This window comes from Schistocerca americana, chromosome X (genome assembly GCF_021461395.2).
Source record: "Schistocerca americana isolate TAMUIC-IGC-003095 chromosome X, iqSchAmer2.1, whole genome shotgun sequence".
Classification (NCBI taxonomy): Eukaryota; Metazoa; Arthropoda; class Insecta; order Orthoptera; family Acrididae; genus Schistocerca; species Schistocerca americana.
In genome coordinates, this window is record NC_060130.1 from 189,122,712 (window position 1) to 189,244,607 (window position 121,896).

A 121,896-nucleotide genomic window follows, 5' to 3' on the forward strand; every position below is an offset into this window, starting at 1 on the left:
GATTCTTTCTTGTGGAGATTCGTAAAAGACATTGTTTATAAAGACATTCCAACTACACCTGAAGATATGTGAGAGCGAATTGCCAGAGTATGTGCTTCGATAAGTGCCGATGCAATAAGAAATCCCACTCAATCCATGATAACAAGATTGTAGCACTGCATTGATACCAGTGGTCATCACTTCGAACACCTTCTGTAAATGGACATTCATGCCACCTTTGTGACCTTCACTGGCCTTACTGCTACACATCATTGGATTCATCTCGATACCCAGTATCAGAAAATAAGTACCAAACTATAGCATCCTATTTAAAAAAAAACATAGTTGATTTCATATTTCTGAAGCGACCCCACCTAGCAACAAAAAAACCAACGTCATATTATGGCTCCAATTGCCCCATAAAACGTTTGTCCCACAAACTTTTCAGTGCCTATCATAGTTTCAAAGTTATTTTTGGTGACTCACCCCATATGTAAGTGAATAACAGTACAATTGGTTGCGCTTTGCTGCCTAGTGGAAAGACTATCCAAAATCAGAAAAAATTAAACTGAATAATGAACAATTACGTAGTATTAAATCACTTTTAACTGATGCACAAAAAAGATCGCTGGAGAAAAAACTGTTGGAAATTTACTTATTATATTAGGTATTCGAGTTGTGAAAAAGATTATCGAATACCTAACAAAAACGAAGCATGAAGACGGATTTATTCCTTAGTGACAGCTCAGTCAAACATACAAAATTATTTGTAGGTAACATTTAAACTCATTTTTTGCAAACCTAATGCTTTTTATCCTTATAAATGACTGAGATTTTGAGAGAGTTTAGAATCACTCAACTTCGTGATTATTGCAGAAAGGATAATTTAAGAGTATATAGCAGAATTAGAAAATATGATTTAATTAATTTAATCATTTCAAATAATTTAACTCCTCCTACAAGACTGCATGATAGTTTGAAAGTATGAGAACTCAAAGCTAGAGCTAAATGTCTTGGTATTGGAGGATAGATCAAATTGAAGAAATCAGAGTTAATTAATGCTAATGGGTTACAGGAGTTTCAATTTCACCCAGAATTATTCCAAAAGACCAGATCAAGACCAATACATGTACCTAATATAAATTAGTTTTACAGATTTTATGATAATGTTATTGAAAAAATTTGACTGCCAAGACAAGCGAAAATAGTGAAACTAGATCACATGTATCTATTCAGCACCAAATATTTAAGCAAGCAAATGAGACTGAATCATCTAGCAAGCATTTATTTGAGATTAAAGAAATAAGATCGAAATTTAATGAAAAATTTCAAGCTTGATCTGTTGATTATAAAATAGTTTTAATGATGCTGATATTGCTAAACTCAATACCGTTAGTGATAAAACAGATTATATAACAAAAGTACTCAATTCTACAGTTGAAGTTGCAAAAAAAGAAAGAACTAATTTCATAAAAGGAGATAAGTTGAATATAACATCCCAAAATTCAAGAATGTTTCATTCAATTTCTACAGGATGAAAAGCGTAAAATAATACTCGATACTCTGTTCATGTTTTTTGCAATAAAATTAGAGATATATTCACATCTGGGAGACTATTGATATAGTAGATAGCTCATTTAATATTCAAATGTTAGCGATTCCTAGAGGTAATAAAGGTAAGAAAATGATAAATTTAGCTGAAGACAAAAAGATTAAAACATCCTAGAGGTAATAAAGGTAAGAAAATGATAAATTTAGCTGAAGACAAAAAGATTAAAACATGTATTACCAGAATTAATAATAATGATAATCTTTGTTGTCCTAGAACAGTAACAGTTGCATTACCATACCAGACAAATAATATCTTAAGTAGAGAACTACCTACAAACAAGATTAAGAAAATTAGAGAATGGGATGAATGCAAATTACAAAAAGAGTTAACTCACATATTAAGTAATCAGTTGGGTGAATATAACGACAAAGGGTTTGCTCTAGATGATATTACAAATGTTGAAGCATTGTTGGGTCTTCAAATAAATGTTGCATGGGCTGAGAATTTCGATTCAGTCATCTATAGTGGGCCTGACAAAGAAATAAAGATATATATGTATAAAGATCACAACCATTAATGTAATTAACAGTATGAAGGCTTTCTTGGCATTGACATATTCCTGTAAAAAAGTAGTAAGCCACATAAGAACAAGTACCAACATAATTGCAAAATAGAGAGAAAAATCTGTATATTATGTAATGGTCCAGAACACGAAAGTGTGGAAAACAAGATATACTGTAATAACTGCAATAGATGTCCGCCCCCGGTAGCTGAGTGGTCAGCGTGACAGGATGTCAATGCTAAGGGCCCGATTCCCGGCTGGGTCAGAGATTTTCTCTGCTCGGGGACTGGGTGTTGTGTTGTCCTAATCATCATCATTTCATACCCATTGACGAGCAGGTCGCCGAAGTGGCGTCAACTCGAAAGACCTGCGCCAGGCGAATGATCTACCTGACGGGAGGCCCTAGCCACACGACATTTCATGTCACTGCAATAGATCCTGTTATAATGAAGAATGCTTAAAAAGTCTAGAAGAAGTTTGTAATACAACTTACAAATGTAAAGGATGTAAAAAGATTTGTTTCAGATCTAAAGAACATAAATGTGGCTTTGATCTTTGCAGAAACTGTAATCAATTAGTAAATGTTACATGCAATACAGACTACAAAAAGGTGAAATTTTTGAGAGAAAATATGTTGAGGATTTTATAGTCCAAGGTTGTCCAAATTGTAATAAAGAGGGTTCTTATATCAATGGAGAATACAAAATTTTTATGTTTAGCAATTCTGGGAAAGTGGACCTATATATTTACCTGAAAATACAATCACTGTATTGGATAAAGAACAAAACAATTATGGTACAGAATCTATAAGTTGGTTAAACAGTTTAAACAATAATAATATCTCACATGCTCTTAATGGTAGAGGAGTAAAAGTAGTTGGTGCAAAAGTAGATGGATTTGATAAAGAAACGTGTAATATTGATCAATACCATGGTTGGAATGGTTGTAAAAAATGTTTTAAAAATGAGACTATTAACAATAAAAATAAGGAAAGAATGGATGACCTTTAGAAAAAGACTTTAACAAAAAGTCCAGAAATACGAAATGCTGGATATAATATAGTGGAAATGTGGGAATGTAATTGGCTTAACTCAGCAGAGTATAAAAAGCTTAAGAAATTAAAACATTTACCTGAAATTGTAGAACCATTGAATCCAAGAGATGATTTTTATGGTGGTTGAACAAATTCAATGAAATTAAGAGCTAAAGCAGATGATGTTAGTACAAAAATTAAGTATATTGATTATGTAGTCTTTATCCTACTGAGCAGTTTTACATTTTTATCCTGTATAACATTAGAGAAAAATATATAGACCAGGATATTACTCTAAACATCGGTATGGTTTAATAAAATGTAAAGTAGTGTCGCCTTATGGATTGTATCATCTTGTTTAAAAGTAAGAATAAATGAAAAACTGTTGTTTCTCTTGTGTGTCAATTGTGCTCAAGAACAAATAGATAAATGCAATCACAATGATGATGAAACAAGTTTTATTGGATAGATAAACTAGATGTTAGATAAACTGGGAGAATCTGTTATATATTATGACACAGATAGTAAAGTATATATCGATAATGGTGAAAATACTAAGGAAACATGCTGTATGTTAGGCGAATGGACTGATGAATTAGGAAATAACTGGATATCAGATTAAGCTTTGAATAGTCTGAAAAGCTGTTATTATCAGAAAAATGATAAAAAAAACAGAGATGTGCGTAAAGGGATTGTCTTTAAACTATAAAAATATTCAAAATCTGAATGGTGAATCTATGATAAGATCAATTGAGAGTGAAGGGCAGGAAAAGATACAAGTAGAATACAGTCAGGTTGCTGGAGATGTTAATACTAAAAATTTAGTTAATATATTGCCTAAGAAAGAATTCTCATTTCAGTATGATAAAAGAGTAGTTCTAGAAAATTATGAGAAAGTACCTTATGGATATTAAAACTTATTTATTATTTAATAAGATGAAAATAAGTCTTCTATATCTTCTAAAGTAAGAATAAAATTCATACCACATTTGTTATACCAATGATATAAATTTATTACATGATTCCTACTGTATTCTCTACCTTCCAAATCTCTAATTAATGAGCGAGAAACTATTAAAAATAATGAATAGGCTTTAATATAATTTTGTATTATTTTTTGTAAATCATTTATTGCTAAATTACAATTCGCTGCCTTTTTTATAGTCATAAAAACGAGAGAATCTGAGTTTTCTATTTCCTCCCAGATTTCTATATCGGTTTCATCATAACTATTAAACCTCATTTCGTATTCTTTTCCATAAATTTGTTTCAATGCATTAATAGTGACAGTATGATACTGTCTTTTCAAATGTTCTGTAATTAAAGATGGTTTACAATATTCTTTGCAAATATTACGTTCAAATTGTTTCTCTCTTGACTCATTATTTCTATCAACAAATATGTCAAATTTAAATTCATCTCACAGATTAGTTCTACCTATACAGATTAACAGTTTAACAGGGTTTCCAATTTTTATTTTTATTTTTTATCGATTTAATTTTTTATATTTTATTTTTGAGGATGGGTGGGTCTGATTATTAAATAATCCTTAGTGCACTGAGCATAACCACTTACTACTAGCAGGCATCTCTGCGTGGAGCAATTAAATATAATAAACTCCCTCTTACAGACTTTATACTCATGCTCAAAAAGCGGTTGTTCTCGGTCTGGCAATAGGAAAGGTCGCAGACTTCTACTACCAAAAGCAGTCACTACGCTCTAATTCAGCCTACAACTCCAAGAGTTCCATGGTATAACAAGGCACAAACATCAAAAAGCTTCACGATCCTTATAGCAGGGCTGAAATTTAATCACAGGAACTCCGACAAACACCTCTGTCGGCTCAACCTAAGCGCCACCCCTCTATGTCTTTGCACAGAGGAAGAAGATAGAAACCATATATATTTCTAAAATGTCCTTGGAAAATGTATCACATAAATGTACTTGCAAGTAATCTTTGGGCTCTTGGTCATCAGTTCCCAAGTAGCCTCAAAATCTCCTTAGCATCTAACGATTTCGCAACACATAAATTACAGTACGAGTTCACCATCAGTGCCAACATCAAGATATACACTATCTGATCAAAAGTATGCGGACACCTGGCTGAAAATGACTTACAAGTTCGTGGAGTCATTCATCGGTAATTTTGGATTTCAGTATGGTGTTGGCCCACCCTTAGCCTTGATGACAGCTTCCACTCTCGCAGGCATACGTTCAATCAGGTGCTGGAAGGTTCCTTGAGGAATGGCAGCACATACATGACGGAGTGCTGTACCGAGGAGAGGTATCGATGTCGGTCGGTGAAGCCTGGTGTGAAGTCGGCGTTCCAAAGCATCCCAAAGGTGTTCTACAGAATTCAGGTTAGGACTCTGTGCAGGCCAGTCCATTACAAGGATGTTACTGTCGTGTAACCACTCCTCCACATGCCGTGCATTATGAACAGATGCTAGATTGTGTTGAAACATGCAGTCGCCATTTTCGAATTTCTCTTCAACAGTTGCAAGCAAGAAGATTCTTAAAACATCAGTGTTGGCCTGTGCTGTGATAGTGCCACGCAAAACAACAAGGGGTGCAAGGTCCCTCCATAAAAAACATGACCACACCATAACACCACCGCCTCCGAATTTTGCTGTTGGCACTACACTCGCTGGCAGATGATGATCACCTGGCATTCGCCGTAGCCACACCCTGTCACCGGATCGCCAAATTGTGTACCGTGATTCGTCACTCCACACAACGTTTTTCCACAGTTCAATCGTCCAATGTTTACGCTCGTTACACCAAGCGAGGCGTCGTTTGTCATTTACCGGTGTGATGTGTGGCTTATGAGCAGCCGATCGACCATAAAATCCAAGTTTTCTCACCTCCCGCCTAACTGTCGTACTACTTGCAGTGGCTCCTGATGCAGTTTGGAATTCCTGTGTGATGGTCTGGATATTACACATTACGATTCTCTTCAACTGTCGGCGGTCTCTGTCAGTCAACAGACGAGGTCGGCCTGCAGGCTTTTGAGCTGTATGTGTCCCTTCACGTTTCCACTTCATTATCACATCGGAAACAGTGGACCTAGTGATGTTTAGAAGTACGGAAATGTAGCATACAGACGTATGACACGAGTGATGCCCTACCACCTGACCACATTCGAAGTCTGTGAATCCTGCGGAGCGCCCCATTCTGCTCTCTCACGATGTCTAATGACTACTGAGGTCGCTGATATGGAGTACCTGGCAGTAGGTGGCAGCACAATGCATCTAATACGAAAAACATATGTTTTTGGTGGTGTCTGAATACTGTTGATCACATAGTGTAGCTCCATGGGATGCTAATCTACTGCTCTTGGTAATTAGAATACCAGAAGAAGACCAAAGCACAATTAAGTAACTATACTACCACTTGCTACTCAGCAGAACATGGAACGCTCAGCCTCTAAATATATTTCGCTATGTATCTCCCACATATATGTGTCTGAATACTGGTACAACTAGACATATTGCTGTAATACCGAAAACTGGTTCTTGTAAAGTGTTCTCCTGTTCTGTCTACATGATTCTCATAGTCCTACATAAACATTCACTCCTCTATTCGCATCATTTGAAATAATTCTTGCAGGACATACAAAAGATCAGTTTATTGTTGATCTAGATAAGTAGTCATTAATATAGACTGAATTCGGAATATTTTGAATGTTTACCAACGGTGATTTATCATTTCTTATTGTGTTACCAGTAGGATTTTTGTAGCAAACGACCTCTGTATATCCTGTGCTCCATTTTCGTCTTGTTTACTCGTTTCAGTATACTGTGGTTGTAAGACTTATTTTGTGTTAGAATCAGTCCTTTGTTAAACCTATGTAAATTCGTGACAGGGTACTAATGTCTGCTTCGAATTGTCAAAACATACTGTGATTCGTAACATAAAATTTCCAGTGTTGAGATGCCTATTGGGCATGTTCCGATAGCCAATAAGTTAGAAATAAAAAAAGTGTTTACTCTAACGCAACTATGCATAAGTGAATATACGTGGTTAACTGCCTACATAACTAAGAAATGAGTCAATTGAAACAAAGTTGAAATAAGTTTAAAATATTGTGAACAGTCCTTAGTGCCAGAAGATACGTTTATGTTCCAAACACTAAAGCTGGCAATTCAGATCCCACGTTCTTCCTCTCTAAATAATCTGTGAATCATTTCCTATTCCCTGTCTAATTTTTGAACTCTTTTACGTAATTACTCTTAATATCTGAATCTTTCGTGAAGAACTATACGATCTTCTTTCTTTGCAGTGTTTAACAATACCACCACTTGCAAAGTAGGTTAGAAATCAAGAGTAATAATGTTGCTCACACAGCATATGTTCGCTTAATCGGGCAACAACAAAGTTATTGACTGTGAATGGTATCGTCAGAATGGAAATAATGAAGTCACTGTAAAAAGAGTCATTAATTATGGCACTTATCTTGAATGGATTCTCACGTAGATTTCGTCGAAGTTTTTATGACTCATCTTGTTGATTCTAGGGTGATTCCACTTTGACTGCTAGAAGGTCCAGAGCTTTATTTTAGCAATATTTGAAGACCTAACAAATGCGTTTTTCAGGAAATTCTTAATGATCAAACAATCCCAGATCAGAACAATTATGGCATGGTAGGAATAATTTTTGACTTGGTGTTCACGATCCACATTTTTATTAAACTTCTTGTAAATTCACATATACTTCTTCTTAATTGTCATATCATCAAGAAAACAGTTTTATATCAATCTTCATATATTTAATTTCCACTTTAACCAAACACAAGACTTGACTGTTCTTTTACAAAGCGAAAAAACAACTTAACTTCAGCAAAGTGAAGCAAAGACTGCTCTGTGCGCATTCGCGCCAAAACGGTTACAAGTAAGTCAAAGATTATGACAGTCTCACAGAAATGAATACACACAAGAACCATATCACTGTAATATATCGATACATCGGAGTACCTATACATTAATAAAACCAAATGTGAATATTGTCACAAAAATATGTCTGTTACTTCGCAGAAAAGTAGTACAATGTTACTGGTATCGAGAACTGGGGTTGGAGTGCCGTAATGGTCACGTAAATAAAGAACCATTACAAGTGTCACTGCTATAAATGCTGGAAACGTTTGGCTCAGTGTCGTATCTTTTGGGGCGACGACCGGTGCAAAGTTTCTATATATACATATAACTTTCCCTAGTGAGACGATGATCCTTGTATTCCACAGAAAGACTGCTAGTATTTTCTTAATACATAGCAGATATCAAAGTGACACGATTTATGTGCACCCAGTGAGCGTCGATAAATAAGATAGCGTTTATTATATAAGCAGCTGTGGCAGCTAGACTGGGCTAAATTACGGGAGGCGCCACACTTCGTGCTCAGTGGAACACCACTGAGCTACGACCGACAGCTGCGAAATGAGCAGCTAATTTTTTTCTTTGTCGCAAGCCGTCGGTCTCAGTCTAGTGACACGGATACGGCGCGTTGCGGATGTCTCTCGGTTAGCATAAACCCAGAAAAACTACACGCCTCAGAGAAAATATTGTGACATGACATGTAGTGCCCAATTAAATAAACGTATTACTGGTGACGGGGATGCAAACTTTGGTCATCGCTGAAGATGAATTACGTCGGTAAGGCTTTAAGCATGAATGCTTAGACACTGATACACCCGACTGGAAATACTAATGACCAGTTACTTATTTTTCGTTATCGATTGCCTTTACGGAGCAGTTCCTTTGGTATTATAGCCTAGGAGATAATTTAAATCTTTACATAAAACCGAGAAACAATGTCTTCGGCAGTGTGCTTTATAACCAAAATTACTTGGACACACTAGAGAAATATTTAACTGGTCGTAATTCCAGTAGCAGAAATTATGAATGTGAACATTTGCAGCCATTAAATTGTGTGCTAATACCCAACATTACATTACCAACTTTTCTGCAGTTCTCTCTGGAGCGATACTGACGATCACTGACAATCACATAGCGCATTTAATAACGCCTGTAATTTTTCAGGCAGGAAGAACACACCGAAAGAGATGCACTGTCAAAATTTTAACTGCTAACGAGCACTACAAGTAATTTTTTTTTATGTTAAAGTTACTCAGTTCTACCGCAAGAAGAACAGCTTACACAAGTAACTACCAGAGAAAAGAAAGTAAGGGCACCGTATGATGTTTCATTACAGGCGACTTCCATCAGTCCGGACGTTCATTAGCGGACATGAAATATTTTAAAACAATTCCTGTAGCACAGGTCTTATAATAATTTTTGAACAATGTATATTTTACTAAAATGAAACAGTTACTCGTTTATTCCCTGTAGTCATTAAAAAATTGCGAAGTGTCTACTGGATAACGAAAAAAAAATATTTTCCATACACCAGCCACACCCGATAAAAGAAAAATTAATGCATTCAGGCACTTCACACTCATTATTAGTTTTATTTACTCACAGCTGGAATGGAACAAGAAATTTCCGGTGGTGTTGTTCTGCCTATGGTGCTGCGTACCAGGCATGCCTGATGAAATTCGTAAAATGTGGTGATGCAAATTGACGATGTAGAAATGACTGAAGTTTAACAGTATCGTTACGTCGATAAACCTGAAATGACGAAGAGCTATCGGAAATTATACTGTCCGACAATTTTCTGAAAATTGCTTTACGTTGTTGAAATATTTTTTATCGACAGGCTGAATCACACTATTAGCTCTGGGTGGAATCCTCATTAATATATAATCTTTTCCTCGTCCTCCTACAGACAGAGATGTTATGTCCAGACCAAGAATCCAACAAAAGCAATGAATAAATTTCTGCAAATGGTAAGAAGACTTTTCGTATGTAACATTGAAAATTGTTCCCTCCAATTTTTCAAGATTACAATATATTTACAAGTAAACAGTCCTTTTTATAAATTTGGTCCTAATTTGCCTTGATGTTATTAAAGACAGATATGGACCTGTGAAAACATTAATCCATTCGAAATGATAAAGTGTGGTTTGCACGCAGGTCTTGCATGAAACCTGACTGATTGGCTTTATACAAAACATTTTACAGGATGACAAGAAGCTACTAATTTCTTTCTAATATTAACTATTAATGACATCTCTTCTACATGTCTACTTGAACTAAACTAGGTAATTTTGCGCCTTTCTTTTCCATATAATATCCTGAGTCTATTTAACCAGCTCGGAGAAGCCTGGTAATCAGTTATATTCATCTCACTTGCAGTTCAGAGGGCCCAGTCTCACAGATTTCTCATGAGCAGTTCTAAGTCTTTCGAATAGTTTTTCTTTCACGCTTTTGTGAGATTCATGTTCGTGCATCTTTCGTACTTCGTGTAAATCTTTGTCTCATTTATAAAATTCATGTTCTTGTTTTACGAAACGAAACCTGCTTTGCACATTGTTTAAGTTTAAGCATTTTCTCCCTCCTTCGTTGAACCAGAAAATTTACGGCCTTCCCTGTGTCACTAAACGATATTATTGTGGAGCCAACATGTTTTCTTTCGGCTCGTATGGTGCTGTATTTTTGTTCTGGATTTTGATTAGCACAACAATCATCGTTTGAACCACAATTCACGGAATGGTCCGAGTTATTTTCTGTCTCTGCTAACGTTTCCACAATTTCTAACGAAATGGCAACATCATTTGAATGAATGTCCACGAAACTAACTAATAAATGCCAAACATGTAGGTCTCCAGGTGAAAGAGGGGTTTCGATTGCATACCATGTTTGTCATATTTCATCTTTGCAAGGTTGAAAACATTAACTGGATTCCACATAAATGAGTTGCACATTCGAGCCAATATAAACTGTAAACAATTGTCAGAGAAACGATCAACGGAAACTTAAATTCGGTTTATAAAATACGTTCACGTTGTGCATGTTCTCTGTTTACGAATATGCCGTCAACTACGGATATGTGCCCTGTCTGCTACAGCTACAGCAGGAGGGTATATTCCTGTGGCCACATGGTGAGCTACGAATTTAGCAATTTTCAACATTTTTTAATGCATTCAGTGTGTCTTAGCAGCTAAAATTATTCCACTATGTTTGTTTCAGTGGTTTCTTCAAATATAAAAAAATTGAGGACCGCTTCGACATGTCGAATTGGACCATTTCGTTGATAGAGTAGGCCGTTATTCAGAACAGCCCAGCGGTACACTTCAGAGCACACCTTCTAACCATTCACAACATTTTACCATACTTATGGCATACCATACATCGATCGGTGGTAAGCAGCAGCAGAACGTTTCAGTAATAACGTTACACTATTACCACGCACACTACTTTTATGTAGGCACACACAGCCAACAACTGTCAAACAGTACTCTTCAGCTGTCACGTCAGTTAAACATTCCTGGTTCTAAGGTGCTTCAAAACGTCCAAAATCCAAACAAAAGAAGCCTTGTAAGATCCATCTATATCCAGCTGGTATAGCAGAAGGCACAAAAAAATGTTGATTTCGCTCTTCATTTTGTCATAACGGTTGAAGTTGATGATATCTGGCCTTGCATTTTGCTACAGGTTGACGAAGCAAATTTTTCTCTTACACTTACTGTGGGGAACATTTAAACTCCTGCTATGAGATTTTAATTTCCACACATTGTGTCTCAAGTTTCGTTTCATAGTGAATGTGTCACTGTTTAGTACGATTACACCAGACACAGGCAAGAATTCAGCTCGTATGCAGTGCTTGGTGCTCGTGCAGGGCGTGCCAGTCTCTCTCATTTCCACCTCCACCACGCCAATCTGTCTGAGCTTGAAGGGGAGAATAGAACGGGATCTGTACAAGTGACACATTTAGCGTTGTTTCATATTTCATATTCCTCATAAACAAAACACATTTTAGTATTATTTACTTATTTTTGGCGTGTTGAAGAAATAATAAAATTTATGTTGGGCACAAATTATCGGCATATGGACGGACTCAGACATTTTCCCAGATTTTTGCCACACAGGTTGCCGTGTTATCGTGACTTATTTGGTTTCATAATCGAAAATATCCTTCCACGCACAAATGTTGATCGAAACATTGATATCACGCTTGCAACCTCATTGTGGAGACACGGTAACTCTTCTAAGGAAAACAATGTAAAAATCCTGGATAGTTTTAACGTAAAAGAATTTAACATTTAAAGGGGGAATTACTCTGCAGATCGATGTCTTACTGAGGGCTCTCTGCATTCAACTCCATTTATACACGATTGATTGACAATTCATACAGTAAATTTCTTTAACACAGATGTTAAAATTATTAAATATAAAATTGACTGAACTGTCGAAATGTCCGTTGCCGCTGTATTTATTGAAATCAGATATAGACCCACATAACCGGCTTCGCGACTTTGAAGTTGCATCTTCTGCTGTATATCTGCACAGAATATTATTTTTTTTTAAATTAAGGCTTTGATAACGAGGAACTGAAGTTATCTGAGATATTTGAAAGTACTGTATGACTAGACTTAAACATGGAAGAAAATATTACTCTTCCAGTTAGGAAATTAGGTGTGGATCACACAAGAACGGGCTCATACATTTTTAATAAATACGATTCGTAATCATACCAATTGAACGTTACTTATAAATGCTATGTCATATGGTGTAAGAAGAAAAGCCGGACCTCTGCTTTGGATTGGCTGTGCAATGTAGATATTGAGCTTTAAATATATGAATGAATTTCTAGTCAGGCTTGCCAAGCTTTTAACGTGTAGTTATTTTGTCTTGAGTGTTTGTACTTTATCCTTTTGTGCTATTGCTTGTTTTTTACACATGTACTATTTACACATTCTTTTATTTTATACATTTCGTTTACATATTGTTGTACTTATATAAAATATTATCGCTGTATTGCCATACGCAAAATAAAATAAATAAAACAGAATGCCGCAGAGTAACTGTTGGCGTGGCTAGCCAGAGCTCTCAGCCCTCCTCAACTGATAAAAAACCATCACCAACTGATAAAAAACCATCATCTATAATGAATACCATGTCTAGAAAAGAAAGAATAGAACTGATCGTTGATTAAAAACTCTAATGAAAACTAGATGGAGACCGTCCCCAAGTGACGTGGAACATCTACCAAAAACGGGACGAACCGTGTTAAATCATGATCTGTCATCACTTTACTGAATAAAATATGTTCACAGAATGAGATTTTCACTCTGCAGCGGAGTGTGCGCTGATATGAAACTTCCTGGCAGATTAAAACTTTGTGCCGAACCGAGACTCGAACTCGGGACCTTAGCCTTCCGCGGGCAAGTGCTCTACCAACTGAGCAAACCAACTGAGGAAGTTTCAAAATATGTTCATTTCGGCCTATGTCAAGCAACAGACAATGCCCCTCATAAACGCTCTCCAGGGAAGTACTGGGGGTTACAGTAACTGAAGAATAAAATGAAAATGATGAGAATCAGTAAAATTAATTCATTGAAACCTACTGAAAATTAATTTAACTTTTTTGAGTGGCCACCAGTGACCGAAAGGAAGAAGCGTAAGCTGCCGGTCAAACTTACCAAAATCCGACTCGTTCATGTGTGAAACTTCCTGGCAGATTAAAACTGTGTGCCCGACAGAGACTCGAACTCGGGACCTTTGCCTTTCGCGGGCAAGTGCTCTACCATCTGAGCTACCGAAGCACGACTCACGGCCGGTCCTCACAGCTTTACTTCTGCCAGTATCTCGTCTCCTACCTTCGCAGGAGAGCTTCTGTAAAGTTTGGAAGGTAGAAGACGAGATACTGGCAGAAGTAAAGCTGTGAGGACCGGGCGTGAGTCGTGCTTCGGTAGCTCAGATGGTAGAGCACTTGCCCGCGAAAGGCAAAGGTCCTGAGTTCGAGTCTCGGTCGGGCACACAGTTGTAATCTGCCAGGAAGTTTCATATCAGCGCACACTCCGCTGCAGAGTGAAAATCTCATTCTCGTTCGTGTGTGTTTGTCACCAACATAGTAGCTGACAACATAAGCTACGAGCATCCCGTATATTGTCAAAGCGTGTGCTGTGACTGGCCTTCGGGTTCATGAAACGGCCATTAAAGTTAATGAGGTAATACGGGGACAAATTTAGTATCAAGGGGTTGGTCCACGTGAGTATTCGGAGTCGACCTTTTCGCACCATTAATAAAAATCTGTATGATCATAAAGTGATCATAATAAGCCCAGTTAAGGATAAAAAGAGTATTGTTATGAAGGCGCACGAATATGTAGCCAAAGTACGGGATTTCTTTGAAGTAAACAGCATTCGTCGTTGTAGATTTGATCCGATTGCAAATTTTTTTGGCCCAACTGAAGAAACACATAAAATGCACTTCATCTTTTCCCTTCTCTTTTCAAAAGAAGTCTCTCTTACCTATGAATCCACAAGCACCCAAGTTAAGAGCAGTAACATACAACAGGTTTTCCGGCGCGTCCAATCGTCAACGCTAGAAATGGTGGCGACTATCAGGCAGAACAGTTATTAGCCAACCATATTAACAAGCGTTATGTACACCCATCTAAGTTTTCGTTACATAACGTGCACAGCTAAGTTCCAGCTAAACGACTTCCACATTCCCACTGATGCCAACATAGTATCTTTAGATATTAAAAATACGTATACCAAGTCCAGAATACTATTGCTGAAAATCTGCGTATCCATAACAATAGTCCACCTGAGGAGGTTAATGAAATGCTGAGGTTGTTAGCAACTGTTGTTAATCATAATTACTTCAAGTTTGGTGACTCTTTTTTTCATTCAAAAACAGGGACTAGCAAGGGGTTCTCCTTTGTCGTACTGCCTGGAAAACGTCGTTCTGTTTAAGTTTGAACACGATTGTGCGCAAAAGCACTGATCTTCAGTTGTAGAAATCATTGGCTGGTTTCGTTACGTTGATGATGTTCTCTTACTAAATAAAGGCCTCAATGAGTTCTGAGTTTCCCTAGTGGACCACCTGAATTCGCAGCAGTGTTAATGGCACACTCCCTTAACTTGACCTCTTAATCATATTAAGAAATAGTGCTTTTGTTTTTGATATTTACTGTCAAACACAGACACCAGGCTCCATCGTTTTTCTAATCATCCCATGAAACATAAAATGGTTGCCTTTCATTCGCTTCTCATCCGCCTCCATCAAGTCCGCCTAACCCTCCAGATTATCGACCGGCACTGCCAGGTTATTCAAAGTATTGCGCTAGCTAATGGTTACGATGCAAATTTTATTCACAATACTAATAACAAAGTATTGAACAGGAAATGTTCTTCCAGCAATCACTCCAAATTTTCTGCCACTTAATCACCTGTTGGGCAGAACAACAAGAATTACCACAGCATTCCCTACCACGGGACCTTTTCAGAAAGAACAGGTAAACATGAACCTTCTCTTCTATTTCAGATCTGCGCAACAACTTGGAAATACTCCATAAAGAGAGAGACGGCGGTGTTTTAAACGCCCTTGAGGAGATATATACAGGATGGTCCACTGATAGTGATTGGGCCAAATATTCCGCGAAATAAGCATTAAACGAAAAAACTACCACGAACGAAACTCGTCTAGCTTGAAGGGGGAAACCAGATGGCGCTATGGTTGGCCCGCTTGATGGCGCTGCCATAGGTCAAACGGATATCAAACGCGTTTTTTAAAAATAGGAACCCCCATTTTTATTACATATTCGTGTAGTACGTAAAGAAATATGAATGTTTTAGTTGAACCACTTTTTTCGCTTTGTGATGGATGGCGCTGTAATAGTCACAAACGTATAACTACCTGGTATCACGTAACATTCCGCCAGTGCGAACGGTATTTGCTTCGTGATACATTACCTGTGTTAAAATGGACCGTTTACCAATTGCGGAAAAGATCGATATCGTGTTAATGTATGGCTATTGTGATCAAAATGCCCAATGGGCGTGTGCTACGTATGCTGCTCGGTATCCTGGACGACATCATCCAAGTGTCCGGACCGTTCGCCGGATAGTTACGTTATTTAAGGAAACAGGAAGTATTCAGCCACATGTGAAACGTAAACCACGACCTGCAACAAATGATGATGCCCAAGTAGGTGTTTTAACTGCTGTCGCGGCTAATCCGCACATCAGTAGCAGACAAATTGCACGAGAATCGGGACTCTCAAAAACTCCGGTGTTGAGAATGCTACATCAACATCGATTGCACCCGTACCATAGTTCTATGCACCAGGAATTGCATGGCGACGACTTTGAACGTCGTGTACAGTTCTGCCACTGCACACAAGAGAAATTATGGGACGATGACAGATATTTTGCACACGTTCTATTTAGCGACGAAGCGTGATTTACCAACAGAGGTAACGTAAACCGGCATAGTATGCACTATTGGGCAACGGAAAATCCACGATGGCTGCGACAAGTGGAACATCATCGACCTTGGCGGGTTATTGCATGATGCGGCATTATGGGAGGAAAGATAATTGGCCCCCATTTTATCGATGGCAATCTAAATGGTGCACTGTATGCTGATTTCCTACGTAATGTTCTACCTATGTTACTACAAGATGTTTCACTGCATGACACAGAGCAAGGTGGCGCAGTGGTTAGCACACTGGACTCGCATTCGGGACGACGACGGTTCAATCCTGCGTCCGGACATCCCGATTTAGGTTTTCCGTGATTTCCCTACATCGCTCCAGGCAAATGCCGGGATGGTTCCTCTGAAAGGGCACGGCCAGCTTCCTTCCGCGTCCTTCCCTAATCCGATGAGACCGATGACCTCGCTGTCTGGTCTCCTCACCCAACCAATCCAATCCACTGCATAACAATATGGCGATGTACTTCCAACATGATGGATGTCCGGCACATAGCTCGCGTGCGGTTATGCGGTATTGAATAGCATATTTCATGACAGGTGGATTGGTGGTCAAAGCACCATACCATGGCCCACACGTTCACCGGATCTGACGTCCCCGGATTTCTTTCTGTGGGGAAAACTGAAGGATATATGCTATCGTGATCCACCGACAACGCCTGAAAACATGCGTCAGCGCATTGTCAGTGCATGTGCGAACATTACGGAAGGCGAACTACTCGCTGTTGAGAGGAATGTCGTTACACGTATTGCCAAATGCATTGAGGTTGACGGACATCATTTTGAGCATTTATTGCATTAGTGAGATATTTACAGGTAATCACGCTTTTACAAAAATGGTTCAAATGGCTCTGAGCACTAAGGGACTTAACATCTGAGGTCATCAGTCCTCTAGAACTTAGAACTACTTAAACCTAAATAACCTAAGGACATCACACACATCCATGCCCGAGGCAGGATTCGAACCTGCGACCGTTGCGGTCGTGCGGTTCCAGACTGTAGCGCCTAGAACCGCTCGGCCACTCTGGCCGGCACGCTGTTACAGCATGCGTTCTCAGAAATGAAAAGTTCACAAAGATACATGTATCACATTGGAACCACCGAAATAAAATGTTCAAACGTACCTACGTTCTGTATTTTAATTTAAAAAACCTACCGGTTACCAGCTGTTCGTCTAAAATTGTGAGCCATGTGTTTGTGACTACTACAGCGCCATCTATCACAAAGCGAAAAAAGTGGTCCAACTAACAAATTCATATTTCTTTACGTACTACACGAATATGTAATAAAAAATATGGGTTCCTATTTTAAAAAAACGCAGCTGATACCGGTTTGACCTGTAGCACCGCCATCTAGTGGGCCAACCATAGTACCATCTGGTTTCCCCCTTCAAGCCAGACAAGTTTCGTTCTTTGTAGTTTTTTCGTTTGACGCTTATTTCGTGAGATATTTGGCCCAGTCACGATCAATGGACCACCCTGTATGTTACGGAGTGTAAGTCACTGTCGTTGATGACTCTGCGTATCGACAACTGAGTAGTAGAACTGAGATACGTTCACTGCTGATCTGCATGTTATTTGCTGTTATTTTACTAACAATGCTATTTTATGCAAAAGTCTTTTGTGTTTGCGTAACGAGGCTAACTGTGTTCACGACCATCCCTCATGTAAAAAAGGAGTCTAACTCAGCGGTCGGACTCAATAAGCCTAGGAGAGCACGCGGTACTGGCTGGCCGCCCACTGCTTCGTTCTTTACGTAAGACGTAGGCCGTCATTAGACGGTAGTATCGGAGCCGCTCTCTCGGCTGGTAACGTTAGCTTTGAGCTACAACCTGTTCTCCAAGTCACTTCTCAGTGAATAATGTGAATAAGATTCCTGATAATGCTATTTTTATTTGGGGAGACTTCAGTTTGCCATCTATAGAATTAGAGAGCCATACGATCCAAAATGATACCAGAGACAGGGGTTTATGTGACATTATTCTGAATGTCTTCTCCGAAAACGTCCTTCAGCAGCTAGAGAACCTGCTAGCAATAAGCAGAACGGTATGCCATAGACAAGTATCATCCGAATAAGGTTTTAAGGGATGGGAAGTACCCACCGTGGTTTAATAGCGGTGTTAGAAAGTTGCTACGGAAGCAAAGAGGCCTTCATTTATGACAAGTCAAAGCCTAACTGACAAACAAAAGGTGAACAAAAAGAAAACGAGTGTAAGGAGAGCAATAAGAACAGCTACAAATGAAAACCATAGTTTCGCAAACCGATCTGGCTAAGAACCCCAAAAAATTTTGATCTTATATAAAGTCTGTAAGAGGCTAGAAATCGTCTGTTCAGACGCTCATTGACCATACTGACACCGAAACGGAACATGACAGAGAGGAAGCCGAAATATTGAATTCGGTTTCCCGAAACTATCTCAGAATAGAAACGCAACTAAAATCGTTTAATAGTGGAAAGGCATCTGTAACAGATGAGGTACCTGTAAGATTCTACAAAGTTTGCGAAAAAATTTACTCCCCTTCTAGTAATAACTTACTGTAGGTCTTTGGAGCTACAAAAGCGTACCTAGCGACTACAAAAAAAAAAGTGAACGACATTCTCATTTTCATGAACGTCGGTAGGAGAGATGTATGTAATTATAGGTTTGTATTACTGTCGTCGTTCTGTTGCGAAATATGGTAGATGTTTGATTTTCACTTATTATGACTCCTCTTTAAAAATCAACATGGATTCCGCAGACAAAGATCTTTCGAAACTTCAGCTCGCTCTGTTTGTCGATGAGATGCAGAGGGCTGTAGACAAAGGCGCCCGGATTTATACCGTGTCCCTTGCCTTCAGTACGGCATTTGATACAGTTTCACACCGTAATTTGGTGAAAAAAATGCGATATTACCGAATATCGGACCAGATTTGCGAATGGATCCAGCACCTCCTTACTTATAGAACTCAGTACATCGCTCTTAACGGAACAAAATCGACAAACGTGAATGTAATTGCGGAAGTACCCCAAGCGGAAATACCAAAGCTAAGAAACGATCACAATCAATCGTGATCGTTTCTTAGCTTTGATTACTGATAATAACTTGACACCAGTGCCTGTGAGTTTAATTTGTACACCACAGCACTGAAGATGATCAATATATGATTGAAAATCAATTTTGCCATCAAAACCATCAATATTACGGCCAACGCTGACCTTCCTTGTAATATACTATGTTCTCCAAAATACTTTTTGTGGAATGATCGTGACAGCAAAATTAGAAAAAAATCGACCACTTACGAAGGAGTGTCACTTCCCGCGCACCATCTGCCATCCGAAACAGGGCTGTAGGACGGCAGTGTAGATAGAATTTCTCTAATCGTCATCATTTCGTGAGTTATTTGTGGGATAAAGAATTACTTTGGCTGCCTATTCTGGGAATTTTGATAGGAAGCTTCTCCGCAAGTACACATAGTTGTGTCGTCTGCCACAGCAGTTTAACGGCTCGCTCACCCTGACTAAATGAAACTTCCAGCTCATTTTAAGTCTTTTCTGCACTTTCTATTAATAGTCCGTGACAAGGTTTCAAGAGCGATTGGCGATACCCAAGAATCGATAGAAAGAAGATCTTGTAAGTTACCTCTATTGTGGATGAATTTTCTTCCAATAAATCTTAAGGTGAGACCTGCGTTCCCTCCAAATTGTTTTCGTGGTCATCTCAGTTGTGACTGTTCCCAGTAACAAATCGTCAATTGTATGAACAAACAACAATGATTCTTTTTAATTATTTACAAACAATACATTACATTATCTTACATCGAGGGTCAACTGCCAGTTCCTGCATGATGCGTAGCTCCTCAGCAGGTGTTCGTGCACTTCACTATAGTTTTTAGGCATTACCACTTCCTTCTATACAACAGCAGCATCATTGAGATTTGACATTGTCCATCATGTGATTTACATATCCCTCGAACTGTACATAAAGACGTGCTAACTTCTGTGCTCTAGAAAGGCCTCAGCACAGCCTCAAACGTGATAAGCATGATGGGTAACGTATTCCTCACAAGCAGACAGAAAACCCGTGATTTTATGACTACACGATTGCCGAATAATCACTGGAAAACAGTCACACCCATTTAATATTTGGGAGTATGCGTACAGAGCGAAAGACAGTGGACCGACCACATATAATCAATCGCAGATGCCACTTTAAGATACTTCCAAATTATTCGCAGAACGCGAATTTCGTGACGTCATCTGCGGTAGGTATCGATGTATTACCCAATTGTGACATATGAAAATTTGTGAGGGAACGAGACTTCAACCCGGATTTCCCTGTAATCGCGAGCGGTCGCCTTAACAATTTCGGTTACCCGTGCACGCTCCCCGGTCCGATCCATACCTCAATATGTGACTGTCCACATCCTAATATCGTAGTCTTCCGTACGTTTTCCTTTAATAACGCAACGTTACTTGATTCCCAGTCGAGGAGAATGACACTGCCAGCTACTGTCGCTTTCAGCAAATGGTTCAAATGGCTCTGAGCACTATGGGACTCAACTGCTGAGGTCATTAGTCCCCTAGAACTTAGAACTAGTTAAACCTAACTAACCTAAGGACATCACAAACATCCATGCCCGAGGCAGGATTCGAACCTGCGACCGTAGCGGTCTTGCGGTTCAAGACTGCAGCGCCTTTAACCGCACGGCCACTTCGGCCGGCTTTCAGCAAATAATTTGGAATGATAGTTCATATAGCTGCTGGGCATCAAATCATTCGTAGTTATCATAAGCCGTCTTGATTCCTTGTAGTGACATTCTCCCTGACTGCGAATCGGGTAAGGCGAGCTTAATGGTGGACGTACGTATGTCTACGATATAAGGATGCGGACAGTGACGTATCGAGATTTGGTTCGGGCAGGGGAGCGTGCACGGATAGCCGAAACGATTAACGCGACCTCTAGCGATAAGTGGGAGATTCTCGTTCCAGTCCTCGTCCAGCACAAATTTTCGTATATCACAATAGAGCAATACATCTATATTCATTACAACTTGGAATAACACACGGACGGAAAAAAATCGCTCCACAAAAAGTAATTAACGTGGAGTAATGAAATTTCGGAAATACATTTTTCTGTATAACATATGCAAGTGATTAACATTGCAACACGACAAGTTAATGTACACTACTGGCCATTAAAATTGCTACACCAAGATGATAAACGGTTATCCTTTGGACAAATATGTTATACTAAAACTGACATGTGATTACATTTTCACGCAGTTTGGGCGCATAGATCCTGAGAAATCAGTAGCCAGAACAACCACCTCTGGCCGTAATAATGGCTTTGATACGCCTGGGCATTGAGTCAAACAGAGCTTGGATGGCGTGTACAGGTACAGCTGCCCATGCAGCTTCAACACGATACCGCACTTCATCAAGATTAGTGACTGGCGTATTGTGACGAGCCAGTTGCTTGGCCACCATTGACCAGACGTTTTCAATTGGGAGAGCTCTGGAGAATGTGCTGGCCAGGGCAGCAGTCGAACATTTTCTGTATCCAGAAAGGCCCGTACAAAAAAATGGCTCTGAGCACTATGCGACTTAACTTCTGAGGTCATCAGTCGCCTAGAACTTAGAACTAATTAAACCTAACTAACCTAAGGACATCACACACATCCATGTCCGAGGCGGGATTCGAACCTGCGACCGGAGCGGTCGCTTGGCTCCGGACTGTAGCGCCTAGAACCGCACGGCCAATCAGGCCGGCCGGCCCGTACAGGACCTACAACTGCTGAAATGTAGGGTTTCGCAGGGATCGAATGAAGGGTAGAGCCACGGGTCGTAACACATCTGACATGTAACGTCCGCTGTTGAAAGTGTCGTCAATAAGAACAAGAGGTGACCGAGACGTGTAACCAATGGCACACCACACCATCACGCCGGGTGATACGCCAGTATGGCAATAACGAATACACGCTTCCAATGTGCGTTCACTGCGATGTCGCCAAACACGGATGTGACTATCATGATGCTGTAAACAGAACCTGGATTCATCCGAAAAAACGACGTTTTGCCATTCGTGCACCCAGGTTCGTCGTTGAATACACCATCGCAGGCGCTCCTGTCTGTGTTGCAGCGTCAAGGGTAACCGCAGCCATGGAATCCGAGCTGATAGTCCATGCTGTTACAAATGTCGCCGAACTGTTCGTGCAGATGGTTGTTGTCTTGCAAACGTCCCCATCTGTTGACTCAGGAATCGAGACGTGGCTGCACGATCCGTTACAGCTATGCGGGTAAGATGCCTGTCATCTCGACTTCTAGTGATACGAGGCCGTTGGGATCCAGCACGGCGTTCCGTATTACACTCGTGAACCCACCGATTCCATCTCCTGCTAACAGCCAGTGGATCTCGACCAACGCGAGCAGCAATGTCGCGATACGATAAACCGCAATCGCGATAGGCTACAATCCGACCTTTATCAAAGTCGGGAACGTGATGGTACGCATTTCTCCTCCTCACACGAGGCATCACAACAACGTTTCACCAGGCAACGCCGGTCAACTGTTGTTTGTGTATGCGAAATCGTTTGGAAACTTCCCGTATGTCACCACGCTGTAGGTGTCGCCACCGGCGTCAACCTTGTGTGAATGCTCTGAAAAGCTAATCATTTGCATATCACTGCATCTTCTTCCTGTCGGCTAACGTGTAGCAATTTTAATGGCCAGTAGTGTAAGTGCGAGATCAGCCATTGCATATGTGAAATGCTGATATATTAATAACGCGTGTAACCGCCACTGTCTTGAATGCAAGCGTGCAAACACGCATGCATTGTGTTGTCACTTTGTTGGATGGATTTTCATGCCTGTTGCACTTGGTCGGTCAATGCGGGGAAGATTAATGTTTTTGTGGGTGACGCTGGATTGTCGTCCAGTGTCCCATAATTGCTCGACTGGAGACAGGGTGGTGGTCGAGCAGGCCAAGGCAAAATGTCGTCACTTTGTAGAGCATGTTGGGTTATAACAGCGGTATGTGGGCTATCGTTATCCTCTTGGGAAACACATCTGGAATCCTGTTCATAAATGGCAGCGCAACAGGTCGAATCATCAACTTGTGGTACAAATTTGCAGGCAGGGTGCGTGGGATAGCCACAAGAGTGCTCCAGCTGTCGTATGAAATCGCACCCCAAACCATAACTTCAGGTGTAGGCCCAGTGTGTCTAGAACACATGTAGGTCAGTTACAGGCCTTCAACTGGCCTCCGCCGACCGATGTGGCCTAGCGCTTCTAGGCGCTACGATCTGGAACCGCTCAACCGCTGAAGCTCTCGTTTAGCCAGTTGTAGCATTACGTGGCTGGTGGCTCAGTAGTCCTAGGGAGTCGTACGATTCACTTCTGTGGAGAGGACAGCCGAGGGGTAGACTGTCGGACCGGTCCTTTTATACACGGGACACTAAAAGTACGTGTATACCCTTCACAAAGCGCACCGATCTTCAACAAACTTTTTCTATCTGTTCGTCTTCCCAGATAAGCACAACGTTGAGTGGAAACAACATCAGCGTCAGTGTTCGCGATCCAGAGACAGAAGCAGCAAGAGAGTCGTTGTGCAATAAGATGTGGTTCACTGTTAAAAGTCTGAGAGCGTGCATCCCTCGAAGAGTCAACAAATACACTACTGGCCATTACAATTGCTACACCAAGAAGATATGCAAATTATAAACGGGTATTCATTGGACAAATGTATTATACCAGAACTGACATGTGATTACATTTTCACGCAATTTGGGTGCATAGATCCTGAGAAATCAGTACCCACAACAACCACCTCTGGCCGTAATAACGGCCTTGATACGTCTGGGCATTGAGTCAAACAGAGCTTAGATGGCGTGTACAGGTACAGCTGCCCACGCAGATCCAGCACGATACCACAGTTCATCAAGAGTAGTGACTGGCGTATTGTGACAAGCCAGTTGCTCGGCCACCATTGTCCAGACGTTTTCAGTTGGTGAGAGATCTGGAGAATGTGATGGCCAGTGCAGCAGTCGAACATTTTCTGTATCCAGAAAGGCCCGTACAGGACCTGTAGCATGTGGTCGTGTATTATCCTGCTGAAATGTAGGGTATCGCAGGGATCGAATGAAGGGTGGAGCCTCGGGTCGTAACACATCTGAAATGTAACGTCCACTGTTGAAAGTGCCAGCAATGCGAACAAGAGGTGACCGAGACGTGTAACCAATACCATCACGCCGGGTGATAAGCCAGTATGGCGATGACGAATACACGTTTCCAATGTGCGTTAACCGTGATGTCGCCAAACAGGGATGCGACCATCATGATGCTGTCAACAGAACCTGGATTCATCCGAAAAAATGACGTTTTGCCATTCGTGCACCCAGGTTCGTCGCTGAATACACCATGGCAGGCGCTCCTGTCTGTGATGCAGCGTCAAGGGTAAACGCAGCCATGGTCTCCGAGCTGATAGTCCATGCTGCTGCAAACGTCGTCGAACTGTTCGTGCAGATGGTTGTTGTCTTGCAAACGTCCCCATCTGTTGACTCAGGAATCGAGACGTGGCTGCACGATCCGTTACAGTCATGCAGATAAGATGCCTGTCACCTCGACTGCTAGTATACGAGGCCGTTGGGATCTAGCACGGCGTACCATATTACCCTCCTGAACCCACCGATTCCAAATTCTGCTAACAGCCATTGGATCTCGACCAACGCGAGCAGCAATGTCGCGATACGATAAACCGCAATCGCGATTGGCTACAACCCGACCTTTTTCAAAGTCGGAAACGTGATGGTACGCATTTCTCCTACTTACACGAGGCATCTCAACAACGTTTCATCTGGCAACGCCGGTCAACTGCTGTTTGTGTATGAGAAATCGGTTGGAAACTTTCCTCATGTCAGCACGTTGTAGGTGTCGCCACCGGCGTCAACCTTGTGTGAATGCTCCGAAAAGCTAATCATTTGCATATCACAGCATCTTCTTCCTGTCGGTTAAATTTTGCTTCTGTAGCACGTCATCTTTGTGGTGTAGCAATTTTAATGGCCAGTAGTGAATATTGTTTTCTCCCACGTATGTCTCGCGTAAAGGCCACGGTAGCCAAATCAGAGAGATTCGAACTCGCGCAGAGACTTTAGACAATCGCTCTCCTCAAACACTTTTCGCGACTGAAGCGTTGCTACTCAAAGTACCTTTCGTTGCACTCCATAAGGTGGCTCGAGGGGTATAGACGTTAATGTAGATACTCGATATTCTATAAGCTCGTTTTTTGCAACCTGGGGGATAGAAAGGACCTGTACCGAATGTTCCTGAAAAGTGAATAACTCCTTGGAGCGCAGCTGAGAGTAGTAGATGTAGATGAGCACTGCAACCCAACTGGCCGGAAATTATGGCATAAAATCACGTAATATGATCCACCTAGATCTCTCGTCCTGTAGCCCTAGACAGTCGCACGACTCGCGATTGTGGAGACAGCAACCGGAGGTGTCAGAGCTGCCTGTAGGCTCTCCACAGAGCGCAGCGTTCGCGATCCGACTCTCCCGACGTGTTAGTGGTCCCGCGGAAGAACAGCTGAGGCGCTACTTTGGGCTTGGCGCCGAGCAGACCCGGGCTGGCAGCCCGCCGGGCCACACGGCCCTCACCTCGCTCAGGCCGACGCCTCCATTTGCCGACGGTATAACCCTTGGCACACATTCCCGTTTTCGGATTGTGGTATCGACCTACGTGACGTAGCAGACTCGAATGCGGGAGGAGTGGAATTTGAATCTCAGACCGACCATTCTATTTTAGGCTTTTTTGTGCTTCGCTTAAAAATTTCAGGCAAACGTCAGGATGGTTGCTTAAAACAATCATCGGCCTCTACATTCATGCATCATTCTCCAACTGAATTAATAGTCCGTCTCTAATGTCATCGAAAAGACTTTGAAATCAAACCACGAATCTTCTGAACGCTACATAGATCTCAAGTCCCTTGTGTCCGTACATTCATTTGAATAATATGCCGTTCAAACTACGAAAATTTTCGATGTGTTATTAATAATGAGCGTGTGGCATTGGTGGCCGGGAGATACCTCGCGGGGCGGTTCGACCGCCGCTCCACAAGTTCTTTAACGGCACTACGGCGACCAGCGAGTGAATGAGGATGAAATGATGATGAAAGACACACAACACCCAGTCATCTCGCCGCAGAGAAAATCCCCGACCCCGCCGGGAATCGAACACGGGACCCAGTGCGCGGGAAGCGAGAACGCTACAGTAAGACCACGAGCCGCGGACGATGTGTCGTTGCTATTCGTCTCTACCAAAGCCCGAAAGTACTCTTCCAAAACGTGTACATCACTGGATAGTCACAGATAACTTCAGCACCGCGAATATTGAAGCTGAGGGCTTCAAATCTCTCAGCAAACCTCGAATCGTCAGAAATTCTTATTTGCTCTGCTACTAACAAAGACAAAATGTATACGAGATACACGTTCTTTGCCAGAGGCACTGCAGCACTGTGATAGACCCATCGAAAGAGAGTGAAACAATAGCCACGAATTCCTTATAGTGCTATAAGCAAATGTCTTTTGTACCTCCGTAAGCGAGGATTAGAAGTAACACTTCTCCGCTGGTTCTCTATCTGCAGATAGCAGGTTCGATTGCAGGTGGTGGAACCAAGTTTCATCAGCAACATTTAGACAGCAAGAGGAGAAGACACAAGAGTCTTAACTATCGGACCTTCAGACAATGGTATTGGCTCTGAGCACTATGGGACTTAACTTCTGAGGTCATCAGTCCCCTAGAACTTAGAACTACTTAAACCTAACTAACCTAAGTACATCACATGCATCCATGCCCGAGGCAGGATTCGAACCTGCGACCGTAGCGGTCGCGCGGTTCCAGACTGTAGCTCCTAAATAATTGTAATTATTCAGTTCTAAACATCTCTGCATTTTCAACGATCTTTAAGAAAGTAATTTACTCCAGAGTGGTTAGCCATCTCAACAGTAATGGGATACTTAGTAAATCACAGTTCGGATTTCAGAAATGCTGCTCCACTGAGACAGCAATATACAGTTTCACTGTCCACATAACAGAGTCTTTAAATAGTAAAATGTCACCAGTAGGAATATTCTGTGACTTATCCAAAGCATTTGACTGTGTGAACCATGACATTATGTTAGGGAAATTACAATTTGTGGTATAAATGGAACAGAATATGGGTGGTTTAAGTCATATCTACAGTACAGGAAGCAGGAAGTCTATTTATATGCTTCAAGTGATTCAAAGGAGTTTGCCACTTCATCTAACTGGGGTGAAATTACATTAGGTGTTCCAAAAGGTTCGATCTCAATGAGAATCTTAATTGGAAAAGTCATATTTTGGATCTCCTAAAGCGACTAGGTTCAGCAACTTTTGCAATCAGAATAATTGCCAATTTTGAGGATGTAGAAATTAGTAAGCTGACATACTTTGCATACTTGCACTCTCTGATGTCATGCGGAATGATATTCTGGGGCAACTCAACACTTAGGCAAAAGGTATTCACTACTCAAAAGAAAGTAGTTAGAATAATGTGTGGGGTTCATAGTCGCACATCTTGTAGGCATCTGTTTAAAATGTTAGGCATTCTTACAACTACTTCACAGCACATTTACTCAGTAATGATTTTTTTCTCAACAGCATGGACCAGTTTAAAATAAACAGCGACATTCATGATTACAATACCAGAAAAAAGAAAGACCTACACTATTCTTTACTTAACCTATCCTTGGCACAGAAAGGGGTAAAATATGCTGCTATAAAACTTTTTGATTAATTACCAGATGAAATAATATGTCTGACTGACAGCAGTAATAGTTTCAAAAAGAAATTGAAATCATACCTCCTTGACAACTCCTACTATACCATAGATGAATTCTTGACTATGAGTAAATAAATCTGGAGATACAATATATGCATTTTGTGCCATTTAATGGAGTGGGATGGATAATAGAAATATTTATGTATAACACTATAATGTTAAAAAAGAAGAAACTTGTTTCCTGTGCGAATTTCTTGTGCATTTGACACGTTCCACATCATAACGGTTTTTCCGTGCTATTGATCAATGGAACACGTAACTAATTAACTAACTAACTAACTCTGGTGTATCTGATGGAACACAGCATGTGGCCATTTATAGCTATTGACGGGGACCCGTCCGTCGGTTTGGGACATTATTCTCAGGGCCCCCTTGGAGTTATTCGGGAGGAGTAGACTATGTGCTCTCACTGCGTGCCCCTCGCTTCGCCCTTTTCATCCCTTCGTCCGTAACAATACGTTCGCAACATTGCGCTGTACAAGAAATCATCACACGATACAGACACACATGTGACAGGTAAGACACGCGTGCCACCGTAGTGACATCCAATAGAATGACTTGTATTAGACAGAGACACACAAGCAAAATAAGAAAGTGAGATACTAAATTTTCACACCAATTAGTCACTGTCGAGCCTGGTGGCCTAGCAGTAAAGCGCGTACTTGGAATCCGGAAGGTCGAGGGGTCAAAACCTGGTCGGACCACGGAATAATTCGGGCTCCCTTTAATGTAGCATTCACCTCTCAACGATAGGTATGTTCGCCACAAACGACCCGTCGTTCGGATTCCTCATCGAACAGTAAGTCTCCTTTTCCCTGTTGGATAACTAGGAAAGGTTAGGGAAAACCAAATTCCCTAAATTGCGTCCAGTTGAAAGACTTGCATCAGGCCGTTGAGCCATACGCAGTTATTATTATTGTTACTCAATGACGGAGGAAAATAATGGGCCAATTGATGGGTGACCGTAAGCAGTATATGTTTATTCAGCAAAGTTTGTAATATTTTTATTCTATGTTTAAAATATGCAAACAGCGTATAATTTTTTGCTGTTGAAGTCACCTCTATATTAGCTTTTATGAAACCGAGACTTTTTATATGACTGTTTCTGCTTGCCGCCCGGGAACACCTTTGAAGTGGTTCCGTAACCATGAAAAAGGTCGTTAAATGAAGATGTACAACATAATCTATAGCATAATTACGTCATTAGACAGCATTAAACCCGAACACGGAGAGTTAATTTCTGTATCAAACTTTTTACTTCCTAGAGCTTTGGAGATTATTTAACTGCAGTTCATTGTGCATTCAGGCAGTCACTTGTTTAATATAACAGTACATAAAAGAAACAATAACAGATAAGAATCCTTGCAGTGAGATATGGAGTGTGAGATACGGAACATTTTCACTTTTAGGTGAAAATATACAGTATTTAACGATTGCGCTTCTCGTCTCTGTTTGGAGCACGCATTGTAAAATCCTAATTGAATTTCGTCCTTTTAAATCTAATAACTCTTAAACCGAGTTCCTGTAGTTGCTATTTATTAATGCATCCTTGCTCGTTTTCTAGTTACGGTTATTGCTAGTGGTGGTGTGCATCGTAATAGTCAGCAGTGACGTTACCTAGGCCTTGGCCTACTATGTAAAGTGAAGGGTGAACAGCCTCATGTCACTATACATTTCCTAGTTCGAAAAAATGAAGAACTAAAATGTACTGAACCTGCCAGTCAAATGGTTCCCCACCCTCATAACTTACTACAAGAGAAAAAATGCAGCTAACACAGATTAAGCTCGGACATTTTTTCATTTGTTGGAAACTTGAATGAATTTTTATTTGGTTCTCATACTTCACTGTGATATCAATAACTAAAATTAAACGCTGAAGAGTTTTAGGAATACCACAGGCATTTAACAACGATCAAAGAACGTACTGAAAGACTATACTGCCGTAATTTCATCATTTAGAAGAATGATATGCCTGCTCTTCCGCGTCAGAGAGAACGAAATGGTTGCAAAGCGAGTGGAAAACCGCAAATAAGAGGACAGGTAATGAAGAACAAGATTTTGTGGGTCCTATTGCATAGATTTCACTGTGATTAAGAACCCGTAAGCAAATTATTACGCTGCTCACTTACTAAACCGAGCTCAAAATGACGAAGTCTGTACTTTATAGCATATGAAAGAAACTATTCTAAATATTACAGTAACGTATCTTTTCCCTCAGAATCATATGTCAAAATGTCTAAAAGCTCCAGTTCTTTTCGTGAAGAATACAACCTACATTAAATGTTTGACAACTGTTCTGGAAATCACATGTCGTGCGCTCACTAAAATCATGTAGTCGTAACAGAATGAAACTCTATACGAGACAATTCGGAGCATACTGGTCCTGTTTACGTCTCTCCTACATAGCTTTAGTTTAATATCGGGCTGATTTCTAGATTTTTATAAGTGTTACGCTCGCAGAACGACATTGTCTGTATTGCATTACGTGTATAAAAAAATCTGTGCAGGTTTGTGCTCGTCCAACGGAGAAACAGTGAGAAGATTTTGTTACGGAGCCAGGTGCTCTGTTGTTTTCCATTCGTCGAATAAAGACCCAGTGTTTAGTTACGTCTAACTATACATAACATGTATAAAAAAAACTTTCACTTTCAGATTTCTTTTGAAGACAATATAGATTCATATGAGAAAATGCAGATGACATCAACATGACACAATCGGAAATTAAATGTGACCAAAACTAAGACACTAGAACAGATAGCTTTGAACAATATCCTTCTCAGCAACACAAAATAATTCAGCGGCTTCGGATGTGAGATAACAACTGATGACTGAGATAAAAATGAAAATTAATAATACAGCACACCAACTTAAACAGACAATCAACAAGAAGAAAAAAAATGGTGAAGAAACAAAAAAGAAAAAAATTTATAGATGTAGTGATAGCGAATAACGCTAGTGATACATGGTGTAAACATGATAATCAACGAAGATGTACTCACTTGATAGGAAGTGGAAGCTGATCTGTTGGACATTTGAGCTAGAAGGAGACGTGCGTGAATGGGGAATCTATTTAGACATGACGGCACGATGAGGCATAAAAAAATGGTTCAAATGGCTCTGAGCACTATGGGACTTAACATCTGCGGTCATCAGTCCCCTAGAAGTTAGAACTACTTAAACCTAACTAACCTAAGGACATCACACACATCCATGCCCGAGGCAGGATTCGAACCTGCGACCGTAGCGGTCACGCCGTTCCAGACTGAAGAGCCTAGAACCGCACGGCCACACCGGCCGGCGATGAGGCATATTTAGCAGGGAAAGAATAGTACACCGAACAGCATATAAAAGACAAAGGCTGCTTTGGCTATGAGGAGGGGAAAGGCAGTATGTGAGAAATGGCTAACTGGTCGACGGCTCGGGATTCATCACAAGCAAAGGAAAAGACTGAGGAAAGTGCTATGTACGAAGTTAATTGCTTAGGCTAACATCCAGATTCTGGTCCCAAACAGATTTAATCTGTCAGCTATCTCGAAAAAAAACGCGCTAACTACTAAAGAGAGTAACAAAATTCATTCGTGAATTACGCTGCAAGCTCCCGCGTAGCTTTTCTATGATAATGTATGTGCAATACATATTATTACCACGATACCACGATAGAACAGAAACATTTCAGTTTTTCATTCTTATCCTGGTTTGTTCCTTCTGATAGAACTTCATACTTTTTTATTGCTGCAGGTATCCATTGTTCTTTTATAATTTTTTGTGAGACTCCCAAACAGCACTTAGAATGAGCTTCTGCCATGAGGTTTTTCACTGAATTAAGGAAGACCCGACACCATTATCATTTTTTATCAGAACTGACAAGAATGTTGTCCTATATTACATTTCGTTGTATACGAGTTTGCTAGCGTCGGTTGCTGCGGTGCATTTCTCTCGCGCGGTAGAAATAGATTCCTGACACCCAAAACTGAAATCGGCGGCGACTCCCAGATTCTACGCTCGCACTATAAGCAATAACTAGCCGCAGCATTCTAGCGTTACACAAGGCACATCTTCAAATGCGAAAATCCTTCCCGCGACTTCTGGCTACTCTTTTTATGTCTTTTTGCGAAATGTCAGATCAGTTTAAAAAAATAAATGTGATATTTACGCTTTGTAGGAATCTAAGTTGTTCTAGGAGGTAAATAGTAGGAGTGTAAATTGGTTAAATGAGGTAAGAATTTGGACGTGGCTTTGTTAAGGTAATTATTCGGATCTTCAATGGAAATCTTTTAGGGAAACCACGAGGAACATTAATATGAGTGTGTGAACGAATATTTGGAGACATATTTTTACCGTGTACGGTAGTTTATGAGCCCGTCGACAACGTGGTCATTAGACAGGGATCACATGCTCGTATAGGATAAGGGTGGCGAAGGAAACCTGTTGTCTTCTTTTCAAGGGAACTGCTCCTGCATTCACTCTAACAGAGCTTTAGAAACTGCGGAAAAAATGTATCTCGATTGTCAGGCGTGACTTTGAACCCAATTTACCCAAATACGAATCATGTGTCTTTGACAATGGGCCACCTCGTTCAGTAGCTTAATACTAGGCTAGCGTTTCAACCACCTAATCAACACACTCTGTTCTGTTAGTTATAGAAGACTGAGGCTGAATTACGAATTACAGGTTATTTAACAAGGATCGCCCGTATAGAATAAAGCAGTAAGAAATGGTTTTATTTCTTAAGAATGATACAAGAAACTGTGATCTTAGTATTTAAGATCTTCTGGCCGTCAAAGCGATTAGAGACGGAGCTATAGGTCCGTAGGAAGAGGATTCAGGATGAAAATAGTCTTTCGGTTGTTGAACGACGCACCGCGAAATTCGTCTGGCATTATTTATGGACAATTGCGGAAAGAAACTACATCGAGACGGATGGAGAATTTGAGCCTCGTTCCTTCAAATAACGCTCCTATTGTCTTAACCTCTTCACCTCTACCGTCAGTTGATTGGACGTGTGGGCAGTAAGAAACGTTAGAGTTCAAAAGCGATTTTCTTACAGACGAAGCGGCCGCTGTGTTGGAGAATTATTGGCCGTCGAATATACCGTGGCTCTTTCGAATTAACTAACCTAACAGCAGTCTTATGTGTTTTGGGAAACCGCGGGAACCATATGCCAGGATACCCAGACAAGAAACTGAACTCAGCATGTCCAACACCTTAAGTCCTGCACCAGTTTACTCCATACATATCTTTCACATCACTGGAAATTTCGGATACTTTTCGATTTCTGGAGGTAAATCAACTACTACTCGATTTCCCTATCTATCTCACAATAACTTTTGCTCATGGGTAATGTGTACATAAGATACGTAAACTAATTATTATTATTATTATTCTTTCACGTGACATAGGTTGCCACATTACGGTGCGATTGTTGAAGTCGATTCATAGGTATTTGTGTCTGGATAGCCGAGTTGGTATAAATTTTGTTCATTGAGATTTTGCAGGGTGGCAGAGTAGCTATGTTTCCAGTTCCTGTTTACCAACTCGGCTACCAGATTAGTCTAATGTGCTACTTCGGTTCTCCACAGCAGACTGGCTCATTGCAGTATGCAAATTGTTTACCAACAGATTTGTATCATATGCCACTCTGTTCGATCAGCGACGACAGGCGAAGAAATCTACATTGTATTCTCTCTCAAACTGTTATTACATCTGCTGGATAACGCATAAGTCGAATGACTGAGCATTCGAGAAGCATCCCCAAGTTCAGCCATGGCGGAACACAATATATCCACGCAATCATGCGTAGTAACTTATGTTTGGAGAGTAACAATAGAACAAACTGAACACCACAAAACTGCTGTCCACACCATCGGACAGCCACTACCAAATTTAACGGTAGGTAAGTGTACATCAACCGAAGTTCGGTCACATATATACTCTTATTTGATTATTCTGTAATCCTATCAAGCCAACATTTATTTACAGTATTTCATATAATAAATTCACAAAATAGAAAGCGCATAATGTTAGAAAAAAGTGTATTTCCAAACAGGTGTTTTCACAGTCTCAAATTTCCTGAGTCAGTTATGGTAGCAACCAGTTAATTCCCTCTCTTTTTTGCGGCAGGTCGCCAGATGCTGCTGATCTATTTTGATTTCTCTTCCTGTTCGGGTTTCCCAGCACGTTTAATTAAGTCCACGTGTGATCGAGTATTTGAACACTGGTGTATGAACTCTATTTTAGAACAATCGAGTAGCTATCGTTAGCCCCATCAGCCAAACAGACACGTCCCCTTACTGCCACATGCGAATTCTTGAGACGTCAGTATGCGACTGCTGGGAGTGATGGATTAAGGAATGTGAGGCATTAGTTTTACGCTTTGAGACATTTTCGTTATTTTTTGGTCTGCACCTCGCTACGCGATGAACGAACAAATAAACGACAACGTGGACCTTAGCAACCCAGCTGTACCTATTCCTTTTTGATCTAGGGATAGTAAACTGCCAATTTTTGTCTAGCGAAAGTAAATTCTAGAAATTCAAAAAGTGAAGACAGGTTTGTTAAGTTGTAACAGTAGTTAAAACATCAAATGGGATATGGCAGAAGCCTCGACACGGTGGTGAAAAAATCAAGACAAAATGCAATTCAGAACATCTGTTCTATTACAGGAGAACTCATAAATGTGAAAATTTAGGTGTAGGTTTTATTCTAAACTATAACATTAAAGAATGAAATTTTCACTTTCCAGCGGAGTGTGCGCTCATATGAGACTTTCCTGGCAGATTAAGACTGTGTGCCGGACCGAGACTCGAACTCGGGAAGTTTGCCTTTCGCGGGCAAGTGTACTACAAACTGAGCTACCCAAGCACGACTCGCGACCCCTCCACACAGCTTTAATTCCGCCATTACCTCGCCTCCTACTTTCCAAACTTCACAGAAGCTCTCCTGCGAAACTTGCAGAACTAGAGCACTTGCCCGAGAAAGGCAGTGGTCCCGAGTTCGAGTCTCAGTCCGGCACACAGTTTTAATCTGTCAGGAAAGTTTCAATAACGTTAAAAGTAATATTACTATTACTGTAAGAGTCTCAGAAAAAACAGCGAGACTTGTATTAAAAATAAACTGTTAGTATTCCATGAAAGCCATTCAAGATTCTGCACCAGCGTACGCACATGTAGGTAGAAGATTTCTACGACGAGATACGCAAACTAACAAATAGTGGCAAATCCCACAACAGGATGATAATGGTGGATCTTAGTGCAAAAATAAAACAAAAACTAAAATATAATTCATCAGCGAGGAACTTTAGATACTGCAGCAGAAATAACAGAGCGATAATGTGGGATAATAGGGAAAAGTAGGACGTAAATAGAAAACTGATTCTTCAGTGGGGAGCTTTAGATATGATAGCAGAAATGACACAGGTTGTAAATTATTAGAGTTTGCAGAAAAAAAGAACGTGCTGGTATTTAACACATTCTTCCAGAACAAAACAAGTAGCAAGTATACATGGTAAGGACGAAATAGAACTAAAAGTGAAATTGTCAATATTTCATTGAAAAAATGCAAATAAATTGTAGAAGACGGGGAAGTCCTGATGTGCTTTAGACTTGCAGATCTTAATAGACTGATAAAATGCAGACTAAAAATAAGCGCTAAGATAGAATGAAACGAACTCATCAGACAGGAAATCAGAAGTGTGAGTATGCCAGTACGTATTAAGAGAGAGAGGTCTATCTGATGAAATTATTCAGCATCCTTAGTATGATAGAAATTAAGATGATTCAACCGTACACGAAAAGAGCAGTTATCTAACATAGGTAATTATGCAAACACCGAAATATGTTGCAGATATGACAATGGAAAACGAAAAGGAAGTCTCAAACAGAACAACGCAACTGCTAATGTGAAAGTAAGGCTTCATAGTAAATAATAACAGGAACATGGTACAACATTTTGAACTACACAGGACTCTCCGAAATTTTTTCGAGAGACTGTGAAAAGGTACAATTATAACTTGACAAAAGGTGCAACTGGAAACAATTAGGATGTGGAGGAAACGAAACAGAAGTTTATGTTGTGTAGACGTCAGATTTCATCAGTTTAGAGGGAAGATTGCACAGTTGCTAATAACAGAGAGAAAGATGTACAAGCATTGTTAGTTATCTCTCCACAAGGTTGGGGACTGTGGTACATGTCTGATGCGGCGCTGGAGTATTTTCCTGCTGACGTAACAGGATATCAAACGTGCCACTACGGTGCATGTTTCCAAGATAGATAGGCCGAACAGGGCTTGTACGTTGGCCTCCAAGATCACCTGACCTTTAATCATCTGAATTTTTCTGTCTGGGATCACCTCGGAAGAGAAGTGTGGAACAGTTCGTTTGATACGGTTGAAAAACTGGAGCAGCGAATTGTGCAGTCTTGTCACGATTTACGAGGTGAGCCGGGAGTGTTTGAAAGAATTCGTAACTCAATTAAGAGATGGACGACTCGTATTGCGTGGACGACTCGTGGAACACCAAGTGCGAGTGTACAGTAAATGGCCACAAGTATCTTTCTTCTTGTTCTAGCAGCCCGTGAGTGAAATTCGAGCCCAGTTAGACGGAAAGAAAAGTTCTGACCAGGACAGTATTTCTGGTTATCGTCTCGCTAACAGCTCATTGCCGGACCCGTCTTTACTGGATCGATTTCATTTTTAGATTGCTCTGCTGGTTATAGTACGCACTAGACAGACCTGTCAGCTTCCTTTCGGTAGTGTAGATGACATTCATTAAAACTATAGCCAATCACACAAAAAAATATATAATGAAACAAAGGAAGAAGATACCTTTCGAAGTGGATATAGCGCAACGTAGTGAACGGAATGATAGAACGGGACATCATGTATGAATTGTGACGTCGCGTGCGATTCATTGATTTTAATGAAGCTTATTATTCAGTTGCAAGCGAATCTGCACAAACAGTCAAACTATGTCAGAACATATGAATGCAACACCTTCCATTAGTTTCTGTTAGGATAGCAAGTAACCTAGAATCGGAAGAAAAGTCAGTTAAACAGATTCCATATTACCAAAACTATTCGGAGTTGTCGCAGAGAAAGTTTTCAGATCCTGAAACTGGAAGGACGAGGAAGGAATACGTGTCAATCGGTTGTATCCGAAGCAGCTAACAGTATTATATGCATCATTTGTTACAAAGCAAAGTGCGCACACTTTCTGAAACAGAAGGATTGGGTAATCCACAACGTTGAACATTTTAAATTCCTAGAAGTGAAAGCAGATAAAAAGCCTCGATGGACTGTGCAGAAACTGAGTTCTGCTCTCTCGAATGATCTTCGCTTTCACTGAGACTGAAACGGAAAAGCTTATTTACTTTGCCTATTTTGAATCTACTGCATAGTATGGTGTCACATTTCCCAGAAAATGTGAGCAGTCATAAATGATATTCTTTTCGCTAAACCGGACGATCGAGACGATTCGCGCCAACTTCGCGCAGGCCATTGTTCAACTCCTTCAACCCTCTACATATACACCCTCACCAGATTTGTAGCTTACAACACAGACCCATTCTCAAAGCAGTGCAACGTTCTCTCAGTGAACAACAAAACAATTTGTACTTGAGTACACTTCCTTAACCAAGGTGTGCGTTATCTTGTAGGTACCATTTTTGTCGAGTTGCAGCACAATAGAAAGATATGTGTGGTAAACCCTAGATTAGTAAGGCTTCATTACGGCATACACCTTTCAGTTTGTACAGAAACGTATCATAGATGTTTAGAGACTTATAATGTAATGGCCTACTTATTTGATTATGCTATCACACATCCCTTGCTTTCTGTGTTTTTTTATTATTTTTGCCTGAGTTCTGTGAGAGATCTGCATAGTGACTCGTTAGATGACCGTAATATAAGCCAATGAAAAGCGAGACCGACTAAATGAAACAACAGTATTAGAAACAGTCACAGTTCATACCCAAGCCTGTGTGGGTAGACAGACGCCACTTGGTACTTAATTAAGGCAAATTTCTCTTTGGAGGCGAAAAGCGAGCGACGAAAGAGAAACGTAAATACTTAATTTTAATTCGCCTGGAGATGCAATCGTTTTTTGTAACCTTCCAGATGTCGCAAACTATAACTGCGTCAGGCCCGTCGTTCTCGGCTTTCTGGCCCGTCAGTCGCCAAATATAACTTAGGTAAATAAGTCTACTGCCGAAATGCAGTAAGGCTGTCTACCTCTGTTCGCACGTCTCAAATCTCAACGCTCTCCATCACTCGCAGATCACCAGCTAACTGTTCTCTGGAACTGTTCAGATAACTAGTCCTAATATACACACGCTGTATCAGCCACGCAACGCGTTCGACCTTTTTCTTCTTCTTCTGTTTTTTCTTTTTTTGCCAGAGCTTCCATGAAGTGGAATCTCTTGCTTCCCTTGTATAATGAAAGCGAAAGAACAAAAACCAAAAATACCGAACGAGAATTCTTTAAGACGTCAACCGCTGATTAATCGTCCATCGATCTTCTTCCTAATCACACCGTCTTTCACGAGCAGTATAACACTATTACTAACATCAGTAAATGTACCGCTAACATTTCTTTCATTTATTTACAAGGTGTTAAAATCATTAAATTGAATCGAAATGTTTTTTAAAAGACTAGACTACTAATGCTACTCGAATCCATTATCACGTATAGTGATTATTGCGACTTATTTCATACCTTTGAAATATTGCTGTATTGTAATTCAGTGGTTCCAGAATCTTGAAAAAATGTAAGATTGGAGTATCCGAATGTACGTATTCTACGCATTCTGCGCGCTTACATAACCTCCAACTCGTATGCGACACACCAACAAGGCTCTTACACAATTCGTGTATTTCTGGGCCGCGATAGAAACTTTTACCATCTGATAAAGCATTTACTTCTTAATGGTAAGATTCATTTCCTTAACCATTACTATTACCTAATGCAGACTCAGCTTTGCATTCGAATATTATCATATATTTATTACTACAGACTGGTACAAGATATCAGTGACCTGTGGAATCACAGTCAATCCAATTTAGAATACACCGCAGTTTAGCTAGTGTACTTCACGAAGATTTATTCCCTTTATATTTCTTAACACGTTGAAGTTAACGTCCTCAACTGGAGCAACTGCCATCAAACAATGAAATATTTTCCTTCACATCTTTATACTACGAAATTGCTCGTAACTATTGTGAAGATTATTTCCATGTAATCTATAAAAGGTTCTGCGCAACATTTAGGTATTAATTTTACTCTTAGAGTCTCCAAATTATGAAAAATTACTTCATAGCGCATCGCCGAGCCTCCCTTCAATATTGCAGAAGCAAATTCTTCAAATTCCTTTTTAGAGGAAAGCTGTTTTTCTGAGGCCTCAATTACTTCTACAACGGAAGTCTAAATAATTTTTTGAGAAGACGTTATTATTTAGTTGAAGAAAAATGTCTTTACTTAGATACTAGAAATTGTTTTAGCTCAAATGGTAAGGTAACAGACAACTGTTAGCATGACTGCAGCTATATTTCCTCCTTATTTGACATTCAATCTTATTATTTCCTTGTCTGTTGTATCATGCTCTCTCGCACTTTATCAGATGACTGGTGAATTCACATGGCTCACAGTATGACTCTCGGGCAGCACGCCACTGTATCACTAAGACAGGAAAGAAGGAAGATTAGGGATTAACGTCCCGTCTACATGGAGGTCATTAGAGACAGAGCACAAGTTCAGAATGATTCCAGAATGGCGAAAGAAATCGGCCGTGACATTTCAAAGGAACTATCCCGGAATTGCCTGGAGCGGTTTAGGGAAACCACGGAAAATCTAAATCAGGTTCATCGGATGTAGATTTGAACCATCGAGCCGTCGTCCTCCTGAATGCGAGTCCAGCACTGCACCAATTCGTTTACGTTGTCAGCTGCTGGGCTACGTAAGTTATATGCAACACAGACAGCTAAATGCATTTTTTAATGAAGCAAACAGTCTAGGTTACGTTTTATTAACAGTTTAACTTGTAGCCCAACGTGACAAACTTCGTATTCTTGGTTACTCGTCCCATCGTTCTAATGTTTTGTGTATGATTTAACAGTTAATAAAACTTGGTCTGGACTGTTCTGTTTATTAAATAAGAAAACAGATCAGTGACTTCTCCGGAGATAAACTGCCACGTTTCTGGATGAGTTTTGTTCATAAAGTGAAACTAAGCCTCCTGGAACGAATGGTGAACACTGGAAATGTCTTAGAGCTTCATAATAATAATTACTATAATACTGATAATGCGCAACAAATTGGATAAATTTTCACACACAACCTGAATAAAACGTCTAGAAAAAAATCATATAATTTGTGTTGATCTGTAATTTCTCTAGATTTTTGTAAGCATACGATAGTTTCCTCAAGCAGAAACTTTTTTATAAAGATATATCGAATAAATTTGATTTATATCCATATTTACGTCTTATGTTTTCTGTGTGTACTCTCCAGTTGCTGTAGATAAATTAGCTAACGAAATGAAGGCACGATCTAAACAAAATTTCTACTGAAAAATTTTCCATTATTTGCAATGTTTTTAACCGTTTCTTCACGCCCGCTCTTTCCGAAAGAAGTAATACTGAAGCAGGTGCATGACGAACACACTGAAATCCTCGATTTTCTCTTTACGAGCCGGATCCCAAGCTTGTAGTCCAACGTGAGATACCCTATATTCTCGGCTACTCATCCCATTGTTTTCTTCGTAAGTTCTGTGATACCGATGCTTACACTTAAACGAGATAAGACACTGTGGGATACTCTATCAGAAAATATAAGGATTACGCTGTAAGACTGGAAGACTTGTTTCTGCATGATTAGTGAGGTCTTCGGTTTCCTCTAAATTCAATCTTTGGAAGCGCTGAGGGAGCCATGTCCCAGGATCTGATCTTTCATTTCATTCACCGTCGAGTTGCGGGAAGAGATTGATTTACAAGAGTGGTGAGGAAGTTGTGACAAGATGAACCCTTCACTTGGTAGGTGAGGCACGCTTCTCTGTCTCGACTACAAGACTACTGTCCACAGATGGCAGGGGGGAAACAGCGTACAATGTCCACGTAGAGAAGAAAATAGTAAGAAGCCTTATCAAAGGAACACTTCTGAGATTCGCTTTAAGCGATTTACGCAAGGAAGGATGATTAGAGTTTAACGTCCCGTCGACAGCTAGGTCATTAGCGACAGCTTACGAAAGGATGTGGGAGGAAATCAGCCGATCGACCGTGCCCTTTTCAAACGAACGATCCCGGCATTTTCCTGGACTGATTTCGAGAAATCACCGAAAGCCTTAATCTGGATAGCTGGCCGGGTATTTTAACCGTCGTCCTCCCAAATGGTAGCCCCGTGCCACGCAGCTCGGTATCTTGTCCGGGACACATTTATGGTTTATCAGTATGATTGGATTTTTTACGCTTGGCATCTCGATTTTGATGCAGTGCCTCATATCTGGAGCTACTAAAAATTTGTGTTAAAATTCGGATGCTGACTAAACAAAATCGATGTCATTTGTGTTGATAGTCTTTGAAGCATCTCATTTCCATCAATTACAAAAAAGAAATTACAGTTCCAGCCGCCGAAATACTCAATAATTACATGCACGGGAACTTGGGTGACGACGCCTATCGTAAAAATTCCATCGTTCTCGCAAATGCTCCCAGGTAATCTGCCATATGATTGCCTTGCCACTTGCGTCCTGTGTTCATGGCACCTTCAGTTATTTCGAATTTATACTCAAAGGTAGATGATGGATGCTTACAAGTATAACGATTTGCGCTAGTTTTGTCGTTGTTGCTGAAAAATAATTAGATGTGAGCGCTCTATGTTACAGTTACTACGTACTTCCAGATTCGCAATGTCATACGCTTTCTGAGCACTCGTAAGAAATGTTGTTACTGGATAACGAGCAGGCAGGGGAAGGGAGGAGTTCTCACAGGGATTCAGGTCGCTCGCAAGATTACTCCTAGTTTAAATTAACCTAGCCCCAGCGGATACTAATAGTGATTTATGTAAGAACCACTTGCAGCCCCAAATCACACCCACAACTCGTACAAAAACTTCTTTTGCAGTGACTCTTACACAAGGGCCGCATACATTATTTGTTTGATCCCCCACATCATCTCAGAAGTAAATTGGCTGACTCATCTTCTTCACTCACAATTTGTCAAAATGGTTCAAATGGCTCGGAGCACTGTGGGACTTAACATCGGATGTCATCAGTCCCCTAGAACTTAGAACTACTTAAACCTAACTAATCTAAGGACATCACACACATCCATGCCCGAGGCAGGATTTGAACCTGCGACCGTAGCGGTCACGCGGTTCCAGACTGAAGCGCCTAGAACCGCTCGGCCACTTCGGCCGACACAATTGGTCGCTCTTACTTGATTTCTTGTACTAAAAAAAAGAGTCCATTGAATGTAACATAACTCCTGCGCTCACCGATTTCACTAATACTGGACGCTAACAGCTGCCAAAGGGCCACACTAGCTAATCTATTCGTAGATACGAGCCTCCAGGTCAATGTCCGTCTCTACCGATGTGCGAAAATTAATTATTGTTATATGACGTGAGCACGAGGGTTATCCGAAAACTAATATTCCAAACCACAGAAAATTTTTCCCAAGTACTATATTTTCATATCACTTTTATGCCTGTTTATATATAAGCTCGTTCCAAGTTTGAAAAAATGAGTGGATGATATATATATATCCAAGTTTGAATCGCGAAATCGCTGAGAGAACCGTGGGAACTCCTGCACGACGTTGGTATGAAGAAGCTCACTCCAAGTTTGAAAAAATACCAACGTCGTACAGGGGTTCCCACGGTTCTCTCAGTGATTTCGCGATTATCGTATATCCTCAGATATGTAGTGAGCTGCCAACTTCTATCGTCAGTCAATGTAGAGTCTCGAAAATCGTTAACTCTTCTGGATGATGTGCGAGAATGACTGTGCCACTCCGTTCATCTAGTTTTTGATCATATGTCAGTATTTTTAGCATGCAGAGTGCACACAGTTTGTCAGAACCCAATGTGTCTGTCACCGTTTCAAAATCGACATGTCATGACATGGTTCAAAAAACTCACAGACAGATAAAAGGCCACACAGAAGTTAGTTTTCTAGGGTAAACATTATCGCAACTGAGACCTTGTCAAATGAGCTATGTCATGCAACCAATAGCGGAAACGACACGATGGCGACTGTAAAAAAAAAAAAAAAAAAAAAAAACTTTTCCGACATTCATAATATGCTACATCCACCAGCTTCTCTATCCTAGGTCACTAACGCATGGTTGTGTGGTGGCTTTCGGTCGCGGTGACCGAGCGGTTCTAGGTGCTTCAGTCCGGAACCACGCGGCTGCTACGGTCGCAGGTTCGAATCCTGCCTCGGGCATGGATGTGTGTGATGTCCTTAGGTTAGTTAGGTTTACGTAGTTTTAAATCTAGGGGACTGAAGACCTCCGATGCTTAGAGCCATTTGAACTATTTGTGTGGTGACATTCGACTTCCAGTTAGGCGGTTCAAATCCCAAGGACGAAAATATTATCATTGCGTTTGTTCGGACAGCAAGAGGAAGAGAAGTTGCGACGTGAAGCTCCTGGTCGCTAGACGCTGTGCTAAAACCCTAGCTGGAATTCCAAATCTCTCCGCAGTGGTTCATGAAGCGAGATCATGTGACGCCATTCATGGCGATCCGTACTCGGCTGGGGACGTTAAGCTGCCTTGGTGCTTTCTAGATGAACGCACTATGTGCCAGCACAGTGCTCCACCCTTTCCTATCTCTTTTCACCATAAACGACACTGACGCAACATTACCCCACACACACTTATTACAGTCACTTACACAAGATAGTCACACTTGGGATGTCTGACATATAAGCCACCCAATCTGAAATGGCTCGTACCGGCAATGACTAGACAAGTTCGCTCACTCACTCACTGGTTCTACTCTACTTTAGCGAAGTGTGTCATCCATTCTGTTCTCGCAAAGATCGTTCTACTTCATTTAGCATCTTTCTTCGTCCACATCACTTTTTTCGCCAGGTGACACTTACAAGTTAATCCCATCGGTGATCTATACTCCCATATTCTTCTATTATTAATGGGCGATATTTGCCAACATGCCGCTCCAAATAATTTGTCAGTGGCTCACACGCCTCCGAAGCAAAGTCCGTAAGTCTGAGCACACATCATAGTTGCGATAATGGAAACTGACGTCTTTGTTCTGTCCATGTCTTCTTGATCGAACTATATTCCTTCTTCCTCATGCATCTCTGCTAGGTTTTAGGCGAAAATTAGGTACCGCGAGAGCCTGATTTCGAACTGAATGACTGTAATGGATGCAAAGCAACAACATGCGAACTCTGTTTATTCCAAGCGCTTTTCAGCATCGCATTCGATACTTACCCGTTCTCTCCATTAAGATACGCAGGCAGTCGTTAAGGTGACTTAGTTACTTCTATAATTACAACGTGTTTTATTCACCTTCGAGTCCTTCCTTAACATTCTTTCACTGGAAATGCTTTCTTGTTGGCGACAAGAGAAGTGTGAAAACATATCACCTTATAAATTTCCACGCTTTAAAGTTTTTCGAACCTATTTCTAATCTCCTTCGCTAGTCTGTTAACTGAACAGTGTTCAGCTTTATTTCAATAGAGGTTCAAGGAGTGTCGCTTCAGGTATTTCAGGTTCAAAAATGCTTCGATCAACTGGGAACACACAAGATTTTTTCTCGGTGCAGACGACTTTGAGGAAGTTCTGAAATTATCTTTGAGAACTCCAGTGTCTTCAAAATGGCTTCCAGTCCATCGTGCGCCTTTCAAATTTTCGCGTACCAAGAGCACTACCAAAGATGAAAATCATATTAAGTGCAGCGAAAGGGCTCATTTTCACTTTGGGTTTAAAAACTGGAATTCTTCAGATGTTGTTTACGATACTTGTGTACAATAATGTGAAGGCATCGCGAGTTGTTCATGACTTTGGGAAGATCTATAACCTTGACGTTGCAAATTCAGCGAATTACAGTGAGGATCAAACGTGAAAAATTGGCACACTTTCATCTACTGCTGGTCTAGAAGGAATACTGTGTACCCATTCAACCTTTTGAGCTTAGACGCTACTCTAGAGTACAAGTGTACGATCACTGTTTTTTTATTAAAACTTTAACTATCTAAAAACCTTAATAACCCTTTATCCATTACATTCCTCGTTCTGTTTCCTGGTACCATATGATGTACATACCGTAGCACTAGGAACGTACCATAAGTAGAAAAATCGTTCTTTTGTGTTCTATCGACGTTCAGACGTGCAACATTGCCGTATACGTGTAGTGGAATTCTACAAATGATTCGTGAAAACTTCACAGTAAGCTACTATGTCATAGTCTGCCATAAGCTACGAAGGAAGTACGCTTGACATACAATTTATTTCCGAACTGCCATTTCCACGTTTCATTATCTTCAATGATTCTCAAATCAATTTCAAAAGGCATTTTTGTAAAAAAAAAAAAGCCAAGGAAGATATAACGTGGCAACCAGAACCTGTCAGTAGCTTAGGGAAAATTCGAACCTTTGCGTTTGTAAGAAATGAGCCGTTGGGAGATGTTAAGACTAAATATAACAAGAGGAGTGAATGTGTCTTAAATAGGAACCAGTGCTTACAGGCAGCCTATTTCCTAACACCCAGACATTAGCTATACGTCACCAACGGTCAATTCAATGACAGCATAGAGCATAATCTGTTTCCCTTTATCAAACATCAAAGCGAAACATCAGACATTTTTTTGAAGAAGAATCGGTTTTGTCACCAAAAGTTTCTGAGCTTGAAATCTTCTATACTGCCGTTATCTGGGATAGTTCTGAATAACGTCACAGAACTAGGTGTCGAAGTTGTTAACTCACTGGTTTCGTATTCTGGACTATCGATGTACAATCTCCAAGGGGCCGTTCAGATTTAAAATTTCGTAGATACCGTAAACTCTAGAATCTCATTCTTTATAATGATAGGTTAATACTTCCGAGTATTTAAGAAGTTGCTTATAGCTCTAATAAAGTATTGGATATATACTTGTTGCCATAGCCATAAATCTGTTGAATGAAGGCAACATCGGACTCAGTTACGCAATTAGTTGCTGCATTCATGTATTTTCCCAGAGCGTGAAAATGGCAGCGAACCGACTTGGTGTGATACTATTCGGGGCGGTTTCACAGATAGTTGTTGTAGTCAAGGTGTGAAAGAGTTTTTTCCCGCCTTAAGTGCAACAACCGTCTGTCAAACCCTGTCGACTAGTTGTGTAACTAAAAAATATAAAGCCCAAGTGGAAAACACTGCCTTCTTTACTACTTTTTTGTCTCGTTCGCAAAAAATTAATTTTTGGTTCATTTTTTTAATCGTCTGTTTACATATTTTAATTTACGAAGAATTATTAGTTACATACGGCCATAAAACTCGAAAAATGAGCACTAACAGGGAAAACGTTAATGTATGGTTTATTTGAGATTTCTGTCAACTAAATCGTTGCTACAAAGGATGCTTTGTAGAAAGTCCATGTACCAGCGTCTGTGAGAAGGGTTGTATGTTGCAGTGTTCTGACAATGCCAGAAGCGAGTTGCATTGATCTTCCATCCAGAATTCCCAAAAAATCAGTATGGTACATAATACAATTACAAAATTTGCAATGTTATCCTGCTTTTAGCTAAAATGTATTTACAAGCATGCTGGTTGTATTGAGAGATCAAAGGCCTCACATTTCACTATTTCCAAATTTACACATTCGAATCTTTACAATTCATTACAATGCACGATCAACTAATTCAAGAAGCCATCAAATCACTTTTTTAAACGCACTGTTATGAATGGTTTTTCCCTATTTTGGGAACTACAGTACACTTCTTTCGGACCGACTAAGTTCTTGCAGCACTTCCATTACCACACAGTTTTCTGCCAGTTAAAAAAAAAAAGTCCATCTCACCAAACTGACATACGATTATGTAGGCCTACAGCTGTAGGAGGCGTACTACTCTCCACAAAAGAAATCAGCTTGTACATATCTATATATTCTAACATGAACTTTTACGATGTATTTAGACATTAGATGTGCTTCTCTGAGACTGCTATGAACCGGAGTCGTAAAATACCGATATCGTACGTCAATATGTGAGACATTGTCGCGACCTGGGAATGAGTTTTGGGTGCGCCACAGGAGGTAGCCAGTGCCACCTGTTGGCTGACGCACGCACCATCATACGATTTACGCGCCGCTTCTCTCACGCTCCAACAACAACGACGCCGCCTTAAAGTTGCTCCACGTTAAGTCAAGAAACTGATGTGCAGCTGTAGTTTCGACTAGCTGCTTCAATTAAAGAAAATTTTCACTTACATAGGGCAATATTCATTCATGGAGCAATAACGCAAATAATGTAAGAGTCTTCATTTTTCACCCAGAGTTACATGTGGGCTAATTGCAACAGAACTTAAACTGTGTAACATTTTTAATGTCAGTTAGTCACTACCACACACCAAAAAAAGAAAATTCTGGTAAGAATTTTTTGATTAATATGATTTTATGAAATTGATTCTACAGTGCGAGGAGGCAGAGCGGGGTTGGTCTCAACTTTGACTGGTTCCAACCCCGACAGCAAGTTGGTCTCAGAACAGTGTAAACTCCAACCTTGCTAGCGAGACGCCGGGCGCCTCACTGCCGGCTGGTATCGCAGTAAGACAATAGCGATGTGGGCAATCAGTTCCGCCACAATGCCTTTCGGTATGACTAACTCGTTCTCTCGGCGGTATTTTCAGTTGGGAAGGAGTCCCTGGGGCCCCCAACATACGCTCGGCTATACCATTGCGCCAAAAAAGGCAGACCCTTACCCCCACCTAAAAGAACGGCTGCCATTGGACGGCGCCGCCAGCCAATCAGCGCGCTCGTTCTATCCCGGGATCACGTTGCAGAGCTTTATAGGCGCTCGCATACTAGGCCCTGCCGACAGAACAGCTTTCGAACGTAAGTGTAACAAGTGCTGCCAGGTGATTGCTGTTTGGTGTGTGTGTGTCTGTCTGTGTGCTCTGCGGAGGGAAGCATCGGAGGATATTCAGTGTTCTACTCGGACCCCAGTGCTACCAACGTGATCCGAGTGCTGTGTGCCCCACGCAACATCACACTTCCTAGCTCTCGCTATACGTAGAGTCTGCTTCATTATCATCGTGTAACTAATAATTCTGCAACTTTCACTTCATCTATAACAACTTTTACATAAGTGTCTTCATTAGACAGGCACTGATTAAAAAGATCTCGCCAGCTTGGATTACAAAGTGTCTTCACTCCAGTAATTTGACATGGAAGCTGGGCGAAATCCTTAACAATGTTGAAAATATTGTTATATTATTAACAAACCTAACCCACAAAAATTTTAATGAAATAAGATACCGTGTGAAGATGACAGGTTATTGTAATGTGTATGTCATTGCAGTTTCTTTTGCCAAAAAATTGTCGCTGACATTCCTCCTTAATGAAATGGCTAACTGACCCACTGTTTATATGTCGCATGCATTAAAACGTTTTTAACACTATGTGTAAATACAAGGCAACAGTGCATAGTGACAGTGCTGTTTGATGTGTTATTTGTGTGTTATAAACATTTGCATAGGTTTTTAATTTTGTCTACTACTATCACTGTGACACACACACACACACACACACACACACACACACAGTCGCAAACACACACACACACAGAAAGTAAGGAGATCAATTTGCGTGTCATCGCGGTGTTTTTTAATGAAGTGAATGAGATTCATCAACCATTACAGATTATGCGAACTTGATGTTTGAAGTCTTAGTATTAATGTTGATGAGATGTAACAGAGATCTCGAAGGTTTGGACGTCATTTTTAGCACCTTGCAGTTTTGGTTTTTAAACCCGAGATAATTCAGCGCCTCGATACTATATTTCTTCCCAGTGTTGCGACAAAGGCAGACACATTTTTCTCCAATAAACTTGTTTCTCCGTTCCGCTCACGTTATTTATAATGCAGCTACACACGAAGCTGAGGTAGTTGGTACAATGATGTTGTTATTTTCTTAAGTAATGGGAGACATATTCAGGTAAAACAATACACTTAGGCTGATTTTTCACCCAACGTCAAGCTCTTTTTTGTTTATACAGGAATGTTAGTCTGAAATTCGAAAATCTGGTTGAATACGAAGACTGAGTTGGTTTCCTCACAGTTGAGTATGAATGAGATATCGTTCATAGCAGCGACATTAGCGCCCTTAGTAATAGTTTCTTCACGTTTTTGCATCTCATGCAATAAATACCACTTGTGGGCATGTTAGAGTAATTGAGAAGCAACCTAGGTCATTTCATCATTAGTATCTTAGTGAATGAAACCGATTTTTGGAGTTATATAGAATCGATCCCAGTTAATGAAAGCATGTAATATGTGAGTAATAATTATAATTTATCAAAAACATTTCTTCATTGGCAAATTAGGAGAGACAAATAATACAAAAATGTTTCGGTGTGCGGATTGCCTATTTGTGTAACGTTTTAATTACGTAGACATGATACAGTTTTATTGTGAAATATGTAGTAACTCCGAACTTTATTACGTTGTTAGTGTTCACCTCAGTGCTTTCAGAGATCAATATGTTGGCCTAAAGCGAGAGGTGACTTGATGTAGCATTCGACTTTAGTATACTTCGTCGATCGAAAGACGTTTTATCTTCCGCTTCTATTGTCACTCGTTTCGTTTCTCACCCAGAATTTTATTCGGTCTTCAGAACCACAATGGTTAACTTCACTGTTCAATATAGTTCCGATAGGTCACTAAAAGGATTTTAATCGCCTTCTAGTAGCAAATGACAATAAGATACATGGGATGTCATTTTTCTCCCAGCCACGAGCATACGAACAGTTAGCCGTTCCATATTCCAGAAAACCAGAAGGTAGTATTGTACTATGACTTTGGTCATGGTGAAGCGCACAACTGCGATTCTTATCGTTTTCGAAACGTGGAAACATTTCGGGAATAAGGTCAAACTTTATGCATATACGAGGGTACAGAAACCACGAAAGTACACTGCGGTTCTTTTTTACAAATTAATCTGCTGATATCATGTCAAGATCAACGGACAAACTGTTGTTATCCATTCACTCGCTGATGTAGAATAATTTTGAAATTGAGAATGGTAGTTACCAGTTTTCTGGTGGTTGTAATGTTAAACTAAGACATGTACATAGGAAAGAAAAATACAGCTTGTTTATATAAGCGAAAATATTTAACTGCTAATTAGTTTCTGGTTTCATCCTGTCGAGGAATATCTGAAGATGTAATATGTTGACTGATTGCGAGGAATTATATTTGGCACTGCTGGGCGGCTTTGCAGTGATTTTCTAGCTATATTAATGTCCTCTTACAAGTGCAAGACTTTTACTTATATTAGAAACGGCTACTAACCGTGGCATTTGTGCGGTTGTAATCGATGTCTCATCGTTGGCGCGAATCGATTCATTGCTACGGACATTTTTCGAACACTTCGTCGGCGCTATGCAACACAGAGTCACGAGCGCTGAATAATTAGTACGCCACGTATCACAACAGGTAGGCAAATGTTATCTGTTATGGGAATAATCACAGCTACTCTGTAGTAGAGATGAAATTGTGTGTTGCATATATATGTATATATTCATTGGGGATAAGTAAATTGCTGCGTGGTAGCTCTGGTAAATCTCACTTAGAAATTTCTTTGAAAACTGAATATGGCGAAGAGCTCGAAGATTTTTTGTTTGATCCAGAGATAATTCAGTTTGTAATTTAAGCAAAATAAATACAACACGCGGTGTTAAATTCGCATTAAGGTCAGTGTGCCTTGCTGGAGTTTTGTGTGCAACATAAAGATGGAAAAACTGTTGCCTGTGGAAACCATGGAACTGGCGTTCCTCAGGGTCGACTGAGGTATCGAGTGCGCTCGAAAGGTTCGACCTGCGCGCCATCTGCGTCGCAGATATCGCCGCCACGAAAACAAAAAACTCTCGACGGAAAGCGACTATAGGCGCGGCGCCCGAAATGGACTGAGGACCTCTCGTCTAGAAACGCGTCGCGTAACGTAATACATCTATATATAAAGATTGGCAAGTCAATTGGTGTGACGGGCGAAGAGGTGAGGTGTGAAGGGATAAATACATTGGGGCCGCGACGGCGCAACTGGCACCTGCGCAGTGCGCGCCCGGCCGCGCCCAGAAATAGCGCAAACAAAAGTGCGCATACCCACGTCAGCCCAACAAGGCGGCCGAAAGCCAACACCGCAGGCGCCGCTATTTATACTGGCCGCACACCGCACGCCCACACCGCCTCACGCCAACACGCCTACATTTTTCCGGGAAATTCAGTGTCACTGGCGCGCATTCCTCTGCGCTACCCGATATTTGGCGCACGGGAGAAGGGGAAAACGTGCCCTCAATTTAAAGCGACTGACGACCGCGGCTCAGTCAGTACGACTGCTGCTTGCTGCTGATAGGTACTGTCACTGCCCCCATTTTGCAAACATCGTTGTCTCTATTATAAATTTTAATAGCCTCGATCGCAGTATGATCCAATAGTAACTAGATAACCGGCTTCGGTTGACCGATCGTCTTCAAATCATGTGAAGGCGGAGTACACAAGAACTGATGTAACCACGTTATCTTGTTTATTCGAACGGAAGCGTATCTGCCACACTGTCGACGTGCCTTCATTGAATTAGCACGGAGATATGTTGACAGTGTGACAAATACGATTCTGTTCTGCTAACGTAGTTTTACTTCAGTAAATTTAAGTGTCCTGCCTTGGTAAGATCAGAAGATAGTTGCTGGTCAACCGAAACCGGTTATCTAGTTGCTACTGGGTTTTATAGCTATCGAGACTCATAAAATTTCTAGTAAATAATACATATCGATATGTCTAATTCGTCTGCCTATGTCATGTTTTGCTAATCGTGTCTCTGTCCCACAGGCGATTCCGCTTCGTTCCTTTCCCCCATCCACCAGCTACGTAGACCCGTTATTATCATGGAAGCATTACGACTAAAGCAGCGTTTCTTGTATCATTAGTCCACACTTTGAAGCTACGCTAAGCGCGAGAATCACTGGAGCAATTTATCGCAGCTGCGCCACTATTTAACTCTTATTTCCAGTTTTATTTATTTTTATAGACGTATCGCCCGGTTCGGTCATGTGTTATAGATGCACAATGCACGGAAGAAACCTCGTGGATTATCCTCTATTTGCTCTGGCGCTCTTGATCAACTCTCTTAACCCATTTGGGTAATTGTTCAAGCTTTATACCAATTAGATCATAGTTGCCACAAAACTAATATCGGAATCCTCGTAAAGGGTCGGTCCAGGATGTGAGACGGCAACCTTTCACCGAAAAATCTGGTCCCTGCCGTTGCTCTTTGCGTATGCAAAGCACTGAGGTCGAAGAATGACACAATCATGAAAGTTATTATTTTAAACTTTCGTACTGTTAACTTCCTCTCTCTGTTTGCCCGCCTCGGTCCGAAATAATTGGTTTTCGCGTTGCTATGCACTACTTGCAAAGACAAATATGCACTGGTCGCAACTGTGAATTAAAACCAAATAGTTAGGATCGGAGACAATGCTCTCCATTGTTTGGAGGCTGTTTGAACGCATTTCATTGCGTGGTACGGGATTTAATGTTCCTACAGCTGTCATCCCGTATGCGTCATTGTGATGGGAATAATGAGGAAGAGAAGCCTGCGTGATGAGCATATGCTGTCGTCTGTTCTTCATCGCTATGAAAACTTCCTTCAACATGTGAAAGAGAGCATTTTGGCAGGACTCTAGACCACTTGTTACTTGGAAGGGCCCACGCCTGCCAACCATTAAACGTTGTCCTGCGTTGCCCGGCTGATATAACTCACAAGTGTTCCCAACAACTACGAGAGCAGCTTATAAAGAACCTTCTACAGGATACTTATCTCGTGTTTGCGCCCTCGTGGAGGCATTTCACCTTAATAAGGAGATCTTGAATTTGATGTTAAGGAAATAAAATATTCCCTGATGGGAACCGTAACGTGTGAGTTGTGTAGGTACTTCACGACTTACATCCATTCCATGAGCAGTCTTACAAGGGGAGGCCGCCAATTGTGAAATTCAGATTCGATTCATACTCCGCATAATAAAAGCTCATGGCCAGAGGTGTAATGTGGCAAAGCACCAAGATGCACTTCTCAGCCGTTGTCGAGAAAATCAACAGTCAAAAGAAACCGTTGCGGTGAAATATTCTCTACGAATAACAATTTTCTACAGCGTCGTGCCGCAGCGGTAAGCGCTCGGATTAGCGATCCGAAAGTCGCCGGATCGAATCACGCGCCATGCAATTTTTTTTATTATTACTTTTTTGTAATTCATATATAAATATATATATACTATTAATGAATTGCTTATGCATCTTGGTGAAGGCGGATCGCTCTCCAATTGTACCGCCTCCATTTTTCCGTTTGTTTAACAGGGTGTACCATAGCTCTCACGTCCGCACTGATTATATATATATAATTCCCGGCAATCAGTTGCAACAATTATGCATATAATAGGTTGTTGAAAGTCGTTTGTCGTGGAAAAACTGGCGACTTCGAACATCATTATGTTTTCCGCAAAGTTGTATTTCACAAATGTTATTAATTGTCTTCATAATGTTAACCACGTATAGTTAACGGAAGACGTAGAACCGATATTCCGAAACGAATACGTATGGCGTAAGTCAAGCTTTCGAATTAGAATAGAGACCCCACGAACACAAATTTGCTGTGGCAGGTATGAAATATAAACTCCGTTACTCGCTCGTTACACTTGAAGGACAGATGTTGAATGGGCCGAAACGAGCCGCCGCATAACAGCGTAGTTGCCTGCTAACTTCGAAAGAAGGTAGATGCGGTCCCTAGCGCAACTTGTAACATCGTCGAAAATCAGTGCGGACGTGAGAGCTTTGGTACACCCCGTTAAACAAACGGAAAAATGGAGGCGGTACAATTGGAGAGCGATCCGCCTTCATCAACATGCATAAGCAATTCATTAATGTTTGAATTACAAAAAAGTAATAATAAAAAAAAAATTGCATGGCGCGAGATTCGATCCGGCGATCTTCGGATTACGAACCCGAGCGCTTACCGCTACGCCACAACACTGTAGGAAATAATAAATCGTAGAGAGTATTTCACCGCAACGGTTTCTTTTAACTGTCGATTTTCTCGACAACGGCTGAGAAGTGCATCTTGGTGCTTTGCCACATTACACCTCTGGCCATGAGCTTTTATTATGCGCAGTATGAATCGAATCTGAATATCACAATTGGCGGCCTCCCCTTGTTAGTGCTTGACCATAGACTCTCCACGCGACATCTCGAAAACCTAGCAGATATTCCACACTGGCCAGCTCAGAGCAGAATAAAGGAGACAGAATGATGCATATTAAAAAAGTCAACCTAATATCAGTTTCATTTGTCTGTACTAACAGGTTTCTGAAGACATTCTGCGTAGGAAGCATGTCAATAGCGCTACGTTAGTGTGATCTACTGCGAGGCTACTGTTAGCTCCGCTAACTTCTAAGATTCTATTGTTGCGCTACCAGAAGAATTTACACTGCTGAGATAGGAAAGAGAGTTTCTTTCAAGGATTACCTCTTGTTCGCTAACAAAATGCAATGAGACAAAGTTGATGCTTTCAGATTTATTCTGGAGTCGGCCAAATTGCAGTGACTGTGAGTGTTTATTGTGGTGTTGCAGGAAGGCTCCAGGGCTGTTCCACGTGTCTGTTAGCCGGTCCGCCGCTCTCTCAAAATGCCTGGTATGCCAAAGAAGACAGAGGGGGAGGACCCCGACCCCACCCCCTACCTGTTCGTCTCTCTGGAACAGAAGCGCATCGACCAAACCAAACCTTACGATGCGAAGAAGGCATGTTGGGTACCCGACGAGAAGGAGGGTTACGTGCTGGGAGAGATCAAGGCAACTAAGGGCGACCTGGTAACGGTCACGCTGCCTGGTGGCGAGGTACGTACAACGGTGCTATCTCCTAAAAACTATTGTATAACTCACTGAAATCAATTCAGATTTATTCTCAGACATGACACCGGCCATTTCAGTTTCCATATATATTTCTTTGACTATTTGTTTCTACATAAAACAGAAAAAGTCACCTTTTAACGTAATTTACTGGATCTTACGTTTCATTCAGAGCAAGCTTCATATACAGGCAGCATGTATTGCTTGCATTCGTGGCACAGCTAGTGACCATTGAAACTGGCGCATCGTTGAGTGACAATGAGGGACTGTTCGCATATCACGTCACCGTGAATGGTCTCGTGATATGCAGTGCAACAGCTTCATTCGACGACTATCCCGTCTAGTTGCAGTGAACGGTCTTCTCACAATGTGGTCGTTCACTGTGCCCTGAATGCAGGCAACACGTTATGCCTCGATGCGAAGCTTTTCCTAACGCACGTTCACATGTACGCTAAATTACATTTGCGGAATAATGCGTCATTATTTAAAGTTATGAATAAATTATTTTGTCCTGCAAATTGTTTTCTTCTTTGCTCCGGCTTGGTAATGCACTGCAGCAAGACAGAACTGACTTACTTTTGGTGAAAATCTTTGAAACATGCTTGTAAATAAATACTTTTCTACACGTTGTGTATTGTTTGAGACAAAACTAATTCACTGACAAAATCTTCTCGGGATATCAGCCGAGAGCAGTGACATCTTGTAGCACAGTTTCAGCGAGTTTTATATTCGTTATCTTAAAGTGACGATGACGAGTATGAAACTCGTTGAAACGTTGCTACAAGACGATACTGCCCTCGGCTGATATCCCGAGAAGATTTCGTAAATGAATTATTTTTGTAAAATACATATATTGTAGAATCCAAACTGACGGTAAAACTCGTTCAAAATATATACTGTTCGTGCCGTATCGTACAATAAACATCAAATGTATGAAGGCTTTTGTTTCCCATCTTTGTGCACCAATGACTCGAAGGAATATACTAGCTAGATTTCACTTCAAAAATTTCACTAATAGTTTTCAGCTTTACGAAGTGATGCATCTGTGTAACATACGTGGTTTCAAATTTAAGACAATACCGGACAAAACATGTCTCTTCACTGTTGTTGTTATGAAGCGTAACGCAGGTACAGTTTGCAGTTCTGTCATGCTTCAGGCCTCATTAAAATTTGTCATGAATGTTATCCCATGAGAAAACTATTTTGCGTTAGGAGAAAGTCCTCAAGAAGGATCAGCTATCTCAGGTGAATCCGCCAAAGTTCGAGAAGGTGGAGGACATGGCTGACCTGACGTATTTGAACGAAGCCGCTGTTTTGCACAACCTCCGGCAGCGGTACTACTGCAAGCTCATTTATGTAAGTGGCGCCTCCCCTTCGGGGGGCGCTTTTTGCCTTCTTTTTCTTGTAACTCATCTTGTGTTTTTGTCTTTCTCTCTCGCCAACAGGAGAAGAACTTCAAGAAGGATCAGGTTTCTCAAGTAAACCCCCCTAAGTATGAGAAATGCGAGGATATGTCCAACTTGACATATCTTAATGACGCTTCAGTCTTGCATAACCTGAAGCAACGATACTACCATAAGCTCATTTACGTAAGTCGGTAACCTCTGCTGTTTAACCCTATCCTGCACATGGAGCATGCAACGAAGAGATCTCCGTGCACAGACGCACGCTCTTCCGATTTCCCAGACTACCTGTACGTTTGTCTTGCCCCACGACAAATCCTAGCCGTTTCCCGGAATTGCGTTTTGGCTAACCCCATCATAGCTGGGCAGCAGAACGCAACTGTGGTGTGAATTTGGTGGCCGGAGCAGCGCACATCGACCGTCGACTGTTCCGCGTATAAGATTTACTGTCGATGAATATCTTCCGAGCTTTCAACCAACCTTCACTGATAGCAATAGTACTATTGAAGTCTTGCTACAACCGATGCAGTATACTTAAGACACGGTTCTTCCGTGTGTATCGGTGAAGGGTTGGATGAGTGCTCTGGAAGAACCGATAATGTTTGTTTGTTTGCAGCCAACAGTAAGACACTGGAAACGTGGCTCTGTTGTTGTTCCTTTCACATGAATCCTTTCTAATAACAACACTTTCGTGTTCTACTGCTAGAACACTTGTTTTTGTTCTCGTGTGTGTAAGCGGAGACTTTAAATGTTTGAATGTTTATCCCTTTCTTTTAAAGAAGAATACTCGGTTTTTATGAGTGTGTCCCCCTACCTTTGTGAAGCAGCGCCCGTAAAGACACGGGACAGTTACTTCAATTTTAGTTCCCGTGTATTAATGTCTTTTGTGCCATATGAAGCATCCCTGTCACCTTGCGGAACCACTCGGGTTTCAGTGTGGCAGTTGCGCTTCTAGTCCTTCTGTTGTTAAATGTGTCTATATTCAGCGCCTCAAATACCAGACTGTTTGGACGGCACTGGCTATTTATGTTAATGCACGTTATGATGTTCGTGTCTGCACCTTCTGACAATATGACTTTCAATTTAGAGTTTAGACTTTTTGTGTTTTGTTTGGTTTTGTTACATGTTTGTTGTGAGACTCCTTTCTACAAATTACGTTTAATTTTCACAGTACTATGAACATATAAGTTACCACAAAGCATTAATGAATATTTTGAGCAGTAAAAAACTATTGTGTTCTTGGAGGTAGTAGTGAAGCTCCCACCGGTTGAACAAAATTCGTTTTAGAAAAGTTTCAGGTTCATGACGATTTCTTGAAACCATAGCATACATAACTCATCACCCTTTTCAACTAACTTTTTTTAAACTTCTTTTAGACCTACATTTTTTACTACCAATATAGAAAGTTCCTTCTTCTTACTTTTATTACTGTATACTTTATATGAAGCATGTGATGTGGAAGGTAGATTTCTAAAACAAGACGACGTGTTGGTATTTGGGTTATTGCGTCATTTCCACAAAATATTGCACATTACGTTCTTTAAATATTTTGTATTCACTTTCTATTATGCCATACAAAACTGACAGTAATTTGTTAAGGAGGGTGTAATATTGATTGTGGCACATCAAAACATTCGAGTTGCCTGAACTCGTTAAATATTTATCCTCTCATGTTTTGTAGAAAAAATACTTCTCGTATTGGCAAAACTTTTTAGCCCAAAGCAAAACAATAGGATATTTCATTAAATGGAGTACAATATGTTGCCCGTACTCTGGGGACACACTACCTCCCACGTTATCCTACATGTTGCCTCGTTACGCAGCATAGAACACTAAAAGTTTAACTGAAACAGGGTAGGATATGTGTACATATGTGTGTCTGAAAGCAACTGAGGAGCTGAGTTTGTACTTTCCATGTGCAGACCTACTCCGGCCTCTTCTGTGTGGCTATCAACCCCTACAAGCGCTTCCCTGTCTACACCAACCGCTGCGCCAAGCTTTACCGAGGCAAGAGGCGCAATGAAGTGCCACCCCACATCTTTGCCATTTCTGACGGCGCCTACGTCAACATGTTGACCAGTAAGTATATAATTCCTCTATTCACCATAGCTTTAGTCTATGTACTTTACGCAGATACTTAGCGGCACGCCAACTAGTTTCCAAATTCAAAGTATTTCTCTCGCATGTGAAGATAGTGTACACTCCCTACGTAGTCGTAACAACTAAATTCTGTATATTAATCTGCAGAACATACATCAGTTACATTTGTGAAAAAGAGATGAGTTTCCAGTGAAGGTATTAACTTAAACTCATAAGCAATTAAAACATAAGTTTTGACCATTGTAATAAGCTTAGAACATCGCTTTTGCGTTCATTTGTCGACGTGGGTGCTTACTGGCATACTGAACAATTGTTAATATGTATCACGCGAGTATAGCGTCGTATGTCTGAGCTAAAACACAATGCATTTTCATTAAGCAGAAGCGTCGCTCACGTAGCACACGAAACAAAACTTAATTTCTGGTGTCATAGCGTCCCATACTGGAGACTCTACGCTCTTTCACACAAAACAAGAGTAGTGCAATATACATTTCGTATCCTATACTCCCTGAATGCAGAATCAATCCTGCTATTTCTTACCAAGCTGTCGTGCGCCAGAATTGCATAATCTTGGAAGGCTGAGGCTGCTTCCGACAAATGATACTCTCTCTATGCTAGTAATTTCATGGCAACAACAGCAAAAAACAAAGTCTGTAGTTACTAGTACACTATGTGTTTCTCACACTGAATGGAATAAGTAGAACAGCTATCTACAGAGTACCTAGCCACATGTCATGCCATACTTTCTGAAATAGATAACTCGAATCTCAAAACATTGCAATAATTATTAATGAGCCACTGTCACTGCTACGTCTTGCGCTGTGTGGTGGAGTGTATTTTGTATATGTGTCACTTCGCCCTTCACTTGTTCCAAGGAGGAACATTTGTTGCTAAGCTTACGCGTAGACTCGAATCTCTCTAATTTTACGTTCGTTGTTTTTTCTCGAGATATCTGCTCATTCCGTTAAGCATTTTGCTAGTCTACTCGTATAACAAACCCAAAGTACCGTAGGAAATACTAGATGTAAAACTGAGTAAAAGTCTGTAAATATGTTCTAACTTTCTTCTTTTTTCGTTCTATTTTACAGACCGTGAAAACCAGTCTATGTTGATCACGTAAGTATCTTTCATTATTTCCAACACAACAACATTTTACAAGCTTTATCGAGAAGCAAACATACCGTCAAGCAGTAACTTTCAAATGAATTGTAGTTCTATGCAATGAACTAATTGCTTGCAATGAATTAATTAAACAATGTGAGTTTTCACGGCTGGATTCTGGGACTTCTGCTACGGTCTTAGACATACTTTTCATCGAACGTTTAGTTTTCTGCTACATGACAGACCTTCAGAGCATGTGGAGATTAAGGTTCAATTCCTTCTAAGTATACTGCTCGGAAAATATGTTTCTTTTCCACGTTTCACTGCAGTTCTCGCTAATTCTGCAGTGAAAAGTTTAAATGAAACATGTTTTCGCAGCAGTAAACGTGCAAGAACTGTGACATTTGTCCCCATAGCCTCTGATAATGTTTCCCGCAGCAGCAACCAAACATTATGCAGAAAAGTGTAGCTAAGTCCCAAGAATCTCACGTTACCATAGAATGGACACCTATTTTGTTATTGTATTGTTGTATGTATAATCCTCCAAAGTTGCTATTTTGTGTGCAGTTTTGAATAACACCCAGACTCATATTCAGTCAGTCAACGGATGTGTTTTTAATTCCTTAAGATCAAATACAAGGGAAAAAAAAACTGTGTACGTATTTTCCCTGCCGAAGAATGTAACATATTTTTTTTCTTCTTGTCATCCACAGAGGAGAGTCTGGAGCAGGAAAAACTGAAAACACGAAGAAAGTAATTTCGTACTTCGCCACCGTCGGTGCCAGCTCGAAGAAAGATGAACAGCAGTCTTCGAAGAAGGTAAAGCAGGACCATCCTTTGAACTACGTTCTCGCTTCTTCTGAGTCGTACAGTCGCTAAAACGTCAACCTGTTATTGTCTGTTTGCAGGGCACACTGGAGGACCAGGTCGTGCAAACTAACCCGGTACTTGAGGCGTTCGGTAACGCCAAGACCGTGCGAAATGACAACTCCTCGCGATTCGTAAGTTTATTCCATTTTAGCTCTTAACGAATATTTTCTACTTTTACGAAAAACAGCTGACTGATAACTCTGTCTCTATCTCTCGAACAGGGTAAATTCATCAGAATTCACTTCGGTCCTTCTGGAAAGCTGGCTGGAGCTGATATTGAAACATGTAAGTTACGCCTTGGGCATTTGCCGAGAGGTTTAGAGACAGGTCTCTATTTACCTAATTATAGCAACGGATAATAACTAATCACTAACTTGCACAGATCTGCTGGAGAAGGCCCGTGTCATCTCCCAGCAGCCCTTGGAGCGTTCATACCACATCTTCTATCAGATGATGTCCGGCGCTGTCCCTGGCCTGAAGGGTACGTATGAGTTTCCGTTAAACTCCTCAGATAGATATATTACAACATTTGCTATTTAAAATGGTATACTTTAACAGTGAAAACGTATTCAAGCCATATACTTCAAAAACATAATAAGTGATACTGTACTTAATTGAACTCTAATAGAGCTAAGTGTAATTAAGCCATCAAGCCATATACTTCAAAAACATTTAAGTGATACTGTACTTAATTGAACTCTAATAGAGCTAAGTGTAATTAAGCCATCAAGCCATATACTTCAAAAACATTTAAGTGATACTGTACTGAATTGAACTCTAATAGAGCTAAGTGTAATTAAGCCATCAAGCCATATACTTCAAAAACATAATAAGTGATACTGTACTTAATTGAACTCTAATAGAGCTAAGTGTAATTAAGCCATCAAGCCATATACTTCAAAAACATTTAAGTGATACTGTACTTAATTGAACTCTAATAGAGCTAAGTGTAATTAAGCCATCAATCCATATACTTCAAAAACATAATAAGTGATACTGTACTGAATTGAACTCTAATAGAGCTAAGTGTAATTAAGCCATCAAGCCATATACTTCAAAAACATTTAAGTGATACTGTACTTAATTGAACTCTAATAGAGCTAAGTGTAATTAAGCCATCAAGCCATATACTTCAAAAACATTTAAGTGATACTGTACTTAATTGAACTCTAATAGAGCTAAGTGTAATTAAGCCATTAATCCATATACTTCAAAAACATTTAAGTGATACTGTACTTAATTGAACTCTAATAGAGCTAAGTGTAATTAAGCCATCAATCCATATACTTCAAAAACATTTAAGTGATACTGTACTGAATTGAACTCTAATAGAGCAAGCCGGCCGAAGTGGCCGTGCGGTTAAAGGCGCTGCAGTCTGGAACCGCAAGACCGCTACGGTCGCAGGTTCGAATCCTGCCTCGGGCATGGATGTTTGTGATGTCCGTAGGTTAGTTAGATTTAACTAGTTCTAAGTTCTAGGGGACTAATGACCTCAGCAGTTGAGTCCAATAGTGCTCAGAGCCATTTGAACCATCTAATAGAGCTAAGTGTAATTAAAACTGAACGTTGAAATATCTTGCTTTCATTCGGTCTCCGTCTCTTCACTATTCAATTATTCTTGATTACAAACATTTTTATTGAATGTAACCTGTTTTTTCCATGTCGCCGGGTGAGGGAATGATTACAATCGCGTAATAATCAAGGTTAAAAAATTGTGAGTGTTTGAACTGTCTTTCACTACAATAATGAAATGAAAGTAATATCACTTCTTAATTGCCATCATTAAAAAGTGCACTATTTACAGAACTTGCCTTTTTTTTAAAATCGAGAACTTTAAGAGAATGATTGTCATAATGGTTATTTTTTGTTTTAAGTGCGACTTCATTCAGCAGTTGACAGTAGATTCGAGTCTCTAGAAGGCGCATATAGTATCAGGTAGAAACAATAGCTGCAACGGAGGAACAAGACTATGTGTTTCTTTTGTGTACCTTATGATAATGCATTCTCTCCCAACTCAACAGAAATGTGTCTCCTCACCGACAATATCCAAGACTATTACTACGTGTCCCAAGGCAAGACAACTATTCCTGGTGTGGATGATGGAGAGGAACTTCAATTTACGGATGTAAGTTGCCCTGCAGACCGGGGCATGCTGTAAGGGCACATCCTACCCTACTGAGGGCGAATTTATCACAAAGCTTGCTGAGCCAAGGCCCGTGAACACCCTTCCCAATACAAGCGTGTCACGAAAGACACAGTCACCCCTTTGGACACCCTGCCGTCTTATACCCCTCTAATCAGTCCCGTATTAACTGGTGTCTGAGACCACATTTCTACTCTACCAATCTAAGACTTATCATAATACCACAATTTTCTCAAACCTATATTTTATATAACATTTGTTTTACTGATAGCACTAGCCAACATGTTCGCTGTGCTCTTGGACAGCACAACGAACAGGACTGTTGGTGTGTGTGACCATAACATTTTCACAGTCGTATTTTGAACTGAACGATCTGTGACCTCCCTACAGAAATCTGTCTCCTTTCCAACGACATCAATGACTATCACTTCGTCTCACAAGGAAAGACCTCTATTCCCGGTGTAGATGATGGAGAGGAAATGCAGATTACCGATGTAAGTCTGATCGCAGAAGTTGAGTCTGTCTAGAAACAGCGCTTCTCTGTTACTGAGCAGTACGTGAGCAATTCCATTGAAGTGAAGACCCGCAGATTTTAAAATTCAAATTTGAAACAGTATCGTGGCCTCTATTTTTTAAAAATTTAGCAAGAGCTACATCCATTGAAATAATTCTGAAAGATTTGAAGGGAAATGAATACTTAATTGCTAATACGCCCTTGGAATTTCATTTTAGAACTTGCGGTTACCTCACATACCGAAATGTGTGTGAACTTACGCTTAGTTAATCGCAGTTATAACGTAGCTTATTTCTTCTGAGTAAAAGTGGTTGAATTTCATCTTGGTGCTTACTCAATAATTTTACGAACAGTTTAATGGCGCAATGAACAAATGCTAGTAGGAATTCGTCACGTACTGTTCGGAACATCGGCTTGCCGCATACTGGATTTCGCTGTTGTCATAACCCAAAGCTCTTACCCGGTTCTCGGGAATAAATAACGCCTCGCTATTAACTCATATAGATATTATGGACATTAAACCTTACGCATGTGTGGTTTTTTTTGTGACTAACTCTAACAACTGACGGAATTACGCTTGACGGTTGACGGCTGACTCTGAGAAGAGAAACGTTCTTAGATGGACCAGACACGAAATTACTGTACTTACAGATCTCGCTAAGAAAAAATATACAAAACATACCAACGAGATTCCAAAGGAATCGTAATATCTCAGCTGCTCTACGGCGTGTCTCAGTAGGGTAATTGTTTGCTGCGCTTACACAACTAACTCGCTTTTTTTCTCTCATTTTCACGAGAAAGCGTCAATGCCGAAACGTTCTTTTTAGGCTCTACTCGACTTACTAACTTGAGTTTAATTGTTTCTCTTGTACATATACATTATAAATTGCTGTTTTAATTCATCTCATCCCTTATTCTCTTTCAACTGTGTATACTCTCTCCACTATGCGCACAAAATAACTGTGACGATATTCTTCTATGTTGAAAAGCTGACACGGACGTAAAGTAACAATGCTGAAATTAAAGATTCTTTACAAGTGCGATGTACGTACTTACTAGCAACAAATGAGGAATGCTCGCAGTTATTTTGGAGACCCCGTAAAATTGAAAGGGCTCTCTAGCGCGCAGTGGAGAGAGGCAGAGTGTAACACGTTGACGCTAAACGGCAGAATGTTCTTCTCACAGACATTTGCTTATTGAGCGACAACATCTATGACTACTACAACGTCTCCCAGGGTAAGATTACCATCCCCAACGTCGATGATGGAGAGGAAATGCAGTTGACCGACGTAAGTTGCCCACGTTACCCGATGTATTCGCCCTGTCCTCCCAGTGGCGGACTCGGTGGTTCGAGTGTCTCGCTGCACATTATTCTATGTTTCGGTGGAACATTACCCTACATGTGTACCCTACCATTGGCAATTGCACCCCTCGAGTGCACGAACCATGCCGCCGAATTTAACGACCTTCGCCTCGTATACTAACCTTATGCCCAGCACTAGCTGCGAGGAACCACTGACACAGCCGTTCCTGCAGCTTCAGCGGCTCTTCTCCGAGCTGGACTGTGAGCATCTCGTACATCGGGTTGTGTGTCGACACACTCCCGTACCAAAGAACTGTTTAAAAGACTACATTTGCGACCCTTTCACTATTTGAAAATTGTATCAAATTCCACGCCACTCGTAGAAAAGATACCTCTAACATCTTGAAGTAGCAATGTTGTAGACAATTGACATCCAAATAACACTATGAAGCATTGAACACTGGATGTAACACGACTTGAGACACGAAAACGCAACATCTGTTTGTTACTTGGTAAGTACGAGCTAACTGCATGAACTGATGGTGTCATGTTGCTAATGGCATATCTGTCATTATGCTTCATCAAAAACTAGTGTTTTTGGATATTTATATCTTTTGTTTACTGGATTTTTTTAAACGATAGAAATGTTTCTTCGTAGCGACTCTTTGTAAAAAAGATAAACGTAATTTTTTTCCAAATTAATGTCTGTACATACAGTCTCATTGTGATTTAAAGCTGTCTCAGTTCGTAAATTTTTACTAAATCAAATATCGGCCAAATGGTTTTGACTGTGCTCCCTGTGACGATCTCGACAAAGGGATCCTGGCAGGGGCACCGTATATCGCTCGCAGTCTAAGTGTGCTTGTGCGGGTTGTAGGAAGCCTTCGATGTGCTGGGTTTCACCCAAGAGGAGAAGAACGACGTGTACAAGATCACAGCTGCCGTCATGCACATGGGTGGCATGAAATTCAAGCAGCGCGGCCGAGAAGAGCAGGCTGAGGCCGACGGCACAGTTGTAAGTACCTCACTTCCTGCCTACAACATCTTATCTTGTTTCCTTCTCGCAGCAATTTTCGGGTCATAGAATTCTCATTATTTGCCACGGTAAAAAAAAAAACGTGCCCATCATTGGCTTCACTTAGTTTATCGTCCATAAACTGACAAGTTGCTTTTCAGAATGAACTTAATTTTAGCTGTAATCTGCTCTTTAATGTTAAAAAGTTTGTTTGACACTAATTAGAGAACATTTGACAGAAGCGGTATTTATGAGATTTTCTGCCTACAAAAGCCAACAACAATCGCATATTAAGATTTCAGTGTCCACTTTTCTACTGCAGTCTGCCAGCGACCTTCACTGACCACTAAGCAATGTTTTCTTGATGCAGGAAGGTGAGCGCGTCGCCAAGTTGCTGATGACCAGCGCTGAGGACTTGTACAAGAACTTGCTGAAACCAAGGATCAAGGTCGGAAACGAGTTCGTCACCCAGGGTAGGAACAAGGACCAGGTGAGCTTTAATCAACACCTACATTTCTCGTACATTCAGCTATAGTAACACAGCTTGAATCGTCTTAGAAACAAAAAAAAAAAAAAATCAGTTTAACATTTTTCGAAGTCTGCAATTTCTTTAAGAGCACAGTTCTTTGGTTGATATTTTAAAATGTATTTCTATATGTAGTTCCCTACAACGACACTATAGTTCTTTTACTTGTATCTTGCATTCTTGTTCAGCCCCGGTAATTGATTGCCAAGGTTAAAGGGAACGGCGAATGGAGAAGTAAAGTTCATCTGTGTTACGTCCGCGATATTTTGTGTACCATGTCTAGAGAGCCCGTCTGTGTTACAGGTCGCCTACTCGGTAGGTGCCATGTCCAAGGCCATGTTCGACAGGCTGTTCAAGTGGCTTGTGAAGAAGTGTAACGAGACACTGGACACTAAGCAGAAGAGGCAGCACTTCATTGGTGTACTGGATATTGCCGGTTTCGAGATTTTCGACGTAAGTTTAAATATGCATTTTTATACATTCACTCATTTCTGGAACACTGGGCGCTATTTCACATTGTGGATCTTGATTATAGTCATTACAAATAGTCACTTGACCTTTATACTGATTTTATTTCTTCATTTTTACATTAATTACGTACACAAAAAGTTCATAATATATTAATAAATTTATATTGTCAGAAAACCATTTCCTTCATGAATAAAGCGCCCACTCCTAGCTACACATAGATTTTGACGTTATGTATTACATAATTTTTAAAGTGGGAGGAGACGTAGTATACTATTTATTATTGATTCATATGAACATTTTGTTTACTCAATTCATTACTTCTCACAAAACAAGTTTAATTACAGGTGCTCTTGGTGCAGTTTCTTTGTTCAGTATGTCATATATGTTCTAGCAGATTCACCATTACGTTCCTGGAGCCATTTTTAAAGATTTATTTTGTGTCTCTTGTACATTGTTTGTTCTTCATTGTTTCCTTATATGCTTCTGCATTTAGAGAGAAATTATACGCTGTACTTGGATAGCTGAAATTAATTCTTTTATGTGCCACGTATGAGCAGTCAGCTTCTGCTTAAAGCTTTAACACTTGTCACAACAGAAATGAACAAACTTGTTTTAATCATTTGTATAAACAAATCCTTCTGTTGTTGTAGCAGTATTCAATGTTATTATTTTAACGTTGAGTCATTAGCTACTTTGGAAGCTAAGCAAATTTAAAGTTAATGTGTAATAAGTACTTATATCTAACAGTTGCCTATTAAATAATAAGTAGACCGCTGTACATAGTTCTTACTTTTTTGTGCATAATGTCACTCATACTTAGTATTCTTTAGTCAATGTTATCAATTTAACGTTCAGTGAAAAGCGCACTTCAAACCAACTTCTGTATATATGTAAAAATCAAAATACAGAATGTACAAAGCTCTAACCGTAAGCATTTCTACAATTAGCAATCAGCTGTATATAATTCGGCTTCTATTCACTATTAGAATTAAACTCATCTGTATATAATTCAGCTTCTATTCACTATTAGAGTTAAACTACTAACGACTACATATACATAGTTCGTAGTGAATGTGTTTTAACATGACGCATGTTTTATAGTACAACGGCTTCGAGCAACTGTGTATAAACTTCACCAACGAGAAACTGCAACAGTTTTTCAACCACCACATGTTTGTGCTGGAGCAGGAAGAGTACAAGGCTGAAGGAATCAACTGGGCGTTCATTGACTTTGGCATGGACTTGCTAGCTTGCATAGAGCTTATAGAGAAGGTAGAACTAGCTGCAGATTGCTGAACTAAACTTTGCCTCAGACGAATTATGCTTAACAAGACAACTCGGCTTTTGTCTGTCCAAACAAACAAGAAGCTTTATCTGACTCACTCACATAACTGCAATAGTAGTCAGAATACGTGGTAGTAGATCATTGACTTACATTGTTTTGTCGAATGTTACGAATTCCTACCTCGCTGAATTCGAGTGTAGGTGTTTGCAGTGCTAGGCCATCTTAGTGAAAGTACAGTTAGTGGACTGTCAAAAGCCGGGATGTTACAGCTATTTGGTCTAAGGCTTGCAATGTTAGCCGCAAGATAATCCCAGCTCTGCTCTGAAAGCAGAAAGGTATGTAGTAAACGCGTAGCAAGCGAGGCTCAAACCCACTCACACGTGTCAGTAACAAAGGACTGGCTCTAACACTGCTGTGAAGCATGCAGCTCTAACATTTCTGCTTATTGCACCTGCTGTAATGCGCCTTTGTATGAAACACAGTTTAACGGCTTCGAGCAACTCTGCATCAACTTTACCAACGAGAAGCTGCAGCAGTTCTTCAACCACCACATGTTTGTACTGGAGCAGGAAGAGTACAAGACTGAGGGAATCGTCTGGACTTTCATTGACTTTGGCATGGACCTGCAAGCTTGCATTGAACTTATTGAGAAGGTAACCTCCTGCCTGTAGGTGAACGGCTCGCAGGCACAGCAGCCGTCTCCGTGTCCTCTGTGTTGTTCTTTTGCAGAACCCCTCTCTGAGACCGAGCGGGACCACATTGTATTTCCGGGAACCGTTGAAGAGCAGCTCGATGGTTTCCTTGTTCTTTTGTGTGTCTTGCAGTCTCCACACACACACGTAATCGGCCTCGGCAGTCAGCAAACCAGACAGTTGAAACAGCACGAGACCTGTAACAAAATTGCCGACGGCCGTTTTACCCGTAGTCAGTGGAGACTGAAAGATATTTATGTACCCATGTGTTGCACGTTCCGTTTAAAACCTGTGCCATCGGAACTGGACACAGTGTTTCTAACTGTGTGTACCCCGGCCCTTAGTTCAATAGCTTCGAGCAGCTGTGCATCAACTTCACCAACGAGAAGCTGCAACAGTTCTTCAACCACCATATGTTCGTGCTCGAGCAAGAAGAGTACAAAACCGAAGGCATCGAGTGGGCATTCATTGACTTTGGCATGGATCTGCAAGCTTGCATTGAACTCATTGAGAAGGTAACCTGATTGCACAAAATGTGTGACGTATACCTGCGTAAAGCCGCCACAAGACGCAGCAGGGTGCACAGGAAGGTTAGCTTCGGATGTGTTCCAACCATGACTCCATGTCGATTGATGTTTGTTTTCGTTTGTTTTTCAGTGTTATCCCAAGAACCCAAACAACCGGAATTTTTCGCACGCATTGGTCGATCTATTGCCTCCACACAGCTCTTCTCTGAAATGTAATCCTCTTTTTTTTTATCGTAGCACTAAAAACGTTCGCCAAAAGGAGATATTTCACTAAGGCGACTGTTTGTTACTATCGAAATACTATCTCGGTCCAAACAAAAGGACACGCGAGATTTGAAGAGAGAAGGAGGTGATGGAGAGTTCCATATTGTGTGTCAGTGTTGTGTGCATCGCATGTCCTCTTAATTGTCTTTTCCCTTGGAACTTGTGTTTCTAACCTTGTACCCCCCATAGTTCAATAGCTTCGAGCAGCTGTGCATCAACTTCACCAACGAGAAATTGCAGCAGTTCTTCAATCATCACATGTTCGTGCTCGAGCAAGAAGAGTACCAGCGAGAGGGCATCGAGTGGACCTTTATTGATTTTGGCATGGACCTTCAAGCTTGCATAGATCTCATTGAGAAGGTAGAACCAGGGGGCATTTAAGGACACATCCCCCTAACAGTTGGCACATAGAGCGTTTCGTTCAACTTGTTTCGGTGTTCGAAAACGTTTACGAGTCGCCAGTGATTATTGCCTCGGTGTAAGTCGCAAAACCGTGCCAAGTTGTACGAAGCGCCCTGCCATTGTCGTGTTACTAACGCTGTTTGTTTATGTATTGATGTGATAGAACTGTTCTGTGAGACTCTCTTTCAGCTCTGTCTGTGGCGTCATGCTTCACTGTGCTCTCGACGTTAATCACTAATCTTGCTAGGAGTGCTGTACCGGCAAGTACAGATTGTCCCAGAATTCTCAAACATCTCTGTGTTCAGCACTGGGACGATCGGAAGGACGGCCGATTCAGCACCCTTCCTGAACTATTGTGAATGTCAGTGTCACAGTTATTGTGTATCTTCCACTGTTTGTCTCACTGTTACCTGCACCTTCTCCTCTGTGACCGAATGCAGCAGAACGGATTTAATCAACTTTGCGTGAATTTCACGAACGAGAAACTGCAGCAGTATTTCAATCACCACATGTTCATTCTCGAGCAAGAAGAGTACGAGAGAGAAGGAATTCCCTGGGTCTTCATTGATTTCGGGCTGGACCTCCAGGAGACCATTGACCTTATAGAAAAGGTAGTCCTATCATTTATGAGCTTCAAACGTCAGAGTAGGACTTACTGACAGGCTCTTATATGGAATATATATCGTACTCCTTCGGGTTTCAATTCGTTTAATATTGTATCCTTCTTTAGATCAAAAGCTTCGGAATAAAGAAAAATTGAAACGCGTGGATGATTTTTTTTATAGAGGCAGGTGGTTAAAAAAATGAATATTTCGATTAAACAAAGAAATAGTTAACACAGGTTAACAGAAATATTTTGTTATCATTGTTGGGAGACATATCAAAACAGGTTGTAACTATATTATCTATTGCTACGTAGAAGAAAGATGTTAATTTACGAACCGCTAATGTCGTTATATATTCCATAAATTTTGCAGTTAAAATTTTGCTTACCGAAGTAGATTTGAATGCACTGCATCTCTCACATGCATACGCTACACTATGACGGAATCGTAATAACGTCGAAACGCAGGTTCCTCAATGCCGCACCTCGGAGTAGTGCTAACAAACTGCATTTCGATGAAAGGGAACCAGAGGGGAATCGTAGTGTTTCTTCACTAACTACACTACTCACATGCCAAAAGTAGACTGCAGTGTCTAAACGTTCAACGTTAAACGAACTGCATTAGAATAGAAAATCTTCGAACCGGTTTCCACACTTTTTATGATCTGACTGCAATGAAAACAATATTTTATATACTTCTCATGATCATGTCATCTAAAGTTTCAGGTGCAAACGACCGTGACGAAAGTAACAAGTCACCAACCAAAGAGCTGGTTATCGCATTTAACACAAAATGAATCGCTGGCGGACATCGAATGCTCTATCCTGTCCTTGTGTAGACCTTCTGTGTGTATTTGCATCTTGGTATGCGTAGTGTAGGCTACTAATGTAACATGCTGAGTATCATGGCAAATAAACAAAATGTGACTTTTTCTGGGCCCGCAACTCGTGCAAGAGCTGCTCCCAGTTTGCATGTCCAATATTGCTGAAGCACTAAGTAAAGACACAAATGAAAGATAATGAGAAAAGTAAATGAAACTTCTGGACTGTTTGTTTATCTTTTCCTGTTTTTATTTTGGAATCTGTTCACAGAATTTTCAGTACATAGCAATTAATTGATTGCTCTTCCCTTTCACTCAGTTCTGACCCTGAATCTCAAAAATGAATCTTTAAACTTATTTTTTTTTTTTGTGAAAGTGTTTCAATAAAGTTCAGCACTCCCTGTTACCTTCGGAAAGTCACCTGCCATCGTCCAGAGGTAAGCTTCAGTTGGTAGTAAGCTAACGCTGCGCTGTGTGCCGTTGTATGGATATCTCAAAAGTTCTATTTCTAAGGGAACATTTAAGAACGCTATTGCTATCATTCACGATGCTAGTATTTGTATCGCATTTTATTTAATGCAAGTAACTAATCTTTAAGTATGACAGGCAGCCTGCTTGAGTGCATGATAAAGCGCCTCAAGTAGTTCTTCGGCTAATAGAATTTGCAGTATTACTGAATATTTTTCTTGAGATATAACCATCGCAAATGTTCATTTCTTCACGTGTAATTAAGATCATTATTGTCGAAATAAAAAGTTAATACTTTATATGCTTAAGAAATGTTCCCTATTTGAAGTAAATGAAGTGATCAGTTAAGTAAAACATTAAAAATTCTTCTGCGGTTGTAGTTCTGCAAAGTGAATGTATTCATCGGCGAAAGAAAATTGCTTGTAAGGTCGTAATGTTTTCTTACTTTGCACATGCAAATTTTCGACTAAGGAACAGAGATTACTGCGCACTCTTTTGTGCCGATTCATTCGAGCAGCTTTCTTTCGCTGATTCGTGAGGAGAAGGGCAATGTCAAAGCAAGTCTCTCTGTGTGCACAGCCTATGGGTATCCTGTCAATCCTGGAGGAAGAGTCTATGTTCCCCAAGGCGACAGACAAGACCTTTGAGGAGAAGCTGATGAACAACCACTTGGGCAAGTCTCCCAACTTCATGAAGCCGAAGCCGCCAAAACCCGGTCAGCCCGCTGCCCACTTTGCCATTGCTCACTACGCCGGAACGGTAAGTCACGCAGTCAGCGGACTCGAGCACCCGAATCTGTGCGCGGCCAAACACTTACTGACGGTCCTCTGCTTCGCCAGGTGTCCTACAACATCACAGGGTGGCTTGAGAAGAACAAGGACCCCCTGAACGACACCGTCGTCGACCAGTTCAAGAAATCCGCCAACAAGCTGCTGGTAGAGATTTTCGCCGACCATCCTGGACAGTCTGGCGGTGCTGAAGCCGCTGGTGGTGGCAAGGGTAAGAGAACATGTATTTCCTACAACTACTTATGGAATATAATCTCAAGTATTTTCTTGCGCAAAGCGAGGAAATTCATTCCTCTCATATTCTTAAGTGTGTGTGGCTGTCGGAGTGAAGAAATTTTCATTAGATACCACCCCAGGAAGGCGGCTGCCATCATCGGAGCGAAGTGCTTGTGTAATCGTTTACTGTATTCGGCCTGAGTTGAATTGGATTTCATCGAATGCATCTAGAGTCGATCAACTACACATTTATTAAAGTCTACTGGCGCACTAAATGGAAAATTTCTGAGATGTCACGAGATTAAAAAAAAAACCAAAGCGCTACGTGGGTTTCCCTTGGGGCTATGGGACTATAACTTTCCGAACTATCAATCGTAATTGACATTTTCTATTGCGCTAGATGCCTCTACTTGCTTTTCTGAGTCCGCAGCTCGTGGTCGTGCGGTAGCGTTCTCGCTTCCCACGCCCGGGTTCCCATGTTCGATTCCCGGTGGGGTCAGGGATTTTCTCTGCCTCGTGATGACTGGGTGTTGTGTGATGTCCTTAGGTTAGTTAGGTTTACGTAGTTCTAAGTTCTAGGGGACTGATGACCATAGATGTTAAGTCCCATAGTGCTCAGAGCCATTTTTTTTTTTTTTTTTTTTTTTTTTTTGCTTTTCTGACTGTAGTGACACAAATTCTCAGTCTGTGGCGAAATCAGCCGTCCCTGAAGAATAGTGAAATCAACTAAGCCTAGCATCTCATGTGAGCGATAAACGGGTCACGATCTCTCGGACACTGATATGGAAAGGCCATCCGTTAGTTCTTTCTTACCCTCAGTGCCTTACATGTCTGGTCTTTATTTTTTGTTTGTTTTTTAGTTTCAGTTATGACAATAGCTTTTGAAAGTCACAAGAGCACAGGATTTCTCGTCTTCCATTTCACTATTTCGCGTTAAAAATAAAACTCAGATGGCAAGTAATTTTGGCTCTGAAGATATTCGTTCATACATGTATTTTGCTTTGGAGCTCAAAGACGAAACACATTCTAAAACTGAAACTGAAAATCTCCTGTAGACAGCATACTATTTCTTTCAGCTATAAATGGATTACGCAAAAAACACACACACACACACACACACACACACACACACACACACACACACTCACACACCCAACACGAATCAAAATTTCTATGTACATATGATCTCCTTTTCGATTTTAAATGCGTCACACATTAAGGAGCTATAGCTCTAGAACTACAAACTACATTTTACTACACAAAATATTTATGAACAAGCAATTTCATTGACAAATTGTGAGCTCTAAATTCTCATTTAATTGCTCTATGTTTAGGAGAATTCTTTCTAAGAATATTTGCAGAGAATGATCTACAAAGGTACACGTTCTCTTTATTTTTCTCAAGACAAAAAGTAAGTTGTCAAATCCTGCAGTGTTACATATGTTTGCAGCTGCTGGCACGAAGCGGCACCTGGGTTCTTCATTCCAGTCCGTCTCCATGAAACACAGGGTAAAACCAAGACGTGACTGTCACACAACTTACACCTCTTGTAGACTGTACTTCCACAGCCTCATCTCGCATCTCTTACAGCGCGGCTACTTGCCTGCCGCCTAACACACTCTTGTCGTTATTTTATTTTTGCAGATCGTAAGCTACAGCATTTATTTGTTCTGTCTCTCTTAAGGGCCACTTGCTCTAATGCTGCTCTCGATATACTTCCTTTTCCTTGTAACAATTTTGCGTTGTGTCTTACAGGTCGGTTATATGTATATACATACTCACAGCTTTTTACATCACTGTTTAAGTGCATTTCTATGTATAATGTATGCAATTTGTTCTGTTTATTTTCTCGCGCCTGTACTAAAACTCGCAACTATCGCTTTATTGTTCAATAGGTGGACGTGGAAAGAAGGGTGGTGGTTTCGCCACCGTGTCTTCGTCCTACAAGGTGCGTCAATTCCCCACTCTCCAGCTCCTGTAAGCTGTCGCCCAACAGGCGACGCTTATGGGAGTTGTCTGGATATTGTGATTTCACCCACAGCCCTTTTTAAGACAATGAAGTGTTCAGTAACGATCTTTACTCTACGTGTGGCCGTGGCTTGGGAAGTTGCCATTGAGATACGGCGTTAGCCCGAGACGTTGCGAACGGGCAGCGCCGGATCATCGGCAGAGTCCCACCCTGGCGGCCGTGTGTTGTGTTACGTAGTTTGTAGCGCGCCGTCTTCCAGGACAAGGACTGGCGACAGCATGAAACCACCACCGGCCAGCACCAAACACGGTGACCTCTAACTGCTAACTGCTTCTCTGCCTCGCTCCTCCACTAACGCTAATCTCTCAACAGTCTCGCTAACTCTTAAATTCTAGGGATCTGTGCATTTTTTATTTCACTCATTAATTACCGATATTGATAATTTTTGTGCATATGGGGTGTTTACGAACTTTAGACCATCTATTACCAGAAGGGACGGGTAACAACTGTAGAAAGAATACCTTAGTCTTTACGTAAAAGTTCCTTGCCAGAACTGGATTTTATTGTTGCCACCAACACTAGTGGCTATTGTAGTGTCTAATAAGAAATTTACTAACTGATCTAATTATTTGATAACTGGGTGTCTGAAAATACTAACAGAATATGAACCTATTGCACTTTCTTTGGGTGACAGTGGTATAGAAACGTTTCCCACAGTTGTAACATACTAGCTATCTCCGAATGGAAGAAACTTTTCTCTGTAACCTCTCCTAAATTACTGAATAAGGAGGATTTGGCAGTTATTTTCCACTGTAGCAGAACTAAACATTAAAAGTACGAAATATTTTCTACAGCTCTGAAAAATTTCCTTTTTATACCACTCTTCTGTGGAGTTAAAATCTTGTTGAGGGGTGTAGGAGAGTTTGTAAAGGTGACATGTTCAGAAAGAGTGTGAAACGTAGAATGGCATTTTAAAAGATTGTTATGGTTCCACAGGAGCAACTGAACAACTTGATGACCACTCTGAGGAGCACGCAGCCTCACTTCGTGCGTTGTATCATCCCCAACGAGTTGAAGCAGCCAGGTCAGTACACGGAGCTTCGAAGCAGTATCTCTACACAAACGATAACATGTACCATTCACGAACAGATACAATGAAAAATACAACTGATCCAGTTAATAGCAAAGCAATTTTGTAAAAGGATATTTCCTGGCTACAAACGAGACACTAAGTTGTGAACGCTTGACTTTTACACACGGACCACTGTTCTCTTTGTGTTCGCAGGTCTGATTGACTCTCACCTGGTAATGCACCAGCTCACCTGTAACGGTGTACTTGAGGGTATCCGTATTTGCCGAAAGGGATTCCCCAACAGGATGGTCTATCCTGACTTCAAGCTCCGGTAAGTTCTTAGAAGGAGAACCTAATATAAACACATAAAAAACATTCACAGTCAAGTTCAAAAGCATTCAACTTTTTTAATCTGATAAACTCTTAAACCAAATCATTGAAAATTTTCATCATGTTCCTGTCTCAGTCTTAGTATTTTTGAATGGAACTTTCATATTCTACATATTTACAGTGATTTCACGAACTATATTAATTATTCATGACGAACTATATTCATTACTACAGCAGAACTCCATTAAACGATGTCTACGGAAAATTAGCAATGATAATTAAAAAATCTAGCAACCTGTGTAATATACTAGCTGCTTTAGCACATGCATTATGCTTATTTAAGGTGTCTTTTCTTACAAGTATGATTCTACAGCTTCGTGTAAAAGAAGATAATGTACGTGGATTTTTCAATAACAGATTTTTTTTAAAAACTTTCATTTGTATTTATAACAAGAATAATGAACTGAAGTACATGAAGTTTAATAAATTGACGTTAGAGTGTAAGTTATATAAGTTGTTAGAATGAAACGGTACCCTGGTTGTCTGTGATAATGTGTATATTTTTTCCCCAAGCTATATGATTCTTGCCCCTGCCATCATGCAGGCTGAGAAGGAACCCAAGAACGCTGCTGCTAAGTGTTTGGAATCAGTCGGTCTTGACCCCGACAGTTACCGTATTGGACACACCAAGGCAAGGATTATTTTAAAACATCACGGAACCACCCAAGAGACAAAACCAGGTGGTCCCGGTGCATTTACTTTCAATTTTTTTTAACGTCACCGATGAAAGGAATTTTGATTTTTTCCTGGTGACGTCAAAAGCTCCCTACTTTGAAACACAAAAACCGATTGGACCATGGATTTTCTTTTTTCCCTGCCTTGCCTCTAGTACCCGAACTATTTCTATAATATAGAAAACCAGTTTTCTGTTTGAAATGATAACCTGACTGAAACTCAGGAATCATTTTTAACTCCTCTTAAGCGTAACATCGAAAACCGCCAACAACGGCTTCGATGTTATTGGTAACAACATAGCTTGTTTCTTCCCTTTTTGGTGTTTCCCCAGAACCCGCATATGACCTGCAGCAAACGAGACACTGGAGACGTAATTTATTACATAATCCCCAAATTTTACACAGTTCTGGGACAAAATGTAACTTTTGTGTATTTTTTTACTCTGGAACACGCTAGATACAAGATTCTAGCTCCCCAAGCCGTGGATGCTCTTAAAGGAGACGACCCAAAGAAGATGGCCCAGACAATTCTGGATGCTGTGAACCTTGACACCGAGTCTTACCGTTTGGGTCACACCAAGGCATGTAACCTTAAAAATCGGGGAAGATATGAGCTTGCTAACATATTACTTTCACGAGGACATCAAACTAAGTACTTGTAGCAAATTCTGAAGCAAATATCTTCTCCGATTCTCTGTGATGTGTGATCTGTGTGCCGAATCACTGAAGCCTATGAAGACATTGGGCCACCAGTGAAAACATAAAACCCTATTTTATGTGTTACTTTTTATCTAGTTGCAATTGTATAAATGTTCTAATATCTGGACTGCATCCCTTCGTTCCTAAAACAAACCCACCAGTGACTGTGGGTCAATTTATGTGTGTGTGTTTTGTTACTGAAAGAAGAAACTTGCAGTTTTTTAGATGTGTAAATAAAGTAGATGTTGCCTTATCCTTACCCTAAAGAGGCTGGTTCCCAGTTTTTGTCACGGGACTCAGTGCTGGAAAGCAAACTGGATCACATTTATTTACCAGACATTAGATACTAAAGAGGAAAATTGCCTCTGTTGCGATAAATTGTGCTCTTCGACAAATTTGTTGGTCTTAGTCCCTGACAAGCTGAGGAACCTGCTTATCCTATACACACGGTGAAACCCAACCGCGACTTGGGCCCATGCTATATCCACCGTGTTGCATCTCCAGATACAAAATCCTCTGCGCACATCTTGTGAAAGAGCCAATGGCAGCCGAGAAGGCGACGCAGGTCATCCTGGACCACGTGAATATGGACGCTGAGCAGTATCGAATGGGTAAAACAAAGGTATGGGTGGCAGACATCAGCCTCTCACAGTTCTGTCCAACGAAATACAGCTTAACTGAAATGAGCAAACTTTGCTCGTAATAGTACACTGTGAAGTAAATGGCTGAATGCCTTCTATATCTTGTAACCGGCCTAAGTTAAACAATATTAAAAGCTTTCAAGTCGTTGTCGTATAACAGGAACTGCATTTGCTTTTATCTGTATCTCTGTTCTGTTGCCTAATAAGTGCCTGTTAACTTACATTAAATTTCATGATTTGAGGTAATAAGTATCTTCTTCTCAACTAATTGACGGCTGGTTACAACTGTTGAATTATATCTATGGAGTAAGACGACTTGCTAACGAAGCTTCTCTTAACAAAATATTTCGGTAGTGCGGGTACAGCAGTTCCACTTTGCTATGCAGCTGATATTCGTATCGTATTTGCAATGAAACCCATTCATCATTTTCTATTCAATCAATTGAGGTAAATTGAGGTATTGGCTTCATAATTTTCATTAACGCGCTTTCCAGAGTTTGTTTTAACAGCTTATTATTATTCCCCAGAATCTGTTTTAGGCACATAGTTTTCGTTTGTGCATGGTGCTTCTGCATGATAATTAATGCAGTTTTTCAGTACATAGGTGCTGCTAATCTCTTCGTTATAGCTTTTGGAGGCGTAGTAATACCACTTCAGGTATCAAATACATCAAATGAGCTTTAAGTAAAGACATATGATTTGAAGTGTATCAACCTTATTACAAGTAGCAGAGACTAATTCTGCGGTATACTTACCTAGGACAGATCTAAAGACGAACAGATTACTGAAAATAGTCTAATACTCTTCATATCTGACAGGCTATTCCAAATTTCTGGTCTTTTATCTACGGAGCAGCTGTGAGTTTAGAGACCCCGGTTCGTATCACGTTGCTCCATTTTAGTGACTTCGCCAACGTACAAAATTATTATTTTTCTGGTAGCATTTAACAAAGAGTTCATGAAACAAATAAACGAGAAAACGCATATTTCAGCTGTGACCGTGTACACGGAAAGGAGTTTCAGGGCGCAATTTCACTGCGTATCCTCACCTCAGAAGCAGTGGTCGAATAGAGAGGAAATAAGGGCTTTCTAACACGATTTATATTACAGTCATGGAGAACAGGGCAAAATTTTCACTATTTTTTTGGTCAGAGAACAAAACGCGTTTCATGTTTTGATAACAATTGTTGGATCACTCTTTCACCGTACTATGAAATAAAAACGAACATGATCATGAAACAGGGCTATGGCAGCAAAATAAAGTACAAATTTGCGCCACAAGGGGTATTAGGAGACAATTCCTTCCGCCGACAGTTCGTGGTTAGAACGAACCACTGTTTATAGGTGTTCTTCAGAGCTGGAATCCTGGGTCAGATGGAAGAGTTGCGAGACGAGCGTCTTGGCAAGATCATCAGTTGGATGCAGGCCTGGATCAGAGGTTACCTGGCAAGGAAGGAGTACAAGAAGCTCCAGGAACAGAGGTGAGCCAACACTACTTACTTGAGTGCTCCTAATAGTTTAGTTTTCCGCAAGTTACTATTAGTGTCCCAGTTATACCTCAGAGTTAAATTATTATTTTCAGTACAGCTTGGAATGTGCTTTTTACCAAATTATTTGTGGGGAAAAACTAGTTAAATACTTGTCAGTTAGGAAAGACTGGGTTGTGATGTGAGATGTTTCAATTACTTCACATTCTCTGAAAATTCTGCAAAACTTAAAATAAATATATTTTACATTTTAAAGTCAGATGATGTCACACTAGTAAATACTCCCAGAATCACCTAGCAGCCAGTAACAAGTGTCTATTTAATTGGCCGCAAACTGAATTAAATAGCATTCAGAACACTTCACACATAAATTAGTCATGCGCTTTATTCCAGTGCATTTTTATTTCAATGTTACATACTCGCTTTTCTGTTCGATTAGAAACTTCTGCCATTGACAGTTTTGGTATTCGCTACAGAATCGATGTTTTATTCCCTAGTAAGAGGTTTCTATACGTGCGGTCACTCGAAGCACAGCCAACCGTGAAATATCTTTGAAGCAATTGATTATAGTCCGTTCCACCACCGAGAAGTAGTAACTTGGCTTGAGATATTGAGTAATAAACATGACTCTGTATTTCAACTATTAAATGGTACGACGTTGGCTAGGCTCTAACACGGTTAATTTGTGTGAAGAGTTGTTGCGTTTTGTGATTTTCTACTATACAATTGCGGTTTGTGTGTGTGTTGGCAGAGTGGCCCTCCAAGTGGTACAGCGCAATCTGCGCAAGTACCTGCAGCTCCGCACGTGGCCATGGTGGAAGTTGTGGCAGAAGGTCAAGCCTCTGCTCAACGTCACGCGCATAGAGGATGAGATTAAGGTACGTCCTCCATCTCCCTCTTTCATGTATCACTTAGTCGCTCTACTTATTTTAACTTCAAATCTGTCTTCTTCCAATTATGATTCGAGCAACGTCTCTGAACGTGATGCTGACGTTGCTTTCCACTCTGTCCTTTCATTATAAGCCATTACCCATTGGAATGCACAAGCCTAAAAGAGAATCAAACTTCAGTTCTGTCCTATTGCTTTCTCTCGATCTCATAACCAGTAAATGCACTTTCCATCTTTTCTTGTAATTCTTCACATGCTATTTCTGGAAGCACGACAGCTGTGGCTTACTCACGGCGAGAAATTTTCTCGTCGCAAAGAAACTGTGCAAACCGGTGATGTAGAAACTGACGAAAATGGACGACGTGGGCCCCAAAATATATAATTTAAGTATCATTGCAAGTTATTCCTACTTCCAATTCCGCCCGATGACTAAAACTCTGCCATTACGGTTCCATTAGGGTCTCGAACTGTTATAAGACTGTGAGATTCACCTCGCTCTCACTGGTCCACGCATCGTATTCTGCTCTTGCCACAAAATGCGCACTGTTACCTCCGAAATGTAACGTCTGAAAAAAAGACCGTCCGATTTTCAGCATGTCCTCCACTTTTGATATAGTCTAAGAGAGGGTGATTAAAAAATTTTGTATTTCTCGTCGCAAAGAAACTGTACAAACCGGTGATGTAGAAACTGATGAAAATGGACGATGGGGGCCCCAAAAAACATAATTTAAGTATCATTGCAAGTTATTCGTACTTCCCATTCCGACCGATGACTAAAACTCTGCCATTGCGGTTCCATTAGGGTCTCGAACTGTTGTAAGACTGTGAGATTCACCTCGCTCTCACTGGTCCATGCATCGTATCCTGCTTTTGCCACAAAATGTCTACTGTTACCTCCGAAATGTAGCGTCTGAAAAAAAGACCGTCCGATTTTCAACATATCCTCCACTTTTGATATGGTCTAAGAGAGGGTGATTAAAAAAATTTAGTATTTCTCGAAGTCATATGTTTCACTACCACTATTACGCATTCTATCGTTTAGGTGAATATGCTGCCCAGACGCATCGGCGTAAGTGACGTTTTTGGAGAGGGCAGAAGTTCGTGCAGCACTAGGACTCGACTAGGAATGTCTATCAGCCTGTAAGTCGCCTAAACTCACGGACAGATCAAAAGTATCTGTCTACCACAACAGGCTCCAAGTTCGAACCCCTGACCGGCACACATTTCAATCTTTCGGAAAGATTCATTCCCGCAAACACTCCGCCGAAAATTAAATGTTCTATCGGGGAGCAGATGTTATAATTGAGAAATCAGTGTCTCAGATCGCCATTACGGTTCCATTAGGGTCTCGAACTGTTATAAGACTGTGAGATTCACCTCGCTCTCACTGTTCCACGCATCGTATTCTGCTCTTGCCACAAAATGCCTACTGTTATCTCCGAAATGTAACGTCTGAATAAAAGACCGCCCGATTTTCAGCATGCCCTCCACTTCTGACATAGTCTCAGAGAGAGTAATTTAAAAATTTACTATTTCTCGAAGTCATGTGTTTCACTACCACTGCTACGCGTTCTATCGTTTAGGTGAATATGCTGCCCAGAAGCATCGGCGTAAGTGAAGTTTTTGGAGAGGACAGAAGTTCGTGCATCACTAGGACTCGACTAGGAATGTCTATCACCCTGTAAGCCGTCTAAAACTCACGGACAGATCAAAAGTATCTGTCTACCATAACGGGCTCCAAGTTCGAACCCCTGACCGGCACACATTTCAATCTTTCGGAAAGGTTCACTCCGAACACTCTGCCGAGAATTAAATGTTTTATCAGGAAGCAGATGTTATAATTGAGAAATCAGTGTCTCAGATCGCCATCTCCCATTCCAGCGGGCAAGTGAAATTGCTTTCTGCAGAGAGGCCCATTTCCAGTGGAGCTCTCGGTTCCTGCCGAGTTATTCGCAGGTGAGGTTCTAGTCACTCGCTAATCCGTTAAACACGACGGAATGTTCCCGTGTTTGCGAAGGATAACGAAAAGGTAACGTGGCATCCTATTTCTGGATATCACCGCACATATCTCGTGGGCCACTTGGACCATCCCGCAACCCACACACGAGCCACATTTTTAGGTGTTGCCAGCTAAATATGAACCTCCCCTCCAGCCTGATTCCTCGTTGCTCCCCACACGGCCCACGGCTTCCAGGAATATGTATTTTTATTTGAGCGCGTGCCAGCGCGGCGCCCACGCAGGCCTGCCCCCCGGCGACCAGCGAGCGGCGCGCTCCAGCGGGCCTCAGTCCTCGCTAGCCACCCGAACCGAACACTGCCCCAGCCGACGCTCCCAGACATGGACCCCCTTGACACTCCTGACTGTGGTTTGCAGAAACTCGAGGAGAAAGCACAGAAGGCACAGGAGGCCTTCGAGCGGGAAGAGAAGGCGCGCAAGGAAGTTGAGGCCCTCAACTCCAAGCTGCTGGAGGAGAAGACGGCGCTACTCGCCCAGCTGGAAGGAGAGAAGGGCTCTCTGGGTGAGGTCCAGGAGCGCGCCAACAAGCTGCAGGCCCAGAAGGCGGACCTCGAGTCTCAGCTCAGGGTGAGTACTTCGCTTTTCTTGTAGGCACAGGGACCCACTGAACACAGGGCGACTACACTTGCACTGGTGAAAGAGTTATATTCCAGAACAGGCCTTCGGAACAAATATCTGTTTCTTTTTCTCTTAATCTTCACGCTGGATACACAACATCAGGCCGTTTGCCATGGCGTTCGCAACACAGCAGTCATTGAACAGCAACGAATATCACTGTTCCTTTGCGATCTTCTTCAGATTCACGCACACTAGTCGAAATTAGTAGCGGGTAGGACTGACATTGTGCAGAAACCAATAAAGCTCAACTCAATTTTTAAGAATAGTGGAAATGAAGGAGTGCGATACTTTCTTCACTCCGAAGGGAATACGCGCATTTAGTTACTTATTTACTGTAAGAAAGCATTTTTCGAGAATTTTTATGAAACTGACCGGTCACTTGATTCCATAAATCTTCCGGTGTTTCACATACACATCATACAACTCATTAGATTTTTCTTAAAACACTAGAGGAGAAACTGAGTCTCAGTCCTCAGAAGAGTGAGAGCAATTCGGATAATTTCAAAACAGCAACAGAACATGCACTCTAATTATTCATTCGATTAAGTGTCTAATCTGGTAGGTTCAATTAGGCAGCTGCAATGTCTCTGTTCCAACAAAAATAAAAAGCCCACTTGATTCCAGAAATCTTCTGGTGTTTCACGTACACATCATACAACTCATTAGATTTTTCTTAAAACAGTAGAGGAGAAACCGAGTCTCAGTCCTCAAAAGAGTGAGAGCAATTCGGATAATTTCGAAACAGCAACAGAGTACGCACTCTAATTATTCATTCGATTAAGTGTCTTATCTGGTAGGTTCAATCAGGCAGCTGCAATGTCTTTGTTACAACAAAAATAAAAAGGGATTTAAGTACAGTAGGGAATAGGCGCTGTCGTTAACCTCTGGATACATATTATACTGGTATAAAGAAAGATTCACGAATCACTTAAGTAACAGTCGAGTAAATGAAGCGTCATGTTATACGAACAGCACCAAATTCTTAATATGACACTACGAAACTCTTACTAACAACGGCGTATCAGAGTGCTTCTGCAAATGTCAATCTTAGGTGCAGAACAAGGCACCGAGAAGTCGGTTTCGAGTCGAAGCTACGAATCCCACAGTTCCAGAAAGTATTCACTTTACATTAGTTGCATTACACATGACAATTTATACCATACACTCACGATATGTTGTAATCAAACTGTACTTTAGTAACTATATTTTTTCAAAACTGCACCCTCCGTTAAAAGTACTGTAGAAATTAATTTTATATGTTATATCTCGTGAAATGACTTTCAGTTAATTGGTGAGCATAATAAGTAAAGTGGACAGCGACAGCTCTTAGCCGTAGACTTTACAACAGCTGTTAAATTAGTTGGCAGTAGGACTAGCCACTGCTTGCCAACAGGGTGGATAAGAGTGACATATAGCTAGTCTTTGCCTCATTCATTGCTATTCTTCAATGGATCTGACAACGCATGCATTAGTGCAAAATGTCTGTCGCTACATAAACAGCAGTTCTATGTAACAGTATTTCAGCGAAGGTGGTCAAATCGACAACGAGACATCTTTCCAGGGACGACACAAGTCTAAGCCTCAAACTCTTTAAAGCTTCTGTTTCGACTGTAATACTGAAAAGCAGCTCTAAGCAGAACTGGTGCACTTTCTTCAGGCAAAATTTCTGGGCGTGTCCGATTTACAAAATTAGTAAGGTGCTTTCCTTTTAACCTGTTCCTAGCAGATTTATACATTCAGAAGGTAAACGAACCGTCTGACATTAGACAGTGCCAGCTCCCCCTCGTCAAACAGACCTTCAGGCAAACAGAAATACACAATCCGCGCCCAAGCGATAAGCTCCAATCCTGGCATCGTTCAACAAAGTGTCAGCCTTGTGAAAATATACAGTTTATTTTCTCCAGAACGTAAAGGCCTCTTCAGGTAAATCTACGTTAGTGCGGAAGAAATATTATTCTTTCAGGGTATGAGTTATCGGAGTTAAGAGTTTAGTATTTCCGAAGATTCGTGTCAGTAGTCAACAATATGCGCACTTTTTTAAAAAAGAGGAAATGGAGGGAAAAATTGATTTAAAAAGTCATATTGAGAGAAACTTTGTTTGGTACGTGAAACTCGATACTGGGGTAGGTAAGCTGGCCGTCAGCCATTGGCTATTTCGAGAAGCACCTGAGTCAGTCTCGGGTTACACTTGAGTAGTGCGTGGCAGCGTGGTGGAAACCGGAACCGGCCAGCCAGACGAAACGGATACAAGCACTTAGACCGTTCGCTGGCTGTGCCACTCGGAAACGGTTCCCACTATAACGTTATTTGGGAAGGTGGAACCACTATCACGAAACACGAATAAAATAATCAGCTTAAGACAAATAATGTAACCGTACAATTCCAATCGCGTCGTCAATACTGCAGATACTATAAGATTCCGCATTCTTTATTTCTCTCCAGCCGATGCTATGAACAAATTGCTTTCTAAATATTAAACTAGTCTCGAGTGAAGTGTTTTACAGTATCTCGGTACGCCTGCATAATTCTACGTTAATTTCATTAAAAGTTTCCTTTCCTTCCTAAAACGCTCATGTATGCCACACCCTATGTACGCGTATTCCGTAAGCGAGTGTACAGGGCGTGGTTGAGGCATGTAGGGTACCATTATGTCTCTTTGTCACTGCGTAGCATAAATATGGGATGAAGTAATATGTTCGCTGACTCTTCTAGGAACATTCACTCCTAATATTTTAAGAATAAGATTTTCCGTGAAGTCAGAAGTCAAAACTGTTTTTGTGTAATTGTGGAATTTGTGCAATACTAGGAAACTTTTCAGCTCGTACATTTTTCACATACATTTTTTAACAAAGGAGTAGCTTGTGTTCAAGTAGACGTTGACTGTATCAAAAGAGGCATTTTGCGCTTACACTGGTCTAGCAGGATTACACTGAGCATTGCCGGCCGGAGTGGCCGTGCGGTTCTAGGCGCTACAGTCTGGAACCGAGCGACCGCTACGGTCGCAGGTTCGAATCCCGCCTCGGGCATGGATGTTCTAGGCGACTGATGATCTCAGAAGTTAAGTCGCTTAGTGCTCAGAGCCATTTGAACCATTTGAACACTGGGCATCCACCTGGTTCCTTCCGAAAATGAGCCGGGTTCAAATATGGGCCGTTGCTAATATGGATTACATCTGTGAACTGGTATCAAAAAAGCATGAAAAATATGTGTGCGTCTATCAGAAGCGGCGAAATCGGAGACGTTGCGCTTGAAAATAGAAGAAGGGATACGGACAAATGCCGACAATAGTTTGTACAGTATCACATGTCTGATGAAGCTCCAAATATTTATGTGAAAGGAGCGGGTGCCCGAGAACAAAGTCTAGACGCTGCGGCCGCACGAGACGCTCGCGCCCTGACTCACGGCTCCAGGAGCAGAAATAGCGCACGTAAACAGCTCCGTCGTGAATCACTGCTCCATCGGAAATAGTCCAGTCCGTGCTGTAAATGCTGCACCTCCACGCCGGCTGAATTTATGTCGTTCATATATTTATTTTCTTCCAGCCTGGTATAGCTCAGGTATGCGGCTGTCTGTCGGGAGAAAATTAAAACACGATGCGGCAGTAGAATGGCACGATTGTTACAAACGTACCAGGGAGCGTACAGGAGAGAAGGAGGTTTAGCTACGGGTAAAAAAAAAAAAAAAAAAATGAAACGCGAAACGAAAGGCAGAACAATTGACTGGCTGTGAGTAGAAAGGGACATCAGACGCAATCCTTGGACCTCAACCAATGTGGTGGGGATTCTCAACAGTTGATTGTTGAGGGAGCCAGTGAGATGTGAGATAGGGAGCTACTGCGAGGCCCGTTATGAGTGACGGGAACCAGTGCGCGCTAGGAATAGCTCGGGGGCAGCCGTGTGCCAGCACAGCAGGCGCGCCTCTTCCGTCTACTGCCTCGCACGACAGGAAATATCAAATCAAAGAAAATGGGACGATATTCTCGCCGCCGCGCCTTCACCCTGTTTATAAACGTCCTCTGGAAGCGATCCACGAGCGTCATCTATGATGGAGTGTTAACGATGTGAGGGAAGGGCTCGCCAGCACACGAGGCGTGCCTGGAATCGGTTCAACTATTTTTTTTAATGGCCACCTTCGCGAAATATCACCCACGCCTCTGCTGTCCTCGTCTTAAATGGATACGCGCCTCTAGCACGAATTAGCACTAGTAATTAAAACAGCTGAGATGTGTACGATACTTATAAAATATTGTCCAGTTGCGGACTGCTTTGGAGGGTGGTCCGTGAAGCTCGGCCTGATTCGCTTTTCTCTGCCGTAGGACACACAAGACCGTCTCCAGCAGGAGGAAGATGCACGCAACCAGCTCTTCCAGTCCAAGAAGAAGCTCGAGCAGGAGATCTCTGGCCTCAAGAAGGATGTCGAGGACCTCGAACTCGCCGTCCAAAAGGTAATCGTCCAGTACTTGAGCTACTTTATTGCAATTTAGACGACGTTTCCATTCTGTAACAGATATCACATCACTGCGCGCCTTAGGCGCTCAAATTCAAACGACAACAAATTTTAACACCTTCTCAATAATTCTGATCCAACTTTCCAAAAGCATTGTTAAAGCTTCAACGGTAGCTGAGTAGGACTCGAGCGAATACACTAAAAATTACGTGGACGCTTTCAGTCTGAGCAAGACAAGGCCACCAAGGACCACCAGATCCGCAACCTCAACGACGAGATCGCCCACCAGGACGAGCTGATCAACAAGCTGAACAAGGAGAAGAAGAACCAGGGCGACATCAACCAGAAGACTGCTGAGGAGTTGCAGGTAAGCGGCCACGCCTCTCCTGCCTACAGTGGTGCTTCCGAGTGCGGGTCATTGCGAGTAACCGCCTGCTTTCTGCCGTAGGCTGCTGAAGACAAGGTGAACCACTTGAACAAGGTGAAGGCCAAGCTCGAGCAGACGCTGGACGAACTGGAGGACTCTCTGGAGCGTGAGAAGAAACTTCGGTGAGTTGCAAAGCGATCAGCAGCTCTCCAAGTACTCGATGTTGCTACCATGCAACGATTAGTCTGCATGCCAAAAATTATGCCGTTGCTCCGAGTATTCCAAATTAATCAAAAAACTAGCATTCCAGAAATGGTAGTAATGTGAATACGTAGCAGTTTTTCGTGTTACGTTTCTGTAAGGAAACGCAAATTAAACCGAAATCCGTCACTTCAGTTCTAAACCTGAATCTGAGATCAAAACTCAGTCGTGCAGGCTACAGCGCCGTGAGGAGATTTTTTTAACCTATACCACTACGTGTTCTTCATGCTAAGACTCTGCTCTATTTGCCTCTGTGTGGGCAACTTTGAGAACTTCAGCACTAGCCCTTGTCTACAGTGTAGCTGAATACTGTTCACCAGTCTGGAGAAGAAGTGCACACGTATCTAAAGTGGATGTCCAGCTGAGGGAGACAATGCGAATAATCTCGGGAACACTCAGGGCCACCCCCTGTGCATGGCTTCCTGTACTAGCGAACATAGAGCCTCCAGAAATCAGGCGATCACTGCTTGCCCTAAAAACCTACAGGAAAACTATAGACAACCCGGACCTCCCTATCCACCAAGATCTGAAACCGACAAACAGGCTTAAATCCAGATCACCCTTTTGGAAAATCGGTGAAGAACTACAAGCCTTTGAGCCGAGAACGGCCTGGAACGAAGTATGGTCGGCAAGTGAATTTAAGAACAAAAATTTAGTACACGATCCGAACAAGAAGATTGATGGCTTCAACCTACCAAGAAGAGTGTGGACAGCTCTAAACCGGGTCAGAACGAGTGTTGGGAGATGTAAACACCTGATGAACAAGTGGGGCCTGGCAGACAGCGCTGTATGTGAGTGCGGTGAAATACAGACAATGGACCATCTACTCGTGTGCAAAGTGTATGGCTATGGTGGTGAACTCATGGACATACATAGACTCAGTGACTCAGCCATAGAGTGGCTCAAACACATATCTAATATAGTGTAGAATTATATTGTTTTCTTTTTTAGTATATAGTGATAAGAATATTGTAAATTATGCCTCTGTGATGCCGAACGAGTAAATAAAAACTACGTGTTCACAGTGGCGACGTTGAGAAGGCCAAGCGAAAGGTTGAGGGTGACCTCAAGCTGACCCAGGAAGCCGTGGCCGACCTCGAGCGTAACAAGAAGGAACTCGAGCAGACCATCCAGCGCAAGGACAAGGAGATCTCGTCGTTGGCTGCTAAGCTCGAAGATGAACAGTCTCTCGTGTCCAAACTGCAGAAACAGATCAAGGAATTGCAGGTACAGCTTCGCGAATGCGACCACAATTTCCGCTGCGCATAACAGTGACGTCCAACGGAGTGGGTGTTCAATTTGAAATTTCTCGTTGCAGGCCCGCATCGAGGAACTCGAGGAAGAAGTCGAAGCTGAACGCCAAGCGAGAGCTAAGGTGAGTAGCGCCGCTTACATCGTGCTATTATTTGAATTCGAATAACACTTTTAAGAAAATGATAGTATAGATATGGTTCCGACGATGGTCTTAGAACGAAAATTGGTGCTTTATGTTGTGACTTGGCAAGACAGCCAAGCCACTATGAGATAGCCGAAAGGCACGCGTTTAAGCTCACGCAGGCTGGCGTGAGGTCTGGAACAGTTAAAAGAGTTGAGTCTAGTAAAAAAAGTACGTAGCTTCTGGAATACTTAACTTTAATCCATAATTGGTGAACATCGGTCTGACGGTACATGCATCACAAGGTAAATAGCAAAAGATAATGGCGCCTTGCTAGGTCGTAGCAAATGACGTAGCTGAAGGCTATGCTAACTATCGTCTCGGCAAATGAGAGCGTAATTTGTCAGTGAACCATCGCTAGCGAAGTCGGCTGTACAACTGGGGCGAGTGCTAGGAAGTCTCTCTAGACCTGCCGTGTGGCGGCGCTCGGTCTGCAATCACTGACAGTGGCGACACGCGGGTCCGACGTATACTAACGGACCGCGGCCGATTTAAGGGCTACCACCTAGCAAGTGTGGTGTCTGGCGGTGACACCACACTTTAAATTTCTTAGATTAGACGCATTGTGAAGTTGGTTATTGCAAAGAAGTGTAATTCCTCAGCACATCTATATTCGTACTAACTTCCAGACAAGAGTTCCATATTTCATTAAGGAACGGTAGCATGTTCCCTTCAAGGACTGAAAGTGGAAAAGAACCATCGTGCCGAATACCTCCAAACGCGTTTTAGTATTTTATACTCCGGTTAACATGAAGTTAGTCTTTACCCTGGTAGCAGCAGGACCATTTAATTTTCCACGCTGAAGACGAGATTCCAAGTTTCAGGAATCGTTTTACGCGTGCAATACCTCCCTGCAGTAGCTTACAGACGAGTTCTCTAGACATCTATGTAATACACTGGCATTAAAAGAATAATCGTGCAGAAAGATGTGCAGATACTTTTGACTTTCTCGGGGATCCGGAATATTCGAATTACGCGAATATGGGACGTGATGAGACTTTGTAAGTTTCATACCTCGTAGATAAGTCATACTCTGCCAGCAGTCTCCTATCGCATCGCTACCTTCCGCGATTTTTTTCATTTTTGAATTTTTTTAGCTGCCTCATACAACTAGAAACGACAACGTACCTTGATGTGCAAGTGTACTACCGCGTTGGTTACTATAATTTTGTTCTATCAATGGTTCCCGAGAGCCCGATCTGGCCCACGAAAAGTGCGTTTGTGGCGTGCGCAGGCTGAGAAGCAGCGCGCCGACCTGGCCCGCGAACTGGAGGAGCTGGGAGAACGCCTCGAGGAAGCCGGCGGTGCCACCTCCGCGCAGATCGAGCTCAACAAGAAGCGCGAAGCCGAGCTGAGCAAGCTGCGCCGCGACCTGGAGGAGGCCAACATCCAGCACGAGAGCACGCTCGCCAACCTGCGCAAGAAGCACAATGACGCCGTCGCCGAGATGGGAGAGCAGATCGACCAGCTCAACAAGCTCAAGGCCAAGTCAGTACACTCAGCTCATTCGTACATTTATCATTTCCCTACTTGGAAGTACAGCATCATTTACCATCTCACCTTAAGAGTACAAGATAATTCTCTAGAACAGTTTACTTGTAACTTGAATGAAATTTTCACTCTACAGCGGAGTGTGCGCTGGTATGAAACTTCCTGGCAGATTAAAACTGTGTGCCGGACCGAGACTCGAACTCGGGACCTTTGCCTTTCGCAGGCAAGTGCTCTCCCGACTGAGCTATCCAAGCACGACTCACGCCCCGTCCTCACAGCTTTAATTCCGCCAGTACCTCGTCTCCTACCTTCCAAACTTTACAGAAGCTCTCCTGCGAACCTTGCAGAACTAGTACTCCTGAAAGAAAGGATATTGCGGAGACATGGCTTAGCCACAGCCTGGACGAGGTACTGGCGGAATTAAAGCTGTGAGGACGGGGCGTGAGTCGTGCTTGGGTAGCTCAGTCGGTAGAGCACTTGCCCGCGAAAGGCAAAGGTCCCCAGTTCGAGTCTCGGTCCGGCACACAGTTTCAATCTGCCAGGAAGTTTCAGTTTACTTGTAACTTCAATATCTTGCTATTATTGACTAAATATGTGTAACATGTTCTTTCCTTTTACTCGGTTCTCCACAGTTTCTGGGGCTCGAAATGTAAATTTAATACTAGTTTTTTGTTCAGTGCCCTGTGATAAAAATTTTACATTCCTTCGGTGCTCAGAACTTTTTTATGATGATACACATCTGAAGTACACAAGCTGGGGATTATTACAATAAAAAAATTGCATCAGATATTGTTACATAGACAGGTAAATTGCATTTGCCATATATAAAGCTTTGTTATTATTATTTCAGAGTAGTACATTAAATTTGAAAATTAAGAAAAAAACACGCTTAAGAAATGTATTTTAACAGAACTCTGGAATACTTGTATTTCACCTTGAGAGTACAAGAGAACAATTCTCTAGAACAGTTTACTTGAAACTTCAATATCTTGACGCCGGCCAGTGTGGCCGTGCGGTTCTAGGCGCTTCAGTCTGGAACCGCGTCGCCGCTACGGTCGCAGGTTCGAATCCTGCCTTGGGCATGGATGTGTGTGATGTCCTTAGGTTGGTTAGGTTTAAGTAGTTCTAAGTTCTAGGGGACTGATGACCACAGATGTTACGTCCCATAGTACTCAGAACCATTTGATTTTTCAATATCTTGCTATCATTGAGTAAATATGTGTAACATGTTCTTTCCTTTTACTCGATTCTCCACAGTTTCTGGGGCTCGAAATGTAAATTTAATACTAGTTTTTTGTGCAGTACCCTATGATAAAAATTTTACATTCCTTCGGTGCTCAGAACTTTTTTATGATGATACACATCTGAAGTACACAAGCTGGGGATTATTACAATAAAAAATTTGCATCAGATATTGTTACATAGACAGGTAAATTGCATTTGCCATATACAAAGCTTTGTTTTTATTATTTCAGAGTAGTACATTAAATTTGAAAATTAAGAAAAAAACACGCTTAAGAAATGAATTTTAACAGAACTGTGGAATACTTGTGTTGTTACAAAGGAGGAAATTCCACGGGATGAGGGCTCATAGTTCTAGAAACATTTCGTGACAGGACTTCAAATGTTTTTCAGACTATAAGTTGGAAATACCCGTAATGTAAAAGTTAAAATTTTTAATTGGCATCAGTTTCAATATTCTTTGCAATTAGACAAGTATATGGGTACACATATTAAAAGAAAATTTGGATGTTCCTGTCTTAAAATTTCGTTGAGATTGCCTGTTAGAAAACAGCATAAAGTGGCCTTGTAATGGAGTATTGGAGGGAAATAGTGTAAGGAATGAGATGAAGATGACTTTTCAATCCACAGGGCTGAGCATGACCGCTCTGCAGCTATCAATGAGCTGAACAACGTGCGCGGCGCCATTGACGGCTTGGCCCGTGACAAGGTAAACCCCCTGCCTTCGCTGAGCCCAGCATGTCCCCTGTTCTGTTCTGTCCCCTTAGGAGCCCCTCCCGACCCGGCGGTGGGCGAGTGTCCCCGTGAATCGCGGACCCTCGCCCAGCCCCGAAAACTTTTCCCTAGCAGTGTGCTGACCTCTTCTTCTTGTTCTTAATGCTCCGCAGAGCCGAAAAGGACAAAGCTCAGTTCGCCTCAGAGCTGAACGACCTACGAGCGGGAGTCGACCACTTGTCCAACGAGAAGGTATCCAGTCAATGTCGGTTGGCTGAAAGCAAGCTATAACAAAAGGCTTCCATTGCTAATCGTTGCCGGCACAATTTCGCACGTTTCGTGCTTCTTTCCTTTGAGACGGCTGAAACTTTCAACTCTACTGCAGTAGCCCGTATTCTCTCTCAGAAGGGTTAAACAATTAATTTCACAGTATTATTTGTTACAATCCTTGTGTAAAAGCGAACTGCTTAAATGTATCAGAAAACAAAAGTTATTACAAAATTTTACGGCTACTGCCTCAAAGGAAATGTAAACACCGAAAAAGCGGCTGAAATTTGATTAATAAGCTAATTCCGCTAAATACTGAAAAAATAATGAACGACGCTCAAGTGGCTTTGCTATGATATGCAACAACATATGTGGTAACATCCTATCTAATACCTGTGTATTAAGCGACTCATTTGTTTGTTGTTGTGTCCTATTTCGTGTACGTGTTGTGTGGTCGTCACTAACATGTTTATAACCAGTTAAATATCCTTTATCTTTTACATGTTCCAGACACACCTCTACTTTATAGGAACAATATTACGATGTTTGTAACAAAAGCGTTTCGTAACAAATGCCGCAGTTAAAACACAAAGCCGTAATCTAAGTAACAAGAGTGTTTCATAACAATTGTTGCAGCTATAATTTAATAAAAATTTTATACAAAACTAAATATGTTCAATAACAAGGAGTTTCATGAGCGATAACATCTTGCTCACTCACAGCTGTTGGTTTACTCTAGGTGTCTTAACAGCATTTCTGTATGAAAGGTTGATACTGCTTTTTATTCGTCACAGTTTTACCGAAACTCTCAAGCGGCATTTTAATATGCTTAAAATCAATATAGCTTGATCAGTTAATATATGAAATCGGAAGCAGTAGAAACTCACCGTGTTCACATTTGCCCAGGCCGCCGCAGAGAAGGTTGCCAAGCAACTGCAGCACCAGCTCAACGAAGTCCAGGGCAAGCTGGACGAATCCAACCGCACGCTCAACGACTTCGATGCCGCCAAGAAGAAGCTGTCCATCGAGAACTCCGACCTCCTGCGACAGTTGGAGGAAGCCGAGTCGCAGGTGTCGCAGCTGAGCAAGCTCAAGATCTCGCTCACCACGCAGCTCGAGGACACCAAGCGTCTGGCGGACGAGGAATCTAGGGTCAGCACACTTACTAAATCGAGCAAAGAACCGGCCCTCTACTGACGAGCAGTCGATATTTACAAGAACTCCTTTTCTACTTTGCAGGAGCGCGCTACACTGCTGGGCAAGTTCCGCAACCTGGAGCACGACCTGGACAACGTACGCGAGCAGCTGGAAGAGGAAGCCGAAGCCAAGGCTGACATCCAGAGGCAGCTGTCCAAGGCCAACGCCGAGGCACAACTGTGGCGCTCCAAGTACGAGTCCGAAGGAGTGGCTCGCGCCGAAGAGCTCGAGGAAGCCAAGTAAGTACCTACAGCTGCTGCCACCGCCAGAAACTCTCCATTTTGAAACCAGCACACCTCGAGAGATATGATGTAAATACTACAACACATTCACATTACTGAGTAGCTAACCGTTGTACAACTATTTGTGCAGGCGTAAGCTGCAGGCCCGTCTTGCTGAGGCTGAGGAGACCATCGAGTCACTGAACCAGAAGGTCGTCGCTCTCGAGAAGACCAAGCAGCGTCTGTCCACTGAGGTCGAAGACCTGCAACTGGAGGTCGACCGCGCTACTGCCCTGGCCAACGCCGCCGAGAAGAAGCAGAAGGCCTTCGACAAGATCATTGGCGAATGGAAGCTCAAGGTCGATGACTTGGCTGCCGAGCTGGACGCCAGCCAGAAGGAATGCCGCAACTACTCGACCGAACTCTTCCGTCTCAAGGGAGCGTACGAGGAGGGCCAGGAGCAGCTGGAGGCAGTGCGTCGCGAGAACAAGAACTTGGCCGGTGAGTACCCCTGCAGGCGCCACCAGAATGCGGCACCGTCACCACCACTTTCAAAATCTCGTTACAATTCGTAACGCGAGCATTGTCTGTGCTTGCTTACAGACGAGGTGAAAGATCTGCTGGACCAGATCGGCGAGGGTGGCCGCAACATTCACGAGATCGAGAAGGCAAGGAAGCGACTGGAGGCCGAGAAGGACGAGCTGCAGGCAGCTCTGGAGGAGGCCGAAGCCGCCCTGGAGCAGGAGGAGAACAAGGTGCTGCGCTCGCAGCTGGAACTGTCGCAGGTGCGCCAGGAGATCGACCGCCGCATCCAGGAGAAGGAGGAAGAATTCGAGAACACAAGGTAATATTAGCAACACTTAGGCATATCGAATTTCCAAGCCCATTCCATTAAGGGCCGGCCGGAGTGGCCGTGCGGTTCTAGGCACTACAGTCTGGAGCCGAGCGACCGCTCCGGTCGCAGGTTCGAATCCTGCCTCGGGCATGGATGTGTGTGATGTCCTAGGTTAGTTAGGTTTAAGTAGTTCTAAGTTCTAGGGGACTGATGACCTCAGATGTTAAGTCCCATAGTGCTCAGAGCCATTTGAACCATTTTTGAACCATTAAGGGGCTAAGTATATATTCTTTAACAGTTTGGACTTCATTCTGCTGTATCCAGACAGAGCACTGCAAATTGTAAAAGTAATGCTACGCTATTAACACAGCTGCGGTAGAGCCTCGGGTGTATTGAATTAGCTATAGTGAAATAGAGCGTAACTGGACGCCAGAAAAAGGAAGTGATTATGACTCTTAGCTGAGGACGTCCAGGGTGGTTGTGAAAACAACAGGAATAGCAGAGATCGATCTAAGTAGAGCTACTTAGAGTCGTTTAGCAATGATAGATGGGAATGTGGGGGTGACTATGGCATCATTATAGATAAGATGAGGGGTTGAACTGAAAAAAACACACTGAGGATCTGCTGAAACGTTTGAGTTCAGCTACTTACGCTATTAGGATTATTGCAAATTTTTGCGATATACATCTGAGTAAATTAGCTTACCGCGCCCATTTTCATTCTCTGCTTTCGTATGGCATCATATTCTGGGGTAACTCATCATTGAGTTAAAGAGTGTTCATTGCAAAAAAAGCGTGTAATCAGAATAATTGCTGGAGCTCATCCAAGATCATCCTGCAGACACTTATTTAAAGAACTAGAAATCTTCACTGTAGCCTCACAATATATATATTCACTTATGAAATTTGTTATTAACAATTCGAACGAATTCAAAAGTAATAGCAGTGTACATGGCTACAACACTAGGAGAAAGGATGATCTTCACTACTCAAGGTTAAATCTAACTTTAGCTCAGAAGGGGGTAAATAATGCTGCCACAAAAGTCTTTGGTCACTTACCTAATAGTATCAAAAGCCTGACAGATAGCCGTATAGCATTTAAAAGGAAATAAAATGAATTTCTTAATGGCAACTCCTTCTACTCATTAGATGAATTTTTGGATATAGTAAGTGGGTGAGTGTCATGTAATATTTTGTCTAATGTAATATCTTGTATAAACACCTTTTATTAATCTGACACGTTCCACATCATTACGAAGTGTCGTATTCATGATCTATGGAACAAGTACTAATCTAATCTAAAGATAACAAGCCCACCCGAACTCAGTATGGCGGCATCCTATCTAAGAATGTCCCCTACGAATTCTCGGTAACAGACTGCTTACCGCCCGGCAGCACCCTTGGACGCCGCAAACTAGACTGTACTCCACTTTTTGCAGTGATCGAATATTCTCGCATTCAGCTACTATATACATATACTTCTGCTCTTTCTCGACAGAGCACTAGAAATGCCTTTGTTTACACCCCACTCTCTTATCCATAGACCACGTTTTTGGGAATCAGTGATCAGGTGTACTGAAAACTCAATGTTCGATGTTCTCCCACAGGAAGAACCACCAGCGTGCTCTCGACTCCATGCAAGCCAGCTTGGAGGCTGAAGCAAAGGGCAAGGCTGAAGCTCTGCGTATGAAGAAGAAGCTCGAGGCCGACATCAATGAGCTGGAGATTGCTCTGGACCACGCCAACAAGGTAATTATACCTCTTTTATCCAACGTCCCGACGCAGATGTCACTAATATCGAGTACTGCATCACAGAAATTGTTCAGGGAGCCATTGCATTAGCTACGGGCTCGAGCGCTAGTACATCGCTGCCTGTCCGTTTCCGCAGGCCAACGCTGAGGCGCAAAAGAACATCAAGAGATACCAGCAGCAGCTGAAGGACATCCAGACCGCCCTGGAGGAGGAGCAGCGAGCCCGCGACGACGCCAGGGAGCTGCTGGGCATCTCTGAGAGGCGCGCCAATGCGCTGCAGAACGAGCTGGAAGAGTCACGCACTCTGCTGGAGCAGGCCGACCGCGGCCGCCGACAGGCCGAACAGGAGCTCAGCGACGCGCACGAGCAGCTCAACGAGCTGTCTGCGCAGAACACCTCCATCTCCGCCGCCAAGCGCAAGCTCGAGTCCGAGCTGCAGACCCTGCACGTAAGTAGCACTGCCTACACAGATTAACTTGGCCAACCGGTCTTCAGTGGAATATTACATAAACAGTAAACTGCCTTCGCCTACAGATATCTCTCACCAAGAACTGTCGTTGTTTTCACCTTTATATTCACTACAGGGATGCACCCGCCAGGTTAGCCGAGAGCTGCTTCCTGGACTCGGGTAGGCGCGCAGGCCCCGGCTCGAATTCGCCCGGCAGCCGGTGTGCCGGCCAGCCTGTATGTGGTTTTTAGGCGGTTTTCCACATCCTACTCGGTGAATACCGGGCTGGTCCCCACGTCCCGCCTCAGTTACACGGCTGCCAAACATCTGAACACATTCGCACTATTCCATGGACTGCACTAGACACAGACAGTTGGGGTACACTAATTCCGTCCTGGGGGGTACAGGGTGGCGGCAAATCCGATTAACCTTGCCGACCCTGTGTCATTGCGGGAAAAAGGCACAAGCCAAAGAAAGAATTCACTACAGGGGTGTACTTCAGAACTAAGAAAGATTTCTACGGCCCTAACTTATTACTGTACTACTTGTTGGAACGACACACAGAGTAACGACACACACTGAATGCAATTCAGAATTTTGGTACGGGCATTTGACATCTAACTTATCCTGTCTTAGGCTATCGATCATCTCAGTTAACCAGAGACATCAGTTAAACTGTTTTCCGAGAAAAATATCCCCTAGATCTACACAGATATTTTGCCAACCAAGCAACTAGTCGTGAGGGTATATTCTTTTCTCGAATATCCTGTAAAATAGTGCATTAGTAAATCGTGAAACAGCTGAGTGACTTGTAAGAAATACGAAGCTACATTGACTGGATTTTTTGCTCGCAGTCTGACCTGGACGAGCTGCTGAACGAGGCCAAGAACTCCGAGGAGAAGGCGAAGAAGGCGATGGTGGACGCAGCGCGATTGGCTGACGAGCTCCGTGCCGAACAGGACCACGCGCAGACGCAGGAGAAGCTGAGGAAAGCCCTCGAGCAGCAGATCAAGGAACTCCAGGTACGAGTCGCAGGCTCTCGGGCCCACTGGTACCTGTTTGTCCGTCCAGCGGCAGCTCCAACCGCGTCTGCCTTCATAACTTCCTTGTACATAGCTTCAGTATTTTTGTGGACGTTTTCTGTTGCTCAAACAGAACTCCGTAAATATTGTCCCTATGTATCACTAGAGTTTCACGAGAAAGCTCTCAATTTTCTTTTCTTTTTTTTATACAGATATATAGAAAGCAGCTTCATTTTAGGCGTCAACTCCATTTCTCACCTCTCCGATTGTAAATAGCTCCGTTGTTGTTGTTGTGGTCTTCAGTCCTGAGACTGGTTTGATGCAGCTCTCCATGCTACTCTATCCTGTGCAAGCTTCTTCATCTCCCAGTACCTACTGCAGCCTATATCCTTCTGAATCTGCTTGTGTATTCATCTCTTGGTCTCCCTCTACGATTTTTACCCTCCACGCTGCCCTCCAGTACTAAATTGGTGATCCCTCGATGTCTCAGAACATGTCCTACCAACCGATCCCTTCTTCTAGTCAAGTTGTGCCACAAGCTCCTCTTCTCCCCAAATCTATTCAATACCTCCTCATTAGTTATGTGATCTACCCATCTAATCTTCAGCATTCTTCTGTAGCACCACATTTCGAAAGCATCTATTCTCTTCTTGTCCAAATTATTTATCGTCCACGTTTCACTTCCATACATGGCCACTCTCCATACAAATACTTTCAGAAACGACTTCCTGACATTTAAATCTATACTCGATGTTAACAAATTTTTCTTCTCAGAAACGCTTTCCTTGCCATTGCCAGTCTACATTTTATATCCTCTCTACTTCGACCATCATCAGTTATTTTGCTCCCCAAATAGCAAAACTCCTTCACTACTTTAAGTGTCTCATTTCCTAATCTAATTCCCTCAGCCTCACCCGACTTAATTCGACTACATTCCATTATCCTCGTTTTGCTTTTGTTGATTTTCATCTTATACCCTCCTTTCAAGACACTGTCCATTCCGTTCAACAAAGTTTTTATTTCTTCTCCATGGATTTTAATACCTACTCCGAACTTTTCTTTTGTTTCCTTTACTGCTTGCTCAATCTACAGATTGAATAACATCGGGGATAGGCTACAACCCTGTCTCACTCCCTTCCAAACCACTGCTCCCCTTTTATACCCCTCGACTCTTATAACTGCCATCTGGTTTCTGTACAGATTGTAAATAGCCTTTCGCTCCCTGTATTTTATCCCTGCCACCTTCAGAATCTGAAAGAGAGTATTCCAATCAACATTGTCAAAAGCTTTCTCTAAGTCTACAAATGCTAGAAACGTAGGTTTGCCTTTCCTTAATCTTTCTTCTAAGATAAGTCGTAGGGTCAGTATTGCCTCACGTGTTCCACGGAATCCAAACTGATCTTCCCTGAGGTTCGTTAAGGTAGTCAAATTTAAATTGTTCTCGTTCTCGACATTATAGAATTTTCCCGAGGAGACTAACAAAGGTTGTGGAACTCGTCTGCAGGTACGATTGGACGAAGCCGAGGCGAACGCTCTCAAGGGTGGCAAGAAGGCAATCCAGAAACTGGAACAGCGCGTACGGGAACTGGAGAACGAACTGGATGGCGAACAGAGGAGGCACGCGGACGCACAGAAGAACCTGCGCAAGAGCGAGCGCCGCATCAAGGAGCTCAGCTTCCAGGCAGAGGAGGACCGCAAGAACCACGAGCGCATGCAGGACCTGGTCGACAAGCTGCAGCAGAAGATCAAGACCTACAAGAGGCAGATAGAAGAAGCCGTAAGTAGCAAATTTGCACACCCTGTCAAATCTGTTTAGCCTCTCGCAACTGTCTCGAGCTTAATTTTAAACGAAAAGATTTTCTTATCCTGCAAACAGCTGTCCAAACGCAGGAGTATGAGACGGTGACGTGTGTTGCAGGAGGAGATTGCAGCCCTGAACTTGGCCAAATTCCGCAAGGCACAGCAGGAACTGGAGGAAGCGGAAGAGCGTGCAGACTTGGCTGAGCAGGCCATCGCTAAGTACCGTGCCAAGGGCCGCGGGGGCTCCGCCGCTCGTGCACTCAGCCCACCCGTGAGTACACTTCATTTCGTTAATCAGTGACTTCAGGGAGATTCGTCGCAATCTCAGATTGCATGCAGATGGTGCAGTTATTTACCTTATCCAGTAAGACTTCGATCAAAACATCGGCAGCGAGTACTTACACGGAAGTACTATAATTTAGTAGCCATACAGAGCGCACAGTGTGTGGTCTCGATGTAGCGTTCTCAACTCCCGAGTAGGGGGTCCTGGGTTCGTTTCCCATCGGGGTCATAGATTTTTTTTCCTGCCTCGAGATGACTGGGTGTTGTATCGTCTTCATCATCATCATTACGGTCGGAGAAAGGCAATGAGTAAAGGAGTATGGGACTCATCGTCATCACACATCTAGAAGCATAGAACTGTGGAAGCCGTCAGTCGTCAATCATACAGATTAAGTTGCAGATAAATAAAATGGCAGGCTTCGATTTACTGAAAGAATACTGCTCGAGTAATTGTGTGGGATCTATTTGAAATTGCACCGCAGGCAGTGGGGGGAAGTTTCGTCAGGAGCTCGACTGTAGGCATAGTCTTGGAAATTCTAAACTGATAGGCACTAGCAAACAGACCCGTAAAATCTCGTGGAAACTAACTTAGAGATTTTCGTAAACAGGTTCCTGCCCTCAAATCTACAAATAGGCTACTGAATTAGAAAATAGTTGTACGTTATGTTGTTCCTCGTGGAACCAAACTTGGCAGGAGAGAAAATGAAAGAACAGCTTTCAGTGGCAATAAAAGTAATAGTGGTAGCTTAAGTCATTACTAAATTATCGAAGATACAGTACTTCATAAATATTTCGTAGGATTGCATAATGTTTTAAGATAAAAAAATCTTGTATGCTCTTAAGACTACTTTAAACAAAATTTAAATCAACAGTAAACATCTCGTTTTATTTTTCATATTTAGTAATATAGAAAAAATGCAGTATTTTGGGAAGTGCTAGAATGGAGTTTGTTTTTGTTCTGCAGCCAGCGGCCAAGGGTCGCAAGATTCCTGGTGCCGAGTAAACGGTGGGCTACCTTGTAAGTGCTTGTACGCGCTCTTGTGTTGGTTGTGTGTCCTTCCTGAATGCTCGTGTCACACATCAGGCAAGCGGCCCTAGTGACATTCCCCAGGCTCAGCATGACTCCTCGTGTCTTCCCACAATACGCACGTGAGACGTGCATCATCCTTCTGCAAATATCTCAACACGAGTGAAAAATCTTATATTTTTTGCACTCACTGAGAAATTTCTCGCATACCTCAGACTCGGTATTGCTGCGGAGAGCTACGCAGTCGTTTTAATTGTGCCTTCCCCGTTCGCATGACCGGTATTGCCTGAAAATGGTTTACATAAAGCATGGCCTTCAAGGACACCTGAGACTTCGAGTTTGCTTGGAGAGCGACTATAGTTTTACGTGTGGTTTGAATGATTGCTTTGTACAGAAATGCTTAAAGTGGTGTTTTCCTAAACAGTACAGTGATACGTTGGAACAGAATGGCTTCAGTACAACTATATAAAATGTTCTCTCTTTTGGAATGGCATTGACCATTCACTCTCTTTAACTGACTCACTGGTTTCTCAGTTCTTTTTCGTCCCAGATGCCTGTTACTTTCAAATTACTGAAGCCAATAAAAAGTTTCCAAAAACACTATATTTTTACAGAGAATATTGCTCCACACTTATCCCTTCACGTAATGCCTATAACCTGACGACTTTTTGTAACAGTGTATGCTGTGGTGTGCAGTTTGTTGGTTCCTTATTTTGACATTCTTGGAAGCCGTTTCTGGGCTCCTGTTTTACACTTATGACCAAATATACAAAAGCACAAGAATGTGGTTCATTAATGGATGAAAGACATAAGATGTAAGGTCTTGCAGAGACTGATTGTGTATGAGAGTTTAAATAGCTGCAGTGTGTTAGTAGTTTTTTCTGCAGTAAAATACAGGAAGTTTACAAAATTAAATACATTGACATCTTAATCAAAGTCTTTCAAATAATCAACAGATTTGTGTATCACAACTCTGCTTTCTGGAGTGAAAGTTGCTCCCCTCAGTACAAGGAAAAAGCGTAAATGATGCTAGCATCAACTAATAAAATAGAAAGTTGTGTACGCAGTGCTGACGTAGATGTCTTATGTTGCAGCCACACCGGCCCGCCATCAGGCCGCAACTGGATGGCAACGCCTTCCCACCACGATTCGACCTCCATCCTGAAGGCGAATTCTAATGACCAGCATTTGGGAGTGCCATGCAGTTATATGATGGAAGCTTGAAAATATTTTATTTTATATTTTGTTTGTCAATAAATATATTTAAGCTATATATATGTATACTTGCTCGTATATGTATATGTATACTTATTCCATATTATCATCGTGTCACGTGGGATAAGTGAGATTGTCATACTAGTGAGCCAGACCTTTGCCAAAGAAGCAGACACGTTCAAATCAGCCCTAATTCTTCGTTCGATTCTGGTCCCTGGCTCAACTAACTTGTGTGACTGATCACTTAATGTACGTGGCTACTCAAGGAACCAATAAAGAACTAATTTTGCTATTCTGTGAGCATTATTATTTGTAGAAAAATTATCACTACCTGTACCCTTTATTGTAGCAACTTAACTTTGAAGAGTGTAAGACAAAAGTTATCTGTGCCAATATCAAAACTTATATTCACACTCAGTTGGTTTTTAGTAAAGTAAACATGCGAAGAAAGACAGAAGACTTCAGTAAATATAAATTCAAATACACACACAATGAAACTGAATCACAGTTAGCAATAAATGTAGAAAAATGTAAGTTAATGCAGATGAGTAGAAGAAACAAACCCATAACCTTCAAGTACAGTATTAGCAGTATGCTGCTTGACAAAGTCACATTGATTAAATATCTAGGCATAATGTTGCAAAGCAATTTGAAATGGAATGAGCATATAAGGATTGTAGTAGGAAAGGTGATTGGTCAACTTTGATTTATTGGGAGACTTTTAGGAAAGTGTGGTTTATCTGTGAGGGAGACAGCATGTAGGACACTAGTGCAACCCATTGCTGAGTTCCTTTTGAGTGTTTGTGATCTGTACCAGGAAGGATTAAAGAAAGACATTGAAGCATCACAGAGGCTAGCTGCTAGATTTGTTACCAGAAGGTTCAAACAACATGCAAGCATTATGGAGATGCTTCGGGAACTCAAATCGGAATTACTGGAGAGAATCAACATTTGAGGCTGACTACAGAATGATTCTTCTGCTGCCAACACACATTTTGTATAACGACCCTGTACTCTGTTTGTGAGAGGAACAGAAAAGGAAATGACTAGTAGTGGTACAAGGTACTCTCCACTGCACACCATAATGTGGCTTGTGGAGAATGTATGTAGCTGTAGATTTCAGCATAAATTTAGCCTTTTGTATGTTACAAATGACTTAACTATTCACAAAGGCATGTACAGTTATTACACTATGCCATGTGACCCTGTTGGAATGACGGAAGCTTCATACAAAGGACCAATCTGACCACTACTGCTGTTTCATTGTTTCTGCTGTGATGATCCACATCTCAGCATGGTACATGCATAGGCAACATACAGTGTATCACTGTATTCTGTGTCGGTAATACTGGATTTCAAGAAAATGACACACAACTATGTTCTTGCACTTTTCAGTAACTGGATGTTGTGGTGCAATGATTAAGACTTTGGCCTCATATTCATAAGATGTAACGATAAAATTCCTATCTGACTAATCTGACTCAGTTCTTCCGTAGTTTCTCTAAGGAGCATGAGAAAAATGCCAGAATAATTCCTTAAAAAGGACACAACTGACAAATTTCCCCATTCTAATCCAATACAAGACTGTGCTTCATCTCTGTTTAAACCAATAACAATGGTATGTTAAATTCCAACCTTACCTCTTACTTTCCATTGTTCAGTATCCATGAACAGGTGTTTCTTCACTTAAAACCATTTACTCCCTTACTTTGTGTTATTAATTATCTATATTCTGTAGCTGTGAACTTCACTTGCCACTGGATAATCTTTTAGGGTACACATAAGAAATGCCCCCCATAAGGAATATACAAAATATCTCATAGAAGGAGATCCATGAATTTAAAATCCATATACATTATACTGTTCAATACTCTTCTCACAAATTCTCAAATTTGTACCAGACAAAAAATCTGTATGAGAGTTGTCTTAATTCATGCTATGCAAGTTTTTAAATTTTACAGTCTGTACACACACACACATACACACACACACACACACACACACACACACGAGGAAATAGAGTGAACAGACTTGACCATCCAGTGCCAGAACATGCTGCTGAACACAACATTCTCTAGTCCAATGGCAGCTTCACAGCCAAGCCATCTGGATACTTTCCTCAGCACCAGCTTTTCTGAACTATGCAGGTGGGAGCTGGCCTTTTGACATGTCCTTTGCTGCTGTAATCCCTTGGCCTTAATCTCTGCTAATCCACTGCACCCACACCCTCTACCCAACAGTCTCCCCTTCCTCTGTCCAGTAACCCCTTCGCAAACCATGATTTCATGTAATCATGGTTGGGTGCTGCACCAACACCGGTGCCTGTGTGTCATATTCCTATCCTGTGCATCTGCTGCCTCCCTCAGAGCTGCCAGCTATGACTCCCCAACCCATTCTCCCACTTCCAGCCTCTTTCTGTCACAACCTACTTCATCTGACACTACCCCACACCCCACTCAACCTACCTAACTGCAATCCTAGCATTGTGTGTTCAGTTGACACAATGTAGCTGCAAACGTGTATGTGGGGGGGGCACGCACATGTGTGAGAGGATGGTAAGAGGTGGAGTGGTCCCTTTTACTCCTAAATTATTTAAATTGTACCATAACTCTGCTTGCCACATTTATTGATATCAATTGTCATATTGTTAACAACATTATTGTTATCATGCTACCTACTTTCATTTATTTATTTAGGTTCTGGGCAACCATTTGTGTCAAAGTCATGGACCATGTTACTACATATACAATTTAGAGAGGAGGGATTAAAAAAGAAGAAATTTGTAATAGTATACACGTGTGTGTAGTACAGCACCATGAAGGACTATATACATATAACTGTACTGGAAGTAAGTCTTTGAAACTGAAATTGACAATCTTTGAGGTTTCACTGCCATCTATAAGTCCTGCCCAAAGTCTGTTGATAATGAAACCTGCAGAGCAGTGTATAACAGTTACAGAAGATTTATTTCATTCTAAATTGTTTGTTTAACCCTTGGATGCATGAGCGTTCGGACTGACGTTAATGGGGGCCTCAGAAGCCCCCATTCAGATTTCCACAAATCTGATTATTCCCCAGCTTTGTTACATTATTTATTATGAAATCTTACTGTTATAAAACATGTCTGTAGGTAGTTTAGTTAGAAAAATATTAAAGAAAAGGTGTGGACAATAATTTCAGTAGAATAAGTTTTAATTTTATGATTACTAATTTTATTATTATTGTATACAATAACTTTTATTGATATTCAAATAAACTATGAATACTATACATTGGAGAGGTACAATGCAAATCAGTATGCATAAAGCATCCACATACAAAATAGAAAGAAAGAAAATGGCTAAGTTGCATATAAAATGGGCACTCCAAAATTGAGATACACAGCATATAAAGATTAGGCTGCCTGTCCCTAAGTTTTACACATTACTGGAAACAAGCTTCACAAACAAGCACACTATGTTCATTGCACATATTGTTAGAACATTTTGAACAACACTGAGCAGTTTTCCATTTCAGGTCATGTGGGCACAAAAAGCATTTTCTTCTGGGCCTTTTTCTTTGGTGGTTGATATCCATTTCCTGGCACCTTTTGCTGCCACATCTAGCCATTGCTTGTATGACATTTCTTTGCAAATTTCAAGTTTTGGCTCTGGCCTCCATACGTGAACAAATAATTTGTAGGGGCAAGTCTTTCAAGAAAAACCTCCTTTTATGTGATTTTCCATTGTGGTATTCAGGATCTTGTTTTGTGAATAAACAGAAAGCATGTATTGCTGCTACATCCATTACATTATCTCATAACACAAATGGCCATCTCCTTGTCTATCTTTTGCAAGTGTATGTACAAACCTTTCGATCAAGATAATCTAAAACAGATTTTGTTTTGTTATAAAATAGAATCATTTCTGGTGTCTTCTTTTTATGAATCTCATCAATTGTGGTGTCATGATGCATGGAACTTAGCAGCAGCACCACACTCTTGTTCTTCTTTGGTACGCAGCTCACAATAGTCAAATCATCTCTGAATCCAAATGTTGAAGATAAAACCTCTTGTGTCTTACATGGTTTCATTTCAGGTGGAATTTGTGGTTTGTTATGAAGAAGAGTGCCAACTCCTGTAATTTTATCCTTCAATATATTTTGAAACAGAGAAACTCCGGTAAAGTAGTTGTCCATTGTGAAGTTGGTTGAGCTCCCTCTGAGTGTCTTTGCCAGACCACATGAGATGCAATTATTAGCACAAGGGTGATCTAGAGGTTTTCCTGAGCACACTAGCCAATCTATAGCATATGATGTCAAAGAGTCACAGAGCCAGAATATCTTTATTCCATATTTTCCTGGTTTGCTGGAAAAAAACAGTAGGAATTTACAATGCCCTCTGAAAGACACTAGCTGTTCATCTATTATGCAGCTCTCTCCTGGATGAAACTTTTGCCTGCAGTTGCTTATGAATAGTTCCCACACATCGCAAAAAGCTGCCATATTATCGTCGTGGCTCCTAGATTGTGGAGGGCATCTATCATCGAACCTTATGGCTCTCTTTATTTCTTCAAACCTGTTTATAGAAAAAGTTGCCATATAAACAGGGTTGCCAGAAGAGTCATGAAATAATTCGCTTATAGGAACATCTCAGCTTCTGCCATGTTTGACCTTTTCTAGCTGCTGAGCATTGTACTTGTAGATTTGTGCAATTAACTATTTCATCCAGAATATTATTTGTGATGAAGTAACTCCAAGCATCTTTTGGTATTTGTGTGTGACTTCCCCTATTAGGACCTGGAAAAATTTTCATTATATTATGCATAAGTGTTCTGCTAGAAGGAGGCAGTGTTTTGCTCCACTGAGTCCCATCACACCCAATAAAAAAGTTTTCAGGCAGTTGTGTACTTGCTACATCATTTGAATTTGCTGGCGGCTGTCTGTTACTGTGCCAGATTTTTGTTGATAAGCTTACTTCATTTACATCAGAATATTCATTACTACTTTCTTCAGATACTGAGCTGTCTGACAAAGGTGTATATGGAGGATCAGTTTCATCTTAGGAAGTAATACTAGATTTACATTTGTCCAACCATTCAGAAATAATCATTGAAGCATTTGGATCATCTGTATTTACAGCAGAATTACGGTCTATCTTTCGAGATGTACAGCATGATTCCATACTGTAAGGAAAAAACGTCCCTTGATTAGAAAGAGAGTCCAAATAATTACATTGTCAAAGGAAGAGAGAAGAAAGGAAAACAGAGAGAATAACAAACACAATTACTTACATCAGTTATGAGAGCGACTTCTTTCACATTTAAGGTCAGCTTCTACAATGAGTAGTAAGTCCATTATTTTTGTTGCTGGATTCTGACCTGTGCAACAAATGCCAGTATAAAAATATCCCAGGTACCAACATTCATAAACTGGGAGAAAAGTGCTCACTCAAGCATTAGATTACATCAGGCCTGAACGGCCCCCTTCATGCATTATGCGCACAGCATTAAGAAAACACTTATTTCATAAAATATTTGCAACATTAAATACAACTTTATTGTGTTTCTTAATCATAAATTTATTATTAAGGATTAGATAATGTAAGGTTCAATTATATGTGATTTTAATATAATTAAATGGGTGATTAATTAACTCCCAGGCCTGCAAGGCCCCCATCATGCATCCAAGGGTTAACATAATGGATAGGTAAAATATCTACTCACCAAACAGCGGCAGGAAAACACACATATAAAAGGTAACAAAAGTTTGCAAGCTTTCAGAACCAGTGGCTGCTTCTTCTGGCAGAAGGATTGAAGAGGAAGGAAGAGGGGTGAAGGAAAAGGACTGGTCAGGTTTAGGAAAATGGGTAAAAATCAGAAAAGTCACCCAGAACTGCAGGTCAGGGGAGACTTATCAGATGGGATGGGAAGGAAAGATTAATTGTTGGGGATTGCAGATCATTCTGAGCATCTTTTTCTGGTCTGAGAATATCATTTATGAATATTGCTTCAAAACACGATACCATCAAGAGGAACACAGTTCAAATCCCGATCTGTCCATCCATGTTTACATTTCCTGTGGTTTCCCTACATTAATTAAAGTATCATCAGTATAATTATTTTAACATACATGACCAGTTAGTTCCCCTTTTAGTAATATTCAAATTTCTCTTCCATTTCTACTAATGACACCATCACTAACTAAAACCAATCTCTTCCCAAACAGACCATGAAGACCCAAAAGTACCAACCAGCCACCATGTCATCCTCAGCCCACAGGCGAATGACACCATCAACAGGATGTAAAATCCTAATCTTTGTTAAAACTTGATAAAATGTCAAGTGAAGATATACATGTGTGACAACTACTAGTCTAATATTTATTTATTGCAGTTCAGTGTCCCATTTGTGTTTATAATAACTGCCAGGTTCATCCACATATAGAACATATTCAGATGTATTGTTGCTGCACAGCAGCTCATCAGTTATATGTTCTGTGACAGCCTCTGCCGGTTACCCCATTGAGACTGATGAAGGCTGAGCATGACACACACAACTGAGGGGTTGTGCTGCAACTATAATAAATCTTACCAGAATGAGATTTTCACTCTGCAGCGGAGTGTGCGCTGATATGAAACTTCCTGGCAGATTAAAACTGTGTGCCCGACCGAGACTCGAACTCGGGACCTTTGCCTTTCGCGGGCAAGTGCTCTACCATATGAGCTACCGAAGCATGACTCACGCCCAGTACTCACAGCTTTACTTCTGCCAGTAGGCAAAGGTCCCGAGTTCGAGTCTCAGTCGGGCACACAGTTTTAATCTGCCAGGAAGTTTCATAATAAATATTATTAAATCCTGCCTAGTCATCAAAAATGGGGTGTCTAGGAAACTGCATTCAAACAAATCATATTAATGAATTTTATTACAAAATGAGCAATTATAATACTTAACTTTGTGTTACACAGATGTGTCGCAAGCAAAGGGTGATATGCAAAATAAGCAAAGTTCTTCAGTATGAACAATCCTAATACAAGTGAAGTAATACAGTTGATGCCTCTATTCAGGTTGCTAGTCTTGAAGCTTCTCTTTGACTGGGCCGCAACCAGTTGGGTGCAGCACTTATGTCCTCTTTGCATAGAGGCCGCGGCTGTCACATTGTCGTCCTGGAGAGGGGTTCTGTCAGCATGCAATTGGCTGACATCTTGTCACAGCCCTCTCTGTCCTATCTTTCTCAACTGGTGTGCCGGTATTTGACTTAATGCCATAACATATCTGAAAGTGTTCTAAAACTGAATGAAACCAGTGCTCTTTATAAACACAGATGTGATATGCACTGCAGTAACCTACCTACTTACCTTTGGATTTTTTCCCCATTAGGATTTCAAATATTTGGTTCCACTGAGTAATCTTTCATCTAGTCATAATGAAATATCACTATAATGAGAGTTCTTCAGCAAAAATTTTATGCACCATGTTTTATTGGAGATAAATGACAATCCATTTTCAGTAAGCCACCTGTTAATGTTACTAATCACCCTATTTGCTAAACAATTTACATTCTTTCTGTTCCATGTCTTTCATAATGACAGTTGTCTGAATCTCAAATGAAAGAAATATTTGTATCCTATGTTATGGTGCTAACAGATCATTGATATGTATATCTACACAGTGAACCAAGAACAGAAACCTAAAGAAACTATGTGGCCCCTTTTTCAACATACCACTCAGATTCATATTTCTTTCTTGTTCCTTGAACAGGAAAATGCCCTTAAAGCATTCTACCTTCCATATATGAAAGAAACACAAGTCCATAATACTCCATCTCACAGGAAAAATACTAGTACAGCCAATGTAATTTAAGGTCTTCCTAAATCAATGGAGATACAAATTATTCTCCGCTTCTCATTCAATCTTGAAAGTACTTCACACAAAGAGAAAAATAAATTGCATTTTCTGTTGCTGCCCCTTTCTGAAAGTGATGTTGTAAATCTAACATTAGTAATTGACGCTGTGGTACATTATGACTCACTTACAAAATGTATTCTTAAAAAAATGAAGTAATGAAAGTGACCTGTAGCTGGTCACACTACCTCATTTGATAAAGTAATTATACTAAAAATTAATCTGCCTCCATAGATCAGTGGTCAGCTGATATTTGGAGGAACGATATTCTGTTCCCAGTACTGTAAAGGTTTTTCCTTGGTGGCCAGACTGGAACAGCTTGCACTCAGCCTTGTGACGACAATTGAGGAGCTGCTTGAGTGAGAAATAGTGACTCCAAGGTCACAAAAGCTGTCAATGATGAGGAGAACAGTGAGCTGACCCCACGCCCCTCCATTCTGCATCCAGTGACACCACTGGCAGAGGATCATATGGTGGCTGGTCAGTTCAGCCATGCAGCCAAATTACAGAGCTTTACCACTATAGAATATATTAATCTGTCTAGAAGCTGATTAGACCTGAAAGACACATTGAACAGGTAACTAACTACATCACAAATGTATGATGTGCTGATCACAATAAAGCTACTTGATAATACACTGATGGAAAAATTTTTTCTGCACTGAGAAGGAGTTGTGCAATATTAAATGAAAGCTGGTGGGCATGTATCTACACCTGAAAGATGATGTCAATTCAAATGTCATGCCAGTCATATAAAAGTGGTGCTACTAACACCACTATGAAGGTGAAAATCAGGTTCCTTTAAATACGTGCTGTAATGGTCATGAGAGTTGGTTATCTTTCAGACTGGATATGGTGAGTTGATGTTAGACAAGAAAGCCTTTAAGGTGACAGAGATGCCATTATCGACACTTCACTGAGTTTGAATGAGGCCATGTAATAGGGCTATGAGAAGCCAGATGTTCCTTCTGTGATACTGGAGAAAAACTTGGCAGGAATGTAGCCACTGCATACAGTTGCTCGGAGTGGTGGTCACGTGACCTATACCTGGTCGCCAGAAGACCAGGCTCTGGACAGCCAACTGGCACTATCGAGAGGGAAGACTGTCATAATTGGCATACAGCTGTGTCAATTATACTGCATCTGCAGCAGCAATCTGAGCAGTGGTTGGCACCACCGTGACACAACAAACTATTACAAATTGGCTACTTTGAGGACAGCTCTGAGCCAGATGCCCTGAAATGTGCGTTCTACTGACCCAAAAACCATCATTTGTGACCTCAGTGGTGTGAAGCAAGAACTCATTACAGGTCAGGGTGGAGGTTTGTTGTGTTTTCTGATGAAAGCTAGTTCTGCCTTGGTGCAAGTGATGGCTGTATGTAGGTTGGAAGGAGGCCAGTTGAGGACCTGTACCCAATCTGTCTGCATGCTAGACACACTGGACCACACCTGGAGTTATGGTCCGGGGAGCAACTTTGTATGACAATAGAAGCACTCTCACGGTTATCCCAAGCATCCTGACTGCAGATTTGCATGTTAGTCTGGTGATTCGACCTATTGCACTGCTATTCATGACCATCATTCTGGGGAGTTTTTCCCAACAGGATAACACCTACCCACATACCACTGTTGTAACCAACTTGCTCTGCAGAGAGTTAACATGTTGCCTTGATCTGCTTGATCACCAGCTCTGTCTCCAATTGAGCACATATGGGACATCATTGGATGACAGCTCCAGCATCAGCCACAAACAGCCTTAATCATCTCTGTATTGACCAATCCAAGTGCAACAGTCATGGAACTCCATACCACAAACTTGACATCCGCCACCTGTACGACATAATGCATGCCCATTCGCACTCTACATTCTCATGGTTACACTAGTTATTAATGTACTAGCATTTCACATTTGCAATGGCTTATCTCACAATTACATTTAACTGTGATCTTGCCATCTTAACCACTGAAATATGTTACTTAGAAAAATGTATTCCCAAAACTTCATTACTCTACATTAATTTTTTTTTTGTTGGTATTGTGATTTTTTCCATTAGTGTATATCCGACCTCTTCAGATATTTACTCTTTGATGATTTAGTAATTGAGTCACTGTCGCCCTTCCAGTTTGTTTCTTGCAACTGCACGTTTCCTGCAACTGCATGTGACATAACTCTGTTGGATCATAATATTTTAAACTTGTCTTTCCAAGAAAATTTTTATTTAAGCTGCAAGGGATTAACACAAAGTGGTCATTGAATGATTTGTACAACTCTAATGGTACCGTACACTAATAGTTTCATTTTCACATGGACAAGGTGAAATATTTGGAGCACCTAATTTCTGTCCTGAAACTTGTTACATTATGAACAACATAATGGCTTTTTTTCTGAGAGCCACTATTTTCTTGATTTAATGCTTTGCTTAGCCTATATTATGACATTCTACAGTACTTTGCAGCTTTGTTAGCAGCAAAATTCAACAACTAGGTTGTGATTGTTTTCATATTTTGTTACAATTTCCAGTCATTTATTAATTTAGAAATGAATAAATTAGTTGTTGATTAATCCATTATGTCTTCCTTGCATGGATTCTTCTTATGTCTTATAATTATTTCAACACAACATTTTAGCTTCCAGATTTCTTAAGCTCTCCTGAAGCATCTGTTAATATTCTCATTATTTGCAACAATTGTTTAATTTGAATTAAAATTTAAATTATTTTCCCTTCACTGCAGTGCTATATCACAGTATTATTTTTAATTAGAGTAAATTCAGCTATACTTTAATTTTTTATCTTGTTATTGTTTCAAGTATCATTTCCTTCAGATTATGTGCCATACATGTATTTTGGTCTGGAACAAAGTGATCTTCTGCTCATTTTTCTTCATTGTAACTAGTTCCTTAACTCACATTTCATATTACAACTGTAATTCACATATGTTGTGTTGGCAGAAGAGCCAACACCGTGTTACAACTGGAGGCCGAAATGCACGCGTTTTAGCTCACGCAGGCTGGCGTGAGGAGGGAAGAACTATACTGACATGAGGTCTGGAACATGACAAGGAATAAGAGTTCAGAAAACGGACGTAAGTAGTTTGATACTTAACTTTAATCCATTAATGATGAATGTCGCTCTTGACAGTGCATGATTCACAACATTATCTGTTAATAATACATTTTTGAAGAATATGGCGCCTTGCTAGGTCGTAGCAAATGATGTAGCTGAAGGCTATACTAAACTGTCGTCTCTGCAAATGAGAGCGTATGGAGTCAGTGAACCATCGATAGCAAAGTCGGCTGTACAACTGGGGCGAGTGCTAGGGAGTCTAGACTAGACCTGCCGTGTGGCAGCACTCGGTCTACAATCACTGATAGTGGCGACACACAGGTCCGACGTATACTAATGGACCGCGGCCGATTTAAAGGCTACCACCTAACAAGTGTGGTGTCTGGCGGTGACACCACAACATATTGTCCATTGATCAAGAGTACTGACTGTGCAATTAGCTGACTTCATGGGTTGGCATCCAACTCCTTTTGTGTCAATATCTTGAGTGCACTTTAAACTTATCAAATCACTATTGTTATTATTATTAATACTATTATTATTATTATGCACTCATGATTACTATTTTCTCTTCATTTCTAATTCCCAAAAATAAATCACACTACTTTTTCTTTATATTCCAGTACCTCTTTATACTACTGTTCTCCTTTGCACCCAAAGTCTTGTCACAGTTTTTTCTTCTTCTGTCTGCAATATTTCATAGAAATTTGACCTGTACCTGCTAAAATTTAGTCCCCCAAACTATTCCTGAGATTCTGTCTCACTCATGAAAACCCATCACCTCCTCCCCTAGCCCTAACACCATAAGTGTCAAGTGACTGTAGCAGAAAAATATCCACAATCTGTAAATTTCATGTTGCTATCCGCCATTGGTTCGTTGATTTAGGGGAGGGAACCAATCAGCGAGGTCATCAGTCCTGTCAGATTAGAAAGGATGGGGAAGGAAGTCAGCTGTGCCCTTTCAAAGGAACCATCCCAGCATTTCCCTGAAGCAATTTAGGGAAATCACAAAAAACCTAAATCCGGATGGCCAGATGCAGGTTTGAACTGTCCTCCTCCCATATGGGAGTCCAGTGTGCTAACCACTGCACCACTTTGCTTGGTTTGCTATCTGCCATTCGCAATCATGTTTTGGAGGTGAATTGTAGACTATGTTTCCAATCAATGCACTATCAGTCTAGGAAATGACAATTTTGGAACATTTTTCCTGCTACAGAACTAATGTCTCTGGGAAACATCTGGACACAATCATAAGTGGCATTAGCACCAACCTGGTTGCTAAACTTCCAGGGAGCTAACCACTGCTACTTACAGTAATACTAACGGTATGTAGACAACTAAAGTGGCATAGACTCATTACTGCCTACCATTGTAGTGACACCAACAGGTAGAAACATGCTATGCAACTAGCTGTTCCTGCCACCTCAGAAGATCTGTTCACCAATGAGTTATTCATGTTTCTGTGACCCACTGAAGTCTACATAATGTCTCTCAAGCTAGGCCCCAGCCTCTCTCAATACAGGTCATAAATACATGTCACTCTCATAACTTCGATTCTTATTCACATATCAGAATTATATACTATTTCATGACCTGGATTTGTGGCCACATATTATCAAAATTCAGTGCTATGAACAGTTGCTAACAATGAGGAACACTCAAAGTTGCTCAGCTGCCCACTTCTTTCAGTAATTACTTGCTTTCTGAAAGCTCTACTGTCTTTGTATGTGGCACTTTATTAAGCAATTCAGCTATGATTAATGCCCCTCACTAAACTATTAATACAGAATACGAATAAGAGAGCTCTGCTACACTATTTTTAGATGCATGGCTCATCTGTGTCTCTACTGGAAACTCTCCAGCATGAGAGACATGTTTCCTGTTTCCCCAAAAATCATAACAACACCACTCTCTCAAAAGTTAAAAGCACAGGATGAATTGAGCAGTAAATGGTGGAGTGACAGTATTAAGTACAGCACAAGCTGTAACTTCTGCAAGCTGTAAATTCTGTGCCTGTCAATTATTTTTCTCTTGAAGACTATTACATATGTGTGTTCCATTATCTGTACTAATCATGGAATTCTTTAATTTTATGTAAAGCTGACGTAACTTATTTCAAAGTAATATACTCTATATTTGGTATATTTTATGTATCTTTGAAGTGTTTAGCTTTACACTAGTAACAGCTTTCTGCCTCTACCTTGCTTTCAGATGCATATTTATTATTGTCAGTTAAGATTAGATTAGATTAGATTTACTTTCATTCCAACTGATCCACAGTGAGGAGGTCCTCCAGGATGTAGAACATATCAGAAAAACAATAATACATGACAAATATTTACAACTGAAACAAATAAGCTAATGTACCTTCCATAATGAACACTATATGAAAGAATCATTTTGCAAACACTAATGCAATGAATTTAAAATACAAAAGTTTTTTTTTTATTTATAAGGTTATAAGGTGATAAATATGTAATAGAACTACTACAATACTTATTGACAATGAAACACATTACTGCACTGAAATGGTGCAGAAGTTATATTGTACACACACACACACACACACACACACACACACACAAATCAGTTGGTTTGTTGGTTCTACTGAGAAATTCATCAATGGAGTAGAATGAGTTGGTGACCAATAAATCCTTTAGGCTTCTCTTAAACTGAATTTCATTGGTTGTTAAGCTTTTTATGGCTGCTGGCAAGTTACTGAAAATGTGTGTTCCTGAATAATGCACGCCTTTTTGTACAAGACTAAGTGACTTTAAATCCTTGTGAAGATTATTCATATTTCTAGTATTGATTCCATGAATTGAGCTGTTGGCTTGAAAAAGTGATATATTTTTAATGACAAATTTCATTAATGAATAAATATATTGGGAAGCAATAGTTAGAATCCCTAGTTCGCTAAACAGACTTCTGCAGGATGTTCTTGAGTTCACACCACATATAACTCTTACTGCACGTTTTTGCGCCCAGAAAAGTTTAGCTTGGCTTGATGAATTACCCCAAAAAATAATCTCATATGACATTATGGAATGAAAGTAAGCATAGTATGTCCGCCTTTACATTTTTATATCCCGTATGTCTGACACAATTTGAATTGCAAATAGAGATTTGTTAAGATGTTTCAGAAGTTCTGTGGTGTGCTCCTCCCAGTTGAATTTATTATCAAGCTGTAATCCCAAGAATTTAACACTGTCCACTTCTTCTGTCTGCTTATCATGATATGTTAGGCATATACTCGTGAGACACCCCTTACAAGTTCTAAACTGCATGTAGTGTGTTTTTTTCAAGTTTAGTGACAAAGAATTGGTTAGGAACCAGCGATTAATGTCCAAAAATATTTTATTATTTGTTCTTTCTAAGACTACACTTCATTTGCTATTTATTGCTATGTTTGTATCATCGACAAATGAAACGAACTTGGAATCTGGTAATGTTACTGATGAAAGGTCATTGATATACACAAGAAAAAGTAAGGACCCTAAAATGGAACCTTATGGGACCCCACATGTAATTAGTTTCCAGTTGGATGATGCCTGATAGCTTAATCGTGTCTCTTTCCTAATAACACCCTTTGTTTCCTGCTATAGATATAAGATTTGAACCTTTTTGTAGCATTTCCTCTTACACCATTATATTATAATTTACTTAAAAGGATATTGTGATTTACACAGTCAAATGCCTTTGACAGATCACTAAATATACCAGTTGCCTGCAATTTTTTGTCTAATGAATTAAGCACATTTTCACAGTAAGTGTAGATAGCCTTCTCAATATCAGAACCCTTTAGAAATCTGAACTGCGACTTTGACAGTATGTTATTTGAGATAAGATGGTTATAAAGCCGACTGTACATTACTTTTTCTAAAACTTTTGAGAATGCTGGCAAAAGTGAAATTGGACAGAAATTAAATGCTATTTCTTTATTTCCATTCTTAAACAGTGGCTTAACTTCAGCATATTTCAACCATTCAGGAAATATTCCACCGATAAATGACTGGTTACACAGATAGCTTAATATGTTACTTAACTCAGAATCACGTTTTTTATTTAACTTTGATGATATTTCATCATACCCACTAGATGTTTTTGATTTTAAAGATTTTATGATGACATTATTTCTGCTGGGGTAGTGAGAGTCAAATTCATATTGTGGAAGTTAGTTAATATGTCTAGTCTGAGGTATTCCATAGTAGCACCTACAGAACCTGAAAACCCCATCTTTTCAGTAACAGTTATAAAATGTTTGTTAAAAAGTTCTGCAACACTATACACATCTGTCACCAATGTATCATTTACTCTTAATGCTATTTGTCCCTCTTCATGTCTGGTTCTACCGGTCTCCTCCTTCACTACATCCCATATTGTCTTTATTTTGTTATCTGATATGACTATCTTTTCCTTGTACTATATTTGCTTTGATGTTCGTATTACACTCTTTAGTATTTTGCAGTATTTCTTGTAATGTGCTATAGAATCAACATCAGAACTGTTTCGGATTGACAGATACAGTTTTCCTTTTGTTTTGCAAGATATCCCTACTCCTTGAGCAATCCATGGCTTCTTTGCAGACTTTGCTCTAACCTTGGTTAGTTATTGGGGAAAACAGTGTTCTAATAAGGTAAGTACTTTATTAGCAAAAGTGTTATATTTTCCATTCATGCCATGAGCACTGTAAGCATCAGTCCAGTGAATGTCTCAGTGGAGTGTCCTAAAATAATCAATTGTTGGCTAATTGATTACCCTCTTGAGCTCAGATTTAACAGATTTTATATCCTGTTCAGTATTAACATTTAACAGAAGGAACTGCATGTTATGGTCCGAGAGGCCATTGACTATTGGTTTTGTAATATAATTTTGTTCATTGGACTTTTCTATAAAGATATTATCAATGGGTGTTTGTGAGCAATTGGCTACCCTAGTGGGGAACTTTACAGTGGGAATTAAGTTATACGATAGTGTTACTACCTCAAATAAGTTCTTATTGGGAGGGTCTTCAAGAAAATCTACATTGAAATCACCATCAACCATCAACTCTCATTCTGGAAACATCTCCTAGGTTGTGGCTAAGCCATGTCTCCGCAATCTCCTTTCTTTCAGGAGTACTAGTACTGCAAGGTTCGCAGGAGAGCTTCTGTAAAGTTTGGAAGGTAGGAGACCAGGTACTGGCAGAAGTAAAGCTGTGAGAATGGGGCGTGAGTCATGCTTGGGTAGCTCAGTTGGTAGAGCACTTGCCCAAGAAAGGCAAAGGTCCCGAGTTCGAGTCTCGGTCCAGCACACAGTTTTAATCTGCCAGGAAGTTTCACCTGGGTCTAATAATTTGTATGGATGTGAAACAGAGTTATCACACAGGTTCAGTTGCAGGAAAACCAGATGGCAGACTGTTTCCTTGGCAAAATACTGTGCAAAGGCAGTCAGTCTATAAAACAGACTTCTTACAAAACATGTGTGTGTTCAGTCTTGAACTATTGCTCAGGTGTGTGGGACCTATACCAAATAGACTAACAGGGTATACTGAATGTGTTCAAAGGTCAACACAAATGGGCACAGGCTCGTTTGGCGAGTAGGAGTGTGTCACCGAAATGCTGAAAAACTCGATCTGGCAAATGAATGCAGATAGATGTCAACTATTCCACAAAAGCTTATATCCCAACTTTCAAGAATTATTATTAAGTGAAGAAAATAGAGATATTCCTGAGCCCCCTACATGTCATTCCCACAGGGACCATGAAGACACGATGAGTCTAATTACGGTGCACACAGAGACATTCAAATTATTGTTCTTTCTGAGCCCATCACAACAGGATGAAACCCTAACATTTGCTACAGTACTAAATACCCTCTACTATGCACTTCACTTTGGTTTTGCAGAGTACACATGTAAATGTAAATTTAGAGAGAAGTTTATTATTAATTGAGAATCTGAGTAAAAGACAAGTAATACAATCCTTTAGGAAAACAACTGACAGAAAGATTAAGGTATAGCCAATACATACATATAGAACACTTTTATGCAGAGATCAGATACGTAATCACTGAGAGTGTAGAATGTACCTTGTCCTAAACTATGGTTTGCAATAGAAACAATAGGCTCTTCTATGCTGACAGTTTGCACAAGTGATTCCTAATGAGCCTTATTTCTAGGCAGACTGTTTCTCTACCTTCCACCAACAAACCACCGTACAATTCAACTTCATACCCTTCATACTGTTAGCATTATAAATATGTCAATGGGGTATAAATAAAAAGTGTGTGTAGTTGAGGTGTCCAGTCATCAACAGGCACAGAAATGAGACTAAGAATGTTGCTGCTTTCAGAGGAATCCTTCTTCAGAGCTAACAGAATACACATACACAAACAGACAATAAAAATTCTCTTTTATTAATCTTCTGAGTCCACCAATCCCTATCTCTCATTGACCAAATACAGGAGAAACAAATCTCCATAGCACTCTCTGCTCCTTTCACAGGATACTGTTGCTGTGCAACCCTAATTATCTACGCCCTATCTTCCAAACTGAAACTCTTGTCCTTCAACATCTCAAAGATCACTCCAGACACCATCTTTTTCAATTTTCTGACATCCTACTCCTTAATCAAGTGTACGATTGGGGGGAAAAGAAGGAAAAGCTGTGCAGATGTAGATGTATTCTATATGCTCTGTAGAAGGATTCATCTGAAAGCTAGCAAAGTTCTCTGTCTTGTCTCTATTGACAACTCGGCACTTCAACTGTATGGAGACTTGTTACCTTTATCCTTTCGTTACCTATACTGTTTCAGCTATGAAATGGCACTATTATGATAAAATATGATTATTTTTACTTTTGCAGGATCATTTCTCTGTATTCTGACTAGCTGCCAGTCTTTACATGAAATTAAAGTCACATCCAGCTCTGAATGGATTTTGCTTTATCTTTGTCATACAGGCCGTAATTATACAGGCCATTCTTATCTAAACAACATGAAATTACACTTAATACTTAATGTTGCTTATTAGGATATGTCTTTGCATCACTAACATGACAGTGTCATTAAATGAATGTGAGGTGTCTGTGTCCACTGTTCCAACATGGATGAGATGAAATCCTCTTCTAATCTAAAATCATTCTTTAAAGAGCTGAGTCATCTAGAAAAACAAAGCTAAATTCAGCATAACAGCCAATATGTAGGGCAAGGCAATGAACCATGAGATTAAATTTTCAGAGATTTATCAGAAACATCTTTCAATGAGTAGAGATGGGTAGAAAACGAATAAGTACTCTGTGATCTGTAGTTTAGGAAAGAAAGAGTGCTGACCCTACTGAGCACTATGAGACAAATACAGCTAGACCATACCACCTGAATCTAGTAATGGTCACCAGTGTATCACATGCAACAGTGAATTTTGTCCATTGATTCTAGAACATTTACAAAAGATCCCATTTAGTTCTGTAGACTTTTTAGGCATAGTTAAATAATTCCATAGCAGCACAAAAATCAGTGTACAAATGCTTAAAGGTGCACTACAAAGACACCTGGCAATTAAAATAAACAATACAGACATAAAACTCAC

At 41.1% G+C, this 121,896-nt stretch overlaps 1 protein-coding gene and 1 non-coding gene across 26 annotated transcripts; both read left to right on the plus strand.

Moving 5' to 3' along the window:
• The first annotated feature begins 55,119 nt into the window (after nt 1-55,119).
• LOC124554963 (myosin heavy chain, muscle) lies at nt 55,120-103,680 on the plus strand. 25 transcript variants are annotated; one of them, XM_047128684.1, is made up of 40 exons: nt 55,120-55,383; nt 56,841-56,984; nt 58,721-58,877; nt 59,987-60,014; nt 60,713-60,818; nt 60,908-61,000; nt 61,091-61,154; nt 61,252-61,350; nt 63,403-63,506; nt 65,707-65,844; nt 66,215-66,334; nt 66,674-66,823; nt 67,943-68,113; nt 72,484-72,663; nt 72,744-72,903; nt 74,804-74,856; nt 75,874-75,961; nt 76,163-76,280; nt 77,471-77,594; nt 79,697-79,833; nt 80,591-80,717; nt 83,103-83,312; nt 87,679-87,807; nt 88,033-88,176; nt 88,258-88,358; nt 89,463-89,664; nt 89,756-89,812; nt 91,107-91,360; nt 93,493-93,571; nt 94,493-94,738; nt 94,826-95,022; nt 95,156-95,505; nt 95,608-95,848; nt 97,447-97,588; nt 97,728-98,039; nt 98,894-99,061; nt 100,566-100,838; nt 100,980-101,132; nt 102,108-102,161; nt 103,265-103,680. In XM_047128684.1, exons 1-39 carry the CDS (start codon nt 55,174-55,176, stop codon nt 102,144-102,146), a joined length of 5,868 nt encoding a protein of 1,955 aa, XP_046984640.1. In that variant the 5' UTR covers nt 55,120-55,173; the 3' UTR covers nt 102,147-102,161; nt 103,265-103,680. The 25 variants fall into 25 exon arrangements, with proteins under 25 accessions (XP_046984640.1, XP_046984641.1, XP_046984649.1 ...); XM_047128685.1 differs by having other exon boundaries at nt 102,108-102,149; XM_047128693.1 differs by lacking the exons at nt 56,841-56,984; nt 77,471-77,594; nt 102,108-102,161 and adding exons at nt 56,608-56,751; nt 76,853-76,970.
• Nucleotides 103,681-119,548: 15,868 nt separating this feature from the next.
• On the plus strand, nt 119,549-119,623 carry Trnas-aga. The gene has a single exon. It is a non-coding gene; the product is annotated as a tRNA-Ser (tRNA).
• Nucleotides 119,624-121,896: the final 2,273 nt, after the last annotated feature.

Excerpts from the sequence above, each read along its gene's own strand:
- LOC124554963 (XM_047128676.1), top strand. The coding sequence starts at position 55,174 with ATGCCTGGTATGCCAAAGAAGACAGAGGGGGAGGACCCCGACCCCACC. Across the intron at positions 61,351-63,402 it reads CGCTGTCCCTGGCCTGAAGG|AAATCTGTCTCCTTTCCAAC; the intron begins GTACGTATGAGT and ends ACCTCCCTACAG. Across the intron at positions 75,962-76,162 it reads CAACGAGTTGAAGCAGCCAG|GTCTGATTGACTCTCACCTG; the intron begins GTCAGTACACGG and ends TTGTGTTCGCAG.